Raw genomic sequence first — 140,182 nt, 5'->3', positions numbered from 1 at the left:
AAGCTTCTGGCATCATTTTTGAGCGAATTGCCAAAAGTCAGATATTTGTTGAAATTCTGACCCCGGGGCTTAGGGATTTTTTCAAAAAAATATTTTCGGCCGGTTAAGTTGTTGAGGGCTGATTTCTTGTCCTGTGATAAAAAGCCTTCTGTTTCGACTGCCAAACCTTTCAGGGGAGCGTTTGCAAGCTTCTGGCATCATTTTTGAGTGAATTGCCAAAAGTCAGATTTTTGCTGAAATTCTGACCCCGGGGCTTAGGGATTTTTTCAAAAAACTATTTTCCGCCGGTTAAGTTGTTGAGGGCTGATTGCTTGTCCTGTGATAAAAAGCCTTCTGTTTCGACTGCCAAACCTTTCAGGGGAGCATTGCCAAGCTTCTGGCATCATTTTTGAGTGGATTGCCAAAAGTCAGATTTTTGTTGAAATTCTGACCCCGGGGCTTAGGGATTTTTTCAAAAAAATATTTTCGGCCGGTTAAGTTGTTGAGGGCTGATTTCTTGTCCTGTGATAAAAAGCCTTCTGTTTCGACTGCCAAACCTTTCAGGGGAGCATTTGCAAGCTTCTGGCATCATTTTTGAGTGAATTGCCAAAAGTCAGATTTTTGCTGAAATTCTGACCCCGGGGCTTAGGGATTTTTTCAAAAAACTATTTTCCGCCGGTTAAGTTGTTGAGGGATGATTTCTTGTCCTGTGATAAAAAGCCTTCTGTTTCGACTGCCAAACCTTTCAGGGGAGCATTGCCAAGCTTCTGGCATCATTTTTGAGTGAATTGCCAAAAGTCAGATTTTTGCTGAAATTCTGACCCCGGGGCTTAGGGATTTTTTCAAAAAACTATTTTCCGCCGGTTAAGTTGTTGAGGGCTGATTGCTTGTCCTGTGATAAAAAGCCTTCTGTTTCGACTGCCAAACCTTTCAGGGGAGCATTTGCAAGCTTCTGGCATCATTTTTGAGTGAATTGCCAAAAGTCAGATTTTTGCTGAAATTCTGACCCCGGGGCTTAGGGATTTTTTCAAAAAAATATTTTCCGCCGGTTAAGTTGTTGAGGGCTGATTTCTTGTCCTGTGATAAAAAGCCTTCTGTTTCGACTGCCAAACCTTTCAGGGGAGCATTTGCAAGCTTCTGGCATCATTTTTGAGTGAATTGCCAAAAGTCAGATTTTTGCTGAAATTCTGACCCCGGGGCTTAGGGATTTTTTCAAAAAAATATTTTCCGCCGGTTAAGTTGTTGAGGGCTGATTTCTTGTCCTGTGATAAAAAGCCTTCTGTTTCGACTGCCAAACCTTTCAGGGGAGCATTTGCAAGCTTCTGGCATCATTTTTGAGTGAATTGCCAAGAGTCAGATTTTTGCTGAAATTCTGACCCCGGGGCTTAGGGATTTTTTCAAAAAAATATTTTCGGCCGGTTAAGTTGTTGAGGGATGATTTCTTGTCCTGTGATAAAAAGCCTTCTGTTTCGACTGCCAAACCTTTCAGGGGAGCATTTGCAAGCTTCTGGCAACATTTTTGAGTGAATTGCCAAAAGTCAGATTTTTGCTGAAATTCTGACCCCGGGGCTTAGGGATTTTTTCAAAAAAATATTTTCGGCCGGTTAAGTTGTTGAGGGATGATTTCTTGTCCTGTGATAAAAAGCCTTCTGTTTCGACTGCCAAACCTATCAGGGGAGCATTGCCAAGCTTCTGGCATCAATTTTGAGTGAATTGCCAAAAGTCAGATTTTTGTTGAAATTCTGACCCCGGGGCTTAGGGATTTTTTCAAAAAAACATTTTCGGCCGGTTAAGTTGTTGAGGGCTGATTTCTTGTCCTGTGAGAAAAAGCCTTCTGTTTCGACTGCCAAACCTTTCAGGGGAGCATTTGCAAGCTTCTGGCAACATTTTTGAGTGAATTGCCAAAAGTCAGATTTTTGCTGAAATTCTGACCCCGGGGCTTAGGGATTTTTTCAAAAAAATATTTTCCGCCGGTTAAGTTGTTGAGGGATGATTTCTTGTCCTGTGATAAAAAGCCTTCTGTTTCGACTGCCAAACCTTTCAGGGGAGCATTTGCAAGCTTCTGGCATCATTTTTGAGTGAATTGCCAAAAGTCAGATTTTTGCTGAAATTCTGACCCCGGGGCTTAGGGATTTTTTCAAAAAACTATTTTCCGCCGGTTAAGTTGTTGAGGGATGATTTCTTGTCCTGTGATAAAAAGCCTTCTGTTTCGACTGCCAAACCTTTCAGGGGAGCATTGCCAAGCTTCTGGCATCATTTTTGAGTGAATTGCCAAAAGTCAGATTTTTGCTGAAATTCTGACCCCGGGGCTTAGGGATTTTTTCAAAAAACTATTTTCCGCCGGTTAAGTTGTTGAGGGCTGATTGCTTGTCCTGTGATAAAAAGCCTTCTGTTTCGACTGCCAAACCTTTCAGGGGAGCATTTGCAAGCTTCTGGCATCATTTTTGAGTGAATTGCCAAAAGTCAGATTTTTGCTGAAATTCTGACCCCGGGGCTTAGGGATTTTTTCAAAAAAATATTTTCCGCCGGTTAAGTTGTTGAGGGCTGATTTCTTGTCCTGTGATAAAAAGCCTTCTGTTTCGACTGCCAAACCTTTCAGGGGAGCATTTGCAAGCTTCTGGCATCATTTTTGAGTGAATTGCCAAAAGTCAGATTTTTGCTGAAATTCTGACCCCGGGGCTTAGGGATTTTTTCAAAAAAATATTTTCCGCCGGTTAAGTTGTTGAGGGCTGATTTCTTGTCCTGTGATAAAAAGCCTTCTGTTTCGACTGCCAAACCTTTCAGGGGAGCATTTGCAAGCTTCTGGCATCATTTTTGAGTGAATTGCCAAGAGTCAGATTTTTGCTGAAATTCTGACCCCGGGGCTTAGGGATTTTTTCAAAAAAATATTTTCGGCCGGTTAAGTTGTTGAGGGATGATTTCTTGTCCTGTGATAAAAAGCCTTCTGTTTCGACTGCCAAACCTTTCAGGGGAGCATTTGCAAGCTTCTGGCAACATTTTTGAGTGAATTGCCAAAAGTCAGATTTTTGCTGAAATTCTGACCCCGGGGCTTAGGGATTTTTTCAAAAAAATATTTTCGGCCGGTTAAGTTGTTGAGGGATGATTTCTTGTCCTGTGATAAAAAGCCTTCTGTTTCGACTGCCAAACCTATCAGGGGAGCATTGCCAAGCTTCTGGCATCAATTTTGAGTGAATTGCCAAAAGTCAGATTTTTGTTGAAATTCTGACCCCGGGGCTTAGGGATTTTTTCAAAAAAGCATTTTCCGCCGGTTAAGTTGTTGAGGGCTGATTTCTTGTCCTGTGAGAAAAAGCCTTCTGTTTCGACTGCCAAACCTTTCAGGGGAGCATTTGCAAGCTTCTGGCAACATTTTTGAGTGAATTGCCAAAAGTCAGATTTTTGCTGAAATTCTGACCCCGGGGCTTAGGGATTTTTTCAAAAAAATATTTTCCGCCGGTTAAGTTGTTGAGGGATGATTTCTTGTCCTGTGATAAAAAGCCTTCTGTTTCGACTGCCAAACCTTTCAGGGGAGCATTGCCAAGCTTCTGGCATCATTTTTGAGTGGATTGCCAAAAGTCAGATTTTTGCTGAAATTCTGACCCCGGGGCTTAGGGATTTTTTCAAAAAAATATTTTCCGCCGGTTAAGTTGTTGAGGGCTGATTGCTTGTCCTGTGATAAAAAGCCTTCTGTTTCGACTGCCAAACCTTTCAGGGGAGCATTTGCAAGCTTCTGGCATCATTTTTGAGTGAATTGCCAAAAGTCAGATTTTTGCTGAAATTCTGACCCCGGGGCTTAGGGATTTTTTCAAAAAAATATTTTCCGCCGGTTAAGTTGTTGAGGGCTGATTTCTTGTCCTGTGATAAAAAGCCTTCTGTTTCGACTGCCAAACCTTTCAGGGGAGCATTTGCAAGCTTCTGGCATCATTTTTGAGTGAATTGCCAAAAGTCAGATTTTTGCTGAAATTCTGACCCCGGGGCTTAGGGATTTTTTCAAAAAACTATTTTCCGCCGGTTAAGTTGTTGAGGGCTGATTGCTTGTCCTGTGATAAAAAGCCTTCTGTTTCGACTGCCAAACCTTTCAGGGGAGCATTTGCAAGCTTCTGGCATCATTTTTGAGCGAAGTGCCAAAAGTCAGATTTTTGCTGAAATTCTGACCCCGGGGCTTAGGGATTTTTTCAAAAAAATATTTTCCGCCGTTTAAGTTGTTGAGGGCTGATTTCTTGTCCTGTGATAAAAAGCCTTCTGTTTCGACTGCCAAACCTTTCAGGGGAGCATTTGCAAGCTTCTGGCATCATTTTTGAGTGAATTGCCAAAAGTCAGATTTTTGCTGAAATTCTGACCCCGGGGCTTAGGGATTTTTTCAAAAAAATATTTTCGGCCGGTTAAGTTGTTGAGGGATGATTTCTTGTCCTGTGATAAAAAGCCTTCTGTTTCGACTGCCAAACCTTTCAGGGGAGCATTTGCAAGCTTCTGGCAACATTTTTGAGTGAATTGCCAAAAGTCAGATTTTTGCTGAAATTCTGACCCCGGGGCTTAGGGATTTTTTCAAAAAACTATTTTCCGCCGGTTAAGTTGTTGAGGGATGATTTCTTGTCCTGTGATAAAAAGCCTTCTGTTTCGACTGCCAAACCTTTCAGGGGAGCATTGCCAAGCTTCTGGCATCATTTTTGAGTGGATTGCCAAAAGTCAGATTTTTGTTGAAATTCTGACCCCGGGGCTTAGGGATTTTTTCAAAAAAATATTTTCGGCCGGTTAAGTTGTTGAGGGCTGATTTCTTGTCCTGTGATAAAAAGCCTTCTGTTTCGACTGCCAAACCTTTCAGGGGAGCATTTGCAAGCTTCTGGCATCATTTTTGAGTGAATTGCCAAAAGTCAGATTTTTGCTGAAATTCTGACCCCGGGGCTTAGGGATTTTTTCAAAAAACTATTTTCCGCCGGTTAAGTTGTTGAGGGCTGATTGCTTGTCCTGTGATAAAAAGCCTTCTTTTTCGACTGCCAAACCTTTCAGGGGAGCATTTGCAAGCTTCTGGCAATATTTTTGAGTGAATTGCCAAAAGTCAGATTTTTGCTGAAATTCTGACCCCAGGGCTTAGGGATTTTTTCAAAAAAATATTTTCCGCCGGTTAAGTTGTTGAGGGCTGATTTCTTGTCCTGTGATAAAAAGCCTTCTGTTTCGACTGCCAAACCTTTCAGGGGAGCATTTGCAAGCTTCTGGCAACATTTTTGAGTGAATTGCCAAAAGTCAGATTTTTGCTGAAATTCTGACCCCGGGGCTTAGGGATTTTTTCAAAAAAATATTTTCGGCCGGTTAAGTTGTTGAGGGATGATTTCTTGTCCTGTGATAAAAAGCCTTCTGTTTCGACTGCCAAACCTTTCAGGGGAGCATTGCCAAGCTTCTGGCATCATTTTTGAGTGGATTGCCAAAAGTCAGATTTTTGTTGAAATTCTGACCCCGGGGCTTAGGGATTTTTTCAAAAAAACATTTTCGGCCGGTTAAGTTGTTGAGGGCTGATTTCTTGTCCTGTGATAAAAAGCCTTCTGTTTCGACTGCCAAACCTTTCAGGGGAGCATTTGCAAGCTTCTGGCATCATTTTTGAGTGAATTGCCAAAAGTCAGATTTTTGCTGAAATTCTGACCCCGGGGCTTAGGGATTTTTTCAAAAAACTATTTTCCGCCGGTTAAGTTGTTGAGGGCTGATTGCTTGTCCTGTGATAAAAAGCCTTCTGTTTCGACTGCCAAACCTTTCAGGGGAGCATTTGCAAGCTTCTGGCATCATTTTTGAGCGAATTGCCAAAAGTCAGATTTTTGCTGAAATTCTGACCCCGGGGCTTAGGGATTTTTTCAAAAAAATATTTTCCGCCGTTTAAGTTGTTGAGGGCTGATTTCTTGTCCTGTGATAAAAAGCCTTCTGTTTCGACTGCCAAACCTTTCAGGGGAGCATTTGCAAGCTTCTGGCATCATTTTTGAGTGAATTGCCAAAAGTCAGATTTTTGCTGAAATTCTGACCCCGGGGCTTAGGGATTTTTTCAAAAAAATATTTTCCGCCGGTTAAGTTGTTGAGGGCTGATTTCTTGTCCTGTGAGAAAAAGCCTTCTGTTTCGACTGCCAAACCTTTCAGGGGAGCATTTGCAAGCTTCTGGCAACATTTTTGAGTGAATTGCCAAAAGTCAGATTTTTGCTGAAATTCTGACCCCGGGGCTTAGGGATTTTTTCAAAAAACTATTTTCCACCGGTTAAGTTGTTGAGGGCTGATTGCTTGTCCTGTGATAAAAAGCCTTCTGTTTCGACTGCCAAACCTTTCAGGGGAGCATTTGCAAGCTTCTGGCATCATTTTTGATTGAATTGCCAAAAGTCAGATATTTGCTGAAATTGTGACCCCGGGGCTTAGGGATTTTTTCAAAAAAATATTTTCCGCCGGTTAAGTTGTTGAGGGCTGATTTCTTGTCCTGTGATAAAAAGCCTTCTGTTTCGACTGCCAAACCTTTCAGGGGAGCATTTGCAAGCTTCTGGCAACATTTTTGAGTGAATTGCCAAAAGTCAGATTTTTGCTGAAATTCTGACCCCGGGGCTTAGGGATTTTTTCAAAAAAATATTTTCGGCCGGTTAAGTTGTTGAGGGATGATTTCTTGTCCTGTGATAAAAAGCCTTCTGTTTCGACTGCCAAACCTTTCAGGGGAGCATTGCCAAGCTTCTGGCATCATTTTTGAGTGGATTGCCAAAAGTCAGATTTTTGTTGAAATTCTGACCCCGGGGCTTAGGGATTTTTTCAAAAAAATATTTTCGGCCGGTTAAGTTGTTGAGGGCTGATTTCTTGTCCTGTGATAAAAAGCCTTCTGTTTCGACTGCCAAACCTTTCAGGGGAGCATTTGCAAGCTTCTGGCATCATTTTTGAGTGAATTGCCAAAAGTCAGATTTTTGCTGAAATTCTGACCCCGGGGTTTAGGGATTTTTTCAAAAAACTATTTTCCGCCGGTTAAGTTGTTGAGGGCTGATTGCTTGTCCTGTGATAAAAAGCCTTCTGTTTCGACTGCCAAACCTTTCAGGGGAGCATTTGCAAGCTTCTGGCATCATTTTTGAGCGAATTGCCAAAAGTCAGATTTTTGCTGAAATTCTGACCCCGGGGCTTAGGGATTTTTTCAAAAAAATATTTTCCGCCGGTTAAGTTGTTGAGGGCTGATTGCTTGTCCTGTGATAAAAAGCCTTCTGTTTCGACTGCCAAACCTTTCAGGGGAGCATTTGCAAGCTTCTGGCATCATTTTTGAGTGAATTGCCAAAAGTCAGATTTTTGCTGAAATTCTGACCCCGGGGCTTAGGGATTTTTTCAAAAAAATATTTTCCGCCGGTTAAGTTGTTGAGGGCTGATTTCTTGTCCTGTGATAAAAAGCCTTCTGTTTCGACTGCCAAACCTTTCAGGGGAGCATTTGCAAGCTTCTGGCAACATTTTTGAGTGAATTGCCAAAAGTCAGATTTTTGCTGAAATTCTGACCCCGGGGCTTAGGGATTTTTTCAAAAAACTATTTTCCACCGGTTAAGTTGTTGAGGGCTGATTTCTTGTCCTGTGATAAAAAGCCTTCTGTTTCGACTGCCAAACCTTTCAGGGGAGCATTTGCAAGCTTCTGGCATCATTTTTGAGTGAATTGCCAAAAGTCAGATTTTTGCTGAAATTCTGACCCCGGGGCTTAGGGATTTTTTCAAAAAACTATTTTCCGCCGGTTAAGTTGTTGAGGGCTGATTGCTTGTCCTGTGATAAAAAGCCTTCTGTTTCGACTGCCAAACCTTTCAGGGGAGCATTTGCAAGCTTCTGGCATCATTTTTGAGCGAATTGCCAAAAGTCAGATTTTTGCTGAAATTCTGACCCCGGGGCTTAGGGATTTTTTCAAAAAAATATTTTCCGCCGGTTAAGTTGTTGAGGGATGATTTCTTGTCCTGTGATAAAAAGCCTTCTGTTTCGACTGCCAAACCTTTCAGGGGAGCATTGCCAAGCTTCTGGCATCATTTTTGAGTGGATTGCCAAAAGTCAGATTTTTGTTGAAATTCTGACCCCGGGGCTTAGGGATTTTTTCAAAAAAATATTTTCGGCCGGTTAAGTTGTTGAGGGCTGATTTCTTGTCATGTGATAAAAAGCCTTCTGTTTCGACTGCCAAACCTTTCAGGGGAGCATTTGCAAGCTTCTGGCATCATTTTTGAGTGAATTGCCAAAAGTCAGATTTTTGCTGAAATTCTGACCCCGGGGTTTAGGGATTTTTTCAAAAAACTATTTTCCGCCGGTTAAGTTGTTGAGGGCTGATTGCTTGTCCTGTGATAAAAAGCCTTCTGTTTCGACTGCCAAACCTTTCAGGGGAGCATTTGCAAGCTTCTGGCATCATTTTTGAGCGAATTGCCAAAAGTCAGATTTTTGCTGAAATTCTGACCCCGGGGCTTAGGGATTTTTTCAAAAAAATATTTTCCGCCGGTTAAGTTGTTGAGGGCTGATTGCTTGTCCTGTGATAAAAAGCCTTCTGTTTCGACTGCCAAACCTTTCAGGGGAGCATTTGCAAGCTTCTGGCATCATTTTTGAGTGAATTGCCAAAAGTCAGATTTTTGCTGAAATTCTGACCCCGGGGCTTAGGGATTTTTTCAAAAAAATATTTTCCGCCGGTTAAGTTGTTGAGGGCTGATTTCTTGTCCTGTGATAAAAAGCCTTCTGTTTCGACTGCCAAACCTTTCAGGGGAGCATTTGCAAGCTTCTGGCAACATTTTTGAGTGAATTGCCAAAAGTCAGATTTTTGCTGAAATTCTGACCCCGGGGCTTAGGGATTTTTTCAAAAAACTATTTTCCACCGGTTAAGTTGTTGAGGGCTGATTTCTTGTCCTGTGATAAAAAGCCTTCTGTTTCGACTGCCAAACCTTTCAGGGGAGCATTTGCAAGCTTCTGGCATCATTTTTGAGTGAATTGCCAAAAGTCAGATTTTTGCTGAAATTCTGACCCCGGGGCTTAGGGATTTTTTCAAAAAAATATTTTTCGCCGGTTAAGTTGTTGAGGGCTGATTTCTTGTCCTGTGATAAAAAGCCTTCTGTTTCGACTGCCAAACCTTTCAGGGGAGCATTTGCAAGCTTCTGGCATCATTTTTGAGTGAATTGCCAAAAGTCAGATTTTTGCTGAAATTCTGACCCCGGGGCTTAGGGATTTTTTCAAAAAAATATTTTCGGCCGGTTAAGTTGTTGAGGGCTGATTTCTTGTCCTGTGATAAAAAGCCTTCTGTTTCGACTGCCAAACCTTTCAGGGGAGCATTTGCAAGCTTCTGGCAACATTTTTGAGTGAATTGCCAAAAGTCAGATTTTTGCTGAAATTCTGACCCCGGGGCTTAGGGATTTTTTCAAAAAAATATTTTCGGCCGGTTAAGTTGTTGAGGGATGATTTCTTGTCCTGTGATAAAAAGCCTTCTGTTTCGACTGCCAAACCTTTCAGGGGAGCATTGCCAAGCTTCTGGCATCATTTTTGAGTGGATTGCCAAAAGTCAGATTTTTGTTGAAATTCTGACCCCGGGGCTTAGGGATTTTTTCAAAAAAATATTTTCGGCCGGTTAAGTTGTTGAGGGCTGATTTCTTGTCCTGTGATAAAAAGCCTTCTGTTTCGACTGCCAAACCTTTCAGGGGAGCATTTGCAAGCTTCTGGCATCATTTTTGAGTGAATTGCCAAAAGTCAGATTTTTGCTGAAATTCTGACCCCGGGGCTTAGGGATTTTTTCAAAGAACTATTTTCCGCCGGTTAAGTTGTTGAGGGCTGATTGCTTGTCCTGTGATAAAAAGCCTTCTTTTTCGACTGCCAAACCTTTCAGGGGAGCATTTGCAAGCTTCTGGCATCATTTTTGAGTGAATTGCCAAAAGTCAGATTTTTGCTGAAATTCTGACCCCAGGGCTTAGGGATTTTTTCAAAAAAATATTTTCCGCCGGTTAAGTTGTTGAGGGCTGATTTCTTGTCCTGTGATAAAAAGCCTTCTGTTTCGACTGCCAAACCTTTCAGGGGAGCATTTCCAAGCTTCTGGCATCATTTTTGAGTGAATTGCCAAAAGTCAGATTTTTGCTGAAATTCTGACCCCGGGGCTTAGGGATTTTTTCAAAAAAATATTTTCCGCCGGTTAAGTTGTTGAGGGCTGATTGCTTGTCCTGTGATAAAAAGCCTTCTGTTTCGACTGCCAAACCTTTCAGGGGAGCATTTGCAAGCTTCTGGCATCATTTTTGAGTGAATTGCCAAAAGTCAGATATTTGCTGAAATTGTGACCCCGGGGCTTAGGGATTTTGTCAAAAAAATATTTTCCGCCGGTTAAGTTTTTGAGGGCTGATTTCTTGTCCTGTGATAAAAAGCCTTCTATTTCGACTGCCAAACCTTTCAGGGGAGCGTTTGCAAGCTTCTGGCATCATTTTTGAGCGAATTGCCAAAAGTGAGATTTTTGCTGAAATTCTGACCCCGGGGCTTAGGGATTTTTTCAAAAAACTATTTTCCGCCGGTTAAGTTGTTGAGGGCTGATTGCTTGTCCTTTGATAAAAAGCCTTCTGTTTCGACTGCCAAACCTTTCAGGGGAGCATTTGCAAGCTTCTGGCATCATTTTTGAGTGAATTGCCAAAAGTCAGATTTTTGCTGAAATTCTGACCCCAGGGCTTAGGGATTTTTTCAAAAAAATATTTTCGGCCGGTTAAGTTGTTGAGGGATGATTTCTTTTCCTGTGATAAAAAGCCTTCTGTTTCGACTGCCAAACCTTTCAGGGGAGCGTTTGCAAGCTTCTGGCATCATTTTTGAGTGGATTGCCAAAAGTCAGATTTTTGTTGAAATTCTGACCCCGGGGCTTAGGGATTTTTTCAAAAAACTATTTTCCGCCGGTTAAGTTGTTGAGGGCTGATTGCTTGTCCTGTGATAAAAAGCCTTCTGTTTCAACTGCCAAACCTTTCAGGGGAGCATTTGCAAGCTTCTGGCATCATTTTTGAGTGAATTGCCAAAAGTCAGATTTTTGCTGAAATTCTGACCCCGGGGCTTAGGGATTTTTTCAAAAAACTATTTTCCGCCGGTTAAGTTGTTGAGGGCTGATTGCTTGTCCTGTGATAAAAAGCCTTCTGTTTCGACTGCCAAACCTTTCGGGGGAGCATTTGCAAGCTTCTGGCATCATTTTTGAGCGAATTGCCAAAAGTCAGATATTTGCTGAAATTGTGACCCCGGGGCTTAGGGATTTTTTCAAAAAAATATTTTCCGCCGTTTAAGTTGTTGAGGGCTGATTTCTTGTCCTGTGATAAAAAGCCTTCTGTTTCGACTGCCAAACCTTTCAGGGGAGCATTTGCAAGCTTCTGGCAACATTTTTGAGTGAATTGCCAAAAGTCAGATATTTGCTGAAATTGTGACCCCGGGGCTTAGGGATTTTTTCAAAAAAATATTTTCGGCCGGTTAAGTTGTTGAGGGCTGATTTCTTGTCCTGTGATAAAAAGCCTTCTGTTTCGACTGCCAAACCTTTCAGGGGAGCATTTGCAAGCTTCTGGCAACATTTTTGAGTGAATTGCCAAAAGTCAGATTTTTGCTGAAATTCTGACCCCGGGGCTTAGGGATTTTTTCAAAAAAATATTTTCGGCCGGTTAAGTTGTTGAGGGATGATTTCTTGTCCTGTGATAAAAAGCCTTCTGTTTCGACTGCCAAACCTTTCAGGGGAGCATTGCCAAGCTTCTGGCATCATTTTTGAGTGGATTGCCAAAAGTCAGATTTTTGTTGAAATTCTGACCCCGGGGCTTAGGGATTTTTTCAAAAAAATATTTTCGGCCGGTTAAGTTGTTGAGGGCTGATTTCTTGTCCTGTGATAAAAAGCCTTCTGTTTCGACTGCCAAACCTTTCAGGGGAGCATTTGCAAGCTTCTGGCATCATTTTTGAGTGAATTGCCAAAAGTCAGATTTTTGCTGAAATTCTGACCCCGGGGCTTAGGGATTTTTTCAAAGAACTATTTTCCGCCGGTTAAGTTGTTGAGGGCTGATTGCTTGTCCTGTGATAAAAAGCCTTCTTTTTCGACTGCCAAACCTTTCAGGGGAGCATTTGCAAGCTTCTGGCATCATTTTTGAGTGAATTGCCAAAAGTCAGATTTTTGCTGAAATTCTGACCCCAGGGCTTAGGGATTTTTTCAAAAAAATATTTTCCGCCGGTTAAGTTGTTGAGGGCTGATTTCTTGTCCTGTGATAAAAAGCCTTCTGTTTCGACTGCCAAACCTTTCAGGGGAGCATTTCCAAGCTTCTGGCATCATTTTTGAGTGAATTGCCAAAAGTCAGATTTTTGCTGAAATTCTGACCCCGGGGCTTAGGGATTTTTTCAAAAAAATATTTTCCGCCGGTTAAGTTGTTGAGGGCTGATTGCTTGTCCTGTGATAAAAAGCCTTCTGTTTCGACTGCCAAACCTTTCAGGGGAGCATTTGCAAGCTTCTGGCATCATTTTTGAGTGAATTGCCAAAAGTCAGATATTTGCTGAAATTGTGACCCCGGGGCTTAGGGATTTTGTCAAAAAAATATTTTCCGCCGGTTAAGTTTTTGAGGGCTGATTTCTTGTCCTGTGATAAAAAGCCTTCTATTTCGACTGCCAAACCTTTCAGGGGAGCGTTTGCAAGCTTCTGGCATCATTTTTGAGCGAATTGCCAAAAGTGAGATTTTTGCTGAAATTCTGACCCCGGGGCTTAGGGATTTTTTCAAAAAACTATTTTCCGCCGGTTAAGTTGTTGAGGGCTGATTGCTTGTCCTTTGATAAAAAGCCTTCTGTTTCGACTGCCAAACCTTTCAGGGGAGCATTTGCAAGCTTCTGGCATCATTTTTGAGTGAATTGCCAAAAGTCAGATTTTTGCTGAAATTCTGACCCCAGGGCTTAGGGATTTTTTCAAAAAAATATTTTCGGCCGGTTAAGTTGTTGAGGGATGATTTCTTTTCCTGTGATAAAAAGCCTTCTGTTTCGACTGCCAAACCTTTCAGGGGAGCGTTTGCAAGCTTCTGGCATCATTTTTGAGTGGATTGCCAAAAGTCAGATTTTTGTTGAAATTCTGACCCCGGGGCTTAGGGATTTTTTCAAAAAACTATTTTCCGCCGGTTAAGTTGTTGAGGGCTGATTGCTTGTCCTGTGATAAAAAGCCTTCTGTTTCAACTGCCAAACCTTTCAGGGGAGCATTTGCAAGCTTCTGGCATCATTTTTGAGTGAATTGCCAAAAGTCAGATTTTTGCTGAAATTCTGACCCCGGGGCTTAGGGATTTTTTCAAAAAACTATTTTCCGCCGGTTAAGTTGTTGAGGGCTGATTGCTTGTCCTGTGATAAAAAGCCTTCTGTTTCGACTGCCAAACCTTTCGGGGGAGCATTTGCAAGCTTCTGGCATCATTTTTGAGCGAATTGCCAAAAGTCAGATATTTGCTGAAATTGTGACCCCGGGGCTTAGGGATTTTTTCAAAAAAATATTTTCCGCCGTTTAAGTTGTTGAGGGCTGATTTCTTGTCCTGTGATAAAAAGCCTTCTGTTTCGACTGCCAAACCTTTCAGGGGAGCATTTGCAAGCTTCTGGCAACATTTTTGAGTGAATTGCCAAAAGTCAGATTTTTGCTGAAATTCTGACCCCGGGGCTTAGGGATTTTTTCAAAAAACTATTTTCCGCCGGTTAAGTTGTTGAGGGCTGATTGCTTGTCCTGTGATAAAAAGCCTTCTTTTTCGACTGCCAAACCTTTCAGGGGAGCATTTGCAAGCTTCTGGCATCATTTTTGAGTGAATTGCCAAAAGTCAGATTTTTGCTGAAATTCTGACCCCAGGGCTTAGGGATTTTTTCAAAAAAATATTTTCCGCCGGTTAAGTTGTTGAGGGCTGATTTCTTGTCCTGTGATAAAAAGCCTTCTGTTTCGACTGCCAAACCTTTCAGGGGAGCGTTTGCAAGCTTCTGGCATCATTTTTGAGTGGATTGCCAAAAGTCAGATTTTTGTTGAAATTCTGACCCCGGGGCTTAGGGATTTTTTCAAAAAAATATTTTCGGCCGGTTAAGTTGTTGAGGGCTGATTTCTTGTCCTGTGATAAAAAGCCTTCTGTTTCGACTGCCAAACCTTTCAGGGGAGCATTTGCAAGCTTCTGGCATCATTTTTGAGTGAATTGCCAAAAGTCAGATTTTTGCTGAAATTCTGACCCCGGGGCTTAGGGATTTTTTCAAAAAACTATTTTCCGCCGGTTAAGTTGTTGAGGGCTGATTGCTTGTCCTGTGATAAAAAGCCTTCTTTTTCGACTGCCAAACCTTTCAGGGGAGCATTTCCAAGCTTCTGGCATCATTTTTGAGTGAATTGCCAAAAGTCAGATTTTTGCTGAAATTCTGACCCCGGGGCTTAGGGATTTTTTCAAAAAAATATTTTCCCCCGGTTAAGTTGTTGAGGGCTGATTGCTTGTCCTGTGATAAAAAGCCTTCTGTTTCGACTGCCAAACCTTTCAGGGGAGCATTTGCAAGCTTCTGGCATCATTTTTGAGTGAATTGCCAAAAGTCAGATATTTGCTGAAATTGTGACCCCGGGGCTTAGGGATTTTTTCAAAAAAATATTTTCCGCCGGTTAAGTTGTTGAGGGCTGATTTCTTGTCCTGTGATAAAAAGCCTTCTGTTTCGACTGCCAAACCTTTCAGGGGAGCATTTCCAAGCTTCTGGCATCATTTTTGAGTGAATTGCCAAAAGTCAGATTTTTGCTGAAATTCTGACCCCGGGGCTTAGGGATTTTTTCAAAAAAATATTTTCGGCCGGTTAAGTTGTTGAGGGCTGATTGCTTGTCCTGTGATAAAAAGCCTTCTGTTTCTACTGCCAAACCTTTCAGGGGAGCATTTGCAAGCTTCTGGCATCATTTTTGAGTGAATTGCCAAAAGTCAGATATTTGCTGAAATTGTGACCCCGGGGCTTAGGGATTTTTTCAAAAAAATATTTTCCGCCGGTTAAGTTGTTGAGGGCTGATTTCTTGTCCTGTGATAAAAAGCCTTCTGTTTTGACTGCCAAACCTTTCAGGGGAGCATTTCCAAGCTTCTGGCATCATTTTTGAGTGAATTGCCAAAAGTCAGATTTTTTGCTGAAATTCTGACCCCGGGGCTTATGGATTTTTTCAAAAAAATATTTTCCGCCGGTTAAGTTGTTGAGGGCTGATTTCTTGTCCTGTGATAAAAAGCCTTCTGTTTCGACTGCCAAACCTTTCAGGGGAGCGTTTGTAAGCTTCTGGCATCATTTTTGACTGAATTGCCAAAAGTCAGATTTTTGCTGAAATTCTGACCCCGGGGCTTAGGGATTTTTTCAAAAAACTATTTTCCGCCGGTTAAGTTGTTGAGGGCTGATTTCTTGTCCTGTGTTAAAAAGCCTTCTGTTTCGACTGCCAAACCTTTCAGGGGAGCATTTGCAAGCTTCTGGCATCATTTTTGAGTGAATTGCCAAAAGTCAGATATTTGCTGAAATTGTGACCCCGGGGCTTAGGGATTTTTTCAAAAAAATATTTTCCGCCGGTTAAGTTGTTGAGGGCTGATTTCTTGTCCTGTGATAAAAAGCCTTCTGTTTTGACTGCCAAACCTTTCAGGGGAGCATTTCCAAGCTTCTGGCATCATTTTTGAGTGAATTGCCAAAAGTCAGATTTTTTGCTGAAATTCTGACCCCGGGGCTTATGGTTTTTTTCAAAAAAATATTTTCCGCCGGTTAAGTTGTTGAGGGCTGATTTCTTGTCCTGTGATAAAAAGCCTTCTGTTTCGACTGCCAAACCTTTCAGGGGAGCGTTTGTAAGCTTCTGGCATCATTTTTGACTGAATTGCCAAAAGTCAGATTTTTGCTGAAATTCTGACCCCGGGGCTTAGGGATTTTTTCAAAAAACTATTTTCCGCCGGTTAAGTTGTTGAGGGCTGATTGCTTGTCCTGTGATAAAAAGCCTTCTGTTTCGACTGCCAAACCTTTCAGGGGAGCATTTGCAAGCTTCTGGCATCATTTTTGAGTGAATTGCCAAAAGTCAGATATTTGCTGAAATTGTGACCCCGGGGCTTAGGGATTTTTTCAAAAAAATATTTTCCGCCGGTTAAGTTGTTGAGGGCTGATTTCTTGTCCTGTGATAAAAAGCCTTCTGTTTCGACTGCCAAACCTTTCAGGGGAGCGTTTGTAAGCTTCTGGCATCATTTTTGACTGAATTGCCAAAAGTCAGATTTTTGCTGAAATTCTGACCCCGGGGCTTAGGGATTTTTTCAAAAAACTATTTTCCGCCGGTTAAGTTGTTGAGGGCTGATTTCTTGTCCTGTGTTAAAAAGCCTTCTGTTTCGACTGCCAAACCTTTCAGGGGAGCATTTGCAAGCTTCTGGCATCATTTTTGAGTGAATTGCCAAAAGTCAGATATTTGCTGAAATTGTGACCCCGGGGCTTAGGGATTTTTTCAAAAAAATATTTTCCGCCGGTTAAGTTGTTGAGGGCTGATTTCTTGTCCTGTGAGAAAAAGCCTTCTGTTTCGACTGCCAAACCTTTCAGGGGAGCATTTGCAAGCTTCTGGCAACATTTTTGAGTGAATTGCCAAAAGTCAGATTTTTGTTGAAATTCTGACCCCGGGGCTTAGGGATTTTTTCAAAAAAATATTTTCCGCCGGTTAAGTTGTTGAGGGCTGATTTCTTGTCCTGTGATAAAAAGCCTTCTGTTTCGACTGCCAAACCTTTCAGGGGAGCGTTTGCAAGCTTCTGGCATCATTTTTGAGCGAATTGCCAAAAGTGAGATTTTTGCTGAAATTCTGACCCCGGGGCTTAGGGATTTTTTCAAAAAACTATTTTCCGCCGGTTAAGTTGTTGAGGGCTGATTTCTTGTCCTGTGATAAAAAGCCTTCTGTTTTGACTGCCAAACCTTTCAGGGGAGCATTTCCAAGCTTCTGGCATCATTTTTGAGTGAATTGCCAAAAGTCAGATTTTTTGCTGAAATTCTGACCTTGGGGCTTATGGATTTTTTCAAAAAAATATTTTCCGCCGGTTAAGTTGTTGAGGGCTGATTGCTTGTCCTGTGATAAAAAGCCTTCTGTTTCTACTGCCAAACCTTTCAGGGGAGCATTTGCAAGCTTCTGGCATCATTTTTGAGTGAATTGCCAAAAGTCAGATATTTGCTGAAATTGTGACCCCGGGGCTTAGGGATTTTTTCAAAAAAATATTTTCCGCCGGTTAAGTTGTTGAGGGCTGATTTCTTGTCCTGTGATAAAAAGCCTTCTGTTTTGACTGCCAAACCTTTCAGGGGAGCATTTCCAAGCTTCTGGCATCATTTTTGAGTGAATTGCCAAAAGTCAGATTTTTTGCTGAAATTCTGACCCCGGGGCTTATGGATTTTTTCAAAAAAATATTTTCCGCCGGTTAAGTTGTTGAGGGCTGATTTCTTGTCCTGTGATAAAAAGCCTTCTGTTTCGACTGCCAAACCTTTCAGGGGAGCGTTTGTAAGCTTCTGGCATCATTTTTGACTGAATTGCCAAAAGTCAGATTTTTGCTGAAATTCTGACCCCGGGGCTTAGGGATTTTTTCAAAAAACTATTTTCCGCCGGTTAAGTTGTTGAGGGCTGATTTCTTGTCCTGTGTTAAAAAGCCTTCTGTTTCGACTGCCAAACCTTTCAGGGGAGCATTTGCAAGCTTCTGGCATCATTTTTGAGTGAATTGCCAAAAGTCAGATATTTGCTGAAATTGTGACCCCGGGGCTTAGGGATTTTTTCAAAAAAATATTTTCCGCCGGTTAAGTTGTTGAGGGCTGATTTCTTGTCCTGTGATAAAAAGCCTTCTGTTTTGACTGCCAAACCTTTCAGGGGAGCATTTCCAAGCTTCTGGCATCATTTTTGAGTGAATTGCCAAAAGTCAGATTTTTTGCTGAAATTCTGACCCCGGGGCTTATGGTTTTTTTCAAAAAAATATTTTCCGCCGGTTAAGTTGTTGAGGGCTGATTTCTTGTCCTGTGATAAAAAGCCTTCTGTTTCGACTGCCAAACCTTTCAGGGGAGCATTTGCAAGCTTCTGGCATCATTTTTGAGTGAATTGCCAAAAGTCAGATATTTGCTGAAATTGTGACCCCGGGGCTTAGGGATTTTTTCAAAAAACTATTTTCCGCCGGTTAAGTTGTTGAGGGCTGATTTCTTGTCCTGTGAGAAAAAGCCTTCTGTTTCGACTGCCAAACCTTTCAGGGGAGCATTTGCAAGCTTCTGGCAACATTTTTGAGTGAATTGCCAAAAGTCAGATTTTTGTTGAAATTCTGACCCCGGGGCTTAGGGATTTTTTCAAAAAAATATTTTCCGCCGGTTAAGTTGTTGAGGGCTGATTTCTTGTCCTGTGATAAAAAGCCTTCTGTTTCGACTGCCAAACCTTTCAGGGGAGCGTTTGCAAGCTTCTGGCATCATTTTTGAGCGAATTGCCAAAAGTGAGATTTTTGCTGAAATTCTGACCCCGGGGCTTAGGGATTTTTTCAAAAAACTATTTTCCGCCGGTTAAGTTGTTGAGGGCTGATTTCTTGTCCTGTGATAAAAAGCCTTCTGTTTTGACTGCCAAACCTTTCAGGGGAGCATTTCCAAGCTTCTGGCATCATTTTTGAGTGAATTGCCAAAAGTCAGATTTTTTGCTGAAATTCTGACCTTGGGGCTTATGGATTTTTTCAAAAAAATATTTTCCGCCGGTTAAGTTGTTGAGGGCTGATTTCTTGTCCTGTGATAAAAAGCCTTCTGTTTCGACTGCCAAACCTTTCAGGGGAGCGTTTGTAAGCTTCTGGCATCATTTTTGAGTGGATTGCCAAAAGTCAGATTTTTGTTGAAATTCTGACCCCGGGGCTTAGGGATTTTTTCAAAAAAATATTTTCGGCCGGTTAAGTTGTTGAGGGCCGATTTCTTGTCCTGTGATGAAAAGCCTTCTGTTTCGACTGCCAAACCTTTCAGGGGAGCATTTGCAAGCTTCTGGCATCATTTTTGAGTGAATTGCCAAAAGTCAGATTTTTGCTGAAATTCTGACCCCGGGGCTTAGGGATTTTTTCAAAAAACTATTTTCCGCCGGTTAAGTTGTTGAGGGCTGATTGCTTGTCCTGTGATAAAAAGCCTTCTGTTTCGACTGCCAAACCTTTCAGGGGAGCATTTGCAAGCTTCTGGCATCATTTTTGAGTGAATTGCCAAAAGTCAGATTTTTGCTGAAATTCTGACCCCAGGGCTTAGGGATTTTTTCAAAAAAATATTTTCCGCCGGTTAAGTTGTTGAGGGCTGATTTCTTGTCCTGTGATAAAAAGCCTTCTGTTTTGACTGCCAAACCTTTCAGGGGAGCATTTCCAAGCTTCTGGCATCATTTTTGAGTGAATTGCCAAAAGTCAGATTTTTTGCTGAAATTCTGACCCCGGGGCTTATGGATTTTTTCAAAAAAATATTTTCCGCCGGTTAAGCTGTTGAGGGCTGATTTCTTGTCCTGTGATAAAAAGCCTTCTGTTTCGACTGCCAAACCTTTCAGGGGAGCATTTGCAAGCTTCTGGCATCATTTTTGAGTGAATTGCCAAAAGTCGGATTTTTGCTGAAATTCTGACCCCGGGGCTTAGGGATTTTTTCAAAAAAATATTTTCCGCCGGTTAAGATGTTGAGGGCTGATTTCTTGTCCTGTGATAAAAAAGCCTTCTGTTTCGACTGCCAAACCTTTCAGGGGAGCATTTGCAAGCTTCTGGCATCATTTTTGAGTGAATTGCCAAAAGTCAATTTTTTGCTGAAATTCTGACCCCGGGGCTTAGGGATTTTTTCAAAAAAATATTTTCGGCCGGTCAAGTTGTTGAGGGCTGATTTCTTGTCCTGTGATAAAAAGCCTTCTGTTTCGACTGCCAAACCTTTCAGGGGAGCGTTTGCAAGCTTCTGGCATCATTTTTGAGCGAATTGCCAAAAGTGAGATTTTTGCTGAAATTCTGACCCCGGGGCTTAGGGATTTTTTCAAAAAAATATTTTCCGCCAGTTAAGTTGTTGAGGGCTGATTTCTTGTGCTGTGATAAAAAGCCTTCTGTTTCGACTGCCAAACCTTTCAGGGGAGCATTTGCAAGCTTCTGGCATCATTTTTGAGTGAATTGCCAAAAGTCAGATATTTGCTGAAATTCTGACCCTGGGGCTTAGGGATTTTTTCAAAAAAATATTTTCCGCCGGTTAAGTTGTTGAGGGCTGATTTCTTGTCCTGTGATAAAAAGCCTTCTGTTTCGACTGCCAAACCTTTCAGGGGAGCATTTGCAAGCTTCTGGGATCATTTTTGAGCGAATTGCCAAAGGTCAGATTTTTGCTGAAATTCTGACCCCGGGGCTGAGGGATTTATTCTAAAAAATATTTTCCGCCCGTTAAGTTGTTGAGGGCTGATTTCTTGTGCTGTGATAAAAAGCCTTCTGTTTTGACTGCCAAACCTTTCTTCTGGCATCATTTTTGAGTGAATTGCCAAAAGTCAGATTTAGGCTGAAATTCTGACCCCGGGGCTTAGGGATTTTTTCAAAAAATTATTTTCCGCCGGTTAAGTTGTTGAGGGCTGATTTCTTGTCCTGGGATAAAAAGCCTTCTGTTTCGACTGCCAAACCTTTCAGGGGAGCATTTGCAAGCTTCTGGCATCATTTTTGAGCGAATTGCCAAAAGTCAGATTTTTGCTGAAATTCTGACCCCGGGGCTTAGGGATTTTTTCAAAAAAATATTTTCCGCCGGTTAAGTTGTTGAGGGCTGATTTCTTGTCCTGTGATAAAAAGCCTTCTGTTTCGACTGCCAAACCTTTCAGGGGAGCATTTGCAAGCTTCTGGCATCATTTTTGAGCGAATTGCCAAAAGTCAGATTTTTGCTGAAATTCTGACCCCCGGGGCTTAGGGATTTTTTCAAAAAAATATTTTCGGCCGGTTAAGTTGTTGAGGGCTGATTTCTTGTCCTGTGATAAAAAGCCTTCTGTTTCGACTGCCAAACCTTTCAGGGGAGCATTTGCAAGCTTCTGGCATAATTTTTGAGCGAATTGCCAAAAGTCAGATTTTTGCTGAAATTCTGACCCCCGGGCTTAGGGATTTTTTCAAAAAAATATTTTCCGCCGGTTAAGTTGTTGAGGGCTGATTTCTTGTCCTGTGATAAAAAGCCTTCTGTTTCGACTGCCAAACCTTTCAGGGGAGCGTTTGCAAGCTTCTGGCATCATTTTTGAGCGAATTGCCAAAAGTGAGATTTTTGCTGAAATTCTGACCCCGGGGCTTAGGGATTTTTTCAAAAAAATATTTTCCGCCGGTTAAGTTGTTGAGGGCTGATTTCTTGTGCTGTGATAAAAAGCCTTCTGTTTCGACTGCCAAACCTTTCAGGGGAGCATTTGCAAGCTTCTGGCATCATTTTTTTTTTTAAATATTTTTTATTGCTTTGTTTTCCAGGGTCAAAATACAACATTAATACATCGTCAATAACACAACAAGAGCTTTTTTTTTTTTTTTTTTTACAAAGTAAAGAAACAAAAAAGAAAAAGATTCACTTTTTCAGATCCTTTTTCAACATCAACTGGACTTCCCCACATCCTCCATCCCTGCTTTCTTTACAATAAAAATCAACAGCAAATTAAAACCTTGTTTCATGTGTATTTGTATTTTCATCTAATTATTTACTCTAAAAGTTAAACTTTTCTCAAACATAACTTAGTTTCAATCATTTCCGAATCTCAATACTGAAGCTTGTTTTTCTCAAAACTTAGCAAATTCTCAACATTCATATAACTTAAAATGTTTTTGTAAATAGTCCTTAAATTTTTTCCAGTCCTCTTCCACTGCTTCTTCTCCCTGGTCTCGGATTCTGCCGGTCATTTCAGCCAATTCCATGTAGTCCATCAGTTGCGTGTGCCATTCTTCCAGTGTGGGTAACTCCTGTGCTTTCCAGTATTTGGCTATAAGGATTCTTGCTGCTGTAGTTGCATATAGAAAGAAAGTTCTATCTTTCTTTAGCACTCTCTGGCCCACAATGCCCAGGAGGAAGGCTTCTGGTTTCTTATGAAAGGTATACTTAAATACCTTTTTCAACTCGTTATAAATCATTTCCCAAAAAGCCTTCACCCTCGGGCATGTCCACCAGAGGTGAAAGAATGTTCCTTCAGCCTCCTTACATTTCCAACATTTATTATCAGACAAATGATATATCTTTGCAAGTTTGACTGGGGTCATGTACCACCTGTACATCATTTTCATAATATTTTCTTTTAAGGCACTACATGCCGTAAATTTCATACCGGTGGTCCATAACCTTTCCCAGTCTTCAAACATAATGTTGTGTCCAATATCTTGTGCCCATTTTATCATGGCTGATTTAACTGTCTCATCTTGAGTATTCCATTTAAGCAACAAGTTATACATTCTTGAAAGCACTTTCGTCTTAGGTTCAAGTAGTTCTAACTCTAATTTTGATTTTTCCTCCTGGAAACCAATTTTTTTGTCCTTTTTAAAGATCTCTAAAATTTGGGCATAATGAAACCAGTCTCGCACCTTTCCTTTCAATATTTCAAAGCTCTGCAACCTCCAAGTGTCCCCTACTTTTTCTATTATTTCACAGTATTTTGCCCAGCCACCCCCCATATTAAGTATTTTTGTGGCCTTAGCCTCTATTGGTGACAGCCACCTCGGAGTTTTGTTTTCGAGTAAGTCCTTGTATTTAGTCCAGACAATAAACAAAGATTTCCTGACAATATGGTTTTTAAATAACTTGTGAGACTTTACCTTGTCGTACCACAGATATGCATGCCATCCAAAAGCATTGTTGAACCCTTCCAGATCTAGGACATCAGTGTTTTCTAGCAAAAACCAATCTTTCATCCAGCAGAGGGATGCAGCTTCATAATACAGCCTTAAGTCCGGCAGGGCAAATCCCCCTCTTTCCTTTGCATCTGTTAATATTTTAAATTTTATTCGGGGCTTTTTGCCCTGCCAGACAAACTTCATAATGTCCCTCTGCCACTTTCCGAAACACTCCACCCTGTCCACGATCTGCAGGGCCTGAAACAAAAACAGCATTCTTGGCAATACATTCATCTTAACTGCTGCAATTCTTCCCAACAAGGAAAGTTTCAATCTTGACCAGATTTCTAAGTCCTTTTTAATTTCAGACCAACATTTTTCATAATTATCTTTAAACAAGTTCAAATTTTTCCCAGTCAAATTAACCCCCAGGTATTTCACTTTTTTAACCACATTTAGCTCCGTTTCCTTCTGAAACCCCTCTATTTCTAAAGGTGTCAAGTTTTTCACCAAAACCTTAGTTTTTTGTTTATTTAGCTTGAATCCCGCCACCCGACCAAACTCAGAGATTAGTTCTAAAGCTCTTTTTGTACTGGGTTCTGGCTCCTGTAATGTCAAAACCAAATCATCTGCAAAGGCCTTCAGTTTATATTGTTTTCCTCCGACCTGTATTCCTTCCACCCGCTGGTCCTTCCTAATCAAGTTCAGCAACACCTCCAGGACAGAAATAAATAGCAAGGGTGATAGGGGGCACCCCTGTCGTGTTCCTTTTTCAATTTTAAACTCCTCTGTCACCACATTATTTACTATCAATTTAGCTTTTTGTTCTGAATAAATTGCTTCAATACCATTTTGAAACGCCCTTCCCACTCCCATCCCTTCCAAATTTTCCTTCATAAATTTCCAAGATATGTTGTCAAAGGCCTTCTCCGCATCTATGAATATCAAAACTGCTTTCGTATTCAAGTTTGTCTGTAGTAGTTCCAGGACATCCACAATGTTCCTAGTGTTGTCAGACAAATGTCTGCCGGGGAGGAAGCCTGCTTGGTCTTTATGAATTACTTCATTTAAAACTTTTTTCAATCTATTTGCCAAAATATCAGCAAAAATCTTGTAATCCACATTTAGGAGTGAGATAGGACGATAGTTCTTAAGTTGAGTCTTTTCGGATTCCAATTTTGGTATCAAAGTAATGAATGCCTCTTTCCACGATTCTGGTGCCCCCTTCCCCTCCATAATTTGGTTGCATACCTCCATCAGTGGTTGAATCAAATATTCCTTCAATGTCTTATAATACTTGGAGGTAAGTCCATCTGGGCCCGGGGATTTGCCTAATTGCATGTTCTGAATGGAACTTTCAATTTCCTGTTGTGTTATTTTATAGTTCAGGGCTGTTTGTTTATCTTGTGTTAATTTTTCCAGGCCGTAGCTTTTTAAAAATTTATTTATCTCAGTCTCCACTTGGGGTCCTTGGGTATACAATTTTTTAAAATATTTCTGGAAACACTTTCTAATTTCCTCTGGTTTCTGAATACATTCTCCTTCAACCTCTAGATTGGTAACAAAGTTCAATTTTTGTCTCCTTTTCAGCTGCCATGAAAGCAGCTTCCCACATTTATTTGCCGATTCAAATGATCTTTGTCTCATCTGTTTAATTTTCCATTCAACTTCTTGATTTATCAGTTTCACATATTGTGCTTGATGGAATTTTATTTCTCTTAAAACTTCTTTTGATTTTGGGTTAAGTCTCAACCTTCTCTCTCCGTCCTTTATCTTTTCCAAAATCTTGTCCTTTTTACCATTCCAGAGTTTTTTCCTAATAGTGTTCTGTTGTATCAGAAAACCTCTCATAACAGCTTTACTTGCGTCCCAGATTGTTTTCTTTTCCACCGAAGTGTTCAAATTTATTTCAAAAAAGTCTTTCATCGTTTTTTGGGCCTTCTTTACAATCTCCTGATCTCTAAACAAAGAGTCATTCATTCTCCATCTGAAGGATCCAGCTGGTGTGAGTCTCAAATCCATTTTCAAGGCGTTATGGTCGGAGCAAGTTTTGGGGCAGATTTCAATTTTTTTGGTCTTAGGTGCCAGTCCTCTAGATATCCAGATTTGGTCGATTCGTGTCCAAGATAGGTGGGCCTCAGAAAAGAATGTTCCCTCTTTACCTAGAGGGTTCTTTACCCTCCAAATGTCAATCAAGTCCATATTGTCTGTAAGTTCAAAAAAAGTCTTTGGTAGTCTGCCATCTTTGGTCAAGTTTTGGTTTTGTGACTTGTCCATATGTGTGGAGACAACCCCATTCATATCTCCCATCAGAATGATGTTATTATAGTCAACATGGTCCAGCATTGTCTCATGCAGCTTCTTGTAGAATTCTGATTTCCCCTCATTCGGTGCGTAGATTCCTACTATCAGGAATTTTTCTCCTTGTGTTTGTATTTCAATCGCCAGAATTCTTCCTTGTTCATCTTTAAACACAAATTTTGGTGCTAGGCTCTCCTTAGCATATATCACAACTCCTCTTTTCTTGACTTTGTCTGATGAAATAAATTCTTGGCCTAGTCTCTTGTTAATTAATACTCTTCTGTGGAGCCTGGTCACATGAGTTTCTTGAAGACAAATGACGTCTAGTTGTTCTTTCCTCAATATATGAAAAATCCTTTTCCTTTTTTCAGGGGAATTTGCACCATGAATGTTCCAACTGAAGAGCTGCAGAGACATCCTGGATCAGTTTGTCAGCCAATAGGGTTGTCTCCTTTGTCGTCTATTCCTGGAGGTGGATCTTTTTGACCAGGCAAGGGGGGTGGCCAGGTACCTGCTGTTCCTTTCCGAAGGTCCTCCCCGTGATCGTTCAGGAACTTTTCTTGCTCCTCCGCTGTTCTAATTCTTACCTTCTTCTCTTTCCAGTTGAAAGATAGGCCTTGGGGGAATTCCCACCTGTAAGGAATTGTGTTGTTTCTGAGTAATCTTGCCAGATCTTTATATGTAGTTCTTAAGTCCAACAGCTGTTTTGGTATGTCTCTGAAGATTTCTGCTGTCTTTCCCTGTATCACCAATGAATTTTTGAAATGTAGGCCGAGTATATTGTCTTTTTCTTGCTTAGATCTCAATATGACCAAGCAATCTCTTGGTTTATCCTTTTTGGCCACTCTTCCCAGTCTAAAGGCGGTGACAATTTTAAAGTCCTTCTCTTCTGCCAAACCCCAGAACTTGGATATTTCTGCAGTCAAAAAGCTGATCAGATCTTCCTTTTCTGATTCTGGGATATTTCTAAGCCTAAGGTTGCTTTCTTTGCTTTTCAGCTCCGCCATAGACAGGTAGGCCTGCTGTTCAGTGACTTGTCTACTCAGTGGTCTTACTTCTCCTCTTAGTTCCTCAATCCTTTTTGTATTTAGGTCTGCTTTTGCACTTGCTTCCTCGGCTAATTTTCGACTCTCTGTTGAAGTCTTTTCAATATTTCCTATCGCCTGTGTGTTTTGAGCAACTTGGTCTGTCAATTTATTAATTGTAGCTGTCACCTGGTCAAATTTAGCCGCTTGTTCATCAGCTTTTTTATTTAAAACTGCCAGTTGGTCCAATATTTCTTTAGAGATAGGGTCTAGCCCTCCTGCAGCCATATCTTCCAAAACTGGCTGTTTAGATTGTCCTTCTTGCAGACCCGTCACAATTGGGACTGATGACCTACGATGCTGCACAGGCAAAGTTAATTGCAATAGTTCAGCTTGTTTTGCTTTTTTGCCGGCCCTTGTTTTTCCTGCACCACTCATTCCACAGCTGTCTATGTTTCAAGGTCAAATTGTAAATCCCATGGGAAAGGCAATCCAAAAAGTAAACATCCAGACACAAAAAAAGAAAAAAAAAAAATTCCAAAACAACCAGCAGTTCTCAGAGACTTATAGTTCTACAATCCAGCAGGGGGAGCACCCCAGAAGTTAGAGAGGAAAGATGGAAATTTTCCTTTAAGTTCCCAAGTAGGGTAAATCCAAAACAGAGGGGGGGAACCCTCTAAATTCCCTTTAAACTGCAGAGTATAGAAGATCCTTACGAAGGTGCTTGCAACAGTTCCTTTCTTATAACTTGCAAAATAGCCCGCTGAAACTTTGTATCCCTATACACAGTCACCACAGTCTGATGTTACTTTGTATCCAGCCAGCCCGAGAGCTGGGTCTCTTAACATTTATAATCCACAAAAGGGAAAGAGGGATAACCCAAACTCTGACCACTTATAATACAGTCTTAATTTGTCTTTAACTTTTGACAGTCGTTTCCGAATTTGCAGGGTAAATTCCAGGTTCTTTTTAACTCCTTTCCATGCTTCCGTTTTAAAAAGACTTTGCTCAGCACTTTAAACAGGGACGGAAGACTGACTTCCTTTTTAGCGTCTCCCGCTTTCAGCCGAAATTCACAATTTTACTGTTCAAATAAAGTCTCAAATCTCTTACTCACGAGTATGTTGTTTCCAATCAAATGTTCAAAGAAGAAAGGTCAGCGCTCATCAGCAGCAGCCGCGCGGCTTCACTTCCGCGGAAAGAGCGATGGATTCACAGCACCGCTACCCCCTCCACGTTCCGGAGCCCCTTACGGGGTCCCTTCTGCGTTTCCGAGGTAGCTCCTGGTACCCGCCGAATCCCACGGCCACGGGCTCACTCTACCCGTGGATTTTCTGAATGGGTCGTCGCTGTGCCGTAGCGCACGACCCTTTTCCGCGGAGCCCCTCTTCAGCAACTGAAGAGGACCGCCATTGCCGTTTCGCGCCGCCTCCGGAAGTCCCAAGCTTCTGGCATCATTTTTGAGTGAATTGCCAAAAGTCAGATTTTTGCTGAAATTGTGAACCCGGGGCTTAGGGATTTTTTCAAAAAAAATATTTTCCACCGGTTAAGTTGTTGAGGGCTGATTTCTTGTCCTGTGATAAAAAGCCTTCTGTTTCGACTGCCAAACCTTTCAGGGGAGCATTTGCAAGCTTCTGGCATCATTTTTGAGTGAATTGCCAAAAGTCAGATTTTTGCTGAAATTCTGACCCCGGGGCTTAGGGATTTTTTCAAAAAAATATTTTCCGCCGGTTAAGTTGTTGAGGGCTGATTTCTTGTCCTGTGATAAAAAGCCTTCTGTTTCGACTGCCAAACCTTTCAGGGGAGCATTTGCAAGCTTCTGGCATCATTTTTGAGCGAATTGCCAAAAGTCAGATTTTTGCTGAAATTCTGACCCCGGGGCTTAGGGATTTTTTCAAAAAAATATTTTCCGCCGGTTAAGTTGTTGAGGGCTGATTTCTTGTGCTGTGATAAAAAGCCTTCTGTTTTGACTGCCAAACCTTTCTTCTGGCATCATTTTTGAGTGAATTGCCAAAAGTCAGATTTTTGCTGAAATTCTGAACCCGGGGCTTAGGGATTTTTTCAAAAAAATATTTTCCGCCGGTTAAGTTGTTGAGGGCTGATTTCTTGTCCTGTGGTAAAAAGCCTTCTGTTTCGACTGCCAAACCTTTCAGGGGAGCATTTGCAAGCTTCTGGCAACATTTTTGAGCGAATTGCCAAAAGTCAGATTTTTGCTGAAATTCTGACCCCGGGGCTTTGGGATTTTTTCAAAAAAATATTTTCCGCCGGTTAAGTTGTTGAGGGCTGATTTCTTGTCCTGTGATAAAAAGCCTTCTGTTTCGACTGCCAAACCTTTCAGGGGAGCATTTGCAAGCTTCTGGCATCATTTTTGAGCGAATTGCCAAAAGTCAGATTTTTGCTGAAATTCTGACCCCGGGGCTTAGGGATTTTTTCAAAAAAATATTTTCCGCCGGTTAAGTTGTCGAGGGCTGATTTCTTGTCCTGTGATAAAAAGCCTTCTGTTTTGACTGCCAAACCTTTCTTCTGGCATCATTTTTGAGTGAATTGCCAAAAGTCAGATTTTTGCTGAAATTCTGACCCCGGGGCTTAGGGATATTTTCAAAAAAATATTTTCCGCCGGTTAAGTTGTTGAGGGCTGATTTCTTGTCCTGTGATAAAAAGCCTTCTGTTTCGACTGCCAAACCTTTGAGGGGAGCATTTGCAAGCTTCTGGCATCATTTTTGAGTGAATTGCCAAAAGTCAGATTTTTGCTGAAATTGTGAACCCGGGGCTTAGGGATTTTTTCAAAAAAATATTTTCCACCGGTTAAGTTGTTGAGGGCTGATTTCTTGTCCTGTGATAAAAAGCCTTCTGTTTCGACTGCCAAACCTTTCAGGGGAGCATTGGCAAGCTTCTGGCATCATTTTTGAGTGAATTGCCAAAAGTCAGATTTTTGCTGAAATTCTGACCCCGGGGCTTAGGGATTTTTTCAAAAAAATATTTTCAGCCGGTTAAGTTGTTGAGGGCTGATTTCTTGTCCTGTGATAAAAAGCCTTCTGTTTCGACTTCCAAACATTTCAGGGGAGCATTTGCAAGCTTCTGGCATCATTTTTGAGCGAATTGCCATAAGTCAGATTTTTGCTGAAATTCTGACCCCGGGGCTTAGGGATTTTTTCAAAAAAATATTTTCCGCCGGTTAAGTTGTTGAGGGCTGATTTCTTGTCCTGTGATAAAAAGCCTTCTGTTTTGACTGCCAAACCTTTCTTCTGGCATCATTTTTGAGTGAATTGCCAAAAGTCAGATTTTTGCTGAAATTCTGACCCCGGGGCTTAGGGATTGTTTCAAAAAAATATTTTCCGTCGGTTAAGTTGTTGAGGGCTGATTTCTTGTCCTGTGATAAAAAGCCTTCTGTTTCGACTGCCAAAACCTTTCAGGGGAGCATTTGCAAGCTTCTGGCATCATTTTTGAGCGAATTGCCAAAAGTCAGATTTTTGCTGAAATTCTGACCCCGGGGCTTAGGGATTTTTTCAAAAAAATATTTTCCGCCGGTTAAGTTGTCTAGGGCTGATTTCTTGTGCTGTGATAAAAAGCCTTCTGTTTTGACTGCCAAACCTTTCTTCTGGCATCATTTTTGAGTGAATTGCCAAAAGTCAGATTTTTGCTGAAATTCTGACCCCGGGGCTTAGGGATATTTTCAAAAAAATATTTTCCGCCGTTTAAGTTGTTGAGGGCTGATTTCTTGTCCTGTGATAAAAAGCCTTCTGTTTCGACTGCCAAACCTTTCAGGGGAGCGTTTGCAAGCTTCTGGCATCATTTTTGAGCGAATTGCCAAAAGTGAGATTTTTGCTGAAATTCTGACCCCGGGGCTTAGGGATTTTTTCAAAAAAATATTTTCCGCCGGTTAAGTTGTTGAGGGCTGATTTCTTGTGCTGTGATAAAAAGCCTTCTGTTTTGACTGCCAAACCTTTCTTCTGGCATCATTTTTGAGTGAATTGCCAAAAGTCAGATTTTTGCTCAAATTCTGACCCCGGGGCTTAGGGATATTTTCAAAAAAATATTTTCCGCCGGTTAAGTTGTTGAGGGCTGATTTCTTGTCCTGTGATAAAAAGCCTTCTGTTTCGACTGCCAAACCTTTCAGGGGAGCGTTTGCAAGCTTCTGGCATCATTTTTGAGCGAATTGCCAAAAGTGAGATTTTTGCTGAAATTCTGACCCCGGGGCTTAGGGATTTTTTCAAAAAAATATTTTTCGCCGGTTAAGTTGTTGAGGGCTAATTTCTTGAGCTGTGATAAAAAGCCTTCTGTTTCGACTGCCAAACCTTTCAGGGGAGCATTTGCAAGCTTCTGGCATCATTTTTGAGTGAATTGCCAAAAGTCAGATTTTTGCTGAAATTCTGACCCCGGGGCTTAGGGATTTTTTCAAAAAAATATTTTCCACCGGTTAAGTTGTTGAGGGCTGATTTCTTGTCCTGTGATAAAAAGCCTTCTGTTTCGACTGCCAAACCTTTCAGGGGAGCATTGGCAAGCTTCTGGCATCATTTTTGAGTGAATTGCCAAAAGTCAGATTTTTGCTGAAATTCTGACCCCGGGGCTTAGGGATTTTTTCAAAAAAATATTTTCAGCCGGTTAAGTTGTTGAGGGCTGATTTTTTGTCCTGTGATAAAAAGCCTTCTGTTTCGACTTCCAAACCTTTCAGGGGAGCATTTGCAAGCTTCTGGCATCATTTTTGAGCGAATTGCCAAAAGTCAGATTTTTGCTGAAATTCTGACCCCGGGGCTTAGGGATTTTTTCAAAAAAATATTTTCCGCCGGTTAAGTTGTTGAGGGCTGATTTCTTGTCCTGTGATAAAAAGCCTTCTGTTTCGACTCCCAGTCCTTTCAGGGGAGCATTTGCAAGCTTCTGGCATCATTTTTGAGTGAATTGCCAAAAGTCAGATTTTTGCTGAAATTCTGACCCCCCGGCTTAGGGATTTTTTCAAAAAAATATTTTCCACCGGTTAAGTTGTTGAGGGCTGATTTCTTGTCCTGTGGTAAAAAGCCTTCTGTTTCGACTGCCAAACCTTTCAGGGGAGCGTTTGCAAGCTTCTGGCATCATTTTTGAGCGAATTGCCAAAAGTGAGATTTTTGCTGAAATTCTGACCCCGGGGCTTAGGGATTTTTTCAAAAAAATATTTTCCGCCGGTTAAGTTGTTGAGGGCTGATTTCTTGTGCTGTGATAAAAAGCCTTCTGTTTCGACTGCCAAACCTTTCAGGGGAGCATTTGCAAGCTTCTGGCATCATTTTTGAGCGAATTGCCAAAAGTCAGATTTTTGCTGAAATTCTGACCCCGGGGCTTAGGGATTTTTTCAAAAAACTATTTTCCGCCGGTTAAGTTGTTGAGGGCTGATTTCTTGTCCTGTGATAAAAAGCCTTCTGTTTCGACTGCCAAACCTTTCAGGGGAGCATTTGCAAGCTTCTGGCATCATTTTTGAGTGAATTGCCAAAAGTCAGATTTTTGCTGAAATTGTGAACCCGGGGCTTAGGGATTTTTTCAAAAAAATATTTTCCACCGGTTAAGTTGTTGAGGGCTGATTTCTTGTCCTGTGATAAAAAGCCTTCTGTTTCGACTGCCAAACCTTTCAGGGGAGCATTTGCAAGCTTCTGGCATCATTTTTGAGTGAATTGCCAAAAGTCAGATTTTTGCTGAAATTCTGACCCCGGGGCTTAGGGATTTTTTCAAAAAAATATTTTCCGCCGGTTAAGTTGTTGAGGGCTGATTTCTTGTCCTGTGATAAAAAGCCTTCTGTTTCGACTGCCAAACCTTTCAGGGGAGCATTTGCAAGCTTCTGGCATCATTTTTGAGTGAATTGCCAAAAGTCAGATTTTTGCTGAAATTCTGACCCCGGGGCTTAGGGATTTTTTCAAAAAAATATTTTCCGCTGGTTAAGTTGTTGAGGGCTGATTTCTTGTGCTGTGATAAAAAGCCTTCTGTTTTGACTGCCAAACCTTTCTTCTGGCATCATTTTTGAGTGAAATGCCAAAAGTCAGATTTTTGCTGAAATTCTGACCCCGGGGCTTAGGGATTTTTTCAAAAAAATATTTTCCGCCGGTTAAGTTGTTGAGGGCTGATTTCTTGTCCTGTGATAAAAAGCCTTCTGTTTTGACTGCCAAAACCTTTCAGGGGAGCATTTGCAAGCTTCTGGCATCATTTTTGAGCGAATTGCCAAAAGTCAGATTTTTGCTGAAATTCTGACCCCGGGGCTTAGGGATTTTTTCAAAAAAATATTTTCCGCCGGTTAAGTTGTCTAGGGCTGATTTCTTGTGCTGTGATAAAAAGCCTTCTGTTTTGACTGCCAAACCTTTCTTCTGGCATCATTTTTGAGTGAATTGCCAAAAGTCAGATTTTTGCTGAAATTCTGACCCCGGGGCTTAGGGATATTTTCAAAAAAATATTTTCCGCCGGTTAAGTTGTTGAGGGCTGATTTCTTGTCCTGTGATAAAAAGCCTTCTGTTTCGACTGCCAAACCTTTCAGGGGAGCATTTGCAAGCTTCTGGCATCATTTTTGAGCGAATTGCCAAAAGTCAGATTTTTGCTGAAATTCTGACCCCGGGGCTTAGGGATTTTTTCAAAAAAATATTTTCAGCCGGTTAAGTTGTTGAGGGCTGATTTCTTGTCCTGTGATAAAAAGCCTTCTGTTTCGACTTCCAAACCTTTCAGGGGAGCATTTGCAAGCTTCTGGCATCATTTTTGAGCGAATTGCCAAAAGTCAGATTTTTGCTGAAATTCTGACCCCGGGGCTTAGGGATTTTTTCAAAAAAATATTTTCCGCCGGTTAAGTTGTTGAGGGCTGATTTCTTGTGCTGTGATAAAAAGCCTTCTGTTTTGACTGCCAAACATTTCTTCTGGCATCATTTTTGAGCGAATTGCCAAAAGTGAGATTTTTGCTGAAATTCTGACCCCGGGGCTTAGGGATTTTTTCAAAAAAATATTTTCCGCCGGTTAAGTTGTTGAGGGCTGATTTCTTGTGCTGTGATAAAAAGCCTTCTGTTTCGACTGCCAAACCTTTCAGGGGAGCATTTGCAAGCTTCTGGCATCATTTTTGAGCGAATTGCCAAAAGTCAGATTTTTGCTGAAATTCTGACCCCGGGGCTTAGGGATTTTTTCAAAAAACTATTTTCCGCCGGTTAAGTTGTTGAGGGCTGATTTCTTGTCCTGTGATAAAAAGCCTTCTGTTTCGACTGCCAAACCTTTCAGGGGAGCATTTGCAAGCTTCTGGCATCATTTTTGAGTGAATTGCCAAAAGTCAGATTTTTGCTGAAATTGTGAACCCGGGGCTTAGGGATTTTTTCAAAAAAATATTTTCCACCGGTTAAGTTGTTGAGGGCTGATTTCTTGTCCTGTGATAAAAAGCCTTCTGTTTCGACTGCCAAACCTTTCAGGGGAGCATTTGCAAGCTTCTGGCATCATTTTTGAGTGAATTGCCAAAAGTCAGATTTTTGCTGAAATTCTGACCCCGGGGCTTAGGGATTTTTTCAAAAAAATATTTTCCGCCGGTTAAGTTGTTGAGGGCTGATTTCTTGTCCTGTGATAAAAAGCCTTCTGTTTCGACTGCCAAACCTTTCAGGGGAGCATTTGTAAGCTTCTGGCATCATTTTTGAGTGAATTGCCAAAAGTCAGATTTTTGCTGAAATTCTGACCCCGGGGCTTAGGGATTTTTTCAAAAAAATATTTTCCGCTGGTTAAGTTGTTGATGGCTGATTTCTTGTGCTGTGATAAAAAGCCTTCTGTTTTGACTGCCAAACCTTTCTTCTGGCATCATTTTTGAGTGAAATGCCAAAAGTCAGATTTTTGCTGAAATTCTGACCCCGGGGCTTAGGGATTTTTTCAAAAAAATATTTTCCGCCGGTTAAGTTGTTGAGGGCTGATTTCTTGTCCTGTGATAAAAAGCCTTCTGTTTTGACTGCCAAAACCTTTCAGGGGAGCATTTGCAAGCTTCTGGCATCATTTTTGAGCGAATTGCCAAAAGTCAGATTTTTGCTGAAATTCTGACCCCGGGGCTTAGGGATTTTTTCAAAAAAATATTTTCCGCCGGTTAAGTTGTCTAGGGCTGATTTCTTGTGCTGTGATAAAAAGCCTTCTGTTTTGACTGCCAAACCTTTCTTCTGGCATCATTTTTGAGTGAATTGCCAAAAGTCAGATTTTTGCTGAAATTCTGACCCCGGGGCTTAGGGATATTTTCAAAAAAATATTTTCCGCCGGTTAAGTTGTTGAGGGCTGATTTCTTGTCCTGTGATAAAAAGCCTTCTGTTTCGACTGCCAAACCTTTCAGGGGAGCATTTGCAAGCTTCTGGCATCATTTTTGAGCGAATTGCCAAAAGTCAGATTTTTGCTGAAATTCTGACCCCGGGGCTTAGGGATTTTTTCAAAAAAATATTTTCAGCCGGTTAAGTTGTTGAGGGCTGATTTCTTGTCCTGTGATAAAAAGCCTTCTGTTTCGACTGCCAAACCTTTCAGGGGAGCATTGGCAAGCTTCTGGCATCATTTTTGAGTGAATTGCCAAAAGTCAGATTTTTGCTGAAATTCTGACCCCGGGGCTTAGGGATTTTTTCAAAAAAATATTTTCAGCCGGTTAAGTTGTTGAGGGCTGATTTCTTGTCCTGTGATAAAAAGCCTTCTGTTTCGACTTCCAAAACTTTCAGGGGAGCATTTGCAAGCTTCTGGCATCATTTTTGAGCGAATTGCCAAAAGTCAGATTTTTGCTGAAATTCTGACCCCGGGGCTTAGGGATTTTTTCAAAAAAATATTTTCCGCCGGTTAAGTTGTCTAGGGCTGATTTCTTGTGCTGTGATAAAAAGCCTTCTGTTTTGACTGCCAAACCTTTCTTCTGGCATCATTTTTGAGTGAATTGCCAAAAGTCAGATTTTTGCTGAAATTCTGACCCCGGGGCTTAGGGATATTTTCAAAAAAATATTTTCCGCCGGTTAAGTTGTTGAGGGCTGATTTCTTGTCCTGTGATAAAAAGCCTTCTGTTTCGACTGCCAAACCTTTCAGGGGAGCATTTGCAAGCTTCTGGCATCATTTTTGAGCGAATTGCCAAAAGTCAGATTTTTGCTGAAATTCTGACCCCGGGGCTTAGGGATTTTTTCAAAAAAATATTTTCAGCCGGTTAAGTTGTTGAGGGCTGATTTCTTGTCCTGTGATAAAAAGCCTTCTGTTTCGACTGCCAAACCTTTCAGGGGAGCATTGGCAAGCTTCTGGCATCATTTTTGAGTGAATTGCCAAAAGTCAGATTTTTGCTGAAATTCTGACCCCGGGGCTTAGGGATTTTTTCAAAAAAATATTTTCAGCCGGTTAAGTTGTTGAGGGCTGATTTCTTGTCCTGTGATAAAAAGCCTTCTGTTTCGACTTCCAAAACTTTCAGGGGAGCATTTGCAAGCTTCTGGCATCATTTTTGAGCGAATTGCCAAAAGTCAGATTTTTGCTGAAATTCTGACCCCGGGGCTTAGGGATTTTTTCAAAAAAATATTTTCCGCCGGTTAAGTTGTTGAGGGCTGATTTCTTGTGTTGTGATAAAAAGCCTTCTGTTTTGACTGCCAAACCTTTCTTCTGGCATCTTTTTTGAGTGAATTGCCAAAAGTCAGATTTTTGCTGAAATTCTGACCCCGGGGCTTAGGGATTTTTTCAAAAAAATATTTTCCGCCGGTTAAGTTGTTGAGGGCTGATTTCTTGTCCTGTGATAAAAAGCCTTCTGTTTTGACTGCCAAAACCTTTCAGGGGAGCATTTGCAAGCTTCTGGCATCATTTTTGAGCGAATTGCCAAAAGTCAGATTTTTGCTGAAATTCTGACCCCGGGGCTTAGGGATTTTTTCAAAAAAATATTTTCCGCTGGTTAAGTTGTCTAGGGCTGATTTCTTGTGCTGTGATAAAAAGCCTTCTGTTTTGACTGCCAAACCTTTCTTCTGGCATCATTTTTGAGTGAATTGCCAAAAGTCAGATTTTTGCTGAAATTCTGACCCCGGGGCTTAGGGATATTTTCAAAAAAATATTTTCCGCCGGTTAAGTTGTTGAGGGCTGATTTCTTGTCCTGTGATAAAAAGCCTTCTGTTTCGACTGCCAAACCTTTCAGGGGAGCATTTGCAAGCTTCTGGCATCATTTTTGAGTGAATTGCCAAAAGTCAGATTTTTGCTGAAATTGTGAACCCGGGGCTTAGGGATTTTTTCAAAAAAATATTTTCCGCCGGTTAAGTTGTTGAGGGCTGATTTCTTGTCCTGTGATAAAAAGCCTTCTGTTTCGACTGCCAAACCTTTCAGGGGAGCATTTGCAAGCTTCTGGCATCATTTTTGAGTGAATTGCCAAAAGTCAGATTTTTGCTGAAATTCTGACACCGGGGCTTAGGGATTTTTTCAAAAAAATATTTTCCGCCGGTTAACTTGTTGAGGGCTGATTTCTTGTCCTGTGATAAAAAGCCTTCTGTTTCGACTGCCAAACCTTTCAGGGGAGCATTTGCAAGCTTCTGGCATCATTTTTGAGCGAATTGCCAAAAGTGAGATTTTTGCTGAAATTCTGACCCCGGGGCTTAGGGATTTTTTCAAAAAATTATTTTCGGCCGGTTAAGTTGTTGAGGGCTGATTTCTTGTCCTGTGATAAAAAGCCTTCTGTTTCGACTTCCAAACCTTTCAGGGGAGCATTTGCAAGCTTCTGGCATCATTTTTGAGTGAATTGCCAAAAGTCGGATTTTTGCTGAAATTCTGACCCCGGGGCTTAGGCATTTTTTCAAAAAAATATTTTTCGCCGGTTAAGTTGTTGAGGGCTGATTTCTTGTAATGTGATAAAAAGCCTTCTGTTTCGACTCCCAATCCTTTCAGGGGAGCATTTGCAAGCTTCTGGCATCATTTTTGAGTGAATTGCCAAAAGTCAGATTTTTGCTGAAATTCTGACCCCCGGGCTTAGGGATTTTTTCAAAAAAATATTTTCCGCCGGTTAAGTTGTTGAGGGCTGATTTCTTGTCCTGTGATAAAAAGCCTTCTGTTTCGACTGCCAAACCTTTCAGGGGAGCGTTTGCAAGCTTCTGGCATCATTTTTGAGCGAATTGCCAAAAGTGAGATTTTTGCTGAAATTCTGACCCCGGGGCTTAGGGATTTTTTCAAAAAAATATTTTCCGCCGGTTAAGTTGTTGAGGGCTGATTTCTTGTGCTGTGATAAAAAGCCTTCTGTTTCGACTGCCAAACCTTTCAGGGGAGCATTTGCAAGCTTCTGGCATCATTTTTGAGCGAATTGCCAAAAGTCAGATTTTTCCTGAAATTCTGACCCCGGGGCTTAGGGATTTTTTCAAAAAAATATTTTCCGCCGGTTAAGTTGTTGAGGGCTGATTTCTTGTCCTGTGATAAAAAGCCTTCTGTTTTGACTGCCAAACCTTTCTTCTGGCATCATTTTTGAGTGAATTGCCAAAAGTCAGATTTTTGCTGAAATTCTGACCCCGGGGCTTAGGGATTTTTTCAAAAAAATATTTTCCGCCGGTTAAGTTGTTGAGGGCTGATTTCTTGTGCTGTGATAAAAAGCCTTCTGTTTCGACTGCCAAACCTTTCAGGGGAGCATTTGCAAGCTTCTGGCATCATTTTTGAGTGAATTGCCAAAAGTCAGATTTTTCCTGAAATTCTGACACCGGGGCTTAGGGATTTTTTCAAAAAAATATTTTCCGCCGGTTAACTTGTTGAGGGCTGATTTCTTGTCCTGTGATAAAAAGCCTTCTGTTTCGACTGCCAAACCTTTCAGGGGAGCATTTGCAAGCTTCTGGCATCATTTTTGAGCGAATTGCCAAAAGTCAGATTTTTGCTGAAATTCTGACCCCGGGGCTTAGGGATTTTTTCAAAAAATTATTTTCGGCCGGTTAAGTTGTTGAGGGCTGATTTCTTGTCCTGTGATAAAAAGCCTTCTGTTTCGACTTCCAAACCTTTCAGGGGAGCATTTGCAAGCTTCTGGCATCATTTTTGAGTGAATTGCCAAAAGTCGGATTTTTGCTGAAATTCTGACCCCGGGGCTTAGGCATTTTTTCAAAAAAATATTTTCCGCCGGTTAAGTTGTTGAGGGCTGATTTCTTGTCCTGTGATAAAAAGCCTTCTGTTTTGACTGCCAAACCTTTCTTCTGGCATCATTTTTGAGTGAATTGCCAAAAGTCAGATTTTTGCTGAAATTCTGACCCCGGGGCTTAGGGATTTTTTCAAAAAAATATTTTCCGCCGGTTAAGTTGTTGAGGGCTGATTTCTTGTGCTGTGATAAAAAGCCTTCTGTTTTGACTGCCAAACCTTTCTTCTGGCATCATTTTTGAGTGAATTGCCAAAAGTCAGATTTTTGCTGAAATTCTGACCCCGGGGCTTAGGGATTTTTTCAAAAAATTATTTTCGGCCGGTTAAGTTGTTGAGGGCTGATTTCTTGTCCTGTGATAAAAAGCCTTCTGTTTTGACTGCCAAAACCTTTCAGGGGAGCATTTGCAAGCTTCTGGCATCATTTTTGAGCGAATTGCCAAAAGTCAGATTTTTGCTGAAATTCTGACCCCGGGGCTTAGGGATTTTTTCAAAAAAATATTTTCCGCTGGTTAAGTTGTCTAGGGCTGATTTCTTGTGCTGTGATAAAAAGCCTTCTGTTTTGACTGCCAAACCTTTCTTCTGGCATCATTTTTGAGTGAATTGCCAAAAGTCAGATTTTTTCTGAAATTCTGACCCCGGGGCTTAGGGATATTTTCAAAAAAATATTTTCCGCCGGTTAAGTTGTTGAGGGCTGATTTCTTGTCCTGTGATAAAAAGCCTTCTGTTTCGACTGCCAAACCTTTCAGGGGAGCATTTGCAAGCTTCTGGCATCATTTTTGAGTGAATTGCCAAAAGTCAGATTTTTGCTGAAATTGTGAACCCGGGGCTTAGGGATTTTTTCAAAAAAATATTTTCCGCCGGTTAAGTTGTTGAGGGCTGATTTCTTGTCCTGTGATAAAAAGCCTTCTGTTTCGACTGCCAAACCTTTCAGGGGAGCATTTGCAAGCTTCTGGCATCATTTTTGAGTGAATTGCCAAAAGTCAGATTTTTGCTGAAATTCTGACACCGGGGCTTAGGGATTTTTTCAAAAAAATATTTTCCGCCGGTTAACTTGTTGAGGGCTGATTTCTTGTCCTGTGATAAAAAGCCTTCTGTTTCGACTGCCAAACCTTTCAGGGGAGCATTTGCAAGCTTCTGGCATCATTTTTGAGCGAATTGCCAAAAGTCAGATTTTTGCTGAAATTCTGACCCCGGGGCTTAGGGATTTTTTCAAAAAATTATTTTCGGCCGGTTAAGTTGTTGAGGGCTGATTTCTTGTCCTGTGATAAAAAGCCTTCTGTTTCGACTTCCAAACCTTTCAGGGGAGCATTTGCAAGCTTCTGGCATCATTTTTGAGTGAATTGCCAAAAGTCGGATTTTTGCTGAAATTCTGACCCCGGGGCTTAGGCATTTTTTCAAAAAAATATTTTTCGCCGGTTAAGTTGTTGAGGGCTGATTTCTTGTAATGTGATAAAAAGCCTTCTGTTTCGACTCCCAATCCTTTCAGGGGAGCATTTGCAAGCTTCTGGCATCATTTTTGAGTGAATTGCCAAAAGTCAGATTTTTGCTGAAATTCTGACCCCCGGGCTTAGGGATTTTTTCAAAAAAATATTTTCCGCCGGTTAAGTTGTTGAGGGCTGATTTCTTGTCCTGTGATAAAAAGCCTTCTGTTTCGACTGCCAAACCTTTCAGGGGAGCGTTTGCAAGCTTCTGGCATCATTTTTGAGCGAATTGCCAAAAGTGAGATTTTTGCTGAAATTCTGACCCCGGGGCTTAGGGATTTTTTCAAAAAAATATTTTCCGCCGGTTAAGTTGTTGAGGGCTGATTTCTTGTGCTGTGATAAAAAGCCTTCTGTTTCGACTGCCAAACCTTTCAGGGGAGCATTTGCAAGCTTCTGGCATCATTTTTGAGCGAATTGCCAAAAGTCAGATTTTTCCTGAAATTCTGACCCCGGGGCTTAGGGATTTTTTCAAAAAAATATTTTCCGCCGGTTAAGTTGTTGAGGGCTGATTTCTTGTCCTGTGATAAAAAGCCTTCTGTTTTGACTGCCAAACCTTTCTTCTGGCATCATTTTTGAGTGAATTGCCAAAAGTCAGATTTTTGCTGAAATTCTGACCCCGGGGCTTAGGGATTTTTTCAAAAAAATATTTTCCGCCGGTTAAGTTGTTGAGGGCTGATTTCTTGTGCTGTGATAAAAAGCCTTCTGTTTCGACTGCCAAACCTTTCAGGGGAGCATTTGCAAGCTTCTGGCATCATTTTTGAGTGAATTGCCAAAAGTCAGATTTTTCCTGAAATTCTGACACCGGGGCTTAGGGATTTTTTCAAAAAAATATTTTCCGCCGGTTAACTTGTTGAGGGCTGATTTCTTGTCCTGTGATAAAAAGCCTTCTGTTTCGACTGCCAAACCTTTCAGGGGAGCATTTGCAAGCTTCTGGCATCATTTTTGAGCGAATTGCCAAAAGTCAGATTTTTGCTGAAATTCTGACCCCGGGGCTTAGGGATTTTTTCAAAAAATTATTTTCGGCCGGTTAAGTTGTTGAGGGCTGATTTCTTGTCCTGTGATAAAAAGCCTTCTGTTTCGACTTCCAAACCTTTCAGGGGAGCATTTGCAAGCTTCTGGCATCATTTTTGAGTGAATTGCCAAAAGTCGGATTTTTGCTGAAATTCTGACCCCGGGGCTTAGGCATTTTTTCAAAAAAATATTTTCCGCCGGTTAAGTTGTTGAGGGCTGATTTCTTGTCCTGTGATAAAAAGCCTTCTGTTTTGACTGCCAAACCTTTCTTCTGGCATCATTTTTGAGTGAATTGCCAAAAGTCAGATTTTTGCTGAAATTCTGACCCCGGGGCTTAGGGATTTTTTCAAAAAAATATTTTCCGCCGGTTAAGTTGTTGAGGGCTGATTTCTTGTGCTGTGATAAAAAGCCTTCTGTTTTGACTGCCAAACCTTTCTTCTGGCATCATTTTTGAGTGAATTGCCAAAAGTCAGATTTTTGCTGAAATTCTGACCCCGGGGCTTAGGGATTTTTTCAAAAAATTATTTTCGGCCGGTTAAGTTGTTGAGGGCTGATTTCTTGTCCTGTGATAAAAAGCCTTCTGTTTTGACTGCCAAAACCTTTCAGGGGAGCATTTGCAAGCTTCTGGCATCATTTTTGAGCGAATTGCCAAAAGTCAGATTTTTGCTGAAATTCTGACCCCGGGGCTTAGGGATTTTTTCAAAAAAATATTTTCCGCTGGTTAAGTTGTCTAGGGCTGATTTCTTGTGCTGTGATAAAAAGCCTTCTGTTTTGACTGCCAAACCTTTCTTCTGGCATCATTTTTGAGTGAATTGCCAAAAGTCAGATTTTTTCTGAAATTCTGACCCCGGGGCTTAGGGATATTTTCAAAAAAATATTTTCCGCCGGTTAAGTTGTTGAGGGCTGATTTCTTGTCCTGTGATAAAAAGCCTTCTGTTTCGACTGCCAAACCTTTCAGGGGAGCATTTGCAAGCTTCTGGCATCATTTTTGAGTGAATTGCCAAAAGTCAGATTTTTGCTGAAATTGTGAACCCGGGGCTTAGGGATTTTTTCAAAAAAATATTTTCCGCCGGTTAAGTTGTTGAGGGCTGATTTCTTGTCCTGTGATAAAAAGCCTTCTGTTTCGACTGCCAAACCTTTCAGGGGAGCATTTGCAAGCTTCTGGCATCATTTTTGAGTGAATTGCCAAAAGTCAGATTTTTGCTGAAATTCTGACACCGGGGCTTAGGGATTTTTTCAAAAAAATATTTTCCGCCGGTTAACTTGTTGAGGGCTGATTTCTTGTCCTGTGATAAAAAGCCTTCTGTTTCGACTGCCAAACCTTTCAGGGGAGCATTTGCAAGCTTCTGGCATCATTTTTGAGCGAATTGCCAAAAGTCAGATTTTTGCTGAAATTCTGACCCCGGGGCTTAGGGATTTTTTCAAAAAATTATTTTCGGCCGGTTAAGTTGTTGAGGGCTGATTTCTTGTCCTGTGATAAAAAGCCTTCTGTTTCGACTTCCAAACCTTTCAGGGGAGCATTTGCAAGCTTCTGGCATCATTTTTGAGTGAATTGCCAAAAGTCGGATTTTTGCTGAAATTCTGACCCCGGGGCTTAGGCATTTTTTCAAAAAAATATTTTTCGCCGGTTAAGTTGTTGAGGGCTGATTTCTTGTAATGTGATAAAAAGCCTTCTGTTTCGACTCCCAATCCTTTCAGGGGAGCATTTGCAAGCTTCTGGCATCATTTTTGAGTGAATTGCCAAAAGTCAGATTTTTGCTGAAATTCTGACCCCCGGGCTTAGGGATTTTTTCAAAAAAATATTTTCCGCCGGTTAAGTTGTTGAGGGCTGATTTCTTGTCCTGTGATAAAAAGCCTTCTGTTTCGACTGCCAAACCTTTCAGGGGAGCGTTTGCAAGCTTCTGGCATCATTTTTGAGCGAATTGCCAAAAGTGAGATTTTTGCTGAAATTCTGACCCCGGGGCTTAGGGATTTTTTCAAAAAAATATTTTCCGCCGGTTAAGTTGTTGAGGGCTGATTTCTTGTGCTGTGATAAAAAGCCTTCTGTTTCGACTGCCAAACCTTTCAGGGGAGCATTTGCAAGCTTCTGGCATCATTTTTGAGCGAATTGCCAAAAGTCAGATTTTTCCTGAAATTCTGACCCCGGGGCTTAGGGATTTTTTCAAAAAAATATTTTCCGCCGGTTAAGTTGTTGAGGGCTGATTTCTTGTCCTGTGATAAAAAGCCTTCTGTTTTGACTGCCAAACCTTTCTTCTGGCATCATTTTTGAGTGAATTGCCAAAAGTCAGATTTTTGCTGAAATTCTGACCCCGGGGCTTAGGGATTTTTTCAAAAAAATATTTTCCGCCGGTTAAGTTGTTGAGGGCTGATTTCTTGTGCTGTGATAAAAAGCCTTCTGTTTTGACTGCCAAACCTTTCTTCTGGCATCATTTTTGAATGAATTGCCAAAAGTCAGATTTTTGCTGAAATTCTGACCCCGGGGCTTAGGGATTTTTTCAAAAAATTATTTTCGGCCGGTTAAGTTGTTGAGGGCTGATTTCTTGTCCTGTGATAAAAAGCCTTCTGTTTCGACTGCCAAACCTTTCAGGGGAGCATTTGCAAGCTTCTGGCATCATTTTTGAGTGAATTGCCAAAAGTCAGATTTTTGCTGAAATTCTGACCCCGGGGCTTAGGGATTTTTTCAAAAAAATATTTTCCGCCGGTTAAGTTGTTGAGGGCTGATTTCTTGTGCTGTGATAAAAAGCCTTCTGTTTCGACTGCCAAACCTTTCAGGGGAGCATTTGCAAGCTTCTGGCATCATTTTTGAGTGAATTGCCAAAAGTCAGATTTTTGCTGAAATTCTGACACCGGGGCTTAGGGATTTTTTCAAAAAAATATTTTCCGCCGGTTAACTTGTTGAGGGCTGATTTCTTGTCCTGTGATAAAAAGCCTTCTGTTTCGACTGCCAAACCTTTCAGGGGAGCATTTGCAAGCTTCTGGCATCATTTTTGAGCGAATTGCCAAAAGTCAGATTTTTGCTGAAATTCTGACCCCGGGGCTTAGGGATTTTTTCAAAAAAATATTTTCCGCCGGTTAAGTTGTTGAGGGCTGATTTCTTGTCCTGTGATAAAAAGCCTTCTGTTTTGACTGCCAAAACCTTTCAGGGGAGCATTTGCAAGCTTCTGGCATCATTTTTGAGCGAATTGCCAAAAGTCAGATTTTTGCTGAAATTCTGACCCCGGGGCTTAGGGATTTTTTCAAAAAAATATTTTCCGCCGGTTAAGTTGTCTAGGGCTGATTTCTTGTGCTGTGATAAAAAGCCTTCTGTTTTGACTGCCAAACCTTTCTTCTGGCATCATTTTTGAGTGAATTGCCAAAAGTCAGATTTTTGCTGAAATTCTGACCCCGGGGCTTAGGGATATTTTCAAAAAAATATTTTCTGCCGGTTAAGTTGTTGAGGGCTGATTTCTTGTCCTGTGATAAAAAGCCTTCTGTTTCGACAGCCAAACCTTTCAGGGGAGCATTTGCAAGCTTCTGGCATCATTTTTGAGTGAATTGCCAAAAGTCAGATTTTTGTTGAAATTCTGACCCCGGGGCTTAGGGATTTTTTAAAAAAAATATTTTCGGCCGGTTAAGTTGTTGAGGGCTGATTTCTTGTCCTGTGATAAAAAGCCTTCTGTTTCGACTGCCAAACCTTTCAGGGGAGCATTTGCAAGCTTCTGGCATCATTTTTCAGTGAATTGCAAAAAGTCAGATTTTTGTTGAAATTGTGAACCCGGGGCTTAGGGATTTTTTCAAAAAAATATTTTCCGCCGGTTAAGTTGTTGAGGGCTGATTTCTTGTCCTGTGATAAAAAGCCTTCTGTTTCGACTGCCAAACCTTTCAGGGGAGCATTTGCAAGCTTCTGGCATCATTTTTGAGTGAATTGCCAAAAGTCAGATTTTTGCTGAAATTCTGACCCCGGGGCTTAGGGATTTTTTCAAAAAAATATTTTCCGCCGGTTAAGTTGTTGAGGGCTGATTTCTTGTCCTGTGATAAAAAGCCTTCTGTTTCGACTGCCAAACCTTTCAGGGGAGCATTTGCAAGCTTCTGGCATCATTTTTGAGTGAATTGCCAAAAGTCAGATTTTTGCTGAAATTCTGACCCCGGGGCTTAGGGATATTTTCAAAAAAATATTTTCCGCCGGTTAAGTTGTTGAGGGCTGATTTCTTGTCCTGTGGTAAAAAGCCTTCTGTTTCGACTGCCAAACCTTTCAGGGGAGCATTTGCAAGCTTCTGGCAACATTTTTGAGCGAATTGCCAAAAGTCAGATTTTTGCTGAAATTCTGACCCCGGGGCTTAGAGATTTTTTCAAAAAAATATTTTCAGCCGGTTAAGTTGTTGAGGGCTGATTTCTTGTCCTGTGATAAAAAGCCTTCTGTTTCGACTGCCAAACCTTTCAGGGGAGCATTTGCAAGCTTCTGGCATCATTTTTGAGTGAATTGCCAAAAGTCAGATTTTTGCTGAAATTCTGACCCCGGGGCTTAGGGATTTTTTCAAAAAAATATTTTCCGCCGGTTAAGTTGTTGAGGGCTGATTTCTTGTCCTGTGATAAAAAGCCTTCTGTTTCGACTGCCAAACCTTTCAGGGGAGCATTTGCAAGCTTCTGGCATCATTTTTGAGCGAATTGCCAAAAGTCAGATTTTTGCTGAAATTCTGACCCCGGGGCTTAGGGATTTTTTCAAAAAAATATTTTCCGCCGGTTAAGTTGTCTAGGGCTGATTTCTTGTGCTGTGATAAAAAGCCTTCTGTTTTGACTGCCAAACCTTTCTTCTGGCATCATTTTTCAGTGAATTGCCAAAAGTCAGATTTTTGCTGAAATTCTGACCCTGGGGCTTAGGGATATTTTCAAAAAAATATTTTCCGCCGGTTAAGTTGTTGAGGGCTGATTTCTTGTCCTGTGATAAAAAGCCTTCTGTTTCGACTGCCAAACCTTTCAGGGGAGCGTTTGCAAGCTTCTGGCATCATTTTTGAGCGAATTGCCAAAAGTGAGATTTTTGCTGAAATTCTGACCCCGGGGCTTAGGGATTTTTTCAAAAAAATATTTTCCGCCGGTTAAGTTGTTGAGGGCTAATTTCTTGAGCTGTGATAAAAAGCCTTCTGTTTCGACTGCCAAACCTTTCAGGGGAGCATTTGCAAGCTTCTGGCATCATTTTTGAGTGAATTGCCAAAAGTCAGATTTTTGCTGAAATTGTGAACCCGGGGCTTAGGGATTTTTTCAAAAAAATATTTTCCACCGGTTAAGTTGTTGAGGGCTGATTTCTTGTCCTGTGATAAAAAGCCTTCTGTTTCGACTGCCAAACCTTTCAGGGGAGCATTGGCAAGCTTCTGGCATCATTTTTGAGTGAATTGCCAAAAGTCAGATTTTTGCTGAAATTCTGACCCCGGGGCTTAGGGATTTTTTCAAAAAAATATTTTCCGCCGGTTAAGTTGTTGAGGGCTGATTTCTTGTCCTGTGATAAAAAGCCTTCTGTTTCGACTGCCAAACCTTTCAGGGGAGCATTTGCAAGCCTCTGGCATCATTTTTGAGCGAATTGCCAAAAGTCAGATTTTTGCTGAAATTCTGACCCCGGGGCTTAGGGATTTTTTCAAAAAAATATTTTCCGCCGGTTAAGTTGTTGAGGGCTGATTTCTTGTGCTGTGATAAAAAGCCTTCTGTTTTGACTGCCAAACCTTTCTTCTGGCATCATTTTTGAGTGAATTGCCAAAAGTCAGATTTTTGCTGAAATTCTGACCCCGGGGCTTAGGGATTTTTTCAAAAAAATATTTTCCGCCGGTTAAGTTGTTGAGGGCTGATTTTTTGTCCTGTGATAAAAAGCCTTCTGTTTTGACTGCCAAAACCTTTCAGGGGAGCATTTGCAAGCTTCTGGCATCATTTTTGAGCGAATTGCCAAAAGTCAGATTTTTGCTGAAATTCTGACCCCGGGGCTTAGGGATTTTTTCAAAAAAATATTTTCCGCCGGTTAAGTTGTCTAGGGCTGATTTCTTGTGCTGTGATAAAAAGCCTTCTGTTTTGACTGCCAAACCTTTCTTCTGGCATCATTTTTGAGTGAATTGCCAAAAGTCAGATTTTTGCTGAAATTCTGACCCCGGGGCTTAGGGATTTTTTCAAAAAATTATTTTCCGCCGGTTAAGTTGTTGAGGGCTGATTTCTTGTGCTGTGATAAAAAGCCTTCTGTTTTGACTGCCAAACCTTTCTTCTGGCATCATTTTTGAGTGAATTGCCAAAAGTCAGATTTTTGCTGAAATTCTGACCCCCGGGCTTAGGGATTTTTTCAAAAAAATATTTTCCGCTGGTTAAGTTGTTGAGGGCTGATTTCTTGTCCTGTGATAAAAAGCCTTCTGTTTCGACTGCCAAACCTTTCAGGGGAGCGTTTGCAAGCTTCTGGCATCATTTTTGAGCGAATTGCCAAAAGTGAGATGTTTGCTGAAATTCTGACCCCGGGGCTTAGGGATTTTTTCAAAAAAATATTTTCCGCCGGTTAAGTTGTTGAGGGCTGATTTCTTGTGCTGTGATAAAAAGCCTTCTGTTTCGACTGCCAAACCTTTCAGGGGAGCATTTGCAAGCTTCTGGCATCATTTTTGAGCGAATTGCCAAAAGTCAGATTTTTGCTGAAATTCTGACCCCGGGGCTTAGGGATTTTTTCAAAAAAATATTTTCCGCCGGTTAAGTTGTTGAGGGCTGATTTCTTGTGCTGTGATAAAAAGCCTTCTGTTTTGACTGCCAAACCTTTCTTCTGGCATCATTTTTGAGTGAATTGCCAAAAGTCAGATTTTTGCTGAAATTCTGACCCCGGGGCTTAGGGATTTTTTCAAAAAAATATTTTCCGCCGGTTAAGTTGTTGAGGGCTGATTTCTTGTCCTGTGATAAAAAGCCTTCTGTTTTGACTGCCAAAACCTTTCAGGGGAGCATTTGCAAGCTTCTGGCATCATTTTTGAGCGAATTGCCAAAAGTCAGATTTTTGCTGAAATTCTGACCCCGGGGCTTAGGGATTTTTTCAAAAAAATATTTTCCGCCGGTTAAGTTGTCTAGGGCTGATTTCTTGTGCTGTGATGAAAAGCCTTCTGTTTTGACTGCCAAACCTTTCTTCTGGCATCATTTTTGAGTGAATTGCCAAAAGTCAGATTTTTGCTGAAATTCTGACCCCGGGGCTTAGGGATATTTTCAAAAAAATATTTTCCGCCGGTTAAGTTGTTGAGGGCTGATTTCTTGTCCTGTGATAAAAAGCCTTCTGTTTCGACTGCCAAACCTTTCAGGGGAGCATTTGCAAGCTTCTGGCATCATTTTTGAGTGAATTGCCAAAAGTCAGATTTTTGCTGAAATTGTGAACCCGGGGCTTAGGGATTTTTTCAAAAAAATATTTTCCGCCGGTTAAGTTGTTGAGGGCTGATTTCTTGTCCTGTGATAAAAAGCCTTCTGTTTCGACTGCCAAACCTTTCAGGGGAGCATTTGCAAGCTTCTGGCATCATTTTTGAGTGAATTGCCAAAAGTCAGATTTTTGCTGAAATTCTGACCCCGGGGCTTAGGGATTTTTTCAAAAAAATATTTTCCGCCGGTTAAGTTGTTATGGGCTGATTTCTTGTCCTGTAATAAAAAGCCTTCTGTTTCGACTGCCAAACCTTTCAGGGGAGCATTTGCAAGCTTCTGGCATCATTTTTGAGTGAATTGCCAAAAGTCAGATTTTTGCTGAAATTCTGACCCCGGGGCTTAGGGATTTTTTCAAAAAAATATTTTCCGCCGGTTAAGTTGTTGAGGGCTGATTTCTTGTCCTGTGATAAAAAGCCTTCTGTTTCGACTGCCAAACCTTTCAGGGGAGCATTTGCAAGCTTCTGGCATCATTTTTGAGCGAATTGCCAAAAGTCAGATTTTTGCTGAAATTCTGACCCCGGGGCTTAGGGATTTTTTCAAAAAAATATTTTCCGCCGGTTAAGTTGTTGAGGGCTGATTTCTTGTGCTGTGATAAAAAGCCTTCTGTTTTGACTGCCAAACCTTTCTTCTGGCATCATTTTTGAGTGAATTGCCAAAAGTCAGATTTTTGCTGAAATTCTGACCCCGGGGCTTAGGGATTTTTTCAAACAAATATTTTCCGCCGGTTAAGTTGTTGAGGGCTGATTTCTTGTCCTGTGATAAAAAGCCTTCTGTTTTGACTGCCAAAACCTTTCAGGGGAGCATTTGCAAGCTTCTGGCATCATTTTTGAGCGAATTGCCAAAAGTCAGATTTTTGCTGAAATTCTGACCCCGGGGCTTAGGGATTTTTTCAAAAAAATATTTTCCGCCGGTTAAGTTGTCTAGGGCTGATTTCTTGTGCTGTGATAAAAAGCCTTCTGTTTTGACTGCCAAACCTTTCTTCTGGCATCATTTTTGAGTGAATTGCCCAAAGTCAGATTTTTGCTGAAATTCTGACCCCGGGGCTTAGGGATATTTTCAAAAAAATATTTTCCGCCGGTTAAGTTGTTGAGGGCTGATTTCTTGTCCTGTGATAAAAAGCCTTCTGTTTTGACTGCCAAACCTTTCAGGGGAGCATTTGCAAGCTTCTGGCATCATTTTTGAGTGAATTGCCAAAAGTCAGATTTTTGCTGAAATTGTGAACCCGGGGCTTAGGGATTTTTTCAAAAAAATATTTTCCGCCGGTTAAGTTGTTGAGGGCTGATTTCTTGTCCTGTGATAAAAAGCCTTCTGTTTCGACTGCCAAACCTTTCAGGGGAGCATTTGCAAGCTTCTGGCATCATTTTTGAGTGAATTGCCAAAAGTCAGATTTTTGCTGAAATTCTGACCCCGGGGCTTAGGGATTTTTTCAAAAAAATATTTTCCGCCGGTTAAGTTGTTGAGGGCTGATTTCTTGTCCTGTAATAAAAAGCCTTCTGTTTCGACTGCCAAACCTTTCAGGGGAGCATTTGCAAGCTTCTGGCATCATTTTTGAGTGAATTGCCAAAAGTCAGATTTTTGCTGAAATTCTGACCCCGGGGCTTAGGGATTTTTTCAAAAAAATATTTTCCGCCGGTTAAGTTGTTGAGGGCTGATTTCTTGTCCTGTGATAAAAAGCCTTCTGTTTCGACTGCCAAACCTTTCAGGGGAGCATTTGCAAGCTTCTGGCATCATTTTTGAGCGAATTGCCAAAAGTCAGATTTTTGCTGAAATTCTGACCCCGGGGCTTAGGGATTTTTTCAAAAAAATATTTTCCGCCGGTTAAGTTGTTGAGGGCTGATTTCTTGTGCTGTGATAAAAAGCCTTCTGTTTTGACTGCCAAACCTTTCTTCTGGCATCATTTTTGAGTGAATTGCCAAAAGTCAGATTTTTGCTGAAATTCTGACCCCGGGGCTTAGGGATTTTTTCAAACAAATATTTTCCGCCGGTTAAGTTGTTGACGGCTGATTTCTTGTCCTGTGATAAAAAGCCTTCTGTTTTGACTGCCAAAACCTTTCAGGGGAGCATTTGCAAGCTTCTGGCATCATTTTTGAGCGAATTGCCAAAAGTCAGATTTTTGCTGAAATTCTGACCCCGGGGCTTAGGGATTTTTTCAAAAAAATATTTTCCGCCGGTTAAGTTGTCTAGGGCTGATTTCTTGTGCTGTGATAAAAAGCCTTCTGTTTTGACTGCCAAACCTTTCTTCTGGCATCATTTTTGAGTGAATTGCCCAAAGTCAGATTTTTGCTGAAATTCTGACCCCGGGGCTTAGGGATTTTTTCAAAAAATTATTTTCCGCCGGTTAAGTTGTTGACGGCTGATTTCTTGTCCTGTGATAAAAAGCCTTCTGTTTCGACTGCCAAACCTTTCAGGGGAGCATTTGCAAGCTTCTGGCATCATTTTTGAGCGAATTGCCAAAAGTCAGATTTTTGCTGAAATTCTGACCCCGGGGCTTAGGGATTTTTTCAAAAAAATATTTTCCGCCGGTTAAGTTGTTGAGGGCTGATTTCTTGTGCTGTGATAAAAAGCCTTCTGTTTTGACTGCCAAACCTTTCTTCTGGCATCATTTTTGAGTGAATTGCCAAAAGTCAGATTTTTGCTGAAATTCTGACCCCGGGGCTTAGGGATTTTTTCAAACAAATATTTTCCGCCGGTTAAGTTGTTGACGGCTGATTTCTTGTCCTGTGATAAAAAGCCTTCTGTTTTGACTGCCAAAACCTTTCAGGGGAGCATTTGCAAGCTTCTGGCATCATTTTTGAGCGAATTGCCAAAAGTCAGATTTTTGCTGAAATTCTGACCCCGGGGCTTAGGGATTTTTTCAAAAAAATATTTTCCGCCGGTTAAGTTGTCTAGGGCTGATTTCTTGTGCTGTGATAAAAAGCCTTCTGTTTTGACTGCCAAACCTTTCTTCTGGCATCATTTTTGAGTGAATTGCCCAAAGTCAGATTTTTGCTGAAATTCTGACCCCGGGGCTTAGGGATTTTTTCAAAAAATTATTTTCCGCCGGTTAAGTTGTTGAGGGCTGATTTCTTGTCCTGTGATAAAAAGCCTTCTGTTTCGACTGCCAAACCTTTCAGGGGAGCATTTGCAAGCTTCTGGCATCATTTTTGAGTGAATTGCCAAAAGTCGGATTTTTGCTGAAATTCTGACCCCGGGGCTTAGGCATTTTTTCAAAAAAATATTTTCCGCCGGTTAAGTTGTTGAGGGCTGATTTCTTGTCCTGTGATAAAAAGCCTTCTGTTTCGACTCCCAATCCTTTCAGGGGAGCATTTGCAAGCTTCTGGCATCATTTTTGAGTGAATTGCCAAAAGTCAGATTTTTGCTGAAATTCTGACCCCCGGGCTTAGGGATTTTTTCAAAAAAATATTTTCCGCCGGTTAAGTTGTTGAGGGCTGATTTCTTGTCCTGTGATAAAAAGCCTTCTGTTTCGACTGCCAAACCTTTCAGGGGAGCGTTTGCAAGCTTCTGGCATCATTTTTGAGCGCATTGCCAAAAGTGAGATTTTTGCTGAAATTCTGACCCCGGGGCTTAGGGATTTTTTCAAAAAAATATTTTCCGCCGGTTAAGTTGTTGAGGGCTGATTTCTTGTGCTGTGATAAAAAGCCTTCTGTTTCGACTGCCAAACCTTTCAGGGGAGCATTTGCAAGCTTCTGGCATCATTTTTGAGCGAATTGCCAAAAGTCAGATTTTTGCTGAAATTCTGACCCCGGGGCTTAGGGATTTTTTCAAAAAAATATTTTCTGCCGGTTAAGTTGTTGAGGGCTGATTTCTTGTGCTGTGATAAAAAGCCTTCTGTTTTGACTGCCAAATCTTTCTTCTGGCATCATTTTTGAGTGAATTGCCAAAAGTCAGATTTTTGCTGAAATTCTGACCCCGGGGCTTAGGGATTTTTTCAAAAAAATATTTTCCGCCGGTTAAGTTGTCTAGGGCTGATTTCTTGTGCTGTGATAAAAAGCCTTCTGTTTTGACTGCCAAACCTTTCTTCTGGCATCATTTTTGAGTGAATTGCCAAAAGTCAGATTTTTGCTGAAATTCTGACCCCGGGGCTTAGGGATTTTTTCAAAAAAATATTTTCCGCCGGTTAAGTTGTTGAGGGCTGATTTCTTGTCCTGTGATAAAAAGCCTTCTGTTTCGACTGCCAAACCTTTCAGGGGAGCATTTGCAAGCTTCTGGCATCATTTTTGAGTGAATTGCCAAAAGTCAGATTTTTGCTGAAATTGTGAACCCGGGGCTTAGGGATTTTTTCAAAAAAATATTTTCCGCCGGTTAAGTTGTTGAGGGCTGATTTCTTGTCCTGTGATAAAAAGCCTTCTGTTTCGACTGCCAAACCTTTCAGGGGAGCATTTGCAAGCTTCTGGCATCATTTTTGAGTGAATTGCCAAAAGTCAGATTTTTGCTGAAATTCTGACCCCGGGGCTTAGGGATTTTTTCAAAAAAATATTTTCCGCCGGTTAAGTTGTTGAGGGCTGATTTCTTGTCCTGTGATAAAAAGCCTTCTGTTTCGACTGCCAAACCTTTCAGGGGAGCATTTGCAAGCTTCTGGCATCATTTTTGAGTGAATTGGCAAAAGTCAGATTTTTGCTGAAATTCTGACCCCGGGGCTTAGGGATATTTTCAAAAAAATATTTTCCGCCGGTTAAGTTGTTGAGGGCTGATTTCTTGTCCTGTGGTAAAAAGCCTTCTGTTTCGACTGCCAAACCTTTCAGGGGAGCATTTGCAAGCTTCTGGCAACATTTTTGAGTGAATTGCCAAAAGTCGGATTTTTGCTGAAATTCTGACCCCGGGGCTTAGGCATTTTTTCAAAAAAATATTTTCCGCCGGTTAAGTTGTTGAGGGCTGATTTCTTGTCCTGTGATAAAAAGCCTTCTGTTTCGACTCCCAATCCTTTCAGGGGAGCATTTGCAAGCTTCTGGCATCATTTTTGAGTGAATTGCCAAAAGTCAGATTTTTGCTGAAATTCTGACCCCCGGGCTTAGGGATTTTTTCAAAAAAATATTTTCCGCCGGTTAAGTTGTTGAGGGCTGATTTCTTGTCCTGTGATAAAAAGCCTTCTGTTTCGACTGCCAAACCGTTCAGGGGAGCGTTTGCAAGCTTCTGGCATCATTTTTGAGCGCATTGCCAAAAGTGAGATTTTTGCTGAAATTCTGACCCCGGGGCTTAGGGATTTTTTCAAAAAAATATTTTCCGCCGGTTAAGTTGTTGAGGGCTGATTTCTTGTGCTGTGATAAAAAGCCTTCTGTTTCGACTGCCAAACCTTTCAGGGGAGCATTTGCAAGCTTCTGGCATCATTTTTGAGCGAATTGCCAAAAGTCAGATTTTTGCTGAAATTCTGACCCCGGGGCTTAGGGATTTTTTCAAAAAAATATTTTCTGCCGGTTAAGTTGTTGAGGGCTGATTTCTTGTGCTGTGATAAAAAGCCTTCTGTTTTGACTGCCAAACCTTTCTTCTGGCATCATTTTTGAGTGAATTGCCAAAAGTCAGATTTTTGCTGAAATTCTGACCCCGGGGCTTAGGGATTTTTTCAAAAAAATATTTTCCGCCGGTTAAGTTGTTGAGGGCTGATTTCTTGTCCTGTGATAAAAAGCCTTCTGTTTTGACTGCCAAAACCTTTCAGGGGAGCATTTGCAAGCTTCTGGCATCATTTTTGAGCGAATTGCCAAAAGTCAGATTTTTGCTGAAATTCTGACCCCGGGGCTTAGGGATTTTTTCAAAAAAAAAATTTCCGCCGGTTAAGTTGTCTAGGGCTGATTTCTTGTGCTGTGATAAAAAGCCTTCTGTTTTGACTGCCAAACCTTTCTTCTGGCATCATTTTTGAGTGAATTGCCAAAAGTCAGATTTTTGCTGAAATTCGGACCCCGGGGCTTAGGGATTTTTTCAAAAAAATATTTTCCGCCGGTTAAGTTGTTGAGGGCTGATTTCTTGTCCTGTGATAAAAAGCCTTCTGTTTCGACTGCCAAACCTTTCAGGGGAGCATTTGCAAGCTTCTGGCATCATTTTTGAGTGAATTGCCAAAAGTCAGATTTTTGCTGAAATTGTGAACCCGGGGCTTAGGGATTTTTTCAAAAAAATATTTTCCGCCGGTTAAGTTGTTGAGGGCTGATTTCTTGTCCTGTGATAAAAAGCCTTCTGTTTCGACTGCCAAACCTTTCAGGGGAGCATTTGCAAGCTTCTGGCATCATTTTTGAGTGAATTGCCAAAAGTCAGATTTTTGCTGAAATTCTGACCCCGGGGCTTAGGGATTTTTTCAAAAAAATATTTTCCGCCGGTTAAGTTGTTGAGGGCTGATTTCTTGTCCTGTGATAAAAAGCCTTCTGTTTCGACTGCCAAACCTTTCAGGGGAGCATTTGCAAGCTTCTGGCATCATTTTTGAGTGAATTGCCAAAAGTCAGATTTTTGCTGAAATTCTGACCCCGGGGCTTAGGGATATTTTCAAAAAAATATTTTCCGCCGGTTAAGTTGTTGAGGGCTGATTTCTTGTCCTGTGGTAAAAAGCCTTCTGTTTCGACTGCCAAACCTTTCAGGGGAGCATTTGCAAGCTTCTGGCAACATTTTTGAGTGAATTGCCAAAAGTCGGATTTTTGCTGAAATTCTGACCCCGGGGCTTAGGCATTTTTTCAAAAAAATATTTTCCGCCGGTTAAGTTGTTGAGGGCTGATTTCTTGTCCTGTGATAAAAAGCCTTCTGTTTCGACTCCCAATCCTTTCAGGGGAGCATTTGCAAGCTTCTGGCATCATTTTTGAGTGAATTGCCAAAAGTCAGATTTTTGCTGAAATTCTGACCCCCGGGCTTAGGGATTTTTTCAAAAAAATATTTTCCGCCGGTTAAGTTGTTGAGGGCTGATTTCTTGTCCTGTGATAAAAAGCCTTCTGTTTCGACTGCCAAACCTTTCAGGGGAGCGTTTGCAAGCTTCTGGCATCATTTTTGAGCGAATTGCCAAAAGTGAGATTTTTGCTGAAATTCTGACCCCGGGGCTTAGGGATTTTTTCAAAAAAATATTTTCCGCCGGTTAAGTTGTTGAGGGCTGATTTCTTGTCCTGTGATAAAAAGCCTTCTGTTTCGACTGCCAAACCTTTCAGGGGAGCATTTGCAAGCTTCTGGCATCATTTTTGAGCGAATTGCCAAAAGTCAGATTTTTGCTGAAATTCTGACCCCGGGGCTTAGGGATTTTTTCAAAAAAATATTTTCCGCCGGTTAAGTTGTTGAGGGCTGATTTCTTGTCCTGTGATAAAAAGCCTTCTGTTTCGACTGCCAAACCTTTCAGGGGAGCATTTGCAAGCTTCTGGCATCATTTTTGAGTGAATTGCCAAAAGTCAGATTTTTGCTGAAATTGTGAACCCGGGGCTTAGGGATTTTTTCAAAAAAATATTTTCCGCCGGTTAAGTTGTTGAGGGCTGATTTCTTGTCCTGTGATAAAAAGCCTTCTGTTTCGACTGCCAAACCTTTCAGGGGAGCATTTGCAAGCTTCTGGCATCATTTTTGAGTGAATTGCCAAAAGTCAGATTTTTGCTGAAATTCTGACCCCGGGGCTTAGGGATTTTTTCAAAAAAATATTTTCCGCCGGTTAAGTTGTTGAGGGCTGATTTCTTGTCCTGTGATAAAAAGCCTTCTGTTTCGACTGCCAAACCTTTCAGGGGAGCATTTGCAAGCTTCTGGCATCATTTTTGAGTGAATTGGCAAAAGTCAGATTTTTGCTGAAATTCTGACCCCGGGGCTTAGGGATATTTTCAAAAAAATATTTTCCGCCGGTTAAGTTGTTGAGGGCTGATTTCTTGTCCTGTGGTAAAAAGCCTTCTGTTTCGACTGCCAAACCTTTCAGGGGAGCATTTGCAAGCTTCTGGCAACATTTTTGAGTGAATTGCCAAAAGTCGGATTTTTGCTGAAATTCTGACCCCGGGGCTTAGGCATTTTTTCAAAAAAATATTTTCCGCCGGTTAAGTTGTTGAGGGCTGATTTCTTGTCCTGTGATAAAAAGCCTTCTGTTTCGACTCCCAATCCTTTCAGGGGAGCATTTGCAAGCTTCTGGCATCATTTTTGAGTGAATTGCCAAAAGTCAGATTTTTGCTGAAATTCTGACCCCCGGGCTTAGGGATTTTTTCAAAAAAATATTTTCCGCCGGTTAAGTTGTTGAGGGCTGATTTCTTGTCCTGTGATAAAAAGCCTTCTGTTTCGACTGCCAAACCGTTCAGGGGAGCGTTTGCAAGCTTCTGGCATCATTTTTGAGCGCATTGCCAAAAGTGAGATTTTTGCTGAAATTCTGACCCCGGGGCTTAGGGATTTTTTCAAAAAAATATTTTCCGCCGGTTAAGTTGTTGAGGGCTGATTTCTTGTGCTGTGATAAAAAGCCTTCTGTTTCGACTGCCAAACCTTTCAGGGGAGCATTTGCAAGCTTCTGGCATCATTTTTGAGCGAATTGCCAAAAGTCAGATTTTTGCTGAAATTCTGACCCCGGGGCTTAGGGATTTTTTCAAAAAAATATTTTCTGCCGGTTAAGTTGTTGAGGGCTGATTTCTTGTGCTGTGATAAAAAGCCTTCTGTTTTGACTGCCAAACCTTTCTTCTGGCATCATTTTTGAGTGAATTGCCAAAAGTCAGATTTTTGCTGAAATTCTGACCCCGGGGCTTAGGGATTTTTTCAAAAAAATATTTTCCGCCGGTTAAGTTGTTGAGGGCTGATTTCTTGTCCTGTGATAAAAAGCCTTCTGTTTTGACTGCCAAAACCTTTCAGGGGAGCATTTGCAAGCTTCTGGCATCATTTTTGAGCGAATTGCCAAAAGTCAGATTTTTGCTGAAATTCTGACCCCGGGGCTTAGGGATTTTTTCAAAAAAAAAATTTCCGCCGGTTAAGTTGTCTAGGGCTGATTTCTTGTGCTGTGATAAAAAGCCTTCTGTTTTGACTGCCAAACCTTTCTTCTGGCATCATTTTTGAGTGAATTGCCAAAAGTCAGATTTTTGCTGAAATTCGGACCCCGGGGCTTAGGGATTTTTTCAAAAAAATATTTTCCGCCGGTTAAGTTGTTGAGGGCTGATTTCTTGTCCTGTGATAAAAAGCCTTCTGTTTCGACTGCCAAACCTTTCAGGGGAGCATTTGCAAGCTTCTGGCATCATTTTTGAGTGAATTGCCAAAAGTCAGATTTTTGCTGAAATTCTGACCCCGGGGCTTAGGGATTTTTTCAAAAAAATATTTTCCGCCGGTTAAGTTGTTGAGGGCTGATTTCTTGTCCTGTGATAAAAAGCCTTCTGTTTCGACTGCCAAACCTTTCAGGGGAGCATTTGCAAGCTTCTGGCATCATTTTTGAGTGAATTGGCAAAAGTCAGATTTTTGCTGAAATTCTGACCCCGGGGCTTAGGGATATTTTCAAAAAAATATTTTCCGCCGGTTAAGTTGTTGAGGGCTGATTTCTTGTCCTGTGGTAAAAAGCCTTCTGTTTCGACTGCCAAACCTTTCAGGGGAGCATTTGCAAGCTTCTGGCAACATTTTTGAGTGAATTGCCAAAAGTCGGATTTTTGCTGAAATTCTGACCCCGGGGCTTAGGCATTTTTTCAAAAAAATATTTTCCGCCGGTTAAGTTGTTGAGGGCTGATTTCTTGTCCTGTGATAAAAAGCCTTCTGTTTCGACTCCCAATCCTTTCAGGGGAGCATTTGCAAGCTTCTGGCATCATTTTTGAGTGAATTGCCAAAAGTCAGATTTTTGCTGAAATTCTGACCCCCGGGCTTAGGGATTTTTTCAAAAAAATATTTTCCGCCGGTTAAGTTGTTGAGGGCTGATTTCTTGTCCTGTGATAAAAAGCCTTCTGTTTCGACTGCCAAACCGTTCAGGGGAGCGTTTGCAAGCTTCTGGCATCATTTTTGAGCGCATTGCCAAAAGTGAGATTTTTGCTGAAATTCTGACCCCGGGGCTTAGGGATTTTTTCAAAAAAATATTTTCCGCCGGTTAAGTTGTTGAGGGCTGATTTCTTGTGCTGTGATAAAAAGCCTTCTGTTTCGACTGCCAAACCTTTCAGGGGAGCATTTGCAAGCTTCTGGCATCATTTTTGAGCGAATTGCCAAAAGTCAGATTTTTGCTGAAATTCTGACCCCGGGGCTTAGGGATTTTTTCAAAAAAATATTTTCTGCCGGTTAAGTTGTTGAGGGCTGATTTCTTGTGCTGTGATAAAAAGCCTTCTGTTTTGACTGCCAAACCTTTCTTCTGGCATCATTTTTGAGTGAATTGCCAAAAGTCAGATTTTTGCTGAAATTCTGACCCCGGGGCTTAGGGATTTTTTCAAAAAAATATTTTCCGCCGGTTAAGTTGTTGAGGGCTGATTTCTTGTCCTGTGATAAAAAGCCTTCTGTTTTGACTGCCAAAACCTTTCAGGGGAGCATTTGCAAGCTTCTGGCATCATTTTTGAGCGAATTGCCAAAAGTCAGATTTTTGCTGAAATTCTGACCCCGGGGCTTAGGGATTTTTTCAAAAAAAAAATTTCCGCCGGTTAAGTTGTCTAGGGCTGATTTCTTGTGCTGTGATAAAAAGCCTTCTGTTTTGACTGCCAAACCTTTCTTCTGCCATCATTTTTGAGTGAATTGCCAAAAGTCAGATTTTTGCTGAAATTCGGACCCCGGGGCTTAGGGATTTTTTCAAAAAAATATTTTCCGCCGGTTAAGTTGTTGAGGGCTGATTTCTTGTCCTGTGATAAAAAGCCTTCTGTTTCGACTGCCAAACCTTTCAGGGGAGCATTTGCAAGCTTCTGGCATCATTTTTGAGTGAATTGCCAAAAGTCAGATTTTTGCTGAAATTGTGAACCCGGGGCTTAGGGATTTTTTCAAAAAAATATTTTCCGCCGGTTAAGTTGTTGAGGGCTGATTTCTTGTCCTGTGATAAAAAGCCTTCTGTTTCGACTGCCAAACCTTTCAGGGGAGCATTTGCAAGCTTCTGGCATCATTTTTGAGTGAATTGCCAAAAGTCAGATTTTTGCTGAAATTCTGACCCCGGGGCTTAGGGATTTTTTCAAAAAAATATTTTCCGTCGGTTAAGTTGTTGAGGGCTGATTTCTTGTCCTGTGATAAAAAGCCTTCTGTTTCGACTGCCAAACCTTTCAGGGGAGCATTTGCAAGCTTCTGGCATCATTTTTGAGTGAATTGCCAAAAGTCAGATTTTTGCTGAAATTCTGACCCCGGGGCTTAGGGATATTTTCAAAAAAATATTTTCCGCCGGTTAAGTTGTTGAGGGCTGATTTCTTGTCCTGTGGTAAAAAGCCTTCTGTTTCGACTGCCAAACCTTTCAGGGGAGCATTTGCAAGCTTCTGGCAACATTTTTGAGTGAATTGCCAAAAGTCGGATTTTTGCTGAAATTCTGACCCCGGGGCTTAGGCATTTTTTCAAAAAAATATTTTCCGCCGGTTAAGTTGTTGAGGGCTGATTTCTTGTCCTGTGATAAAAAGCCTTCTGTTTCGACTCCCAATCCTTTCAGGGGAGCATTTGCAAGCTTCTGGCATCATTTTTGAGTGAATTGCCAAAAGTCAGATTTTTGCTGAAATTCTGACCCCCGGGCTTAGGGATTTTTTCAAAAAAATATTTTCCGCCGGTTAAGTTGTTGAGGGCTGATTTCTTGTCCTGTGATAAAAAGCCTTCTGTTTCGACTGCCAAACCGTTCAGGGGAGCGTTTGCAAGCTTCTGGCATCATTTTTGAGCGCATTGCCAAAAGTGAGATTTTTGCTGAAATTCTGACCCCGGGGCTTAGGGATTTTTTCAAAAAAATATTTTCCGCCGGTTAAGTTGTTGAGGGCTGATTTCTTGTGCTGTGATAAAAAGCCTTCTGTTTCGACTGCCAAACCTTTCAGGGGAGCATTTGCAAGCTTCTGGCATCATTTTTGAGCGAATTGCCAAAAGTCAGATTTTTGCTGAAATTCTGACCCCGGGGCTTAGGGATTTTTTCAAAAAAATATTTTCTGCCGGTTAAGTTGTTGAGGGCTGATTTCTTGTGCTGTGATAAAAAGCCTTCTGTTTTGACTGCCAAACCTTTCTTCTGGCATCATTTTTGAGTGAATTGCCAAAAGTCAGATTTTTGCTGAAATTCTGACCCCGGGGCTTAGGGATTTTTTCAAAAAAATATTTTCCGCCGGTTAAGTTGTTGAGGGCTGATTTCTTGTCCTGTGATAAAAAGCCTTCTGTTTTGACTGCCAAAACCTTTCAGGGGAGCATTTGCAAGCTTCTGGCATCATTTTTGAGCGAATTGCCAAAAGTCAGATTTTTGCTGAAATTCTGACCCCGGGGCTTAGGGATTTTTTCAAAAAAAAAATTTCCGCCGGTTAAGTTGTCTAGGGCTGATTTCTTGTGCTGTGATAAAAAGCCTTCTGTTTTGACTGCCAAACCTTTCTTCTGGCATCATTTTTGAGTGAATTGCCAAAAGTCAGATTTTTGCTGAAATTCGGACCCCGGGGCTTAGGGATTTTTTCAAAAAAATATTTTCCGCCGGTTAAGTTGTTGAGGGCTGATTTCTTGTCCTGTGATAAAAAGCCTTCTGTTTCGACTGCCAAACCTTTCAGGGGAGCATTTGCAAGCTTCTGGCATCATTTTTGAGTGAATTGCCAAAAGTCAGATTTTTGCTGAAATTCTGACCCCGGGGCTTAGGGATTTTTTCAAAAAAATATTTTCCGCCGGTTAAGTTGTTGAGGGCTGATTTCTTGTCCTGTGATAAAAAGCCTTCTGTTTCGACTGCCAAACCTTTCAGGGGAGCATTTGCAAGCTTCTGGCATCATTTTTGAGTGAATTGGCAAAAGTCAGATTTTTGCTGAAATTCTGACCCCGGGGCTTAGGGATATTTTCAAAAAAATATTTTCCGCCGGTTAAGTTGTTGAGGGCTGATTTCTTGTCCTGTGGTAAAAAGCCTTCTGTTTCGACTGCCAAACCTTTCAGGGGAGCATTTGCAAGCTTCTGGCAACATTTTTGAGTGAATTGCCAAAAGTCGGATTTTTGCTGAAATTCTGACCCCGGGGCTTAGGCATTTTTTCAAAAAAATATTTTCCGCCGGTTAAGTTGTTGAGGGCTGATTTCTTGTCCTGTGATAAAAAGCCTTCTGTTTCGACTCCCAATCCTTTCAGGGGAGCATTTGCAAGCTTCTGGCATCATTTTTGAGTGAATTGCCAAAAGTCAGATTTTTGCTGAAATTCTGACCCCCGGGCTTAGGGATTTTTTCAAAAAAATATTTTCCGCCGGTTAAGTTGTTGAGGGCTGATTTCTTGTCCTGTGATAAAAAGCCTTCTGTTTCGACTGCCAAACCGTTCAGGGGAGCGTTTGCAAGCTTCTGGCATCATTTTTGAGCGCATTGCCAAAAGTGAGATTTTTGCTGAAATTCTGACCCCGGGGCTTAGGGATTTTTTCAAAAAAATATTTTCCGCCGGTTAAGTTGTTGAGGGCTGATTTCTTGTGCTGTGATAAAAAGCCTTCTGTTTCGACTGCCAAACCTTTCAGGGGAGCATTTGCAAGCTTCTGGCATCATTTTTGAGCGAATTGCCAAAAGTCAGATTTTTGCTGAAATTCTGACCCCGGGGCTTAGGGATTTTTTCAAAAAAATATTTTCTGCCGGTTAAGTTGTTGAGGGCTGATTTCTTGTGCTGTGATAAAAAGCCTTCTGTTTTGACTGCCAAACCTTTCTTCTGGCATCATTTTTGAGTGAATTGCCAAAAGTCAGATTTTTGCTGAAATTCTGACCCCGGGGCTTAGGGATTTTTTCAAAAAAATATTTTCCGCCGGTTAAGTTGTTGAGGGCTGATTTCTTGTCCTGTGATAAAAAGCCTTCTGTTTTGACTGCCAAAACCTTTCAGGGGAGCATTTGCAAGCTTCTGGCATCATTTTTGAGCGAATTGCCAAAAGTCAGATTTTTGCTGAAATTCTGACCCCGGGGCTTAGGGATTTTTTCAAAAAAAAAATTTCCGCCGGTTAAGTTGTCTAGGGCTGATTTCTTGTGCTGTGATAAAAAGCCTTCTGTTTTGACTGCCAAACCTTTCTTCTGGCATCATTTTTGAGTGAATTGCCAAAAGTCAGATTTTTGCTGAAATTCGGACCCCGGGGCTTAGGGATTTTTTCAAAAAAATATTTTCCGCCGGTTAAGTTGTTGAGGGCTGATTTCTTGTCCTGTGATAAAAAGCCTTCTGTTTCGACTGCCAAACCTTTCAGGGGAGCATTTGCAAGCTTCTGGCATCATTTTTGAGTGAATTGCCAAAAGTCAGATTTTTGCTGAAATTGTGAACCCGGGGCTTAGGGATTTTTTCAAAAAAATATTTTCCGCCGGTTAAGTTGTTGAGGGCTGATTTCTTGTCCTGTGATAAAAAGCCTTCTGTTTCGACTGCCAAACCTTTCAGGGGAGCATTTGCAAGCTTCTGGCATCATTTTTGAGTGAATTGCCAAAAGTCAGATTTTTGCTGAAATTCTGACCCCGGGGCTTAGGGATTTTTTCAAAAAAATATTTTCCGCCGGTTAAGTTGTTGAGGGCTGATTTCTTGTCCTGTGATAAAAAGCCTTCTGTTTCGACTGCCAAACCTTTCAGGGGAGCATTTGCAAGCTTCTGGCATCATTTTTGAGTGAATTGCCAAAAGTCAGATTTTTGCTGAAATTCTGACCCCGGGGCTTAGGGATATTTTCAAAAAAATATTTTCCGCCGGTTAAGTTGTTGAGGGCTGATTTCTTGTCCTGTGGTAAAAAGCCTTCTGTTTCGACTGCCAAACCTTTCAGGGGAGCATTTGCAAGCTTCTGGCAACATTTTTGAGTGAATTGCCAAAAGTCGGATTTTTGCTGAAATTCTGACCCCGGGGCTTAGGCATTTTTTCAAAAAAATATTTTCCGCCGGTTAAGTTGTTGAGGGCTGATTTCTTGTCCTGTGATAAAAAGCCTTCTGTTTCGACTCCCAATCCTTTCAGGGGAGCATTTGCAAGCTTCTGGCATCATTTTTGAGTGAATTGCCAAAAGTCAGATTTTTGCTGAAATTCTGACCCCCGGGCTTAGGGATTTTTTCAAAAAAATATTTTCCGCCGGTTAAGTTGTTGAGGGCTGATTTCTTGTCCTGTGATAAAAAGCCTTCTGTTTCGACTGCCAAACCTTTCAGGGGAGCGTTTGCAAGCTTCTGGCATCATTTTTGAGCGAATTGCCAAAAGTGAGATTTTTGCTGAAATTCTGACCCCGGGGCTTAGGGATTTTTTCAAAAAAATATTTTCCGCCGGTTAAGTTGTTGAGGGCTGATTTCTTGTCCTGTGATAAAAAGCCTTCTGTTTCGACTGCCAAACCTTTCAGGGGAGCATTTGCAAGCTTCTGGCATCATTTTTGAGCGAATTGCCAAAAGTCAGATTTTTGCTGAAATTCTGACCCCGGGGCTTAGGGATTTTTTCAAAAAAATATTTTCCGCCGGTTAAGTTGTTGAGGGCTGATTTCTTGTCCTGTGATAAAAAGCCTTCTGTTTCGACTGCCAAACCTTTCAGGGGAGCATTTGCAAGCTTCTGGCATCATTTTTGAGTGAATTGCCAAAAGTCAGATTTTTGCTGAAATTGTGAACCCGGGGCTTAGGGATTTTTTCAAAAAAATATTTTCCGCCGGTTAAGTTGTTGAGGGCTGATTTCTTGTCCTGTGATAAAAAGCCTTCTGTTTCGACTGCCAAACCTTTCAGGGGAGCATTTGCAAGCTTCTGGCATCATTTTTGAGTGAATTGCCAAAAGTCAGATTTTTGCTGAAATTCTGACCCCGGGGCTTAGGGATTTTTTCAAAAAAATATTTTCCGCCGGTTAAGTTGTTGAGGGCTGATTTCTTGTCCTGTGATAAAAAGCCTTCTGTTTCGACTGCCAAACCTTTCAGGGGAGCATTTGCAAGCTTCTGGCATCATTTTTGAGTGAATTGGCAAAAGTCAGATTTTTGCTGAAATTCTGACCCCGGGGCTTAGGGATATTTTCAAAAAAATATTTTCCGCCGGTTAAGTTGTTGAGGGCTGATTTCTTGTCCTGTGGTAAAAAGCCTTCTGTTTCGACTGCCAAACCTTTCAGGGGAGCATTTGCAAGCTTCTGGCAACATTTTTGAGTGAATTGCCAAAAGTCGGATTTTTGCTGAAATTCTGACCCCGGGGCTTAGGCATTTTTTCAAAAAAATATTTTCCGCCGGTTAAGTTGTTGAGGGCTGATTTCTTGTCCTGTGATAAAAAGCCTTCTGTTTCGACTCCCAATCCTTTCAGGGGAGCATTTGCAAGCTTCTGGCATCATTTTTGAGTGAATTGCCAAAAGTCAGATTTTTGCTGAAATTCTGACCCCCGGGCTTAGGGATTTTTTCAAAAAAATATTTTCCGCCGGTTAAGTTGTTGAGGGCTGATTTCTTGTCCTGTGATAAAAAGCCTTCTGTTTCGACTGCCAAACCGTTCAGGGGAGCGTTTGCAAGCTTCTGGCATCATTTTTGAGCGCATTGCCAAAAGTGAGATTTTTGCTGAAATTCTGACCCCGGGGCTTAGGGATTTTTTCAAAAAAATATTTTCCGCCGGTTAAGTTGTTGAGGGCTGATTTCTTGTGCTGTGATAAAAAGCCTTCTGTTTCGACTGCCAAACCTTTCAGGGGAGCATTTGCAAGCTTCTGGCATCATTTTTGAGCGAATTGCCAAAAGTCAGATTTTTGCTGAAATTCTGACCCCGGGGCTTAGGGATTTTTTCAAAAAAATATTTTCTGCCGGTTAAGTTGTTGAGGGCTGATTTCTTGTGCTGTGATAAAAAGCCTTCTGTTTTGACTGCCAAACCTTTCTTCTGGCATCATTTTTGAGTGAATTGCCAAAAGTCAGATTTTTGCTGAAATTCTGACCCCGGGGCTTAGGGATTTTTTCAAAAAAATATTTTCCGCCGGTTAAGTTGTTGAGGGCTGATTTCTTGTCCTGTGATAAAAAGCCTTCTGTTTTGACTGCCAAAACCTTTCAGGGGAGCATTTGCAAGCTTCTGGCATCATTTTTGAGCGAATTGCCAAAAGTCAGATTTTTGCTGAAATTCTGACCCCGGGGCTTAGGGATTTTTTCAAAAAAAAAATTTCCGCCGGTTAAGTTGTCTAGGGCTGATTTCTTGTGCTGTGATAAAAAGCCTTCTGTTTTGACTGCCAAACCTTTCTTCTGGCATCATTTTTGAGTGAATTGCCAAAAGTCAGATTTTTGCTGAAATTCGGACCCCGGGGCTTAGGGATTTTTTCAAAAAAATATTTTCCGCCGGTTAAGTTGTTGAGGGCTGATTTCTTGTCCTGTGATAAAAAGCCTTCTGTTTCGACTGCCAAACCTTTCAGGGGAGCATTTGCAAGCTTCTGGCATCATTTTTGAGTGAATTGCCAAAAGTCAGATTTTTGCTGAAATTGTGAACCCGGGGCTTAGGGATTTTTTCAAAAAAATATTTTCCGCCGGTTAAGTTGTTGAGGGCTGATTTCTTGTCCTGTGATAAAAAGCCTTCTGTTTCGACTGCCAAACCTTTCAGGGGAGCATTTGCAAGCTTCTGGCATCATTTTTGAGTGAATTGCCAAAAGTCAGATTTTTGCTGAAATTCTGACCCCGGGGCTTAGGGATTTTTTCAAAAAAATATTTTCCGCCGGTTAAGTTGTTGAGGGCTGATTTCTTGTCCTGTGATAAAAAGCCTTCTGTTTCGACTGCCAAACCTTTCAGGGGAGCATTTGCAAGCTTCTGGCATCATTTTTGAGTGAATTGCCAAAAGTCAGATTTTTGCTGAAATTCTGACCCCGGGGCTTAGGGATATTTTCAAAAAAATATTTTCCGCCGGTTAAGTTGTTGAGGGCTGATTTCTTGTCCTGTGGTAAAAAGCCTTCTGTTTCGACTGCCAAACCTTTCAGGGGAGCATTTGCAAGCTTCTGGCAACATTTTTGAGTGAATTGCCAAAAGTCGGATTTTTGCTGAAATTCTGACCCCGGGGCTTAGGCATTTTTTCAAAAAAATATTTTCCGCCGGTTAAGTTGTTGAGGGCTGATTTCTTGTCCTGTGATAAAAAGCCTTCTGTTTCGACTCCCAATCCTTTCAGGGGAGCATTTGCAAGCTTCTGGCATCATTTTTGAGTGAATTGCCAAAAGTCAGATTTTTGCTGAAATTCTGACCCCCGGGCTTAGGGATTTTTTCAAAAAAATATTTTCCGCCGGTTAAGTTGTTGAGGGCTGATTTCTTGTCCTGTGATAAAAAGCCTTCTGTTTCGACTGCCAAACCTTTCAGGGGAGCGTTTGCAAGCTTCTGGCATCATTTTTGAGCGAATTGCCAAAAGTGAGATTTTTGCTGAAATTCTGACCCCGGGGCTTAGGGATTTTTTCAAAAAAATATTTTCCGCCGGTTAAGTTGTTGAGGGCTGATTTCTTGTCCTGTGATAAAAAGCCTTCTGTTTCGACTGCCAAACCTTTCAGGGGAGCATTTGCAAGCTTCTGGCATCATTTTTGAGCGAATTGCCAAAAGTCAGATTTTTGCTGAAATTCTGACCCCGGGGCTTAGGGATTTTTTCAAAAAAATATTTTCCGCCGGTTAAGTTGTTGAGGGCTGATTTCTTGTCCTGTGATAAAAAGCCTTCTGTTTCGACTGCCAAACCTTTCAGGGGAGCATTTGCAAGCTTCTGGCATCATTTTTGAGTGAATTGCCAAAAGTCAGATTTTTGCTGAAATTGTGAACCCGGGGCTTAGGGATTTTTTCAAAAAAATATTTTCCGCCGGTTAAGTTGTTGAGGGCTGATTTCTTGTCCTGTGATAAAAAGCCTTCTGTTTCGACTGCCAAACCTTTCAGGGGAGCATTTGCAAGCTTCTGGCATCATTTTTGAGTGAATTGCCAAAAGTCAGATTTTTGCTGAAATTCTGACCCCGGGGCTTAGGGATTTTTTCAAAAAAATATTTTCCGCCGGTTAAGTTGTTGAGGGCTGATTTCTTGTCCTGTGATAAAAAGCCTTCTGTTTCGACTGCCAAACCTTTCAGGGGAGCATTTGCAAGCTTCTGGCATCATTTTTGAGTGAATTGGCAAAAGTCAGATTTTTGCTGAAATTCTGACCCCGGGGCTTAGGGATATTTTCAAAAAAATATTTTCCGCCGGTTAAGTTGTTGAGGGCTGATTTCTTGTCCTGTGGTAAAAAGCCTTCTGTTTCGACTGCCAAACCTTTCAGGGGAGCATTTGCAAGCTTCTGGCAACATTTTTGAGTGAATTGCCAAAAGTCGGATTTTTGCTGAAATTCTGACCCCGGGGCTTAGGCATTTTTTCAAAAAAATATTTTCCGCCGGTTAAGTTGTTGAGGGCTGATTTCTTGTCCTGTGATAAAAAGCCTTCTGTTTCGACTCCCAATCCTTTCAGGGGAGCATTTGCAAGCTTCTGGCATCATTTTTGAGTGAATTGCCAAAAGTCAGATTTTTGCTGAAATTCTGACCCCCGGGCTTAGGGATTTTTTCAAAAAAATATTTTCCGCCGGTTAAGTTGTTGAGGGCTGATTTCTTGTCCTGTGATAAAAAGCCTTCTGTTTCGACTGCCAAACCGTTCAGGGGAGCGTTTGCAAGCTTCTGGCATCATTTTTGAGCGCATTGCCAAAAGTGAGATTTTTGCTGAAATTCTGACCCCGGGGCTTAGGGATTTTTTCAAAAAAATATTTTCCGCCGGTTAAGTTGTTGAGGGCTGATTTCTTGTGCTGTGATAAAAAGCCTTCTGTTTCGACTGCCAAACCTTTCAGGGGAGCATTTGCAAGCTTCTGGCATCATTTTTGAGCGAATTGCCAAAAGTCAGATTTTTGCTGAAATTCTGACCCCGGGGCTTAGGGATTTTTTCAAAAAAATATTTTCTGCCGGTTAAGTTGTTGAGGGCTGATTTCTTGTGCTGTGATAAAAAGCCTTCTGTTTTGACTGCCAAACCTTTCTTCTGGCATCATTTTTGAGTGAATTGCCAAAAGTCAGATTTTTGCTGAAATTCTGACCCCGGGGCTTAGGGATTTTTTCAAAAAAATATTTTCCGCCGGTTAAGTTGTTGAGGGCTGATTTCTTGTCCTGTGATAAAAAGCCTTCTGTTTTGACTGCCAAAACCTTTCAGGGGAGCATTTGCAAGCTTCTGGCATCATTTTTGAGCGAATTGCCAAAAGTCAGATTTTTGCTGAAATTCTGACCCCGGGGCTTAGGGATTTTTTCAAAAAAAAAATTTCCGCCGGTTAAGTTGTCTAGGGCTGATTTCTTGTGCTGTGATAAAAAGCCTTCTGTTTTGACTGCCAAACCTTTCTTCTGGCATCATTTTTGAGTGAATTGCCAAAAGTCAGATTTTTGCTGAAATTCGGACCCCGGGGCTTAGGGATTTTTTCAAAAAAATATTTTCCGCCGGTTAAGTTGTTGAGGGCTGATTTCTTGTCCTGTGATAAAAAGCCTTCTGTTTCGACTGCCAAACCTTTCAGGGGAGCATTTGCAAGCTTCTGGCATCATTTTTGAGTGAATTGCCAAAAGTCAGATTTTTGCTGAAATTGTGAACCCGGGGCTTAGGGATTTTTTCAAAAAAATATTTTCCGCCGGTTAAGTTGTTGAGGGCTGATTTCTTGTCCTGTGATAAAAAGCCTTCTGTTTCGACTGCCAAACCTTTCAGGGGAGCATTTGCAAGCTTCTGGCATCATTTTTGAGTGAATTGCCAAAAGTCAGATTTTTGCTGAAATTCTGACCCCGGGGCTTAGGGATTTTTTCAAAAAAATATTTTCCGCCGGTTAAGTTGTTGAGGGCTGATTTCTTGTCCTGTGATAAAAAGCCTTCTGTTTCGACTGCCAAACCTTTCAGGGGAGCATTTGCAAGCTTCTGGCATCATTTTTGAGTGAATTGCCAAAAGTCAGATTTTTGCTGAAATTCTGACCCCGGGGCTTAGGGATATTTTCAAAAAAATATTTTCCGCCGGTTAAGTTGTTGAGGGCTGATTTCTTGTCCTGTGGTAAAAAGCCTTCTGTTTCGACTGCCAAACCTTTCAGGGGAGCATTTGCAAGCTTCTGGCAACATTTTTGAGTGAATTGCCAAAAGTCGGATTTTTGCTGAAATTCTGACCCCGGGGCTTAGGCATTTTTTCAAAAAAATATTTTCCGCCGGTTAAGTTGTTGAGGGCTGATTTCTTGTCCTGTGATAAAAAGCCTTCTGTTTCGACTCCCAATCCTTTCAGGGGAGCATTTGCAAGCTTCTGGCATCATTTTTGAGTGAATTGCCAAAAGTCAGATTTTTGCTGAAATTCTGACCCCCGGGCTTAGGGATTTTTTCAAAAAAATATTTTCCGCCGGTTAAGTTGTTGAGGGCTGATTTCTTGTCCTGTGATAAAAAGCCTTCTGTTTCGACTGCCAAACCTTTCAGGGGAGCGTTTGCAAGCTTCTGGCATCATTTTTGAGCGAATTGCCAAAAGTGAGATTTTTGCTGAAATTCTGACCCCGGGGCTTAGGGATTTTTTCAAAAAAATATTTTCCGCCGGTTAAGTTGTTGAGGGCTGATTTCTTGTCCTGTGATAAAAAGCCTTCTGTTTCGACTGCCAAACCTTTCAGGGGAGCATTTGCAAGCTTCTGGCATCATTTTTGAGCGAATTGCCAAAAGTCAGATTTTTGCTGAAATTCTGACCCCGGGGCTTAGGGATTTTTTCAAAAAAATATTTTCCGCCGGTTAAGTTGTTGAGGGCTGATTTCTTGTCCTGTGATAAAAAGCCTTCTGTTTCGACTGCCAAACCTTTCAGGGGAGCATTTGCAAGCTTCTGGCATCATTTTTGAGTGAATTGCCAAAAGTCAGATTTTTGCTGAAATTCTGACCCCGGGGCTTAGGGATTTTTTCAAAAAAATATTTTCCGCCGGTTAAGTTGTTGAGGGCTGATTTCTTGTCCTGTGATAAAAAGCCTTCTGTTTCGACTGCCAAACCTTTCAGGGGAGCATTTGCCAACTTCTGGCATCATTTTTGAGTGATTTGCCAAAAGTCAGATTTTTGCTGAAATTCGGACCCCGGGGCTTAGGGATTTTTTCAAAAAAATATTTTCCGCCAGTTAAGTTGTTGAGGGCTGATTTCTAGTCCTATGATAAAAAGTCTTCTGTTTCGACTGCCAAACCTTTCAGGGGAGCATTTGCAAGCTTCTGGCATCATTTTTGAGTGAATTGTCAAAAGTCAGATTTTTGCTGAAATTCTGACCCCGGGGCTTAGGGATTTTTTCAAAAAAATATTTTCCGCAGTTTAAATTGTTGAGGGCTGATTTCTAGTCCTGCGATAAAAAGCCTTCTGTATCGACTTCCAAAGCTTTCAGGGGAGCATTTCGAAGCTTCTGGTATCATATTTGAGTGAATTGCCAAAAGTCAGATTTTTTGCTGAAATTCTGACCCCGGGGCTTAGGGATATTTTCAAAAAAATATTTTCTGCCGGTTAAGTTGTTGAGGGCTGATTTCTTGTCCTGTGATAAAAAGCCTTCTGTTTCCATCGCCAAAGCTTTCAGGGGAGCATTTCGAAGATTCTGGCATCATTTTTGAGTGAATTGCCAAAAGTCAGATTTTTGCTGAAATTCTGACCCCGGAGCATAGGGATTTTTTTCAAAAAAATATTTTCCGCCCGTTAAGTTGTTAAAGGCTGATTTCTTTTCCTGTGATTTAAAGCCTTCTGTTAGGACTGCCAAACCTTTCAGGGGAGCATTTGCAAGCTTCTGACATGATTTTTGAGTGATTTGCCAAAAGTCAGATTTTTGCTGAAATTCTCACCCCGGGGCTTAGGGATTTTTTTCAAAAAAATATTTTCCGCCGGTTAAGTTGTTGAGGGCTGATTTCTAGTCTTGTGATAAAAAGTCTTCTGTTTTGACTGCCAAACCTTTCAGGGGAGCATTTGCAAGCTTCTGGCATCATTTTTCAGTGAATTGCCAAAAGTCAGATTTTTGCTGAAATTCTCACCCCGGGGCTTAGGGATTTTTTCAAAAAAATATTTTCCGCTGGTTAAGTTGTTGAGGGCTGATTTCTTGTCCTGTGATAAAAGCCTTCTGTTTCCATCGCCAAAGCTTTCAGGGGAGCATTTGCAAGATTCTGGCATCATTTTTGAGTTAATTGTCAAAAGTCAGATTTTTGCTGAAATTCTGACCCCGGGGCTTAGGGATTTTTTCAAAAAAATATTTTCTGCCGGTTAAGTTGTTGAGGGCTGATTTCTTGTCCTGTGATAAAAAGCCTTCTGTATCCATCGCCAAAGCTTTCAGGGGAGCATTTCGAAGATTCTGGCATCATTTTTGAGTGAATTGCCAAAAGTCAGATTTTTGCTGAAATTCTGACCCCGGGGCTTAGGGATTTTTTCAAAAAAATATTTTCCGCCGGTTAAGTTGTTGAGGGCTGATTTCTTTTCCTGTGATTTAAAGCCTTCTATATCGACTGCCAAACCTTTCAGGGGAGCATTTGCAAGCTTCTGGCATCATTTTTGAGTGAATTGCCAAAAGTCAGATTTTTGCTGAAATTCTGACCCCAGGGCTTAGGGATTTTTTTCAAAAAAATATTTTCCGCCTGTTAAGTTGTTGAAGGCTGATTTCTTTTCCTGTGATTTAAAGCCTTCTGTTTCGACTGCCAAACCTTTCAGGGGAGCATTTGCAAGCTTCTGGCATCATTTATGAGTGAATTGCCGAAAGTCAGATTTTTGCTGAAATTGTGACCCCGGAGCTTAGGGATTTTTTCAAAAAAATATTTTCCGCCGGTTAAGTTGTTGAAGGCTGATTTCTTTTCCTGTGAAAAAAAGCCTTCTGTTTCCGTCGCCAAACCTTTCAGGGGAGCATTTGCAAGCTTCTGACATCATTTTTGAGTGATTTGCCAAAAGTCAGATTTTTGCTGAAATTCTGACCCCAGGGCTTAGGAATTTTTTCAAAAAAATATTTTCCGCCGGTTAAGTTGTTGAGGGCTGATTTCTTGTCCTGTGATAAAAAGCCTTCTGTTTCCATCGCCAAAGCTTTCAGGGGAGCATTTCGAAGATTCTGGCATCATTTTGAGTGAATTGCCAAAAGTCAGATTTTTGCTGAAATTCTGACCCCGGGGCTTAGGGATTTTTTCAAAAAAATATTTTCCGCCGGTTAAGTTGTTGAAGGCTGATTTCTTCTCCTGTGATAAAAAGCCTTCTGTTTCCATCGCCAAAGCTTTCAGGGGAGCATTTGCAAGCTTCTGACATCAATTTGAGTGATTTGCCAAAAGTCAGATTTTTGCTGAAATTCTGACCCCGGGGCTTAGGGATTTTTTCAAAAAAATATTTTCCGCCGGTTAAGTTGTTGAGGGCTGATTTCTTGTCCTGTGATAAAAAGCCTTCTGTTTCGACTGCCAAACCTTTCAGGGGAGCATTTGCAAGCTTCTGGCATCATTTTTGAGTGAATTGCCAAAAGTCAGATTTTTGCTGAAATTGTGAACCCGGGGCTTAGGGATTTTTTCAAAAAAATATTTTCCGCCGGTTAAGTTGTTGAGGGCTGATTTCTTGTCCTGTGATAAAAAGCCTTCTGTTTCGACTGCCAAACCTTTCAGGGGAGCATTTGCAAGCTTCTGGCATCATTTTTGAATGAATTGCCAAAAGTCAGATTTTTGCTGAAATTCTGACCCCGGGGCTTAGGGATTTTTTCAAAAAAATATTTTCCGCCGGTTAAGTTGTTGAGGGCTGATTTCTTGTCCTGTGATAAAAAGCCTTCTGTTTCGACTGCCAAACCTTTCAGGGGAGCATTTGCAAGCTTCTGGCATCATTTTTGAGTGAATTGGCAAAAGTCAGATTTTTGCTGAAATTCTGACCCCGGGGCTTAGGGATATTTTCAAAAAAATATTTTCCGCCGGTTAAGTTGTTGAGGGCTGATTTCTTGTCCTGTGGTAAAAAGCCTTCTGTTTCGACTGCCAAACCTTTCAGGGGAGCATTTGCAAGCTTCTGGCAACATTTTTGAGTGAATTGCCAAAAGTCGGATTTTTGCTGAAATTCTGACCCCGGGGCTTAGGCATTTTTTCAAAAAAATATTTTCCGCCGGTTAAGTTGTTGAGGGCTGATTTCTTGTCCTGTGATAAAAAGCCTTCTGTTTCGACTCCCAATCCTTTCAGGGGAGCATTTGCAAGCTTCTGGCATCATTTTTGAGTGAATTGCCAAAAGTCAGATTTTTGCTGAAATTCTGACCCCCGGGCTTAGGGATTTTTTCAAAAAAATATTTTCCGCCGGTTAAGTTGTTGAGGGCTGATTTCTTGTCCTGTGATAAAAAGCCTTCTGTTTCGACTGCCAAACCGTTCAGGGGAGCGTTTGCAAGCTTCTGGCATCATTTTTGAGCGCATTGCCAAAAGTGAGATTTTTGCTGAAATTCTGACCCCGGGGCTTAGGGATTTTTTCAAAAAAATATTTTCCGCCGGTTAAGTTGTTGAGGGCTGATTTCTTGTGCTGTGATAAAAAGCCTTCTGTTTCGACTGCCAAACCTTTCAGGGGAGCATTTGCAAGCTTCTGGCATCATTTTTGAGCGAATTGCCAAAAGTCAGATTTTTGCTGAAATTCTGACCCCGGGGCTTAGGGATTTTTTCAAAAAAATATTTTCTGCCGGTTAAGTTGTTGAGGGCTGATTTCTTGTGCTGTGATAAAAAGCCTTCTGTTTTGACTGCCAAACCTTTCTTCTGGCATCATTTTTGAGTGAATTGCCAAAAGTCAGATTTTTGCTGAAATTCTGACCCCGGGGCTTAGGGATTTTTTCAAAAAAATATTTTCCGCCGGTTAAGTTGTTGAGGGCTGATTTCTTGTCCTGTGATAAAAAGCCTTCTGTTTTGACTGCCAAAACCTTTCAGGGGAGCATTTGCAAGCTTCTGGCATCATTTTTGAGCGAATTGCCAAAAGTCAGATTTTTGCTGAAATTCTGACCCCGGGGCTTAGGGATTTTTTCAAAAAAAAAATTTCCGCCGGTTAAGTTGTCTAGGGCTGATTTCTTGTGCTGTGATAAAAAGCCTTCTGTTTTGACTGCCAAACCTTTCTTCTGGCATCATTTTTGAGTGAATTGCCAAAAGTCAGATTTTTGCTGAAATTCGGACCCCGGGGCTTAGGGATTTTTTCAAAAAAATATTTTCCGCCGGTTAAGTTGTTGAGGGCTGATTTCTTGTCCTGTGATAAAAAGCCTTCTGTTTCGACTGCCAAACCTTTCAGGGGAGCATTTGCAAGCTTCTGGCATCATTTTTGAGTGAATTGCCAAAAGTCAGATTTTTGCTGAAATTGTGAACCCGGGGCTTAGGGATTTTTTCAAAAAAATATTTTCCGCCGGTTAAGTTGTTGAGGGCTGATTTCTTGTCCTGTGATAAAAAGCCTTCTGTTTCGACTGCCAAACCTTTCAGGGGAGCATTTGCAAGCTTCTGGCATCATTTTTGAGTGAATTGCCAAAAGTCAGATTTTTGCTGAAATTCTGACCCCGGGGCTTAGGGATTTTTTCAAAAAAATATTTTCCGCCGGTTAAGTTGTTGAGGGCTGATTTCTTGTCCTGTGATAAAAAGCCTTCTGTTTCGACTGCCAAACCTTTCAGGGGAGCATTTGCAAGCTTCTGGCATCATTTTTGAGTGAATTGCCAAAAGTCAGATTTTTGCTGAAATTCTGACCCCGGGGCTTAGGGATATTTTCAAAAAAATATTTTCCGCCGGTTAAGTTGTTGAGGGCTGATTACTTGTCCTGTGGTAAAAAGCCTTCTGTTTCGACTGCCAAACCTTTCAGGGGAGCATTTGCAAGCTTCTGGCAACATTTTTGAGTGAATTGCCAAAAGTCGGATTTTTGCTGAAATTCTGACCCCGGGGCTTAGGCATTTTTTCAAAAAAATATTTTCCGCCGGTTAAGTTGTTGAGGGCTGATTTCTTGTCCTGTGATAAAAAGCCTTCTGTTTCGACTCCCAATCCTTTCAGGGGAGCATTTGCAAGCTTCTGGCATCATTTTTGAGTGAATTGCCAAAAGTCAGATTTTTGCTGAAATTCTGACCCCCGGGCTTAGGGATTTTTTCAAAAAAATATTTTCCGCCGGTTAAGTAGTTGAGGGCTGATTTCTTGTCCTGTGATAAAAAGCCTTCTGTTTCGACTGCCAAACCTTTCAGGGGAGCGTTTGCAAGCTTCTGGCATCATTTTTGAGCGAATTGCCAAAAGTGAGATTTTTGCTGAAATTCTGACCCCGGGGCTTAGGGATTTTTTCAAAAAAATATTTTCCGCCGGTTAAGTTGTTGAGGGCTGATTTCTTGTCCTGTGATAAAAAGCCTTCTGTTTCGACTGCCAAACCTTTCAGGGGAGCATTTGCAAGCTTCTGGCATCATTTTTGAGCGAATTGCCAAAAGTCAGATTTTTGCTGAAATTCTGACCCCGGGGCTTAGGGATTTTTTCAAAAAAATATTTTCCGCCGGTTAAGTTGTTGAGGGCTGATTTCTTGTCCTGTGATAAAAAGCCTTCTGTTTCGACTGCCAAACTTTTCAGGGGAGCATTTGCAAGCTTCTGGCATCATTTTTGAGTGAATTGCCAAAAGTCAGATTTTTGCTGAAATTCTGACCCCGGGGCTTAGGGATTTTTTCAAAAAAATATTTTCCGCCGGTTAAGTTGTTGAGGGCTGATTTCTTGTCCTGTGATAAAAAGCCTTCTGTTTCGACTGCCAAACCTTTCAGGGGAGCATTTGCCAACTTCTGGCATCATTTTTGAGCGAATTGCCAAAAGTCAGATTTTTGCTGAAATTCTGACCCCGGGGCTTAGGGATTTTTTCAAAAAAATATTTTCCGCCGGTTACGTTGTTGAGGGCTGATTTCTTGTGCTGTGATAAAAAGCCTTCTGTTTTGACTGCCAAACCTTTCTTCTGGCATCATTTTTGAGTGAATTGCCAAAAGTCAGATTTTTGCTGAAATTCTGACCCCCGGGCTTAGGGATTTTTTCAAAAAAATATTTTCCGCCGGTTAAGTTGTTGAGGGCTGATTTCTTGTCCTGTGATAAAAAGCCTTCTGTTTCGACTGCCAAACCTTTCAGGGGAGCGTTTGCAAGCTTCTGGCATCATTTTTGAGCGAATTGCCAAAAGTGAGATTTTTACTGAAATTCTGACCCCGGGGCTTAGGGATTTTTTCAAAAAAATATTTTCCGCCGGTTAAGTTGTTGAGGGCTGATTTCTTGTCCTGTGATAAAAAGCCTTCTGTTTCGACTGCCAAACCTTTCTTCTGGCATCATTTTAGAGTGAATTGCCAAAAGTCAGATTTTTGCTGAAATTCTGACCCCGGGGCTTAGGGATTTTTTCAAAAAAATATTTTCCGCCGGTTACGTTGTTGAGGGCTGATTTCTTGTGCTGTGATAAAAAGCCTTCTGTTTTGACTGCCAAACCTTTCTTCTGGCATCATTTTTGAGTGAATTGCCAAAAGTCAGATTTTTGCTGAAATTCTGACCCCGGGGCTTAGGGATTTTTTCAAAAAAATATTTTCCGCGGGTTAAGTTGTTGAGGGCTGATTTCTTGTCCTGTCATAAAAAGCCTTCTGTTTTGACTGCCAAAACCTTTCAGGGGAGCATTTGCAAGCTTCTGGCATCATTTTTGAGCGAATTGCCAAAAGTCAGATTTTTGCTGAAATTCTGACCCCGGGGCTTAGGGATTTTTTCAAAAAAATATTTTCCGCCGGTTAAGTTGTCTAGGGCTGATTTCTTGTGCTGTGATAAAAAGCCTTCTGTTTTGACTGCCAAACATTTCTTCTGGCATCATTTTTGAGTGAATTGCCAAAAGTCAGATTTTTGCTGAAATTCTGACCCCGGGGCTTAGGGATTTTTTCAAAAAAATATTTTCCGCGGGTTAAGTTGTTGAGGGCTGATTTCTTGTCCTGTCATAAAAAGCCTTCTGTTTTGACTGCCAAAACCTTTCAGGGGAGCATTTGCAAGCTTCTGGCATCATTTTTGAGCGAATTGCCAAAAGTCAGATTTTTGCTGAAATTCTGACCCCGGGGCTTAGGGATTTTTTCAAAAAAATATTTTCCGCCGGTTAAGTTGTCTAGGGCTGATTTCTTGTGCTGTGATAAAAAGCCTTCTGTTTTGACTGCCAAACATTTCTTCTGGCATCATTTTTGAGTGAATTGCCAAAAGTCAGATTTTTGCTGAAATTCTGACCCCGGGGCTTAGGGATATTTTCAAAAAAATATTTTCCGCCGGTTAAGTTGTTGAGGGCTGATTTCTTGTCCTGTGATAAAAAGCCTTCTGTTTCGACTGCCAAACCTTTCAGGGGAGCATTTGCAAGCTTCTGGCATCATTTTTGAGTGAATTGCCAAAAGTCAGATTTTTGCTGAAATTCTGACCCCGGGGCTTAGGGATTTTTTCAAAAAAATATTTTCCGCCGGTTAAGTTGTTGAGGGCTGATTTCTTGTCCTGTGATAAAAAGCCTTCTGTTTCGACTGCCAAACCTTTCAGGGGAGCATTTGCAAGCTTCTGGCATCATTTTTGAGTGAATTGCCAAAAGTCGGATTTTTGCTGAAATTCTGACCCCGGGGCTTAGGCATTTTTTCAAAAAAATATTTTCCGCTGGTTAAGTTGTTGAGGGCTGATTTCTTGTCCTGTGATAAAAAGCCTTCTGTTTCGACTGCCAAACCTTTCAGGGGAGCATTTGCAAGCTTCTGGCATCATTTTTGAGTGAATTGCCAAAAGTCAGATTTTTGCTGAAATTCTGACCCCCGGGCTTAGGGATTTTTTCAAAAAAATATTTTCCACCGGTTAAGTTGTTGAGGGCTGATTTCTTGTCCTGTGATAAAAAGCCTTCTGTTTCGACTGCCAAACCTTTCAGGGGAGCGTTTGCAAGCTTCTGGCATCATTTTTGAGCGCATTGCCAAAAGTGAGATTTTTGCTGAAATTCTGACCCCGGGGCTTAGGGATTTTTTCAAAAAAATATTTTCCGCCGGTTAAGTTGTTGAGGGCTGATTTCTTGTGCTGTGATAAAAAGCCTTCTGTTTCGACTGCCAAACCTTTCAGGGGAGCATTTGCAAGCTTCTGGCATCATTTTTGAGCGAATTGCCAAAAGTCAGATTTTTGCTGAAATTCTGACCCCGGGGCTTAGGGATTTTTTCAAAAAAATATTTTCTGCCGGTTAAGTTGTTGAGGGCTGATTTCTTGTGCTGTGATAAAAAGCCTTCTGTTTTGACTGCCAAACCTTTCTTCTGGCATCATTTTTGAGTGAATTGCCAAAAGTCAGATTTTTGCTGAAATTCTGACCCCGGGGCTTAGGGATTTTTTCAAAAAAATATTTTCCGCCGGTTAAGTTGTTGAGGGCTGATTTCTTGTCCTGTGATAAAAAGCCTTCTGTTTTGACTGCCAAAACCTTTCAGGGGAGCATTTGCAAGCTTCTGGCATCATTTTTGAGCGAATTGCCAAAAGTCAGATTTTTGCTGAAATTCTGAACCCCGGGGCTTAGGGATTTTTTCAAAAAAAAAAATTTTCCGCCGGTTAAGTTGTCTAGGGCTGATTTCTTGTGCTGTGATAAAAAGCCTTCTGTTTTGACTGCCAAACCTTTCTTCTGGCATCATTTTTGAGTGAATTGCCAAAAGTCAGATTTTTGCTGAAATTCTGACCCCGGGGCTTAGGGATTTTTTCAAAAAAATATTTTCCGCCGGTTAAGTTGTTGAGGGCTGATTTCTTGTCCTGTGATAAAAAGCCTTCTGTTTCGACTGCCAAACCTTTCAGGGGAGCATTTGCAAGCTTCTGGCATCATTTTTGAGTGAATTGCCAAAAGTCAGATTTTTGCTGAAATTGTGAACCCGGGGCTTAGGGATTTTTTCAAAAAAATATTTTCCGCCGGTTAAGTTGTTGAGGGCTGATTTCTTGTCCTGTGATAAAAAGCCTTCTGTTTCGACTGCCAAACCTTTCAGGGGAGCATTTGCAAGCTTCTGGCATCATTTTTGAGTGAATTCCCAAAAGTCAGATTTTTGCTGAAATTCTGACCCCGGGGCTTAGGGATTTTTTCAAAAAAATATTTTCCGCCGGTTAAGTTGTTGAGGGCTGATTTCTTGTCCTGTGATAAAAAGCCTTCTGTTTCGACTGCCAAACCTTTCAGGGGAGCATTTGCAAGCTTCTGGCATCATTTTTGAGTGAATTGCCAAAAGTCAGATTTTTGCTGAAATTCTGACCCCGGGGCTTAGGGATATTTTCAAAAAAATATTTTCCGCCGGTTAAGTTGTTGAGGGCTGATTTCTTGTCCTGTGGTAAAAAGCCTTCTGTTTCGACTGCCAAACCTTTCAGGGGAGCATTTGCAAGCTTCTGGCAACATTTTTGAGTGAATTGCCAAAAGTCGGATTTTTGCTGAAATTCTGACCCCGGGGCTTAGGCATTTTTTCAAAAAAATATTTTCCGCCGGTTAAGTTGTTGAGGGCTGATTTCTTGTCCTGTGATAAAAAGCCTTCTGTTTCGACTCCCAATCCTTTCAGGGGAGCATTTGCAAGCTTCTGGCATCATTTTTGAGTGAATTGCCAAAAGTCAGATTTTTGCTGAAATTCTGACCCCCGGGCTTAGGGATTTTTTCAAAAAAATATTTTCCGCCGGTTAAGTTGTTGAGGGCTGATTTCTTGTCCTGTGATAAAAAGCCTTCTGTTTCGACTGCCAAACCTTTCAGGGGAGCGTTTGCAAGCTTCTGGCATCATTTTTGAGCGAATTGCCAAAAGTGAGATTTTTGCTGAAATTCTGACCCCGGGGCTTAGGGATTTTTTCAAAAAAATATTTTCCGCCGGTTAAGTTGTTGAGGGCTGATTTCTTGTCCTGTGATAAAAAGCCTTCTGTTTCGACTGCCAAACCTTTCAGGGGAGCATTTGCAAGCTTCTGGCATCATTTTTGAGCGAATTGCCAAAAGTCAGATTTTTGCTGAAATTCTGACCCCGGGGCTTAGGGATTTTTTCAAAAAAATATTTTCCGCCGGTTAAGTTGTTGAGGGCTGATTTCTTGTCCTGTGATAAAAAGCCTTCTGTTTCGACTGCCAAACCTTTCAGGGGAGCATTTGCAAGCTTCTGGCATCATTTTTGAGTGAATTGCCAAAAGTCAGATTTTTGCTGAAATTCTGACCCCGGGGCTTAGGGATTTTTTCAAAAAAATATTTTCCGCCGGTTAAGTTGTTGAGGGCTGATTTCTTGTCCTGTGATAAAAAGCCTTCTGTTTCGACTGCCAAACCTTTCAGGGGAGCATTTGCCAACTTCTGGCATCATTTTTGAGCGAATTGCCAAAAGTCAGATTTTTGCTGAAATTCTGACCCCGGGGCTTAGGGATTTTTTCAAAAAAATATTTTCCGCCGGTTACGTTGTTGAGGGCTGATTTCTTGTGCTGTGATAAAAAGCCTTCTGTTTTGACTGCCAAACCTTTCTTCTGGCATCATTTTTGAGTGAATTGCCAAAAGTCAGATTTTTGCTGAAATTCTGACCCCGGGGCTTAGGGATTTTTTCAAAAAAATATTTTCCGCCGGTTAAGTTGTTGAGGGCTGATTTCTTGTCCTGTGATAAAAAGCCTTCTGTTTTGACTGCCAAAACCTTTCAGGGGAGCATTTGCAAGCTTCTGGCATCATTTTTGAGCGAATTGCCAAAAGTCAGATTTTTCCTGAAATTCTGACCCCGGGGCTTAGGGATTTTTTCAAAAAAATATTTTCCGCCGGTTAAGTTGTCTAGGGCTGATTTCTTGTGCTGTGATAAAAAGCCTTCTGTTTTGACTGCCAAACATTTCTTCTGGCATCATTTTTGAGTGAATTGCCAAAAGTCAGATTTTTGCTGAAATTCTGACCCCGGGGCTTAGGGATATTTTCAAAAAAATATTTTCCGCCGGTTAAGTTGTTGAGGGCTGATTTCTTGTCCTGTGATAAAAAGCCTTCTGTTTCGACTGCCAAACCTTTCAGGGGAGCATTTGCAAGCTTCTGGCATCATTTTTGAGTGAATTGCCAAAAGTCAGATTTTTGCTGAAATTCTGACCCCGGGGCTTAGGGATTTTTTCAAAAAAATATTTTCCGCCGGTTAAGTTGTTGAGGGCTGATTTCTTGTCCTGTGATAAAAAGCCTTCTGTTTCGACTGCCAAACCTTTCAGGGGAGCATTTGCAAGCTTCTGGCATCATTTTTGAGTGAATTGCCAAAAGTCGGATTTTTGCTGAAATTCTGACCCCGGGGCTTAGGCATTTTTTCAAAAAAATATTTTCCGCCGGTTAAGTTGTTGAGGGCTGATTTCTTGTCCTGTGATAAAAAGCCTTCTGTTTCGACTCCCAATCCTTTCAGGGGAGCATTTGCAAGCTTCTGGCATCATTTTTGAGTGAATTGCCAAAAGTCAGATTTTTGCTGAAATTCTGACCCCCGGGCTTAGGGATTTTTTCAAAAAAATATTTTCCGCCGGTTAAGTTGTTGAGGGCTGATTTCTTGTCCTGTGATAAAAAGCCTTCTGTTTCGACTGCCAAACCTTTCAGGGGAGCGTTTGCAAGCTTCTGGCATCATTTTTGAGCGCATTGCCAAAAGTGAGATTTTTGCTGAAATTCTGACCCCGGGGCTTAGGGATTTTTTCAAAAAAATATTTTCCGCCGGTTAAGTTGTTGAGGGCTGATTTCTTGTGCTGTGATAAAAAGCCTTCTGTTTTGACTGCCAAACCTTTCTTCTGGCATCATTTTTGAGTGAATTGCCAAAAGTCAGATTTTTGCTGAAATTCTGACCCCGGGGCTTAGGGATTTTTTCAAAAAAATATTTTCCGCCGGTTAAGTTGTTGAGGGCTGATTTCTTGTCCTGTGATAAAAAGCCTTCTGTTTTGACTGCCAAAACCTTTCAGGGGAGCATTTGCAAGCTTCTGGCATCATTTTTGAGCGAATTGCCAAAAGTCAGATTTTTGCTGAAATTGTGACCCCGGGGCTTAGGGATTTTTTCAAAAAAAAAATTTTCCGCCGGTTAAGTTGTCTAGGGCTGATTTCTTGTGCTGTGATAAAAAGCCTTCTGTTTTGACTGCCAAACCTTTCTTCTGGCATCATTTTTGAGTGAATTGCCAAAAGTCAGATTTTTGCTGAAATTCTGACCCCGGGGCTTAGGGATTTTTTCAAAAAAATATTTTCCGCCGGTTAAGTTGTTGAGGGCTGATTTCTTGTCCTGTGATAAAAAGCCTTCTGTTTCGACTGCCAAACCTTTCAGGGGAGCATTTGCAAGCTTCTGGCATCATTTTTGAGTGAATTGCCAAAAGTCAGATTTTTGCTGAAATTGTGAACCCGGGGCTTAGGGATTTTTTCAAAAAAATATTTTCCGCCGGTTAAGTTGTTGAGGGCTGATTTCTTGTCCTGTGATAAAAAGCCTTCTGTTTCGACTGCCAAACCTTTCAGGGGAGCATTTGCCAACTTCTGGCATCATTTTTGAGCGAATTGCCAAAAGTCAGATTTTTGCTGAAATTCTGACCCCGGGGCTTAGGGATTTCTTCAAAAAAATATTTTCCGCCGGTTACGTTGTTGAGGGCTGATTTCTTGTGCTGTGATAAAAAGCCTTCTGTTTTGACTGCCAAACCTTTCTTCTGGCATCATTTTTGAGTGAATTGCCAAAATTCAGATTTTTGCTGAAATTCTGACCCCGGGGCTTAGGGATTTTTTCAAAAAAATATTTTCCGCGGGTTAAGTTGTTGAGGGCTGATTTCTTGTCCTGTCATAAAAAGCCTTCTGTTTTGACTGCCAAAACCTTTCAGGGGAGCATTTGCAAGCTTCTGGCATCATTTTTGAGCGAATTGCCAAAAGTCAGATTTTTGCTGAAATTCTGACCCCGGGGCTTAGGGATTTTTTCAAAAAAATATTTTCCGCCGGTTAAGTTGTCTAGGGCTGATTTCTTGTGCTGTGATAAAAAGCCTTCTGTTTTGACTGCCAAACATTTCTTCTGGCATCATTTTTGAGTGAATTGCCAAAAGTCAGATTTTTGCTGAAATTCTGACCCCGGGGCTTAGGGATATTTTCAAAAAAATATTTTCCGCCGGTTAAGTTGTTGAGGGCTGATTTCTTGTCCTGTGATAAAAAGCCTTCTGTTTCGACTGCCAAACCTTTCAGGGGAGCATTTGCAAGCTTCTGGCATCATTTTTGAGTGAATTGCCAAAAGTCAGATTTTTGCTGAAATTCTGACCCCGGGGCTTAGGGATTTTTTCAAAAAAATATTTTCCGCCGGTTAAGTTGTTGAGGGCTGATTTCTTGTCCTGTGATAAAAAGCCTTCTGTTTCGACTGCCAAACCTTTCAGGGGAGCATTTGCAAGCTTCTGGCATCATTTTTGAGTGAATTGCCAAAAGTCGGATTTTTGCTGAAATTCTGACCCCGGGGCTTAGGCATTTTTTCAAAAAAATATTTTCCGCCGGTTAAGTTGTTGAGGGCTGATTTCTTGTCCTGTGATAAAAAGCCTTCTGTTTCGACTCCCAATCCTTTCAGGGGAGCATTTGCAAGCTTCTGGCATCATTTTTGAGTGAATTGCCAAAAGTCAGATTTTTGCTGAAATTCTGACCCCCGGGCTTAGGGATTTTTTCAAAAAAATATTTTCCACCGGTTAAGTTGTTGAGGGCTGATTTCTTGTCCTGTGATAAAAAGCCTTCTGTTTCGACTGCCAAACCTTTCAGGGGAGCGTTTGCAAGCTTCTGGCATCATTTTTGAGCGCATTGCCAAAAGTGAGATTTTTGCTGAAATTCTGACCCCGGGGCTTAGGGATTTTTTCAAAAAAATATTTTCCGCCGGTTAAGTTGTTGAGGGCTGATTTCTTGTGCTGTGATAAAAAGCCTTCTGTTTCGACTGCCAAACCTTTCAGGGGAGCATTTGCAAGCTTCTGGCATCATTTTTGAGCGAATTGCCAAAAGTCAGATTTTTGCTGAAATTCTGACCCCGGGGCTTAGGGATTTTTTCAAAAAAATATTTTCTGCCGGTTAAGTTGTTGAGGGCTGATTTCTTGTGCTGTGATAAAAAGCCTTCTGTTTTGACTGCCAAACCTTTCTTCTGGCATCATTTTTGAGTGAATTGCCAAAAGTCAGATTTTTGCTGAAATTCTGACCCCGGGGCTTAGGGATTTTTTAAAAAAAATATTTTCCGCCGGTTAAGTTGTTGAGGGCTGATTTCTTGTCCTGTGATAAAAAGCCTTCTGTTTTGACTGCCAAAACCTTTCAGGGGAGCATTTGCAAGCTTCTGGCATCATTTTTGAGCGAATTGCCAAAAGTCAGATTTTTGCTGAAATTCTGACCCCGGGGCTTAGGGATTTTTTCAAAAAAAAAATTTTCCGCCGGTTAAGTTGTCTAGGGCTGATTTCTTGTGCTGTGATAAAAAGCCTTCTGTTTTGACTGCCAAACCTTTCTTCTGGCATCATTTTTGAGTGAATTGCCAAAAGTCAGATTTTTGCTGAAATTCTGACCCCGGGGCTTAGGGATTTTTTCAAAAAAATATTTTCCGCCGGTTAAGTTGTTGAGGGCTGATTTCTTGTCCTGTGATAAAAAGCCTTCTGTTTCGACTGCCAAACCTTTCAGGGGAGCATTTGCAAGCTTCTGGCATCATTTTTGAGTGAATTGCCAAAAGTCAGATTTTTGCTGAAATTGTGAACCCGGGGCTTAGGGATTTTTTCAAAAAAATATTTTCCGCCGGTTAAGTTGTTGAGGGCTGATTTCTTGTCCTGTGATAAAAAGCCTTCTGTTTCGACTGCCAAACCTTTCAGGGGAGCATTTGCAAGCTTCTGGCATCATTTTTGAGTGAATTCCCAAAAGTCAGATTTTTGCTGAAATTCTGACCCCGGGGCTTAGGGATTTTTTCAAAAAAATATTTTCCGCCGGTTAAGTTGTTGAGGGCTGATTTCTTGTCCTGTGATAAAAAGCCTTCTGTTTCGACTGCCAAACCTTTCAGGGGAGCATTTGCAAGCTTCTGGCATCATTTTTGAGTGAATTGCCAAAAGTCAGATTTTTGCTGAAATTCTGACCCCGGGGCTTAGGGATATTTTCAAAAAAATATTTTCCGCCGGTTAAGTTGTTGAGGGCTGATTTCTTGTCCTGTGGTAAAAAGCCTTCTGTTTCGACTGCCAAACCTTTCAGGGGAGCATTTGCAAGCTTCTGGCAACATTTTTGAGTGAATTGCCAAAAGTCGGATTTTTGCTGAAATTCTGACCCCGGGGCTTAGGCATTTTTTCAAAAAAATATTTTCCGCCGGTTAAGTTGTTGAGGGCTGATTTCTTGTCCTGTGATAAAAAGCCTTCTGTTTCGACTCCCAATCCTTTCAGGGGAGCATTTGCAAGCTTCTGGCATCATTTTTGAGTGAATTGCCAAAAGTCAGATTTTTGCTGAAATTCTGACCCCCGGGCTTAGGGATTTTTTCAAAAAAATATTTTCCGCCGGTTAAGTTGTTGAGGGCTGATTTCTTGTCCTGTGATAAAAAGCCTTCTGTTTCGACTGCCAAACCTTTCAGGGGAGCGTTTGCAAGCTTCTGGCATCATTTTTGAGCGAATTGCCAAAAGTGAGATTTTTGCTGAAATTCTGACCCCGGGGCTTAGGGATTTTTTCAAAAAAATATTTTCCGCCGGTTAAGTTGTTGAGGGCTGATTTCTTGTCCTGTGATAAAAAGCCTTCTGTTTCGACTGCCAAACCTTTCAGGGGAGCATTTGCAAGCTTCTGGCATCATTTTTGAGTGAATTGCCAAAAGTCAGATTTTTGCTGAAATTCTGACCCCGGGGCTTAGGGATTTTTTCAAAAAAATATTTTCCGCCGGTTAAGTTGTTGAGGGCTGATTTCTTGTCCTGTGATAAAAAGCCTTCTGTTTCGACTGCCAAACCTTTCAGGGGAGCATTTGCAAGCTTCTGGCATCATTTTTGAGTGAATTGCCAAAAGTCAGATTTTTGCTGAAATTCTGACCCCGGGGCTTAGGGATATTTTCAAAAAAATATTTTCCGCCGGTTAAGTTGTTGAGGGCTGATTTCTTGTCCTGTGATAAAAAGCCTTCTGTTTTGACTGCCAAACCTTTCTTCTGGCATAATTTTTGAGCGAATTGCCAAAAGTCAGATTTTTGCTGAAATTCTGACCCCGGGGCTTAGGGATATTTTCAAAAAAATATTTTCCGCCGGTTAAGTTGTTGAGGGCTGATTTCTTGTCCTGTGATAAAAAGCCTTCTGTTTCGACTGCCAAACCTTTCAGGGGAGCATTTGCAAGCTTCTGGCATCATTTTTGAGTGAATTGCCAAAAGTCAGATTTTTGCTGAAATTCTGACCCCGGGGCTTAGGGATTTTTTCAAAAAAATATTTTCCGCCGGTTAAGTTGTTGAGGGCTGATTTCTTGTCCTGTGATAAAAAGCCTTCTGTTTCGACTGCCAAACCTTTCAGGGGAGCATTTGCAAGCTTCTGGCATCATTTTTGAGTGAATTGCCAAAAGTCAGATTTTTGCTGAAATTCTGACCCCGGGGCTTAGGGATTTTTTCAAAAAAATATTTTCCGCCGGTTAAGTTGTTGAGGGCTGACTTCTTGTCCTGTGATAAAAAGCCTTCTGTTTCGACTGCCAAACCTTTCAGGGGAGCATTTGCAAGCTTCTGGCATCATTTTTGAGCGAATTGCCAAAAGTCAGATTTTTGCTGAAATTCTGACCCCGGGGCTTAGGGATTTTTTCAAAAAATTATTTTCCGCCGGTTAAGTTGTTGAGGGCTAATTTCTTGTGCTGTGATAAAAAGCCTTCTGTTTTGACTGCCAAACCTTTCTTCTGGCATCATTTTTGAGTGAATTGCCAAAAGTCAGATTTTTGCTGAAATTCTGACCCCGGGGCTTAGGGATTTTTTCAAAAAAATATTTTCCGCCGGTTAAGTTGTTGAGGGCTGATTTCTTGTCCTGTGATAAAAAGCCTTCTGTTTCGACTGCCAAACCTTTCAGGGGAGCATTTGCAAGCTTCGGGCATCATTTTTGAGTGCATTGCCAAAAGTCAGATTTTTGCTGAAATTCTGACCCCGGGGCTTAGGGATTTTTTCAAAAAAATATTTTCCGCCGGTTAAGTTGTTGAGGGCTGATTTCTTGTCCTGTGATAAAAAGCCTTCTGTTTCGACTGCCAAACCTTTCAGGGGAGCATTTGCAAGCTTATGGCATCATTTTTGAGTGAATTGCCAAAAGTCAGATTTTTGCTGAAATTCTGACCCCGGGGCTTAGGGATTTTTTCAAAAAAATATTTTCCGCCGGTTAAGTTGTTGAGGGCTGATTTCTTGTCCTGTGATAAAAAGCCTTCTGTTTCGACTGCCAAACCTTTCAGGTTAGCATTTGCAAGCTTCTGGCATTATTTTTGAGTGAATTGCCAAAAGTCAGATTTTTGCTGAAATTCTGACCCCGGGGCTTAGGGATTTTTTTGAAAAAAATATTTTCCGCCGGTTAAGTTGTTGAGGGCTGATTTCTTGTCCTGTGATAAAAAGCCTTCTGTTTCGACTGCCAAACCTTTCAGGGGAGCATTTGCAAGCTTCTGGCATCATTTTTGAGTGAATTGCCAAAAGTCAGATTTTTGCTGAAATTCTGACCCCGGGGCTTAGGGATTTTTTCAAAAAAATATTTTCCGCCGGTTAAGTTGTTGAGGGCTGACTTCTTGTCCTGTGATAAAAAGCCTTCTGTTTCGACTGCCAAACCTTTCAGGGGAGCATTTGCAAGCTTCTGGCATCATTTTTGAGCGAATTGCCAAAAGTCAGATTTTTGCTGAAATTCTGACCCCGGGGCTTAGGGATTTTTTCAAAAAAATATTTTCCGCCGGTTAAGTTGTTGAGGGCTAATTTCTTGTGCTGTGATAAAAAGCCTTCTGTTTTGACTGCCAAACCTTTCTTCTGGCATCATTTTTGAGTGAATTGCCAAAAGTCAGATTTTTGCTGAAATTCTGACCCCGGGGCTTAGGGATTTTTTCAAAAAAATATTTTCCGCCGGTTAAGTTGTTGAGGGCTGATTTCTTGTCCTGTGATAAAAAGCCTTCTGTTTCGACTGCCAAACCTTTCAGGGGAGCATTTGCAAGCTTCTGGCATCATTTTTGAGTGAATTGCCAAAAGTCAGATTTTTGCTGAAATTCTGACCCCGGGGCTTAGGGATTTTTTCAAAAAAATATTTTCCGCCGGTTAAGTTGTTGAGGGCTGATTTCTTGTCCTGTGATAAAAAGCCTTCTGTTTCGACTGCCAAACCTTTCAGGGGAGCATTTGCAAGCTTCTGGCATCATTTTTGAGTGAATTGCCAAAAGTCAGATTTTTGCTGAAATTCTGACCCCGGGGCTTAGGGATTTTTTCAAAAAAATATTTTCCGCCGGTTAAGTTGTTGAGGGCTGATTTCTTGTCCTGTGATAAAAAGCCTTCTGTTTCGACTGCCAAACCTTTCAGGGGAGCGTTTGCAAGCTTCTGGCATCATTTTTGAGCGAATTGCCAAAAGTCAGATTTTTGCTGAAATTCTGACCCCGGGGCTTAGGGATTTTTTCAAAAAAATATTTTCCGCCGGTTAAGTTGTTGAGGGCTAATTTCTTGTGCTGTGATAAAAAGCCTTCTGTTTCGACTGCCAAACCTTTCAGGGGAGCATTTGCAAGCTTCTGGCATCATTTTTGAGTGAATTGCCAAAAGTCAGATTTTTGCTGAAATTGTGAACCCGGGGCTTAGGGATTTTTTCAAAAAAATATTTTCCACCGGTTAAGTTGTTGAGGGCTGATTTCTTGTCCTGTGATAAAAAGCCTTCTGTTTCGACTGCCAAACCTTTCAGGGGAGCATTTGCAAGCTTCTGGCATCATTTTTGAGTGAATTGCCAAAAGTCAGATTTTTGCTGAAATTCTGACCCCGGGGCTTAGGGATTTTTTCAAAAAAATATTTTCCGCCGGTTAAGTTGTTGAGGGCTGATTTCTTGTCCTGTGATAAAAAGCCTTCTGTTTCGACTGCCAAACCTTTCAGGGGAGCATTTGCAAGCTTCTGGCATCATTTTTGAGCGAATTGCCAAAAGTCAGATTTTTGCTGAAATTCTGACCCCGGGGCTTAGGGATTTTTTCAAAAAAATATTTTCCGCCGGTTAAGTTGTTGAGGGCTGATTTCTTGTCCTGTGATAAAAAGCCTTCTGTTTCGACTGCCAAACCTTTCAGGGGAGCATTTGCAAGCTTCTGGCATCATTTTTGAGTGAATTGCCAAAAGTCAGATTTTTGCTGAAATTCTGACCCCGGGGCTTAGGGATTTTTTCAAAAAAATATTTTCCACCGGTTAAGTTGTTGAGGGCTGATTTCTTGTCCTGTGATAAAAAGCCTTCTGTTTCGACTGCCAAACCTTTCAGGGGAGCATTTGAAGCTTCTGGCATCATTTTTGAGTGAATTGCCAAAAGTCAGATTTTTGCTGAAATTCTGACCCCGGGGCTTAGGGATTTTTTCAAAAAAATATTTTCCGCCGGTTAAGTTGTTGAGGGCTGATTTCTTGTCCTGTGATAAAAAGCCTTCTGTTTCGACTGCCAAACCTTTCAGGGGAGCATTTGCAAGCTTCTGGCATCATTTTTGAGTGAATTGCCAAAAGTCAGATTTTTGCTGAAATTCTGACCCCGGGGCTTAGGGATATTTTCAAAAAAATATTTTCCGCCGGTTAAGTTGTTGAGGGCTGATTTCTTGTCCTGTGGTAAAAAGCCTTCTGTTTTGACTGCCAAACCTTTCTTCTGGCATAATTTTTGAGCGAATTGCCAAAAGTCAGATTTTTGCTGAAATTCTGACCCCGGGGCTAAGGGATTTTTTCAAAAAAATATTTTCCGCCGGTTAAGTTGTTGAGGGCTGATTTCTTGTCCTGTGATAAAAAGCCTTCTGTTTCGACTGCCAAACCTTTCAGGGGAGCGTTTGCAAGCTTCTGGCATCATTTTTGAGCGAATTGCCAAAAGTGAGATTTTTGCTGAAATTCTGACCCCGGGGCTTAGGGATTTTTTCAAAAAAATATTTTCCGCCGGTTAAGTTGTTGAGGGCTAATTTCTTGTGCTGTGATAAAAAGCCTTCTTTTTCGACTGCCAAACCTTTCAGGGGAGCATTTGCAAGCTTCTGGCATCATTTTTGAGTGAATTGCCAAAAGTCAGATTTTTGCTGAAATTGTGAACCCGGGGCTTAGGGATTTTTTCAAAAAAATATTTTCCACCGGTTAAGTTGTTGAGGGCTGATTTCTTGTCCTGTGATAAAAAGCCTTCTGTTTCGACTGCCAAACCTTTCAGGGGAGCATTTGCAAGCTTCTGGCATCATTTTTGAGTGAATTGCCAAAAGTCAGATTTTTGCTGAAATTCTGACCCCGGGGCTTAGGGATTTTTTCAAAAAAATATTTTCCGCCGGTTAAGTTGTTGAGGGCTGATTTCTTGTCCTGTGATAAAAAGCCTTCTGTTTCGACTGCCAAACCTTTCAGGGGAGCATTTGCAAGCTTCTGGCATCATTTTTGAGCGAATTGCCAAAAGTCAGATTTTTGCTGAAATTCTGACCCCGGGGCTTAGGGATTTTTTCAAAAAAATATTTTCCGCCGGTTAAGTTGTTGAGGGCTGATTTCTTGTTCTGTGATAAAAAGCCTTCTGTTTCTACTGCCAAACCTTTCAGGGGAGCAATTGCAAGCTTCTGGCATAATTTTTGAGCGAATTGCCAAAAGTCAGATTTTTGCTGAAATTCTGACCCCGGGGCTTAGGGATTTTTTCAAAAAAATATTTTCCGCCGGTTAAGTTGTTGAGGGCTGATTTCTTGTCCTGTGATAAAAAGCCTTCTGTTTCGACTGCCAAAACTTTCAGGGCAGCCTTTGCAAGCTTCTGGCATCATTTTTGAGCGAATTGCCAAAAGTCAGATTTTTGCTGAAATTCTGACCGCGGGGCTTAGGGATTTTTTCAAAAAAATATTTTCCGCCGGTTAAGTTGTTGAGGGCTGATTTCTTGTGCTGTGATAAAAAGCCTTCTGTTTTGACTGCCAAACCTTTCTTCTGGCATCATTTTTGAGTGAATTGCCAAAAGTCAGATTTTTGCTGAAATTCTGACCCCGGGGCTTAGGGATTTTTTCAAAAAAATATTTTCCGACGGTTAAGTTGTTGAGGGCTGATTTCTTGTCCTGTGATAAAAAGCCTTCTGTTTCGACTGCCAAACCTTTCAGGGGAGCATTTGCAAGCTTCTGGCATCATTTTTGAGTGAATTGCCAAAAGTCAGATTTTTGCTGAAATTGTGAACCCGGGGCTTAGGGATTTTTTCAAAAAAATATTTTCCACCGGTTAAGTTGTTGAGGGCTGATTTCTTGTCCTGTGATAAAAAGCCTTCTGTTTCGACTGCCAAACCTTTCAGGGGAGCATTTGCAAGCTTCTGGCATCATTTTTGAGTGAATTGCCAAAAGTCAGATTTTTGCTGAAATTCTGACCCCGGGGCTTAGGGATTTTTTCAAAAAAATATTTTCCGCCGGTTAAGTTGTTGAGGGCTGATTTCTTGTGATGTGATAAAAAGCCTTCTGTTTCGACTGCCAAACCTTTCAGGGGAGCATTTGCAAGCTTCTGGCATCATTTTTGAGCGAATTGCCAAAAGTCAGATTTTTGCTGAAATTCTGACCCCGGGGCTTAGGGATTTTTTCAAAAAAATATTTTCCGCCGGTTAAGTTGTTGAGGGCTGATTTCTTGTCCTGTGATAAAAAGCCTTCTGTTTCGACTGCCAAACCTTTCAGGGGAGCATTTGCAAGCTTCTGGCATCATTTTTGAGTGAATTGCCAAAAGTCAGATTTTTGCTGAAATTCTGACCCCGGGGCTTAGGGATTTTTTCAAAAAAATATTTTCCACCGGTTAAGTTGTTGAGGGCTGATTTCTTGTCCTGTGATAAAAAGCCTTCTGTTTCGACTGCCAAACCTTTCAGGGGAGCATTTGAAGCTTCTGGCATCATTTTTGAGTGAATTGCCAAAAGTCAGATTTTTGCTGAAATTCTGACCCCGGGGCTTAGGGATTTTTTCAAAAAAATATTTTCCGCCGGTTAAGTTGTTGAGGGCTGATTTCTTGTCCTGTGATAAAAAGCCTTCTGTTTCGACTGCCAAACCTTTCAGGGGAGCATTTGCAAGCTTCTGGCATCATTTTTGAGTGAATTGCCAAAAGTCAGATTTTTGCTGAAATTCTGACCCCGGGGCTTAGGGATATTTTCAAAAAAATATTTTCCGCCGGTTAAGTTGTTGAGGGCTGATTTCTTGTCCTGTGATAAAAAGCCTTCTGTTTCGACTGCCAAACCTTTCAGGGGAGCATTTGCAAGCTTCTGGCATCATTTTTGAGTGAATTGCCAAAAGTCAGATTTTTGCTGAAATTCTGACCCCGGGGCTTAGGGATTTTTTCAAAAAAATATTTTCCGCCGGTTAAGTTGTTGAGGGCTGATTTCTTGTCCTGTGATAAAAAGCCTTCTGTTTCGACTGCCAAACCTTTCAGGTTAGCATTTGCAAGCTTCTGGCATTATTTTTGAGTGAATTGCCAAAAGTCAGATTTTTGCTGAAATTCTGACCCCGGGGCTTAGGGTTTTTTTCAAAAAAATATTTTCCGCCGGTTAAGTTGTTGAGGGCTGATTTCTTGTCCTGTGATAAAAAGCCTTCTGTTTCGACTGCCAAACCTTTCAGGGGAGCATTTGCAAGCTTCTGGCATCATTTTTGAGTGAATTGCCAAAAGTCAGATTTTTGCTGAAATTCTGACCCCGGGGCTTAGGGATTTTTTCAAAAAAATATTTTCCGCCGGTTAAGTTGGTGAGGGCTGACTTCTTGTCCTGTGATAAAAAGCCTTCTGTTTCGACTGCCAAACCTTTCAGGGGAGCATTTGCAAGCTTCTGGCATCATTTTTGAGCGAATTGCCAAAAGTCAGATTTTTGCTGAAATTCTGACCCCGGGGCTTAGGGATTTTTTCAAAAAAATATTTTCCGCCGGTTAAGTTGTTGAGGGCTGATTTCTTGTCCTGTGATAAAAAGCCTTCTGTTTCGACTGCCAAACCTTTCAGGGGAGCATTTCCAAGCTTCTGGCATCATTTTTGAGTGAATTGCCAAAAGTCAGATTTTTGCTGAAATTCTGACCCCGGGGCTTAGGGATATTTTCAAAAAAATATTTTCCGCCGGTTAAGTTGTTGAGGGCTGATTTCTTGTGCTGTGATAAAAAGCCTTCTGTTTTGACTGCCAAACCTTTCTTCTGGCATAATTTTTGAGCGAATTGCCAAAAGTCAGATTTTTGCTGAAATTCTGACCCCGGGGCTTAGGGATTTTTTCAAAAAAATATTTTCCGCCGGTTAAGTTGTTGAGGGCTGATTTCTTGTCCTGTGATAAAAAGCCTTCTGTTTCGACTGCCAAACCTTTCAGGGGAGCATTTGCAAGCTTCTGGCATCATTTTTGAGTGAATTGCCAAAAGTCAGATTTTTGCTGAAATTCTGACCCCGGGGCTTAGGGATTTTTTCAAAAAAATATTTTCCGCCGGTTAAGTTGTTGAGGGCTGATTTCTTGTCCTGTGATAAAAAGCCTTCTGTTTCGACTGCCAAACCTTTCAGGGGAGCGTTTGCAAGCTTCTGGCATCATTTTTGAGCGAATTGCCAAAAGTGAGATTTTTGCTGAAATTCTGACCCCGGGGCTTAGGGATTTTTTCAAAAAAATATTTTCCGCCGGTTAAGTTGTTGAGGGCTAATTTCTTGTGCTGTGATAAAAAGCCTTCTGTTTCGACTGCCAAACCTTTCAGGGGAGCATTTGCAAGCTTCTGGCATCATTTTTGAGTGAATTGCCAAAAGTCAGATTTTTGCTGAAATTGTGAACCCGGGGCTTAGGGATTTTTTCAAAAAAATATTTTCCACCGGTTAAGTTGTTGAGGGCTGATTTCTTGTCCTGTGATAAAAAGCCTTCTGTTTCGACTGCCAAACCTTTCAGGGGAGCATTTGAAAGCTTCTGGCATCATTTTTGAGTGAATTGCCAAAAGTCAGATTTTTGCTGAAATTCTGACCCCGGGGCTTAGGGATTTTTTCAAAAAAATATTTTCCGCCGGTTAAGTTGTTGAGGGCTGATTTCTTGTCCTGTGATAAAAAGCCTTCTGTTTCGACTGCCAAACCTTTCAGGGGAGCATTTGCAAGCTTCTGGCATCATTTTTGAGCGAATTGCCAAAAGTCAGATTTTTGCTGAAATTCTGACCCCGGGGCTTAGGGATTTTTTCAAAAAAATATTTTCCGCCGGTTAAGTTGTTGAGGGCTGATTTCTTGTCCTGTGATAAAAAGCCTTCTGTTTCGACTGCCAAACCTTTCAGGGGAGCATTTGCAAGCTTCTGGCATCATTTTTGAGTGAATTGCCAAAAGTCAGATTTTTGCTGAAATTCTGACCCCGGGGCTTAGGGATTTTTTCAAAAAAATATTTTCCACCGGTTAAGTTGTTGAGGGCTGATTTCTTGTCCTGTGATAAAAAGCATTCTGTTTCGACTGCCAAACCTTTCAGGGGAGCATTTGCAAGCTTCTGGCATCATTTTTGAGCGAATTGCCAAAAGTCAGATTTTTGCTGAAATTCTGACCCCGGGGCTTAGGGATTTTTTCAAAAAAATATTTTCCGCCGGTTAAGTTGTTGAGGGCTGATTTCTTGTCCTGTGATAAAAAGCCTTCTGTTTCGACTGCCAAACCTTTCAGGGGAGCATTTCCAAGCTTCTGGCATCATTTTTCAGTGAATTGCCAAAAGTCAGATTTTTGCTGAAATTCTGACCCCGGGGCTTAGGGATATTTTCAAAAAAATATTTTCCGCCGGTTAAGTTGTTGAGGGCTGATTTCTTGTGCTGTGATAAAAAGCCTTCTGTTTTGACTGCCAAACCTTTCTTCTGGCATAATTTTTGAGCGAATTGCCAAAAGTCAGATTTTTGCTGAAATTCTGACCCCGGGGCTTAGGGATTTTTTCAAAAAAATATTTTCCGCCGGTTAAGTTGTTGAGGGCTGATTTCTTGTCCTGTGATAAAAAGCCTTCTGTTTCGACTGCCAAACCTTTCAGGGGAGCATTTGCAAGCTTCTGGCATCATTTTTGAGTGAATTGCCAAAAGTCAGATTTTTGCTGAAATTCTGACCCCGGGGCTTAGGGATTTTTTCAAAAAAATATTTTCCGCCGGTTAAGTTGTTGAGGGCTGATTTCTTGTCCTGTGATAAAAAGCCTTCTGTTTCGACTGCCAAACCTTTCAGGGGAGCGTTTGCAAGCTTCTGGCATCATTTTTGAGCGAATTGCCAAAAGTGAGATTTTTGCTGAAATTCTGACCCCGGGGCTTAGGGATTTTTTCAAAAAAATATTTTCCGCCGGTTAAGTTGTTGAGGGCTAATTTCTTGTGCTGTGATAAAAAGCCTTCTGTTTCGACTGCCAAACCTTTCAGGGGAGCATTTGCAAGCTTCTGGCATCATTTTTGAGTGAATTGCCAAAAGTCAGATTTTTGCTGAAATTGTGAACCCGGGGCTTAGGGATTTTTTCAAAAAAATATTTTCCACCGGTTAAGTTGTTGAGGGCTGATTTCTTGTCCTGTGATAAAAAGCCTTCTGTTTCGACTGCCAAACCTTTCAGGGGAGCATTTGAAAGCTTCTGGCATCATTTTTGAGTGAATTGCCAAAAGTCAGATTTTTGCTGAAATTCTGACCCCGGGGCTTAGGGATTTTTTCAAAAAAATATTTTCCGCCGGTTAAGTTGTTGAGGGCTGATTTCTTGTCCTGTGATAAAAAGCCTTCTGTTTCGACTGCCAAACCTTTCAGGGGAGCATTTGCAAGCTTCTGGCATCATTTTTGAGCGAATTGCCAAAAGTCAGATTTTTGCTGAAATTCTGACCCCGGGGCTTAGGGATTTTTTCAAAAAAATATTTTCCGCCGGTTAAGTTGTTGAGGGCTGATTTCTTGTCCTGTGATAAAAAGCCTTCTGTTTCGACTGCCAAACCTTTCAGGGGAGCATTTGCAAGCTTCTGGCATCATTTTTGAGTGAATTGCCAAAAGTCAGATTTTTGCTGAAATTCTGACCCCGGGGCTTAGGGATTTTTTCAAAAAAATATTTTCCACCGGTTAAGTTGTTGAGGGCTGATTTCTTGTCCTGTGATAAAAAGCCTTCTGTTTCGACTGCCAAACCTTTCAGGGGAGCATTTGCAAGCTTCTGGCATCATTTTTGAGTGAATTGCCAAAAGTCAGATTTTTGCTGAAATTCTGACCCCGGGGCTTAGGGATTTTTTCAAAAAAATATTTTCCGCCGGTTAAGTTGTTGAGGGCTGATTTCTTGTCCTGTGATAAAAAGCCTTCTGTTTCGACTGCCAAACCTTTCAGGGGAGCATTTGCAAGCTTCTGGCATCATTTTTGAGTGAATTGCCAAAAGTCAGATTTTTGCTGAAATTCTGACCCCGGGGCTTAGGGATTTTTTCAAAAAAATATTTTCCGCCGGTTAAGTTGTTGAGGGCTGATTTCTTGTCCTGAGATAAAAAGCCTTCTGTTTCGACTGCCAAACCTTTCAGGGGAGCGTTTGCAAGCTTCTGGCATCATTTTTGAGCGAATTGCCAAAAGTGAGATTTTTGCTGAAATTCTGACCCCGGGGCTTAGGGATTTTTTCAAAAAAATATTTTCCGCCGGTTAAGTTGTTGAGGGCTAATTTCTTGTGCTGTGATAAAAAGCCTTCTGTTTCGACTGCCAAACCTTTCAGGGGAGCATTTGCAAGCTTCTGGCATCATTTTTGAGTGAATTGCCAAAAGTCAGATTTTTGCTGAAATTGTGAACCCGGGGCTTAGGGATTTTTTCAAAAAAATATTTTCCACCGGTTAAGTTGTTGAGGGCTGATTTCTTGTCCTGTGATAAAAAGCCTTCTGTTTCGACTGCCAAACCTTTCAGGGGAGCATTTGAAAGCTTCTGGCATCATTTTTGAGTGAATTGCCAAAAGTCAGATTTTTGCTGAAATTCTGACCCCGGGGCTTAGGGATTTTTTCAAAAAAATATTTTCCGCCGGTTAAGTTGTTGAGGGCTGATTTCTTGTCCTGTGATAAAAAGCCTTCTGTTTCGACTGCCAAACCTTTCAGGGGAGCATTTGCAAGCTTCTGGCATCATTTTTGAGCGAATTGCCAAAAGTCAGATTTTTGCTGAAATTCTGACCCCGGGGCTTAGGGATTTTTTCAAAAAAATATTTTCCGCCGGTTAAGTTGTTGAGGGCTGATTTCTTGTCCTGTGATAAAAAGCCTTCTGTTTCGACTGCCAAACCTTTCAGGGGAGCATTTGCAAGCTTCTGGCATCATTTTTGAGTGAATTGCCAAAAGTCAGATTTTTGCTGAAATTCTGACCCCGGGGCTTAGGGATTTTTTCAAAAAAATATTTTCCGCCGGTTAAGTTGTTGAGGGCTGATTTCTTGTCCTGTGATAAAAAGCCTTCTGTTTCGACTGCCAAACCTTTCAGGGGAGCATTTGCAAGCTTCTGGCATCATTTTTGAGTGAATTGCCAAAAGTCAGATTTTTGCTGAAATTCTGACCCCGGGGCTTAGGGATATTTTCAAAAAATCATTTTCCGCCGGTTAAGTTGTTGAGGGCTGATTTCTTGTCCTGTGGTAAAAAGCCTTCTGTTTTGACTGCCAAACCTTTCTTCTGGCATAATTTTTGAGCGAATTGCCAAAAGTCAGATTTTTGCTGAAATTCTGACCCCGGGGCTTAGGGATATTTTCAAAAAAATATTTTCCGCCGGTTAAGTTGTTGAGGGCTGATTTCTTGTCCTGTGATAAAAAGCCTTCTGTTTCGACTGCCAAACCTTTCAGGGGAGCATTTGCAAGCTTCTGGCATCATTTTTGAGTGAATTGCCAAAAGTCAGATTTTTGCTGAAATTCTGACCCCGGGGCTTAGGGATTTTTTCAAAAAAATATTTTCCGCCGGTTAAGTTGTTGAGGGCTGATTTCTTGTCCTGTGATAAAAAGCCTTCTGTTTCGACTGCCAAACCTTTCAGGGGAGCGTTTGCAAGCTTCTGGCATCATTTTTGAGCGAATTGCCAAAAGTGAGATTTTTGCTGAAATTCTGACCCCGGGGCTTAGGGATTTTTTCAAAAAAATATTTTCCGCCGGTTAAGTTGTTGAGGGCTGATTTCTTGTGCTGTGATAAAAAGCCTTCTGTTTCGACTGCCAAACCTTTCAGGGGAGCATTTGCAAGCTTCTGGCATCATTTTTGAGTGAATTGCCAAAAGTCAGATTTTTGCTGAAATTGTGACCCCGGGGCTTTGGGATTTTTTCAAAAAAATATTTTCCACCGGTTAAGTTGTTGAGGGCTGATTTCTTGTCCTGTGATAAAAAGCCTTCTGTTTCGACTGCCAAACCTTTCAGGGGAGCATTTGCAAGCTTCTGGCATCATTTTTGAGTGAATTGCCAAAAGTCAGATTTTTGCTGAAATTCTGACCCCGGGGCTTAGGGATTTTTTCAAAAAAATATTTTCCGCCGGTTAAGTTGTTGAGGGCTGATTTCTTGTCCTGTGATAAAAAGCCTTCTGTTTCGACTGCCAAACCTTTCAGGGGAGCATTTGCAAGCTTCTGGCATCATTTTTGAGTGAATTGCCAAAAGTCAGATTTTTGCTGAAATTCTGACCCCGGGGCTTAGGGATTTTTTCAAAAAAATATTTTCCGCCGGTTAAGTTGTTGAGGGCTGATTTCTTGTCCTGTGATAAAAAGCCTTCTGTTTCGACTGCCAAACCTTTCAGGGGAGCATTTGCAAGCTTCTGGCATCATTTTTGAATGAATTGCCAAAAGTCAGATTTTTGCTGAAATTCTGACCCCGGGGCTTAGGGATATTTTCAAAAAAATATTTTCCGCCGGTTAAGTTGTTGAGGGCTGATTTCTTGTCCTGTGATAAAAAGCCTTCTGTTTCGACTGCCAAACCTTTCAGGGGAGCATTTGCAAGCTTCTGGCATCATTTTTGAGTGAATTGCCAAAAGTCAGATTTTTGCTGAAATTCTGACCCCGGGGCTTAGGGATTTTTTCAAAAAAATATTTTCCGCCGGTTAAGTTGTTGAGGGCTGATTTCTTGTCCTGTGATAAAAAGCCTTCTGTTTCGACTGCCAAACCTTTCAGGTTAGCATTTGCAAGCTTCTGGCATTATTTTTGAGTGAATTGCCAAAAGTCAGATTTTTGCTGAAATTCTGACCCCGGGGCTTAGGGTTTTTTTCAAAAAAATATTTTCCGCCGGTTAAGTTGTTGAGGGCTGATTTCTTGTCCTGTGATAAAAAGCCTTCTGTTTCGACTGCCAAACCTTTCAGGGGAGCATTTGCAAGCTTCTGGCATCATTTTTGAGTGAATTGCCAAAAGTCAGATTTTTGCTGAAATTCTGACCCCGGGGCTTAGGGATTTTTTCAAAAAAATATTTTCCGCCGGTTAAGTTGGTGAGGGCTGATTTCTTGTGCTGTGATAAAAAGCCTTCTGTTTTGACTGCCAAACCTTTCTTCTGGCATAATTTTTGAGCGAATTGCCAAAAGTCAGATTTTTGCTGAAATTCTGACCCCGGGGCTTAGGGATTTTTTCAAAAAAATATTTTCCGCCGGTTAAGTTGTTGAGGGCTGATTTCTTGTCCTGTGATAAAAAGCCTTCTGTTTCGACTGCCAAACCTTTCAGGGGAGCATTTGCAAGCTTCTGGCATCATTTTTGAGTGAATTGCCAAAAGTCAGATTTTTGCTGAAATTCTGATCCCGGGGCTTAGGGATTTTTTCAAAAAAATATTTTCCGCCGGTTAAGTTGTTGAGGGCTGATTTCTTGTCCTGTGGTAAAAAGCCTTCTGTTTTGACTGCCAAACCTTTCTTCTGGCATAATTTTTGAGCGAATTGCCAAAAGTCAGATTTTTGCTGAAATTCTGACCCCGGGGCTTAGGGATATTTTCAAAAAAATATTTTCCGCCGGTTAAGTTGTTGAGGGCTGATTTCTTGTCCTGTGATAAAAAGCCTTCTGTTTCGACTGCCAAACCTTTCAGGGGAGCATTTGCAAGCTTCTGGCATCATTTTTGAGTGAATTGCCAAAAGTCAGATTTTTGCTGAAATTCTGACCCCGGGGCTTAGGGATTTTTTCAAAAAAATATTTTCCGCCGGTTAAGTTGTTGAGGGCTGATTTCTTGTCCTGTGATAAAAAGCCTTCTGTTTCGACTGCCAAACCTTTCAGGGGAGCGTTTGCAAGCTTCTGGCATCATTTTTGAGCGAATTGCCAAAAGTGAGATTTTTGCTGAAATTCTGACCCCGGGGCTTAGGGATTTTTTCAAAAAAATATTTTCCGCCGGTTAAGTTGTTGAGGGCTAATTACTTGTGCTGTGATAAAAAGCCTTCTGTTTCGACTGCCAAACCTTTCAGGGGAGCATTTGCAAGCTTCTGGCATCATTTTTGAGTGAATTGCCAAAAGTCAGATTTTTGCTGAAATTGTGAACCCGGGGCTTAGGGATTTTTTCAAAAAAATATTTTCCACCGGTTAAGTTGTTGAGGGCTGATTTCTTGTCCTGTGATAAAAAGCCTTCTGTTTCGACTGCCAAACCTTTCAGGGGAGCATTTGCAAGCTTCTGGCATCATTTTTGAGTGAATTGCCAAAAGTCAGATTTTTGCTGAAATTCTGACCCCGGGGCTTAGGGATTTTTTCAAAAAAATATTTTCCGCCGGTTAAGTTGTTGAGGGCTGATTTCTTGTCCTGTGATAAAAAGCCTTCTGTTTCGACTGCCAAACCTTTCAGGGGAGCATTTGCAAGCTTCTGGCATCATTTTTGAGCGAATTGCCAAAAGTCAGATTTTTGCTGAAATTCTGACCCCGGGGCTTAGGGATTTTTTCAAAAAAATATTTTCCGCCGGTTAAGTTGTTGAGGGCTGATTTCTTGTCCTGTGATAAAAAGCCTTCTGTTTCGACTGCCAAACCTTTCAGGGGAGCATTTGCAAGCTTCTGGCATCATTTTTGAGTGAATTGCCAAAAGTCAGATTTTTGCTGAAATTCTGACCCCGGGGCTTAGGGATATTTTCAAAAAATCATTTTCCGCCGGTTAAGTTGTTGAGGGCTGATTTCTTGTCCTGTGGTAAAAAGCCTTCTGTTTTGACTGCCAAACCTTTCTTCTGGCATAATTTTTGAGCGAATTGCCAAAAGTCAGATTTTTGCTGAAATTCTGACCCCGGGGCTTAGGGATATTTTCAAAAAAATATTTTCCGCCGGTTAAGTTGTTGAGGGCTGATTTCTTGTCCTGTGATAAAAAGCCTTCTGTTTCGACTGCCAAACCTTTCAGGGGAGCATTTGCAAGCTTCTGGCATCATTTTTGAGTGAATTGCCAAAAGTCAGATTTTTGCTGAAATTCTGACCCCGGGGCTTAGGGATTTTTTCAAAAAAATATTTTCCGCCGGTTAAGTTGTTGAGGGCTGATTTCTTGTCCTGTGATAAAAAGCCTTCTGTTTCGACTGCCAAACCTTTCAGGGGAGCGTTTGCAAGCTTCTGGCATCATTTTTGAGCGAATTGCCAAAAGTGAGATTTTTGCTGAAATTCTGACCCCGGGGCTTAGGGATTTTTTCAAAAAAATATTTTCCGCCGGTTAAGTTGTTGAGGGCTGATTTCTTGTGCTGTGATAAAAAGCCTTCTGTTTCGACTGCCAAACCTTTCAGGGGAGCATTTGCAAGCTTCTGGCATCATTTTTGAGTGAATTGCCAAAAGTCAGATTTTTGCTGAAATTGTGACCCCGGGGCTTTGGGATTTTTTCAAAAAAATATTTTCCACCGGTTAAGTTGTTGAGGGCTGATTTCTTGTCCTGTGATAAAAAGCCTTCTGTTTCGACTGCCAAACCTTTCAGGGGAGCATTTGCAAGCTTCTGGCATCATTTTTGAGTGAATTGCCAAAAGTCAGATTTTTGCTGAAATTCTGACCCCGGGGCTTAGGGATTTTTTCAAAAAAATATTTTCCGCCGGTTAAGTTGTTGAGGGCTGATTTCTTGTCCTGTGATAAAAAGCCTTCTGTTTCGACTGCCAAACCTTTCAGGGGAGCATTTGCAAGCTTCTGGCATCATTTTTGAGTGAATTGCCAAAAGTCAGATTTTTGCTGAAATTCTGACCCCGGGGCTTAGGGATTTTTTCAAAAAAATATTTTCCGCCGGTTAAGTTGTTGAGGGCTGATTTCTTGTCCTGTGATAAAAAGCCTTCTGTTTCGACTGCCAAACCTTTCAGGGGAGCATTTGCAAGCTTCTGGCATCATTTTTGAATGAATTGCCAAAAGTCAGATTTTTGCTGAAATTCTGACCCCGGGGCTTAGGGATATTTTCAAAAAAATATTTTCCGCCGGTTAAGTTGTTGAGGGCTGATTTCTTGTCCTGTGATAAAAAGCCTTCTGTTTCGACTGCCAAACCTTTCAGGGGAGCATTTGCAAGCTTCTGGCATCATTTTTGAGTGAATTGCCAAAAGTCAGATTTTTGCTGAAATTCTGACCCCGGGGCTTAGGGATTTTTTCAAAAAAATATTTTCCGCCGGTTAAGTTGTTGAGGGCTGATTTCTTGTCCTGTGATAAAAAGCCTTCTGTTTCGACTGCCAAACCTTTCAGGTTAGCATTTGCAAGCTTCTGGCATTATTTTTGAGTGAATTGCCAAAAGTCAGATTTTTGCTGAAATTCTGACCCCGGGGCTTAGGGTTTTTTTCAAAAAAATATTTTCCGCCGGTTAAGTTGTTGAGGGCTGATTTCTTGTCCTGTGATAAAAAGCCTTCTGTTTCGACTGCCAAACCTTTCAGGGGAGCATTTGCAAGCTTCTGGCATCATTTTTGAGTGAATTGCCAAAAGTCAGATTTTTGCTGAAATTCTGACCCCGGGGCTTAGGGATTTTTTCAAAAAAATATTTTCCGCCGGTTAAGTTGGTGAGGGCTGATTTCTTGTGCTGTGATAAAAAGCCTTCTGTTTTGACTGCCAAACCTTTCTTCTGGCATAATTTTTGAGCGAATTGCCAAAAGTCAGATTTTTGCTGAAATTCTGACCCCGGGGCTTAGGGATTTTTTCAAAAAAATATTTTCCGCCGGTTAAGTTGTTGAGGGCTGATTTCTTGTCCTGTGATAAAAAGCCTTCTGTTTCGACTGCCAAACCTTTCAGGGGAGCATTTGCAAGCTTCTGGCATCATTTTTGAGTGAATTGCCAAAAGTCAGATTTTTGCTGAAATTCTGATCCCGGGGCTTAGGGATTTTTTCAAAAAAATATTTTCCGCCGGTTAAGTTGTTGAGGGCTGATTTCTTGTCCTGTGGTAAAAAGCCTTCTGTTTTGACTGCCAAACCTTTCTTCTGGCATAATTTTTGAGCGAATTGCCAAAAGTCAGATTTTTGCTGAAATTCTGACCCCGGGGCTTAGGGATATTTTCAAAAAAATATTTTCCGCCGGTTAAGTTGTTGAGGGCTGATTTCTTGTCCTGTGATAAAAAGCCTTCTGTTTCGACTGCCAAACCTTTCAGGGGAGCATTTGCAAGCTTCTGGCATCATTTTTGAGTGAATTGCCAAAAGTCAGATTTTTGCTGAAATTCTGACCCCGGGGCTTAGGGATTTTTTCAAAAAAATATTTTCCGCCGGTTAAGTTGTTGAGGGCTGATTTCTTGTCCTGTGATAAAAAGCCTTCTGTTTCGACTGCCAAACCTTTCAGGGGAGCGTTTGCAAGCTTCTGGCATCATTTTTGAGCGAATTGCCAAAAGTGAGATTTTTGCTGAAATTCTGACCCCGGGGCTTAGGGATTTTTTCAAAAAAATATTTTCCGCCGGTTAAGTTGTTGAGGGCTAATTACTTGTGCTGTGATAAAAAGCCTTCTGTTTCGACTGCCAAACCTTTCAGGGGAGCATTTGCAAGCTTCTGGCATCATTTTTGAGTGAATTGCCAAAAGTCAGATTTTTGCTGAAATTGTGAACCCGGGGCTTAGGGATTTTTTCAAAAAAATATTTTCCACCGGTTAAGTTGTTGAGGGCTGATTTCTTGTCCTGTGATAAAAAGCCTTCTGTTTCGACTGCCAAACCTTTCAGGGGAGCATTTGCAAGCTTCTGGCATCATTTTTGAGTGAATTGCCAAAAGTCAGATTTTTGCTGAAATTCTGACCCCGGGGCTTAGGGATTTTTTCAAAAAAATATTTTCCGCCGGTTAAGTTGTTGAGGGCTGATTTCTTGTCCTGTGATAAAAAGCCTTCTGTTTCGACTGCCAAACCTTTCAGGGGAGCATTTGCAAGCTTCTGGCATCATTTTTGAGCGAATTGCCAAAAGTCAGATTTTTGCTGAAATTCTGACTCCGGGGCTTAGGGATTTTTTCAAAAAAATATTTTCCGCCGGTTAAGTTGTTGAGGGCTGATTTCTTGTTCTGTGATAAAAAGCCTTCTGTTTCTACTGCCAAACCTTTCAGGGGAGCATTTGCAAGCTTCTGGCATAATTTTTGAGCGAATTGCCAAAAGTCAGATTTTTGCTGAAATTCTGACCCCGGGGCTTAGGGATTTTTTCAAAAAAATATTTTCCGCCGGTTAAGTTGTTGAGGGCTGATTTCTTGTCCTGTGATAAAAAGCCTTCTGTTTCGACTGCCAAAACTTTCAGGGCAGCCTTTGCAAGCTTCTGGCATCATTTTTGAGCGAATTGCCAAAAGTCAGATTTTTGCTGAAATTCTGACCCCGGGGCTTAGGGATTTTTTCAAAAAAATATTTTCCGCCGGTTAAGTTGTTGAGGGCTGATTTCTTGTGCTGTGATAAAAAGCCTTCTGTTTTGACTGCCAAACCTTTCTTCTGGCATCATTTTTGAGTGAATTGCCAAAAGTCAGATTTTTGCTGAAATTCTGACCCCGGGGCTTAGGGATTTTTTCAAAAAAATATTTTCCGCCGGTTAAGTTGTTGAGGGCTGATTTCTTGTCCTGTGATAAAAAGCCTTCTGTTTCGACTGCCAAACCTTTCAGGGAAGCATTTGCAAGCTTCTGGCATCATTTTTGAGTGAATTGCCAAAAGTCAGATTTTTGCTGAAATTGTGAACCCGGGGCTTAGGGATTTTTTCAAAAAAATATTTTCCACCGGTTAAGTTGTTGAGGGCTGATTTCTTGTCCTGTGATAAAAAGCCTTCTGTTTCGACTGCCAAACCTTTCAGGGGAGCATTTGCAAGCTTCTGGCATCATTTTTGAGTGAATTGCCAAAAGTCAGATTTTTGCTGAAATTCTGACCCCGGGGCTTAGGGATTTTTTCAAAAAAATATTTTCCGCCGGTTAAGTTGTTGAGGGCTGATTTCTTGTTCTGTGATAAAAAGCCTTCTGTTTCGACTGCCAAACCTTTCAGGGGAGCATTTGCAAGCTTCTGGCATCATTTTTGAGTGAATTGCCAAAAGTCAGATTTTTGCTGAAATTCTGACCCCGGGGCTTAGGGATTTTTTCAAAAAAATATTTTCCGCCGGTTAAGTTGTTGAGGGCTGATTTCTTGTCCTGTGATAAAAAGCCTTCTGTTTCGACTGCCAAACCTTTCAGGGGAGCATTTGCAAGCTTCTGGCATCATTTTTGAGCGAATTGCCAAAAGTCAGATTTTTGCTGAAATTCTGACCCCGGGGCTTAGGGATTTTTTCAAAAAAATATTTTCCGCCGGTTAAGTTGTTGAGGGCTGATTTCTTGTGCTGTGATAAAAAGCCTTCTGTTTTGACTGCCAAACCTTTCTTCTGGCATCATTTTTGAGTGAATTGCCAAAAGTCAGATTTTTGCTGAAATTCTGACCCCGGGGCTTAGGGATTTTTTCAAAAAAATATTTTCCGCCGGTTAAGTTGTTGAGGGCTGATTTCTTGTCCTGTGATAAAAAGCCTTCTGTTTCGACTGCCAAACCTTTCAGGGAAGCATTTGCAAGCTTCTGGCATCATTTTTGAGTGAATTGCCAAAAGTCAGATTTTTGCTGAAATTGTGAACCCGGGGCTTAGGGATTTTTTCAAAAAAATATTTTCCACCGGTTAAGTTGTTGAGGGCTGATTTCTTGTCCTGTGATAAAAAGCCTTCTGTTTCGACTGCCAAACCTTTCAGGGGAGCATTTGCAAGCTTCTGGCATCATTTTTGAGTGAATTGCCAAAAGTCAGATTTTTGCTGAAATTCTGACCCCGGGGCTTAGGGATTTTTTCAAAAAAATATTTTCCGCCGGTTAAGTTGTTGAGGGCTGATTTCTTGTCCTGTGATAAAAAGCCTTCTGTTTCGACTGCCAAACCTTTCAGGGGAGCATTTGCAAGCTTCTGGCATCATTTTTGAGTGAATTGCCAAAAGTCAGATTTTTGCTGAAATTCTGACCCCGGGGCTTAGGGATTTTTTCAAAAAAATATTTTCCGCCGGTTAAGTTGTTGAGGGCTGATTTCTTGTCCTGTGATAAAAAGCCTTCTGTTTCGACTGCCAAACCTTTCAGGGGAGCATTTGCAAGCTTCTGGCATCATTTTTGAGTGAATTGCCAAAAGTCAGATTTTTGCTGAAATTCTGACCCCGGGGCTTAGGGATATTTTCAAAAAAATATTTTCCGCCGGTTAAGTTGTTGAGGGCTGATTTCTTGTCCTGTGGTAAAAAGCCTTCTGTTTTGACTGCCAAACCTTTCTTCTGGCATAATTTTTGAGCGAATTGCCAAAAGTCAGATTTTTGCTGAAATTCTGACCCCGGGGCTTAGGGATTTTTTCAAAAAAATATTTTCCGCCGGTTAAGTTGTTGAGGGCTGATTTATTGTCCTGTGATAAAAAGCCTTCTGTTTCGACTGCCAAACCTTTCAGGGGAGCATTTGCAAGCTTCTGGCATCATTTTTGAGTGAATTGCCAAAAGTCAGATTTTTGCTGAAATTTTGACCCCGGGGCTTAGGGATTTTTTCAAAAAAATATTTTCCGCTGGTTAAGTTGTTGAGGGCTGATTTCTTGTCCTGTGATAAAAAGCCTTCTGTTTCGACTGCCAAACCTTTCAGGGGAGCGTTTGCAAGCTTCTGGCATCATTTTTGAGCGAATTGCCAAAAGTGAGATTTTTGCTGAAATTCTGACCCCGGGGCTTAGGGATTTTTTCAAAAAAATATTTTCCGCCGGTTAAGTTGTTGAGGGCTAATTTCTTGTGCTGTGATAAAAAGCCTTCTGTTTCGACTGCCAAACCTTTCAGGGGAGCATTTGCAAGCTTCTGGCATCATTTTTGAGTGAATTGCCAAAAGTCAGATTTTTGCTGAAATTGTGAACCCGGGGCTTAGGGATTTTTTCAAAAAAATATTTTCCACCGGTTAAGTTGTTGAGGGCTGATTTCTTGTCCTGTGATAAAAAGCCTTCTGTTTCGACTGCCAAACCTTTCAGGGGAGCATTTGCAAGCTTCTGGCATCATTTTTGAGTGAATTGCCAAAAGTCAGATTTTTGCTGAAATTCTGACCCCGGGGCTTAGGGATTTTTTCAAAAAAATATTTTCCGCCGGTTAAGTTGTTGAGGGCTGATTTCTTGTCCTGTGATAAAAAGCCTTCTGTTTCGACTGCCAAACCTTTCAGGGGAGCATTTGCAAGTTTCTGGCATCATTTTTGAGCGAATTGCCAAAAGTCAGATTTTTGCTGAAATTCTGACCCCGGGGCTTAGGGATTTTTTCAAAAAAATATTTTCCGCCGGTTAAGTTGTTGAGGGCTGATTTCTTGTTCTGTGATAAAAAGCCTTCTGTTTCTACTGCCAAACCTTTCAGGGGAGCATTTGCAAGCTTCTGGCATAATTTTTGAGCGAATTGCCAAAAGTCAGATTTTTGCTGAAATTCTGACCCCGGGGCTTAGGGATTTTTTCAAAAAAATATTTTCCGCCGGTTAAGTTGTTGAGGGCTGATTTCTTGTCCTGTGATAAAAAGCCTTCTGTTTCGACTGCCAAAACTTTCAGGGGAGCCTTTGCAAGCTTCTGGCATCATTTTTGAGTGAATTGCCAAAAGTCAGATTTTTGCTGAAATTCTGACCACAGGGCTTAGGGATTTTTTCAAAAAAATATTTTCCGCCGGTTAAGTTGTTGAGGGCTGATTTCTTGTCCTGTGATAAAAAGCCTTCTGTTTCGACTGCCAAACCTTTCAGGGGAGCATTTGCAAGCTTCTGGCATCATTTTTGAGCGAATTGCCAAAAGTCAGATTTTTGCTGAAATTCTGACCCCGGGGCTTAGGGATTTTTTCAAAAAAATATTTTCCGCCGGTTAAGTTGTTGAGGGCTGATTTCTTGTCCTGTGATAAAAAGCCTTCTGTTTCGACTGCCAAAACTTTCAGGGGAGCCTTTGCAAGCTTGTGGCATCATTTTTGAGCGAATTGCCAAAAGTCAGATTTTTGCTGAAATTCTGACCCCGGGGCTTAGGGATTTTTTCAAAAAAATATTTTCCGCCGGTTAAGTTGTTGAGGGCTGATTTCTTGTGCTGTGATAAAAAGCCTTCTGTTTTGACTGCCAAACCTTTCTTCTGGCATCATTTTTGAGTGAATTGCCAAAAGTCAGATTTTTGCTGAAATTCTGACCCCGGGGCTTAGGGATTTTTTCAAAAAAATATTTTCCGCCGGTTAAGTTGTTGAGGGCTGATTTCTTGTCCTGTGATAAAAAGCCTTCTGTTTCGACTGCCAAACCTTTCAGGGGAGCATTTGCAAGCTTCTGGCATCATTTTTGAGTGAATTGCCAAAAGTCAGATTTTTGCTGAAATTCTGACCCCGGGGCTTAGGGATTTTTTCAAAAAAATATTTTCCACCGGTTAAGTTGTTGAGGGCTGATTTCTTGTCCTGTGATAAAAAGCCTTCTGTTTCGACTGCCAAACCTTTCAGGGGAGCATTTGCAAGCTTCTGGCATCATTTTTGAGTGAATTGCCAAAAGTCAGATTTTTGCTGAAATTCTGACCCCGGGGCTTAGGGATTTTTTCAAAAAAATATTTTCCGCCGGTTAAGTTGTTGAGGGCTGATTTCTTGTGCTGTGATAAAAAGCCTTCTGTTTTGACTGCCAAACCTTTCTTCTGGCATCATTTTTGAGTGAATTGCCAAAAGTCAGATTTTTGCTGAAATTCTGACCCCGGGGCTTAGGGATTTTTTCAAAAAAATATTTTCCGCCGGTTAAGTTGTTGAGGGCTGATTTCTTGTCCTGTGATAAAAAGCCTTCTGTTTCGACTGCCAAACCTTTCAGGTTAGCATTTGCAAGGATCTGGCATTATTTTTGAGTGAATTGCCAAAAGTCAGATTTTTGCTGAACTTCTGACCCCGGGGCTTAGGGATTTTTTCAAAAAAATATTTTCCGCCGGTTAAGTTGTTGAGGGCTGATTTCTTGTCCTGTGATAAAAAGCCTTCTGTTTCGACTGCCAAACCTTTCAGGGGAGCCTTTGCAAGCTTCTGGCATCATTTTTGAGCGAATTGCCAAAAGTGAGATTTTTGCTGAAATTCTGACCCCGGGGCTTAGGGATTTTTTCAAAAAAATATTTTCCGCCGGTTAAGTTGTTGAGGGCTGATTTCTTGTGCTGTGATAAAAAGCCTTCTGTTTCGACTGCCAAACCTTTCAGGGGAGCATTTGCAAGCTTCTGGCATCATTTTTGAGTGAATTGCCAAAAGTCAGATTTTTGCTGAAATTCTGACCCCGGGGCTTAGGGATTTTTTCAAAAAAATATTTTCCACCGGTTAAGTTGTTGAGGGCTGATTTCTTGTCCTGTGATAAAAAGCCTTCTGTTTCGACTGCCAAACCTTTCAGGGGAGCATTTGCAAGCTTCTGGCATCATTTTTGAGTGAATTGCCAAAAGTCAGATTTTTGCTGAAATTCTGACCCCGGGGCTTAGGGATTTTTTCAAAAAAATATTTTCCGCCGGTTAAGTTGTTGAGGGCTGATTTCTTGTGCTGTGATAAAAAGCCTTCTGTTTCGACTGCCAAACCTTTCAGGGGAGCATTTGCAAGCTTCTGGCATGATTTTTGAGCGAATTGCCAAAAGTCAGATTTTTGCTGAAATTCTGACCCCGGGGCTTAGGGATTTTTTCAAAAAAATATTTTCCGCCGGTTAAGTTGTTGAGGGCTGATTTCTTGTCCTGTGATAAAAAGCCTTCTGTTTCGACTGCCAAACCTTTCAGGGGAGCCTTTGCAAGCTTCTGGCATCATTTTTGAGCGAATTGCCAAAAGTGAGATTTTTGCTGAAATTCTGACCCCGGGGCTTAGGGATTTTTTCAAAAAAATATTTTCCGCCGGTTAAGTTGTTGAGGGCTGATTTCTTGTGCTGTGATAAAAAGCCTTCTGTTTCGACTGCCAAACCTTTCAGGGGAGCATTTGCAAGCTTCTGGCATCATTTTTGAGTGAATTGCCAAAAGTCAGATTTTTGCTGAAATTCTGACCCCGGGGCTTAGGGATTTTTTCAAAAAAATATTTTCCACCGGTTAAGTTGTTGAGGGCTGATTTCTTGTCCTGTGATAAAAAGCCTTCTGTTTCGACTGCCAAACCTTTCAGGGGAGCATTTGCAAGCTTCTGGCATCATTTTTGAGTGAATTGCCAAAAGTCAGATTTTTGCTGAAATTCTGACCCCGGGGCTTAGGGATTTTTTCAAAAAAATATTTTCCGCCAGTTAAGTTGTTGAGGGCTGATTTCTTGTGCTGTGATAAAAAGCCTTCTGTTTCGACTGCCAAACCTTTCAGGGGAGCATTTGCAAGCTTCTGGCATGATTTTTGAGCGAATTGCCAAAAGTCAGATTTTTGCTGAAATTCTGACCCCGGGGCTTAGGGATTTTTTCAAAAAAATATTTTCCGCCGGTTAAGTTGTTGAGGGCTGATTTCTTGTGCTGTGATAAAATGCCTTCTGTTTTGACTGCCAAACCTTTCTTCTGACATCATTTTTGAGTGAATTGCCAAAAGTCAGATTTTTGCTGAAATTCTGACCCCGGGGCTTAGGGATTTTTTCAAAAAAATATTTTCCGCCGGTTAAGTTGTTGAGGGCTGATTTCTTGTCCTGTGATAAAAAGCCTTCTGTTTCGACTGCCAAACCTTTCAGGGGAGCATTTGCAAGCTTCTGGCATCATTTTTGAGTGAATTGCCAAAAGTCAGATTTTTGCTGAAATTCTGACCCCGGGGCTTAGGGATTTTTTCAAAAAAATATTTTCCGCCGGTTAAGTTGTTGAGGGCTGATTTCTTGTCCTGTGATAAAAAGCCTTCTGTTTCGACTGCCAAACCTTTCAGGGGAGCCTTTGCAAGCTTCTGGCATCATTTTTGAGCGAATTGCCAAAAGTGAGATTTTTGCTGAAATTCTGACCCCGGGGCTTAGGGATTTTTTCAAAAAAATATTTTCCGCCGGTTAAGTTGTTGAGGGCTGATTTCTTGTGCTGTGATAAAAAGCCTTCTGTTTCGACTGCCAAACCTTTCAGGGGAGCATTTGCAAGCTTCTGGCATCATTTTTGAGTGAATTGCCAAAAGTCAGATTTTTGCTGAAATTCTGACCCCGGGGCTTAGGGATTTTTTCAAAAAAATATTTTCCCCTGGTTAAGTTGTTGAGGGCTGATTTCTTGTCCTGTGATAAAAAGCCTTCTGTTTCGACTGCCAAACCTTTCAGGGGAGCATTTGCAAGCTTCTGGCATCATTTTTGAGTGAATTGCCAAAAGTCAGATTTTTGCTGAAATTCTGACCCCGGGGCTTAGGGATTTTTTCAAAAAAATATTTTCCGCCGGTTAAGTTGTTGAGGGCTGATTTCTTGTGCTGTGATAAAAAGCCTTCTGTTTCGACTGCCAAACCTTTCAGGGGAGCATTTGCAAGCTTCTGGCATCATTTTTGAGCGAATTGCCAAAAGTCAGATTTTTGCTGAAATTCTGACCCCGGGGCTTAGGGATTTTTTCAAAAAAATATTTTCCGCCGGTTAAGTTGTTGAGGGCTGATTTCTTGTGCTGTGATAAAAAGCCTTCTGTTTTGACTGCCAAACCTTTCTTCTGGCATCATTTTTGAGTGAATTGCCAAAAGTCAGATTTTTGCTGAAATTCTGACCCCGGGGCTTAGGGATTTTTTCAAAAAAATATTTTCCGCCGGTTAAGTTGTTGAGGGCTGATTTCTTGTCCTGTGATAAAAAGCCTTCTGTTTCGACTGCCAAACCTTTCAGGGGAGCATTTGCAAGCTTCTGGCATCATTTTTGAGTGAATTGCCAAAAGTCAGATTTTTGCTGAAATTCTGACCCCGGGGCTTAGGGATTTTTTCAAAAAAATATTTTCCACCGGTTAAGTTGTTGAGGGCTGATTTCTTGTCCTGTGATAAAAAGCCTTCTGTTTCGACTGCCAAACCTTTCAGGGGAGCATTTGCAAGCTTCTGGCATCATTTTTGAGTGAATTGCCAAAAGTCAGATTTTTGCTGAAATTCTGACCCAGGGCTTAGGGATTTTTTCAAAAAAATATTTTCCGCCGGTTAAGTTGTTGAGGGCTGATTTCTTGTGCTGTGATAAAAAGCCTTCTGTTTTGACTGCCAAACCTTTCTTCTGGCATCATTTTTGAGTGAATTGCCAAAAGTCAGATTTTTGCTGAAATTCTGACCCCGGGGCTTAGGGATTTTTTCAAAAAAATATTTTCCGCCGGTTAAGTTGTTGAGGGCTGATTTCTTGTGCTGTGATAAAAAGCCTTCTGTTTCGACTGCCAAACCTTTCAGGGGAGCATTTGCAAGCTTCTGGCATCATTTTTGAGTGAATTGCCAAAAGTCAGATTTTTGCTGAAATTCTGACCCCGGGGCTTAGGGATTTTTTCAAAAAAATATTTTCCACCGGTTAAGTTGTTGAGGGCTGATTTCTTGTCCTGTGATAAAAAGCCTTCTGTTTCGACTGCCAAACCTTTCAGGGGAGCATTTGCAAGCTTCTGGCATCATTTTTGAGTGAATTGCCAAAAGTCAGATTTTTGCTGAAATTCTGACCCCGGGGCTTAGGGATTTTTTCAAAAAAATATTTTCCACCGGTTAAGTTGTTGAGGGCTGATTTCTTGTGCTGTGATAAAAAGCCTTCTGTTTCGACTGCCAAACCTTTCAGGGGAGCATTTGCAAGCTTCTGGCATCATTTTTGAGTGAATTGCCAAAAGTCAGATTTTTGCTGAAATTCTGACCCCGGGGCTTAGGGATTTTTTCGAAAAAATATTTTCTGCCGGTTAAGTTGTTGAGGGCTGATTTCTTGTCCTGTGATAAAAAGCCTTCTGTTTCGACTGCCAAACCTTTCAGGGGAGCATTTGCAAGCTTCTGGCATCATTTTTGAGCGAATTGCCAAAAGTCAGATTTTTGCTGAAATTCTGACCCCGGGGCTTAGGGATTTTTTCAAAAAAATATTTTCCGCCGGTTAAGTTGTTGAGGGCTGATTTCTTGTCCTGTGATAAAAAGCCTTCTGTTTCGACTGCCAAAGCTTTCAGGGGAGCATTTGCAAGCTTCTGGCATCATTTTTGAGTGAATTGCCAAAAGTCAGATTTTTGCTGAAATTCTGACCCCGGGGCTTAGGGATTTTTTCAAAAAAATATTTTCCACCGGTTAAGTTGTTGAGGGCTGATTTCTTGTCCTGTGATAAAAAGCCTTCTGTTTCGACTGCCAAACCTTTCAGGGGAGCATTTGCAAGCTTCTGGCATCATTTTTGAGTGAATTGCCAAAAGTCAGATTTTTGCTGAAATTCTGACCCCGGGGCTTAGGGATTTTTTCAAAAAAATATTTTCCGCCGGTTAAGTTGTTGAGGGCTGATTTCTTGTGCTGTGATAAAAAGCCTTCTGTTTTGACTGCCAAACCTTTCTTCTGGCATCATTTTTGAGTGAATTGCCAAAAGTCAGATTTTTGCTGAAATTCTGACCCCGGGGCTTAGGGATTTTTTCAAAAAAATATTTTCCGCCGGTTAAGTTGTTGAGGGCTGATTTCTTGTGCTGTGATAAAAAGCCTTCTGTTTCGACTGCCAAACCTTTCAGGGGAGCATTTGCAAGCTTCTGGCATCATTTTTGAGTGAATTGCCAAAAGTCAGATTTTTGCTGAAATTCTGACCCCGGGGCTTAGGGATTTTTTCAAAAAAATATTTTCCACCGGTTAAGTTGTTGAGGGCTGATTTCTTGTCCTGTGATAAAAAGCCTTCTGTTTCGACTGCCAAACCTTTCAGGGGAGCATTTGCAAGCTTCTGGCATCATTTTTGAGTGAATTGCCAAAAGTCAGATTTTTGCTGAAATTCTGACCCCGGGGCTTAGGGATTTTTTCAAAAAAATATTTTCCGCCGGTTAAGTTGTTGAGGGCTGATTTCTTGTGCTGTGATAAAAAGCCTTCTGTTTCGACTGCCAAACCTTTCAGGGGAGCATTTGCAAGCTTCTGGCATCATTTTTGAGTGAATTGCCAAAAGTCAGATTTTTGCTGAAATTCTGACCCCGGGGCTTAGGGATTTTTTCGAAAAAATATTTTCTGCCGGTTAAGTTGTTGAGGGCTGATTTCTTGTCCTGTGATAAAAAGCCTTCTGTTTCGACTGCCAAACCTTTCAGGGGAGCATTTGCAAGCTTCTGGCATCATTTTTGAGCGAATTGCCAAAAGTCAGATTTTTGCTGAAATTCTGACCCCGGGGCTTAGGGATTTTTTCAAAAAAATATTTTCCGCCGGTTAAGTTGTTGAGGGCTGATTTCTTGTGCTGTGATAAAAAGCCTTCTGTTTCGACTGCCAAACCTTTCAGGGGAGCATTTGCAAGCTTCTGGCATCATTTTTGAGTGAATTGCCAAAAGTCAGATTTTTGCTGAAATTCTGACCCCGGGGCTTAGGGATTTTTTCAAAAAAATATTTTCGGCCGGTTAAGTTTTTGAGGGCTGATTTCTTGTCCTGTGATAAAAAGCCTTCTGTTTCGACTGCCAAACCTTTCAGGGGAGCATTTGCAAGCTTCTAGCATCATTTTTGAGCGAATTGCCAAAAGTCAGATTTTTGCTGAAATTCTGACCCCGGGGCTTAGGGATTTTTTCAAAAAAATATTTTCCGCCGGTTAAGTTGTTGAGGGCTGAATTCTTCTCCTGTGATAAAAAGCCTTCTGTTTCGACTGCCAAACCTTTCAGGGGAGCATTTGCAAGCTTCTAGCATGATTTTTGAGTGAATTGCCAAAAGTCAGATTTTTGCTGAAATTCTGACCCCGGGGCTTAGGGATTTTTTCAAAAAAATATTTTCCGCCGGTTAAGTTGTTGAGGGCTGATTTCTTGTCCTGTGATAAAAAGCCTTCTGTTTCGACTGCCAAACCTTTCAGGGGAGCGTTTGCAAGCTTCTGGCATCATTTTTGAGCGAATTGCCAAAAGTGAGATTTTTGCTGAAATTCTGACCCCGGGGCTTAGGGATTTTTTCAAAAAAATATTTTCCGCCGGTTAAGTTGTTGAGGGCTGATTTCTTGTGCTGTGATAAAAAGCCTTCTGTTTCGACTGCCAAACCTTTCAGGGGAGCATTTGCAAGCTTCTGGCATCATTTTTGAGTGAATTGCCAAAAGTCAGAATTTTGCTGAAATTCTGACCCCGGGGCTTAGGGATTTTTTCAAAAAAATATTTTCCCCCGGTTAAGTTGTTGAGGGCTGATTTCTTGTGCTGTGATAAAAAGCCTTCTGTTTTGACTGCCAAACCTTTCTTCTGGCATCATTTTTGAGCGAATTGCCAAAAGTGAGATTTTTGCTGAAATTCTGACCCCGGGGCTTAGGGATTTTTTCAAAAAAATATTTTCGGCCGGTTAAGTTGTTGAGGGCTGATTTCTTGTGCTGTGATAAAAAGCCTTCTGTTTCGACTGCCAAACCTTTCAGGGGAGCATTTGCAAGCTTCTGGCATCATTTTTGAGCGAATTGCCAAAAGTCAGATTTTTGCTGAAATTCTGACCCCGGGGCTTAGGGATTTTTTCAAAAAAATATTTTCCACCGGTTAAGTTGTTGAGGGCTGATTTCTTGTGCTGTGATAAAAAGCCTTCTGTTTCGACTGCCAAACCTTTCAGGGGAGCATTTGCAAGCTTCTGGCATCATTTTTGAGTGAATTGCCAAAAGTCAGATTTTTGCTGAAATTCTGACCCCGGGGCTTAGGGATTTTTTCAAAAAAATATTTTCCACCGGTTAAGTTGTTGAGGGCTGATTTCTTGTCCTGTGATAAAAAGCCTTCTGTTTCGACTGCCAAACCTTTCAGGGGAGCATTTGCAAGCTTCTGGCATCATTTTTGAGTGAATTGCCAAAAGTCAGATTTTTGCTGAAATTCTGAACCCGGGGCTTAGGGATTTTTTCAAAAAAATATTTTCTGCCGGTTAAGTTGTTGAGGGCTGATTTCTTGTGCTGTGATAAAAAGCCTTCTGTTTCGACTGCCAAACCTTTCAGGGGAGCATTTGCAAGCTTCTGGCATCATTTTTGAGCGAATTGCCAAAAGTCAGATTTTTGCTGAAATTCTGACCCCGGGGCTTAGGGATTTTTTCAAAAAAATATTTTCCGCCGGTTAAGTTGTTGAGGGCTGATTTCTTGTGCTGTGATAAAAAGCCTTCTGTTTTGACTGCCAAACCTTTCTTCTGGCATCATTTTTGAGTGAATTGCCAAAAGTCAGATTTTGGCTGAAATTCTGACCCCGGGGCTTAGGGATTTTTTCAAAAAAATATTTTCCGCCGGTTAAGTTGTTGAGGGCTGATTTCTTGTCCTGTGATAAAAAGCCTTCTGTTTCGACTGCCAAACCTTTCAGGGGAGCATTTGCAAGCTTCTGGCATCATTTTTGAGTGAATTGCCAAAAGTCAGATTTTTGCTGAAATTCTGACCCCGGGGCTTAGGGATTTTTTCAAAAAAATATTTTCCACCGGTTAAGTTGTTGAGGGCTGATTTCTTGTCCTGTGATAAAAAGCCTTCTGTTTCGACTGCCAAACCTTTCAGGGGAGCATTTGCAAGCTTCTGGCATCATTTTTGAGTGAATTGCCAAAAGTCAGATTTTTGCTGAAATTCTGACCCCGGGGCTTAGGGATTTTTTCAAAAAAATATTTTCCGCCGGTTAAGTTGTTGAGGGCTGATTTCTTGTGCTGTGATAAAAAGCCTTCTGTTTTGACTGCCAAACCTTTCTTCTGGCATCATTTTTGAGTGAATTGCCAAAAGTCAGATTTTTGCTGAAATTCTGACCCCGGGGCTTAGGGATTTTTTCAAAAAAATATTTTCCGCCGGTTAAGTTGTTGAGGGCTGATTTCTTGTGCTGTGATAAAAAGCCTTCTGTTAAGACTGCCAAACCTTTCAGGGGAGCATTTGCAAGCTTCTGGCATCATTTTTGAGTGAATTGCCAAAAGTCAGATTTTTGCTGAAATTCTGACCCCGGGGCTTAGGGATTTTTTCAAAAAAATATTTTCCACCGGTTAAGTTGTTGAGGGCTGATTTCTTGTCCTGTGATAAAAAGCCTTCTGTTTCGACTGCCAAACCTTTCAGGGGAGCGTTTGCAAGCTTCTGGCATCATTTTTGAGTGAATTGCCAAAAGTCAGATTTTTGCTGAAATTCTGACCCCGGGGCTTAGGGATTTTTTCAAAAAAATATTTTCGGCCGGTTAAGTTTTTGAGGGCTGATTTCTTGTCCTGTGATAAAAAGCCTTCTGTTTTGACTGCCAAACCTTTCAGGGGAGCATTAGTAAGCTTCTGGCATCATTTTTGAGTGAATTGCCAAAAGTCAGATTTTTGCTGAAATTCTGACCCCGGGGCTTAGGGATTTTTTCAAAAAAATATTTTCCGCCGGTTAAGTTGTTGAGGGCTGATTTCTTGTCCTGTGATAAAAAGCCTTCTGTTTCGACTGCCAAACCTTTCAGGGGAGCATTTGCAAGCTTCTGGCATCATTTTTGAGTGAATTGCCAAAAGTCAGATTTTTGCTGAAATTCTGACCCCGGGGCTTAGGGATTTTTTCAAAAAAATATTTTCCGCCGGTTAAGTTGTTGAGGGCTGATTTCTTGTCCTGTGATAAAAAGCCTTCTGTTTCGACTGCCAAACCTTTCAGGGGAGCGTTTGCAAGCTTCTGGCATCATTTTTGAGTGAATTGCCAAAAGTCAGATTTTTGCTGAAATTCTGACCCCGGGGCTTAGGGATTTTTTCAAAAAAATATTTTCCACCGGTTAAGTTGTTGAGGGCTGATTTCTTGTGCTGTGATAAAAAGCCTTCTGTTTCGACTGCCAAACCTTTCAGGGGAGCATTTGCAAGCTTCTGGCATCATTTTTGAGTGATTTGCCAAAAGTCAGATTTTTGCTGAAATTCTGACCCCGGGGCTTAGGGATTTTTTCAAAAAAATATTTTCTGCCGGTTAAGTTGTTGAGGGCTGATTTCTTGTCCTGTGATAAAAAGCCTTCTGTTTCGACTGCCAAACCTTTCAGGGGAGCATTTGCAAGCTTCTGGCATCATTTTTGAGCGAATTGCCAAAAGTCAGATTTTTGCTGAAATTCTGACCCCGGGGCTTAGGGATTTTTTCAAAAAAATATTTTCCGCCGGTTAAGTTGTTGAGGGCTGATTTCTTGTGCTGTGATAAAAAGCCTTCTGTTTCGACTGCCAAACCTTTCAGGGGAGCATTTGCAAGCTTCTGGCATCATTTTTGAGTGAATTGCCAAAAGTCAGATTTTTGCTGAAATTCTGACCCCGGGGCTTAGGGATTTTTTCAAAAAAATATTTTCGGCCGGTTAAGTTTTTGAGGGCTGATTTCTTGTCCTGTGATAAAAAGCCTTCTGTTTCGACTGCCAAACCTTTCAGGGGAGCATTTGCAAGCTTCTAGCATCATTTTTGAGTGAATTGCCAAAAGTCAGATTTTTGCTGAAATTCTGACCCCGGGGCTTAGGGATTTTTTCAAAAAAATATTTTCCGCCGGTTAAGTTGTTGAGGGCTGATTTCTTGTCCTGTGATAAAAAGCCTTCTGTTTCGACTGCCAAACCTTTCAGGGGAGCATTTGCAAGCTTCTAGCATGATTTTTGAGTGAATTGCCAAAAGTCAGATTTTTGCTGAAATTCTGACCCCGGGGCTTAGGGATTTTTTCAAAAAAATATTTTCCGCCGGTTAAGTTGTTGAGGGCTGATTTCTTGTCCTGTGATAAAAAGCCTTCTGTTTCGACTGCCAAACCTTTCAGGGGAGCGTTTGCAAGCTTCTGGCATCATTTTTGAGCGAATTGCCAAAAGTGAGATTTTTGCTGAAATTCTGACCCCGGGGCTTAGGGATTTTTTCAAAAAAATATTTTCCGCCGGTTAAGTTGTTGAGGGCTGATTTCTTGTGCTGTGATAAAAAGCCTTCTGTTTCGACTGCCAAACCTTTCAGGGGAGCATTTGCAAGCTTCTGGCATCATTTTTGAGTGAATTGCCAAAAGTCAGATTTTTGCTGAAATTCTGACCCCGGGGCTTAGGGATTTTTTCAAAAAAATATTTTCCCCCGGTTAAGTTGTTGAGGGCTGATTTCTTGTGCTGTGATAAAAAGCCTTCTGTTTTGACTGCCAAACCTTTCTTCTGGCATCATTTTTGAGCGAATTGCCAAAAGTGAGATTTTTGCTGAAATTCTGACCCCGGGGCTTAGGGATTTTTTCAAAAAAATATTTTCGGCCGGTTAAGTTGTTGAGGGCTGATTTCTTGTGCTGTGATAAAAAGCCTTCTGTTTCGACTGCCAAACCTTTCAGGGGAGCATTTGCAAGCTTCTGGCATCATTTTTGAGTGAATTGCCAAAAGTCAGATTTTTGCTGAAATTCTGACCCCGGGGCTTAGGGATTTTTTCAAAAAAATATTTTCCGCCGGTTAAGTTGTTGAGGGCTGATTTCTTGTCCTGTGATAAAAAGCCTTCTGTTTCGACTGCCAAACCTTTCAGGGGAGCATTTGCAAGCTTCTGGCATCATTTTTGAGCGAATTGCCAAAAGTCAGATTTTTGCTGAAATTCTGACCCCGGGGCTTAGGGATTTTTTCAAAAAAATATTTTCCGCCGGTTAAGTTGTTGAGGGCTGATTTCTTGTGCTGTGATAAAAAGCCTTCTGTTTCGACTGCCAAACCTTTCAGGGGAGCATTTGCAAGCTTCTGGCATCATTTTTGAGTGAATTGCCAAAAGTCAGATTTTTGCTGAAATTCTGACCCCGGGGCTTAGGGATTTTTTCAAAAAAATATTTTCGGCCAGTTAAGTTTTTGAGGGCTGATTTCTTGTCCTGTGATAAAAAGCCTTCTGTTTCGACTGCCAAACCTTTCAGGGGAGCATTTGCAAGCTTCTAGCATCATTTTTGAGTGAATTGCCAAAAGTCAGATTTTTGCTGAAATTCTGACCCCGGGGCTTAGGGATTTTTTCAAAAAAATATTTTCCGCCGGTTAAGTTGTTGAGGGCTGATTTCTTGTCCTGTGATAAAAAGCCTTCTGTTTCGACTGCCAAACCTTTCAGGGGAGCATTTGCAAGCTTCTGGCATGATTTTTGAGTGAATTGCCAAAAGTCAGATTTTTGCTGAAATTCTGACCCCGGGGCTTAGGGATTTTTTCAAAAAAATATTTTCCGCCGGTTAAGTTGTTGAGGGCTGATTTCTTGTCCTGTGATAAAAAGCCTTCTGTTTCGACTGCCAAACCTTTCAGGGGAGCGTTTGCAAGCTTCTGGCATCATTTTTGAGCGAATTGCCAAAAGTGAGATTTTTGCTGAAATTCTGACCCCGGGGCTTAGGGATTTTTTCAAAAAAATATTTTCCGCCGGTTAAGTTGTTTAGGGGGTGATTTCTTGTGCTGTGATAAAAAGCCTTCTGTTTCGACTGCCAAACCTTTCAGGGGAGCATTTGCAAGCTTCTGGCATCATTTTTGAGTGAATTGCCAAAAGTCAGATTTTTGCTGAAATTCTGACCCCGGGGCTTAGGGATTTTTTCAAAAAAATATTTTCCACCGGTTAAGTTGTTGAGGGCTGATTTCTTGTGCTGTGATAAAAAGCCTTCTGTTTCGACTGCCAAACCTTTCAGGGGAGCATTTGCAAGCTTCTGGCATCATTTTTGAGTGAATTGCCAAAAGTCAGATTTTTGCTGAAATTCTGACCCCGGGGCTTAGGGATTTTTTCAAAAAAATATTTCCCCCCGGTTAAGTTGTTGAGGGCTGATTTCTTGTGCTGTGATAAAAACCCTTCTGTTTTGACTGCCAAACCTTTCTTCTGGCATCATTTTTGAGCGAATTGCCAAAAGTGAGATTTTTGCTGAAATTCTGACCCTGGGGCTTAGGGATTTTTTCAAAAAAATATTTTCGGCCGGTTAAGTTGTTGAGGGCTGATTTCTTGTGCTGTGATAAAAAGCCTTCTGTTTCGACTGCCAAACCTTTCAGGGGAGCATTTGCAAGCTTCTGGCATCATTTTTGAGCGAATTGCCAAAAGTCAGATTTTTGCTGAAATTCTGACCTCGGGGCTTAGGGATTTTTTCAAAAAAATATTTTCCACCGGTTAAGTTGTTGAGGGCTGATTTCTTGTCCTGTGATAAAAAGCCTTCTGTTTCGACTGCCAAACCTTTCAGGGGAGCATTTGCCAGCTTCTGGCATCATTTTTGAGTGAATTGCCAAAAGTCAGATTTTTGCTGAAATTCTGACCCCGGGGCTTAGGGATTTTTTCAAAAAAATATTTTCGGCCGGTTAAGTTTTTGAGGGCTGATTTCTTGTCCTGTGATAAAAAGCCTTCTGTTTCGACTGCCAAACCTTTCAGGGGAGCATTTGCAAGCTTCTGGCATCATTTTTGAGTGAATTGCCAAAAGTCAGATTTTTGCTGAAATTCTGACCCCGGGGCTTAGGGATTTTTTCAAAAAAATATTTTCCCCCGGTTAAGTTGTTGAGGGCTGATTTCTTGTCCTGTGATAAAAAGCCTTCTGTTTCGACTGCCAAACCTTTCAGGGGAGCATTTGCAAGCTTCTGGCATCATTTTTGAGTGAATTGCCAAAAGTCAGATTTTTGCTGAAATTCTGACCCCGGGGCTTAGGGATTTTTTCAAAAAAATATTTTCCGCCGGTTAAGTTGTTGAGGGCTGATTTCTTGTCCTGTGATAAAAAGCCTTCTGTTTCGACTGCCAAACCTTTCAGGGGAGCATTTGCAAGCTTCTGGCATAATTTTTGAGCGAATTGCCAAAAGTCAGATTTTTGCTGAAATTCTGACCCCGGGGCTTAGGGATTTTTTCAAAAAAATATTTTCCCCCGGTTAAGTTGTTGAGGGCTGATTTCTTGTCCTGTGATAAAAAGCCTTCTGTTTCGACTGCCAAACCTTTCAGGGGAGCATTTGCAAGCTTCTGGCATCATTTTTGAGTGAATTGCCAAAAGTCAGATTTTTGCTGAAATTCTGACCCCGGGGCTTAGGGATTTTTTCAAAAAAATATTTTCCGCCGGTTAAGTTGTTGAGGGCTGATTTCTTGTCCTGTGATAAAAAGCCTTCTGTTTCGACTGCCAAACCTTTCAGGGGAGCATTTGCAAGCTTCTGGCATCATTTTTGAGCGAATTGCCAAAAGTCAGATTTTTTCTGACTTTTTTCTTAGGGATTTTTTCAAAAAATTATTTTCCGCCGGTTAAGTTGTTGAGGGCTAATTTCTTGTGCTGTGATAAAAAGCCTTCTGTTTTGACTGCCAAACCTTTCTTCTGGCATCATTTTTGAGTGAATTGCCAAAAGTCAGATTTTTGCTCAAATTCTGACCCCGGGGCTTAGGGATTTTTTCAAAAAAATATTTTCCGCTGGTTAAGTTGTTGAGGGCTGATTTCTTGTCCTGTGATAAAAAGCCTTCTGTTTCGACTGCCAAACCTTTCAGGGGAGCATTTGCAAGCTTCTGGCAACATTTTTGAGCGAATTGCCAAAAGTCAGATTTTTGCTGAAATTCTGACCCCGGGGCTTAGGGATTTTTTCAAAAAAATATTTTCTGCCGGTTAAGTTGTTGAGGGCTGATTTCTTGTCCTGTGATAAAAAGCCTTCTGTTTCGACTGCCAAACCTTTCAGGGGAGCATTTGCAAGCTTCTGGCATCATTTTTGAGCGAATTGCCAAAAGTCAGATTTTTGCTGAAATTCTGACCCCGGGGCTTAGGGATTTTTTCAAAAAAATATTTTCCGCCGGTTAAGTTGTTGAGGGCTGATTTCTTGTCCTGTGATAAAAAGCCTTCTGTTTCGACTGCCAAACCTTTCAGGGGAGCATTTGCAAGCTTCTGGCATCATTTTTGATCGAATTGCCAAAAGTCAGATTTTTGCTGAAATTCTGACCCCGGGGCTTAGGGATTTTTTCAAAAAATTATTTTCCGCCGGTTAAGTTGTTGAGGGCTAATTTCTTGTGCTGTGATAAAAAGCCTTCTGTTTTGACTGCCAAACCTTTCTTCTGGCATCATTTTTGAGTGAATTGCCAAAAGTCAGATTTTTGCTGAAATTCTGACCCCGGGGCTTAGGGATTTTTTCAAAAAAATATTTTCCGCCGGTTAAGTTGTTGAGGGCTGATTTCTTGTCCTGTGATAAAAAGCCTTCTGTTTCGACTGCCAAACCTTTCAGGGGAGCATTTCCAAGCTTCTGGCATCATTTTTGAGCGAATTGCCAAAAGTCAGATTTTTGCTGAAATTCTGACCCCGGGGCTTAGGGATTTTTTCAAAAAATTATTTTCTGCCGGTTAAGTTGTTGAGGGCTGATTTCTTGTGCTGTGATAAAAAGCCTTCTGTTTTGACTGCCAAACCTTTCTTCTGGCATCATTTTTGAGTGAATTGCCAAAAGTCAGATTTTTGCTGAAATTCTGACCCCGGGGCTTAGGGATTTTTTCAAAAAAATATTTTCCGCCGGTTAAGTTGTTGAGGGCTGATTTCTTGTCCTGTGATAAAAAGCCTTCTGTTTCGACTGCCAAACCTTTCAGGGGAGCATTTCCAAGCTTCTGGCATCATTTTTGAGCGAATTGCCAAAAGTCAGATTTTTGCTGAAATTCTGACCCCGGGGCTTAGGGATATTTTCAAAAAAATATTTTCGGCCGGTTAAGTTGCTGAGGGCTGATTTCTTGTCCTGTGATAAAAAGCCTTCTGTTTCGACTGCCAAACCTTTCAGGGGAGCATTTTCAAGCTTCTGGCATAATTTTTGAGCGAATTGCCAAAAGTCAGATTTTTGCTGAAATTCTGACCCCGGGGCTTAGGGATTTTTTCAAAAAAATATTTTCCGCCGGTTAAGTTGTTGAGGGCTGATTTCTTGTCCTGTGATAAAAAGCCTTCTGTTTCGACTGCCAAACCTTTCAGGGGAGCGTTTGCAAGCTTCTGGCATCATTTTTGAGCGAATTGCCAAAAGTGAGATTTTTGCTAAAATTCTGACCCCGGGGCTTAGGGATTTTTTCAAAAAAATATTTTCCGCCGGTTAAGTTGTTGAGGACTGATTTCTTGTCCTGTGATAAAAAGCCTTCTGTTTCGACTGCCAAACCTTTCAGGGGAGCATTTGCAAGCTTCTGGCATCATTTTTGATCGAATTGCCAAAAGTCAGATTTTTGCTGAAATTCTGACCCCCGGGCTTAGGGATTTTTTCAAAAAAATATTTTCCGCCGGTTAAGTTGTTGAGGGCTGATTTCTTGTCCTGTGATAAAAAGCCTTCTGTTTCGACTGCCAAACCTTTCAGGGGCGCATTTCCAAGCTTCTGGCATGATTTTTGAGTGAATTGCCAAAAGTCAGATTTTTGCTGAAATTCTGACCCCGGGGCTTAGGGATATTTTCAAAAAAATATTTTCCGCCGGTTAAGTTGTTGAGGGCTGATTTCTTGTCCTGTGGTAAAAAGCCTTCTGTTTCGACTGCCAAACCTTTCAGGGGAGCATTTGCAAGCTTCTGGCAACATTTTTGAGCGAATTGCCAAAAGTCAGATTTTTGCTGAAATTCTGACCCCGGGGCTTAGGGATTTTTTCAAAAAAATATTTTCCGCCGGTTAAGTTGTTGAGGGCTGATTTCTTGTCCTGTGATAAAAAGCCTTCTGTTTCGACTGCCAAACCTTTCAGGGGAGCATTTGCAAGCTTCTTGCATCATTTTTGAGCGAATTGCCAAAAGTCGGATTTTTGCTGAAATTCTGACCCCGGGGCTTAGGGATTTTTTCAAAAAAATATTTTCCGCCGGTTAATTTGTTGAGGGCTGATTTCTTGTCCTGTGATAAAAAGCCTTCTGTTTCGACTGCCAAACCTTTCAGGGGAGCATTTCCAAGCTTCTGGCATCATTTTTGAGTGAATTGCCAAAAGTCAGATTTTTGCTGAAATTCTGACCCCGGGGCTTAGGGATATTTTCAAAAAAATATTTTCCGCCGGTTAAGTTGTTGAGGGCTGATTTCTTGTCCTGTGATAAAAAGCCTTCTGTTTCGACTGCCAAACCTTTCAGGGGAGCGTTTGCAAGCTTCTGGCATCATTTTTGAGCGAATTGCCAAAAGTGAGATTTTTGCTGAAATTCTGACCCCGGGGCTTAGGGATTTTTTCAAAAAAATATTTTCCGCCGGTTAAGTTGTTGAGGGCTGATTTCTTGTCCTGTGATAAAAAGCCTTCTGTTTCGACTGCCAAACCTTTCAGGGAAGCATTAGCAAGCTTCTGGCATCATTTTTGAGCGAATTGCCACAAGTCAGATTTTTGCTGTAATTCTGACCCCCGGGCTTAGGGATTTTTTCAAAAAATTATTTTCCGCCGGTTAAGTTGCTGAGGGCTGATTTCTTGTGCTGTGATAAAAAGCCTTCTGTTTTGACTGCCAAACCTTTCTTCTGGCATCATTTTTGAGTGAATTGCCAAAAGTCAGATTTTTGCTGAAATTCTGACCCCGGGGCTTAGGGATTTTTTCAAAAAAATATTTTCCGCCGGTTAAGTTGTTGAGGGCTGATTTCTTGTCCTGTGATAAAAAGCCTTCTGTTTCGACTGCCAAACATTTCAGGGGAGCATTTGCAAGCTTCTGGCAACATTTTTGAGCGAATTGCCAAAAGTCAGATTTTTGCTGAAATTCTGACCCCGGGGCTTAGGGATTTTTTCAAAAAAATATTTTCGGCCGGTTAAGTTGTTGAGGGCTGATTTCTTGTCCTGTGATAAAAAGCCTTCTGTTTCGACTGCCAAACCTTTCAGGGGAGCATTTGCAAGCTTCTGGCATCATTTTTGAGCGAATTGCCAAAAGTCGGATTTTTGCTGAAATTCTGACCCCGGGGCTTAGGGATTTTTTCAAAAAAATATTTTCCGCCGGTTAAGTTGTTGAGGGCTGATTTATTGTCCTGTGATAAAAAGCCTTCTGTTTCGACTGCCAAACCTTTCAGGGGAGCGTTTGCAAGCTTCTGGCATCATTTTTGAGCGAATTGCCAAAAGTCAGATTTTTGCTGAAATTCTGACCCCGGGGCTTAGGGATTTTTTCAAAAAAATATTTTCCGCCGGTTAATTTGTTGAGGGCTGATTTCTTGTCCTGTGATAAAAAGCCTTCTGTTTCGACTGCCAAACCTTTCAGGGGAGCATTTGCAAGCTTCTGGCATCATTTTTGATCGAATTGCCAAAAGTCAGATTTTTGCTGAAATTCTGACCCCGGGGCTTAGGGATTTTTTCAAAAAATTATTTTCCGCCGGTTAAGTTGTTGAGGGCTAATTTCTTGTGCTGTGATAAAAAGCCTTCTGTTTTGACTGCCAAACCTTTCTTCTGGCATCATTTTTGAGTGAATTGCCAAAAGTCAGATTTTTGCTGAAATTCTGACCCCGGGGCTTAGGGATTTTTTCAAAAAAATATTTTCCGCCGGTTAAGTTGTTGAGGGCTGATTTCTTGTCCTGTGATAAAAAGCCTTCTGTTTCGACTGCCAAACCTTTCAGGGGAGCATTTGCAAGCTTCTGGCATCATTTTTGAGTGAATTGCCAAAAGTCAGATTTTTGCTGAAATTCTGACCCCGGGGCTTAGGGATTTTTTCAAAAAAATATTTTCCGCCGGTTAAGTTGTTGAGGGCTGATTTCTTGTCCTGTGATAAAAAGCCTTCTGTTTCGACTGCCAAACCTTTCAGGGGAGCATTTGCAAGCTTCTGGCATCATTTTTGAGCGAATTGCCAAAAGTCGGATTTTTGCTGAAATTCTGACCCCGGGGCTTAGGGATTTTTTCAAAAAAATATTTTCCGCCGGTTAAGTTGTTGAGGGCTGATTTCTTGTGCTGTGATAAAAAGCCTTCTGTTTTGACTGCCAAACCTTTCTTCTGGCATCATTTTTGAGTGAATTGCCAAAAGTCAGATTTTTGCTGAAATTCTGACCCCGGGGCTTAGGGATTTTTTCAAAAAAATATTTTCCGCCGGTTAAGTTGTTGAGGGCTGATTTCTTGTCCTGTGATAAAAAGCCTTCTGTTTCGACTGCCAAACCTTTCAGGGGAGCATTTGCAAGCTTCTGGCATCATTTTTGATCGAATTGCAAAAATTCAGATTTTTGCTGAAATTCTGACCCCGGGGCTTAGGGATTTTTTCAAAAAAATATTTTCGGCCGGTTAAGTTGTTGAGGGCTGATTTCTTGTCCTGTGATAAAAAGCCTTCTGTTTCGACTGCCAAACCTTTCAGGGGAGCATTTGCAAGCTTCTGGCATCATTTTTGATCGAATTGCAAAAATTCAGATTTTTGCTGAAATTCTGACCCCGGGGCTTAGGGATTTTTTCAAAAAAATATTTTCGGCCGGTTAAGTTGTTGAGGGCTGATTTCTTGTCCTGTGATAAAAAGCCTTCTGTTTCGACTGCCAAACCTTTCAGGGGAGCATTTGCAAGCTTCTGGCATAATTTTTGAGCGAATTGCCAAAAGTCAGATTTTTGCTGAAATTCTGACCCCGGGGCTTAGGGATATTTTCAAAAAAATATTTTCCGCCGGTTAAGTTGTTGAGGGCTGATTTCTTGTCCTGTGATAAAAAGCCTTCTGTTTCGACTGCCAAACCTTTCAGGGGAGCCTTTGCAAGCTTCTGGCATCATTTTTGAGAGAATTGCCAAAAGTGAGATTTTTGCTGAAATTCTGACCCCGGGGCTTAGGGATTTCTTCAAAAAAATATTTTCCGCCGGTTAAGTTGTTGAGGGCTGATTTCTTGTGCTGTGATAAAAAGCCTTCTGTTTCGACTGCCAAACCTTTCAGGGGAGCATTTGCAAGCTTCTGGCATCATTTTTGAGTGAATTGCCAAAAGTCAGATTTTTGCTGAAATTCTGACCCCGGGGCTTAGGGATATTTTCAAAAAAATATTTTCCGCCGGTTAAGTTGTTGAGGGCTGATTTCTTGCCCTGTGATAAAAAGCCTTCTGTTTCGACTGCCAAACCTTTCAGGGGAGCCTTTGCAAGCTTCTGGCATCATTTTTGAGAGAATTGCCAAAAGTGAGATTTTTGCTGAAATTCTGACCCCGGGGCTTAGGGATTTCTTCAAAAAAATATTTTCCGCCGGTTAAGTTGTTGAGGGCTGATTTCTTGTGCTGTGATAAAAAGCCTTCTGTTTCGACTGCCAAACCTTTCAGGGGAGCATTTGCAAGCTTCTGGCATCATTTTTGAGTGAATTGCCAAAAGTCAGATTTTTTCTGACTTTTTTCTTAGGGATTTTTTCAAAAAATTATTTTCCGCCGGTTAAGTTGTTGAGGGCTAATTTCTTGTGCTGTGATAAAAAGCCTTCTGTTTTGACTGCCAAACCTTTCTTCTGGCATCATTTTTGAGTGAATTGCCAAAAGTCAGATTTTTGCTCAAATTCTGACCCCGGGGCTTAGGGATTTTTTCAAAAAAATATTTTCCGCTGGTTAAGTTGTTGAGGGCTGATTTCTTGTCCTGTGATAAAAAGCCTTCTGTTTCGACTGCCAAACCTTTCAGGGGAGCATTTGCAAGCTTCTGGCAACATTTTTGAGCGAATTGCCAAAAGTCAGATTTTTGCTGAAATTCTGACCCCGGGGCTTAGGGATTTTTTCAAAAAAATATTTTCGGCCGGTTAAGTTGTTGAGGGCTGATTTCTTGTCCTGTGATAAAAAGCCTTCTGTTTCGACTGCCAAACCTTTCAGGGGAGCATTTGCAAGCTTCTGGCATCATTTTTGAGCGATTTGCCAAAAGTCAGATTTTTGCTGAAATTCTGACCCCGGGGCTTAGGGATTTTTTCAAAAAAATATTTTCCGCCGGTTAAGTTGTTGAGGGCTGATTTCTTGTCCTGTGATAAAAAGCCTTCTGTTTCGACTGCCAAACCTTTCAGGGGAGCATTTGCAAGCTTCTGGCATCATTTTTGAGTGAATTGCCAAAAGTCAGATTTTTGCTGAAATTCTGACCCCGGGGCTTAGGGATTTTTTCAAAAAAATATTTTCCGCCGGTTAAGTTGTTGAGGGCTGATTTCTTGTCCTGTGATAAAAAGCCTTCTGTTTCGACTGCCAAACCTTTCAGGGGAGCATTTGCAAGCTTCTGGCATCATTTTTGATCGAATTGCCAAAAGTCAGATTTTTGCTGAAATTCTGACCCCGGGGCTTAGGGATTTTTTCAAAAAATTATTTTCCGCCGGTTAAGTTGTTGAGGGCTAATTTCTTGTGCTGTGATAAAAAGCCTTCTGTTTTGACTGCCAAACCTTTCTTCTGGCATCATTTTTGAGTGAATTGCCAAAAGTCAGATTTTTGCTGAAATTCTGACCCCGGGGCTTAGGGATTTTTTCAAAAAAATATTTTCCGCCCGTTAAGTTGTTGAGGGCTGATTTCTTGTCCTGTGATAAAAAGCCTTCTGTTTCGACTGCCAAACCTTTCAGGGGAGCATTTCCAAGCTTCTGGCATCATTTTTGAGTGAATTGCCAAGTCAGATTTTTGCTGAAATTCTGACCCCGGGGCTTAGGGATATTTTCAAAAAAATATTTTCCGCCGGTTAAGTTGTTGAGGGCTGATTTCTTGTCCTGTCGTAAAAAGCCTTCTGTTTCGACTGCCAAACCTTTCAGGGGAGCATTTGCAAGCTTCTGGCAACATTTTTGAGCGAATTGCCAAAAGTCAGATTTTTGCGGAAATTCTGACCCCGGGGCTTAGGGATTTTTTCAAAAAATTATTTTCTGCCGGTTAAGTTGTTGAGGGCTGATTTCTTGTGCTGTGATAAAAAGCCTTCTGTTTTGACTGCCAAACCTTTCTTCTGGCATCATTTTTGAGTGAATTGCCAAAAGTCAGATTTTTGCTGAAATTCTGACCCCGGGGCTTAGGGATTTTTTCAAAAAAATATTTTCCGCCGGTTAAGTTGTTGAGGGCTGATTTCTTGTCCTGTGATAAAAAGCCTTCTGTTTCGACTGCCAAACCTTTCAGGGGAGCATTTCCAAGCTTCTGGCATCATTTTTGAGTGAATTGCCAAAAGTCAGATTTTTGCTGAAATTCTGACCCCGGGGCTTAGGGATATTTTCAAAAAAATATTTTCGGCGGTTAAGTTGCTGAGGGCTGATTTCTTGTCCTGTGATAAAAAGCCTTCTGTTTCGACTGCCAAACCTTTCAGGGGAGCATTTTCAAGCTTCTGGCATAATTTTTGAGCGAATTGCCAAAAGTCAGATTTTTGCTGAAATTCTGACCCCGGGGCTTAGGGATTTTTTCAAAAAAATATTTTCCGCCGGTTAAGTTGTTGAGGGCTGATTTCTTGTCCTGTGATAAAAAGCCTTCTGTTTCAACTGCCAAACCTTTCAGGGGAGCGTTTGCAAGCTTCTGGCATCATTTTTGAGCGAATTGCCAAAAGTGAGATTTTTGCTGAAATTCTGACCCCGGGGCTTAGGGATTTTTTCAAAAAAATCTTTTCCGCCGGTTAAGTTGTTGAGGACTGATTTCTTGTCCTGTGATAAAAAGCCTTCTGTTTCGACTGCCAAACCTTTCAGGGGAGCATTTGCAAGCTTCTGGCATCATTTTTGAGCGAATTGCCAAAAGTCAGATTTTTGCTGAAATTCTGACCCCCGGGCTTAGGGATTTTTTCAAAAAATTATTTTCCGCCGGATAAGTTGCTGAGGGCTCATTTCTTGTGCTGTGATAAAAAGCCTTCTGTTTTGACTGCCAAACCTTTCTTCTGGCATCATTTTTGAGTGAATTGCCAAAAGTCAGATTTTTGCTGAAATTCTGACCCCGGGGCTTAGGGATTTTTTCAAAAAAACATTTTCCGCCGGTTAAGTTGTTGAGGGCTGATTTCTTGTCCTGTGATAAAAAGCCTTCTGTTTCGACTGCCAAACCTTTCAGGGGCGCATTTCCAAGCTTCTGGCATCATTTTTGAGTGAATTGCCAAAAGTCAGATTTTTGCTGAAATTCTGACCCCGGGGCTTAGGGATATTTTCAAAAAAAATATTTTCCGCCGGTTAAGTTGTTGAGGGCTGATTTCTTGTCCTGTGGTAAAAAGCCTTCTGTTTCGACTGCCAAACCTTTCAGGGGAGCATTTGCAAGCTTCTGGCAACATTTTTGAGCGAATTGCCAAAAGTCAGATTTTTGCTGAAATTCTGACCCCGGGGCTTAGGGATTTTTTCAAAAAAATATTTTCGGCCGGTTAAGTTGTTGAGGGCTGATTTCTTGTCCTGTGATAAAAAGCCTTCTGTTTCGACTGCCAAACCTTTCAGGGGAGCATTTGCAAGCTTCTGGCATCATTTTTGAGTGAATTGCCAAAAGTCGGATTTTTGCTGAAATTCTGACCCCGGGGCTTAGGGATTTTTTCAAAAAAATATTTTCCGCCGGTTAAGTTGTTGAGGGCTGATTTCTTGTCCTGTGATAAAAAGCCTTCTGTTTCGACTGCCAAACCTTTCAGGGGAGCATTTGCAAGCTTCTGGCATCATTTTTGATCGAATTGCAAAAATTCAGATTTTTGCTGAAATTCTGACCCCGGGGCTTAGGGATTTTTTCAAAAAATTATTTTCCGCCGGTTAAGTTGTTGAGGGCTAATTTCTTGTGCTGTGATAAAAAGCCTTCTGTTTTGACTGCCAAACCTTTCTTCTGGCATCATTTTTGAGTGAATTGCCAAAAGTCAGATTTTTGCTCAAATTCTGACCCCGGGGCTTAGGGATTTTTTCAAAAAAATATTTTCCGCTGGTTAAGTTGTTGAGGGCTGATTTCTTGTCCTGTAATAAAAAGCCTTCTGTTTCGACTGCCAAACCTTTCAGGGGAGCTTTTGCAAGCTTCTGGCAACATTTTTGAGCGAATTGCCAAAAGTCAGATTTTTGCTGAAATTCTGACCCCGGGGCTTAGGGATTTTTTCAAAAAAATATTTTCTGCCGGTTAAGTTGTTGAGGGCTGATTTCTTGTGCTGTGATAAAAAGCCTTCTGTTTTGACTGCCAAACCTTTCTTCTGGCATCATTTTTGAGTGAATTGCCAAAAGTCAGATTTTTGCTGAAATTCTGACCCCGGGGCTTAGGGATTTTTTCAAAAAAATATTTTCCGCCGGTTAAGTTGTTGAGGGCTGATTTCTTGTCCTGTGATAAAAAGCCTTCTGTTTCGACTGCCAAACCTTTCAGGGGAGCATTTCCAAGCTTCTGGCATCATTTTTGAGTGAATTGCCAAAAGTCAGATTTTTGCTGAAATTCTGACCCCGGGGCTTAGGGATATTTTCAAAAAAATATTTTCGGCGGTTAAGTTGCTGAGGGCTGATTTCTTGTCCTGTGATAAAAAGCCTTCTGTTTCGACTGCCAAACCTTTCAGGGGAGCATTTTCAAGCTTCTGGCATAATTTTTGAGCGAATTGCCAAAAGTCAGATTTTTGCTGAAATTCTGACCCCGGGGCTTAGGGATTTTTTCAAAAAAATATTTTCCGCCGGTTAAGTTGTTGAGGGCTGATTTCTTGTCCTGTGATAAAAAGCCTTCTGTTTCGACTGCCAAACCTTTCAGGGGAGCGTTTGCAAGCTTCTGGCATCATTTTTGAGCGAATTGCCAAAAGTGAGATTTTTGCTGAAATTCTGACCCCGGGGCTTAGGGATTTTTTCAAAAAAATCTTTTCCGCCGGTTAAGTTGTTAAGGACTGATTTCTTGTCCTGTGATAAAAAGCCTTCTGTTTCGACTGCCAAACCTTTCAGGGGAGCATTTGCAAGCTTCTGGCATCATTTTTGAGCGAATTGCCAAAAGTCAGATTTTTGCTGAAATTCTGACCCCCGGGCTTAGGGATTTTTTCAAAAAATTATTTTCCGCCGGATAAGTTGCTGAGGGCTCATTTCTTGTGCTGTGATAAAAAGCCTTCTGTTTTGACTGCCAAACCTTTCTTCTGGCATCATTTTTGAGTGAATTGCCAAAAGTCAGATTTTTGCTGAAATTCTGACCCCGGGGCTTAGGGATTTTTTCAAAAAAATATTTTCCGCCGGTTAAGTTGTTGAGGGCTGATTTCTTGTCCTGTGATAAAAAGCCTTCTGTTTCGACTGCCAAACCTTTCAGGGGCGCATTTCCAAGCTTCTGGCATCATTTTTGAGTGAATTGCCAAAAGTCAGATTTTTGCTGAAATTCTGACCCCGGGGCTTAGGGATATTTTCAAAAAAAATATTTTCCGCCGGTTAAGTTGTTGAGGGCTGATTTCTTGTCCTGTGGTAAAAAGCCTTCTGTTTCGACTGCCAAACCTTTCAGGGGAGCATTTGCAAGCTTCTGGCAACATTTTTGAGCGAATTGCCAAAAGTCGGATTTTTGCTGAAATTCTGACCCCGGGGCTTAGGGATTTTTTCAAAAAATTATTTTCCGCCGGTTAAGTTGTTGAGGGCTAATTTCTTGTGCTGTGATAAAAAGCCTTCTGTTTTGACTGCCAAACCTTTCTTCTGGCATCATTTTTGAGTGAATTGCCAAAAGTCAGATTTTTGCTCAAATTCTGACCCCGGGGCTTAGGGATTTTTTCAAAAAAATATTTTCCGCTGGTTAAGTTGTTGAGGGCTGATTTCTTGTCCTGTAATAAAAAGCCTTCTGTTTCGACTGCCAAACCTTTCAGGGGAGCTTTTGCAAGCTTCTGGCAACATTTTTGAGCGAATTGCCAAAAGTCAGATTTTTGCTGAAATTCTGACCCCGGGGCTTAGGGATTTTTTCAAAAAAATATTTTCGGCCGGTTAAGTTGTTGAGGGCTGATTTCTTGTCCTGTGATAAAAAGCCTTCTGTTTCGACTGCCAAACCTTTCAGGGGAGCATTTGCAAGCTTCTGGCATCATTTTTGAGCGATTTGCCAAAAGTCAGATTTTTGCTGAAATTCTGACCCCGGGGCTTAGGGATTTTTTCAAAAAAATATTTTCCGCCGGTTAAGTTGTTGAGGGCTGATTTCTTGTCCTGTGATAAAAAGCCTTCTGTTTCGACTGCCAAACCTTTCAGGGGAGCATTTGCAAGCTTCTGGCATCATTTTTGAGTGAATTGCCAAAAGTCAGATTTTTGCTGAAATTCTGACCCCGGGGCTTAGGGATTTTTTCAAAAAAATATTTTCCGCCGGTTAAGTTGTTGAGGGCTAATTTCTTGTGCTGTGATAAAAAGCCTTCTGTTTTGACTGCCAAACCTTTCTTCTGGCATCATTTTTGAGTGAATTGCCAAAAGTCAGATTTTTGCTGAAATTCTGACCCCGGGGCTTAGGGATTTTTTCAAAAAAATATTTTCCGCCGGTTAAGTTGTTGAGGGCTGATTTCTTGTCCTGTGATAAAAAGCCTTATGTTTCGACTGCCAAACCTTTCAGGGGAGCATTTCCAAGCTTCTGGCATCATTTTTGAGTGAATTGCCAAGTCAGATTTTTGCTGAAATTCTGACCCCGGGGCTTAGGGATATTTTCAAAAAAATATTTTCCGCCGGTTAAGTTGTTGAGGGCTGATTTCTTGTCCTGTCGTAAAAAGCCTTCTGTTTCGACTGCCAAACCTTTCAGGGGAGCATTTGCAAGCTTCTGGCAACATTTTTGAGCGAATTGCCAAAAGTCAGATTTTTGCTGAAATTCTGACCCCGGGGCTTAGGGATTTTTTCAAAAAAATATTTTCCGCCGGTTAAGTTGTTGAGGGCTGATTTCTTGTCCTGTGATAAAAAGCCTTCTGTTTCGACTGCCAAACCTTTCAGGGGCGCATTTCCAAGCTTCTGGCATCATTTTTGAGTGAATTGCCAAAAGTCAGATTTTTGCTGAAATTCTGACCCCGGGGCTTAGGGATATTTTCAAAAAAATATTTTCCGCCGGTTAAGTTGTTGAGGGCTGATTTCTTGTCCTGTGGTAAAAAGCCTTCTGTTTCGACTGCCAAACCTTTCAGGGGAGCATTTGCAAGCTTCTGGCAACATTTTTGAGCGAATTGCCAAAAGTCAGATTTTTGCTGAAATTCTGACCCCGGGGCTTAGGGATTTTTTCAAAAAAAGTATTTTCGGCCGGTTAAGTTGTTGAGGGCTGATTTCTTGTCCTGTGATAAAAAGCCTTCTGTTTCGACTGCCAAACCTTTCAGGGGAGCATTTGCAAGCTTCTGGCATCATTTTTGAGTGAATTGCCAAAAGTCGGATTTTTGCTGAAATTCTGACCCCGGGGCTTAGGGATTTTTTCAAAAAAATATTTTCCGCCGGTTAAGTTGTTGAGGGCTGATTTCTTGTCCTGTGATCAAAAGCCTTCTGTTTCGACTCCCAATCCTTTCAGGGGAGCATTTGCAAGCTTTTGGCATCATTTTTGAGCGAATTGCCAAAAGTCAGATTTTTGCTGAAATTCTGACCCCGGGGCTTAGGGATTTTTTCAAAAAAATACTTTCCGCCGGTTAAGTTGTTGAGGGCTGATTTCTTGTCCTGTGATAAAAAGCCTTCTGTTTCGACTGCCAAACCTTTCAGGGGAGCATTTGCAAGCTTCTGGCATCATTTTTGATCGAATTGCAAAAATTCAGATTTTTGCTGAAATTCTGACCCCGGGGCTTAGGGATTTTTTCAAAAAATTATTTTCCGCCGGTTAAGTTGTTGAGGGCTAATTTCTTGTGCTGTGATAAAAAGCCTTCTGTTTTGACTGCCAAACCTTTCTTCTGGCATCATTTTTGAGTGAATTGCCAAAAGTCAGATTTTTGCTGAAATTCTGACCCCGGGGCTTAGGGATTTTTTCAAAAAAATATTTTCCGCCGGTTAAGTTGTTGAGGGCTGATTTCTTGTCCTATGATAAAAAGCCTTCTGTTTCGACTGCCAAACCTTTCAGGGGAGCATTTCCAAGCTTCTGGCATCATTTTTGAGTGAATTGCCAAAAGTCAGATTTTTGCTGAAATTCTGACCCCGGGGCTTAGGGATATTTTCAAAAAAATATTTTCCGCCGGTTAAGTTGTTGAGGGCTGATTTCTTGTCCTGTGGTAAAAAGCCTTCTGTTTCGACTGCCAAACCTTTCAGGGGAGCATTTGCAAGCTTCTGGCAACATTTTTGAGCGAATTGCCAAAAGTAAGATTTTTGCTGAAATTCTGACCCCGGGGCTTAGGGATTTTTTCAAAAAATTATTTTCTGCCGGTTAAGTTGTTGAGGGCTAATTTCTTGTGCTGTGATAAAAAGCCTTCTGTTTTGACTGCCAAACCTTTCTTCTGGCATCATTTTTGAGTGAATTGCCAAAAGTCAGATTTTTGCTGAAATTCTGACCCCGGGGCTTAGGGATTTTTTCAAAAAAATATTTTCCGCCGGTTAAGTTGTTGAGGGCTGATTTCTTGTCCTGTGATAAAAAGCCTTCTGTTTCGACTGCCAAACCTTTCAGGGGAGCATTTCCAAGCTTCTGGCATCATTTTTGAGTGAATTGCCAAAAGTCAGATTTTTGCTGAAATTCTGACCCCGGGGCTTAGGGATATTTTCAAAAAAATATTTTTGGCCGGTTAAGTTGTTGAGGGCTGATTTCTTGTCCTGTGATAAAAAGCCTTCTGTTTCAACTGCCAAACCTTTCAGGGGAGCATTTGCAAGCTTCTGGCATAATTTTTGAGCGAATTGCCAAAAGTCAGATTTTTGCTGAAATTCTGACCCCGGGGCTTAGGGATTTTTTCAAAAAAATATTTTCCGCCGGTTAAGTTGTTGAGGGCTGATTTCTTGTCCTGTGATAAAATGCCTTCTGTTTCGACTGCCAAACCTTTCAGGGGAGCGTTTGCAAGCTTCTGGCATCATTTTTGAGCGAATTGCCAAAAGTGAGATTTTTGCTGAAATTCTGACCCCGGGGCTTAGGGATTTTTTCAAAAAAATATTTTCCGCCGGTTAAGTTGTTGAGGGCTGATTTCTTGTCCTGTGATAAAAAGCCTTCTGTTTCGACTGCCAAACCTTTCAGGGGAGCATTTGCAAGCTTCTGGCATCATTTTTGAGCGAATTGCCAAAAGTCAGATTTTTGCTGAAATTCTGACCCCCGGGCTTAGGGATTTTTTCAAAAAATTATTTTCCGCCGGTTAAGTTGCTGAGGGCTGATTTCTTGTGCTGTGATAAAAAGCCTTCTGTTTTGACTGCCAAACCTTTCTTCTGGCATCATTTTTGAGTGAATTGCCAAAAGTCAGATTTTTGCTGAAATTCTGACCCCGGGGCTTAGGGATTTTTTCAAAAAAATATTTTCGGCCGGTTAAGTTGTTGAGGGCTGATTTCTTGTCCTGTGATAAAAAGCCTTCTGTTTCGACTGCCAAACCTTTCAGGGGAGCATTTGCAAGCTTCTGGCATCATTTTTGAGTAAATTGCCAAAAGTCGGATTTTTGCTGAAATTCTGACCCCGGGGCTTAGGGATTTTTTCAAAAAAATATTTTCCGCCGGTTAAGTTGTTGAGGGCTGATTTCTTGTCCTGTGATAAAAAGCCTTCTGTTTCGACTCCCAATCCTTTCAGGGGAGCATTTGCAAGCTTCTGGCATCATTTTTGAGTGAATTGCCAAAAGTCAGATTTTTGCTGAAATTCTGACCCCCGGGCTTAGGGATTTTTTCAAAAAAATATTTTCGGCCGGTTAAGTTGTTGAGGGCTGATTTCTTGTCCTGTGATAAAAAGCCTTCTGTTTCGACTGCCAAACCTTTCAGGGGAGCATTTGCAAGCTTCTGGCATAATTTTTGAGCGAATTGCCAAAAGTCAGATTTTTGCTGAAATTCTGACCCCGGGGCTTAGGGATTTTTTCAAAAAAATATTTTCCGCCGGTTAAGTTGTTGAGGGCTGATTTATTGTCCTGTGATAAAAAGCCTTCTGTTTCGACTGCCAAACCTTTCAGGGGAGCGTTTGCAAGCTTCTGGCATCATTTTTGAGCGAATTGCCAAAAGTCAGATTTTTGCTGAAATTCTGACCCCGGGGCTTAGGGATTTTTTCAAAAAAATATTTTCCGCCGGTTAATTTGTTGAGGGCTGATTTCTTGTCCTGTGATAAAAAGCCTTCTGTTTCGACTGCCAAACCTTTCAGGGGAGCATTTGCAAGCTTCTGGCATCATTTTTGATCGAATTGCCAAAAGTCAGATTTTTGCTGAAATTCTGACCCCGGGGCTTAGGGATTTTTTCAAAAAATTATTTTCCGCCGGTTAAGTTGTTGAGGGCTAATTTCTTGTGCTGTGATAAAAAGCCTTCTGTTTTGACTGCCAAACCTTTCTTCTGGCATCATTTTTGAGTGAATTGCCAAAAGTCAGATTTTTGCTGAAATTCTGACCCCGGGGCTTAGGGATTTTTTCAAAAAAATATTTTCCACCGGTTAAGTTGTTGAGGGCTGATTTCTTGTCCTGTGATAAAAAGCCTTCTGTTTCGACTGCCAAACCTTTCTTCTGGCATCATTTTTGAGTGAATTGCCAAAAGTCAGATTTTTGCTGAAATTCTGACCCCGGGGCTTAGGGATTTTTTCAAAAAAATATTTTCCACCGGTTAAGTTGTTGAGGGCTGATTTCTTGTCCTGTGATAAAAAGCCTTCTGTTTCGACTGTCAAACCTTTCAGGGGAGCATTTCCAAGCTTCTGGCATCATTTTTGAGTGAATTGCCAAAAGTCAGATTTTTGCTGAAATTCTGACCCCGGGGCTTAGGGATATTTTCAAAAAAATATTTTCCGCCGGTTAAGTTGTTGAGGGCTGATTTCTTGTCCTGTGATAAAAAGCCTTCTGTTTCGACTGCCAAACCTTTCAGGGGAGCATTTGCAAGCTTCTGGCATCATTTTTGAGTGAATTGCCAAAAGTCAGATTTTTGCTGAAATTCTGACCCCGGGGCTTAGGGATTTTTTCAAAAAAATATTTTCCGCCGGTTAAGTTGTTGAGGGCTGATTTATTGTCCTGTGATAAAAAGCCTTCTGTTTCGACTGCCAAACCTTTCAGGGGAGCATTTGCAAGCTTCTGGCATAATTTTTGAGCGAATTGCCAAAAGTCAGATTTTTGCTGAAATTCTGACCCCGGGGCTTAGGGATTTTTTCAAAAAAATATTTTCCGCCGGTTAAGTTGTTGAGGGCTGATTTCTTGTCCTGTGATAAAATGCCTTCTGTTTCGACTGCCAAACCTTTCAGGGGAGCGTTTGCAAGCTTCTGGCATCATTTTTGAGCGAATTGCCAAAAGTCAGATTTTTGCTGAAATTCTGACCCCCGGGCTTAGGGATTTTTTCAAAAAATTATTTTCCGCCGGTTAAGTTGCTGAGGGCTGATTTCTTGTGCTGTGATAAAAAGCCTTCTGTTTTGACTGCCAAACCTTTCTTCTGGCATCATTTTTGAGTGAATTGCCAAAAGTCAGATTTTTGCTGAAATTCTGACCCCGGGGCTTAGGGATTTTTTCAAAAAAATATTTTCCGCCGGTTAAGTTGTTGAGGGCTCATTTCTTGTCCTGTGATAAAAAGCCTTCTGTTTCGACTGCCAAACATTTCAGGGGAGCATTTGCAAGCTTCTGGCAACATTTTTGAGCGAATAGCCAAAAGTCAGATTTTTGCTGAAATTCTGACCCCGGGGCTTAGGGATTTTTTCAAAAAAAATATTTTCGGCCGGTTAAGTTGTTGAGGGCTGATTTCTTGTCCTGTGATAAAAAGCCTTCTGTTTCGACTGCCAAACCTTTCAGGGGAGCATTTGCAAGCTTCTGGCATCATTTTTGAGTGAATTGCCAAAAGTCGGATTTTTGCTGAAATTCTGACCCCGGGGCTTAGGGATTTTTTCAAAAAAATATTTTCCGCCGGTTAAGTTGTTGAGGGCTGATTTCTTGTCCTGTGATAAAAAGCCTTCTGTTTCGACTCCCAATCCTTTCAGGGGAGCATTTGCAAGCTTCTGGCATCATTTTTGAGTGAATTGCCAAAAGTCAGATTTTTGCTGAAATTCTGACTCCCGGGCTTAGGGATTTTTTCAAAAAAATATTTTCGGCCGGTTAAGTTGTTGAGGGCTGATTTCTTGTCCTGTGATAAAAAGCCTTCTGTTTCGACTGCCAAACCTTTCAGGGGAGCATTTGCAAGCTTCTGGCAACATTTTTGAGCGAATTGCCAAAAGTCAGATTTTTACTGAAATTCTGACCCCGGGGCTTAGGGATTTTTTCAAAAAATTATTTTCCGCCGGTTAAGTTGTTGAGGGCTAATTTCTTGTGCTGTGATAAAAAGCCTTCTGTTTTGACTGCCAAACCTTTCTTCTGGCATCATTTTTGAGTGAATTGCCAAAAGTCAGATTTTTGCTGAAATTCTGACCCCGGGGCTTAGGGATTTTTTCAAAAAAATATTTTCCGCCGGTTAAGTTGTTGAGGGCTGATTTCTTGTCCTGTGATAAAAAGCCTTCTGTTTCGACTGCCAAACCTTTCAGGGGAGCATTTCCAAGCTTCTGGCATCATTTTTGAGTGAATTGCCAAAAGTCAGATTTTTGCTGAAATTCTGACCCCGGGGCTTAGGGATATTTTCAAAAGAATATTTTCCGCAGGTTAAGTTGTTGAGGGCTGATTTCTTGTCCTGTGGTAAAAAGCCTTCTGTTTCGACTGC

Source organism: Podarcis muralis, chromosome 9, assembly GCF_964188315.1.
Source record: "Podarcis muralis chromosome 9, rPodMur119.hap1.1, whole genome shotgun sequence".
Taxonomy (NCBI): Eukaryota; Metazoa; Chordata; class Lepidosauria; order Squamata; family Lacertidae; genus Podarcis; species Podarcis muralis.
Note: the sequence above shows the minus strand (reverse complement) of the source record.